The following is a 144,179-nucleotide window of genomic DNA, read 5'->3' on the forward strand; positions in this document are numbered from 1 at the left end:
TAAATGTTCATAATTCAATAAAATTATATTAAACAATATTATTTTTATCTAATATATTTATAATATCAAATCCTTAACAAAATTAGAAACAAATTGAACAAGACTACAAAAACAATTGATAATAGTAGTTATATAATATAATATGTATTGAGTTCTAAAAAGTGCGTCATATTACTAGTACACATATTTTTGGTACTATTAATTTTATTTTGATATTATTATTTCTTGAAGATATAATTCTATATAATAAATACACCGTGCAGTTCTAATAAATCTGTGAAATATTATACTTTTTTGAGTGAAGTATTGGGTCATGTTTGCGCGGTAAATGGCAAGTGCCGCATATGACATATTAAATTAAATTCAATAATAACTTTAATTTGGAAACACCTCGTATTTTATGAACCGTTATCGATTAATACATTTATTTATTTATTTTTTAGACGAATAAATTTAATTCACGAATCACCACGGAATAGCTATATATATATATTTTTTTTTTTTGTAAATTGTTTTGTTCGTCTAGTGAGCGTGTGCGAAGGGATGTGGGCGTCTTATATTACGACGCTTCAGTCCTGCGCGGTTGTGCGACACACCAATCACGTTGTCAGCACGTTGGCCAGTTGGCTTTAAACTCGCAGACCGGGACTGTATCGCGTTGCTTGTGCATTTTTCCAATTACGAAATATTTCGTCATAAAATAATAATTATAATAATTATAACCTGCATTGAAAATGTATAGTCCACAACATAATGTATCACCAATAAAATGATAAAGAACATCTGTAGGTAATCTATACTTACGAAACAGGTATGTTAAAGTATAAAGACGCAATAAGTGATAAGTACCTACAGTCTTGTATATAATCTCTGGGTATAAATAATATAATATACTCGTATTTTAAAATATTAAAATACATTATATAATATAATAAATATAAATATCAACAACTGCTTAGGTTTATTATTTTTCATGAAACAATTATCAAAATATGAACTTGAATTACTTCAACCTTTTTTTAAATTATAACAAATTCCAAGGTTTTAATTAAATCATTACCTAATTACATTTTACATCAATTTGTCTGTGTACATATTTTAACTTTATGATATATACCATAAATATATATCTAGTCATACATAATGTTACAAAGCTATTACATATTAAATATATTATATTAATTAATCACTAAATATTCATAAATATTTATTCAAATTGTATGTATATATTTTGATAAACATAAAAATCATTGTCATATTCAAACAAATTCGGCACGTAAAGCTTTAAAAAGTAATTTATACATTTATTTTTAGAATTGGACTATACGATTTCGTCATGATTTCAAATTCGATCAAATTACTAGTATTACATTTGAGTCTTATCCTGGCATTCGGAAATTGGGGTGAGTACAAATAAATTTTTTCGTATAATATAATATATTAATAGTTATAATTTGAATTAGTTATTTGTACTATGAATACGAGAAATATTGTTTTTATTGATTATTATAATCATTTTTTAAATTATTATGGAAATTAATTAGGTATATTATTATTGATTCTAAAGAAAAAATCTACTTATAGAAAAATGTATGAATTGATGGGCAATAGATATTAAAACGTCAATTATTATATTAATAAATAATAATATATATTGTCAGTAATCTTTGGTGAATATTATTATAGATCAGATAATTAGATATTTTGTGTTAAACAAAACTTTTACGAAGACAATGATTTTTTAAAATTAAGTTACATTTTTTTTAAACAATGTCTATTATAATAATATGATCTAAAAATAACTTAATAACCTAATATCTAATATCTATAAATAAATTACATTGATAATACATTAATTCTTGTAACAAAAAATCTTTTTTTTTGCCAATTTAAAATTTGTCGTGTAATGTTCTAAAAATACTTTTCTTTACTGTAAAGTTTAAACTGTAATTTGATAAGTTACCTCTTACCATTTTCGAATCCGGTCTATCAGGTTAGTGAGAAAAGATCCCTAAAGGATAGCAATACCTTAGCAACAACTTTATAGTGTCAGGAATTTCGATTTTAAACGTGATAGTGTTTCAACCCGTCACTCTTGGCAGTCGAACCCTTGAGATTTTGCTTAACCCTTTTAAACCCATTCTTGTAAATGATTATTTTTTTATTTAAAGTAAATTTTATTTTTGTTTATTAATTTCTAATCTCAACGAATGCAATTATTTAAAATTTGATTTTATTTGGAAATAGATAAATATCTAGGTACCTAATTATTTGTTATAAGTAATAAAATATACTATATAAAATATGTTTTTATATGCAGACAACGTGTATTTAAAAATAATAATATTATTATTTTTTTTTTTTTTTTGATGAAAGTATTGTAATTGGTAGCAGTGCTTCTATTAAAATAATATCATTATTTTCTTGGTTTACAATTATTCATCTATTGAAGTACTTAAAACAAAGAACAGACAACCATTGCGTAAAATGGTTAAATAAAAAAAAGTTCAATACATGTAAATATCATAATTTGATTCTTATAAATACTTTAGATTTTGGAAAATATCAAGTTATTTTATAAATAATTTATCTTATACATTTTATATTTTTAAATTGGTGAACTAATGTATGTATTTAATGCATTTAATGTATTATTATATTTTTATTATTCAATGTGAATATAATTTAAATTCTTGTGGTAGGAGGAATATAATATTATTGGTTTTATAATGATATTGATTTTATTATTTCGTATGTATATTTTGTGTCTCCTTGAAGTTTTCATACAGTCATCAATATTAAGGAAGGTTATTAATTTTGATAATAATTTGATTAAATTTGGTTGAATTATACGGTATTGGAAATCAAAAAAATGTCAGTACCTCTTAATCATTGAAAAAATTGAGAGTTAACGAGGATATTAGTTTAGGATAAATTAGATATCGGTTAAAAAGGAAAAATAATTGTGAAGTCTTGAAATATTCACAAAATATTTACATTAATATTTTTATTTTATGATAGAATTTTGGAATATTTTTCTTCTTTTAAAACGGTTTATATTTTAACATTTATCTTTAAAAATATTATGAAAAATATCGAAACTATTTTGAAGGTGGAAGAGGTGTGTTAATGGTTTTAAGGTGTTTGAAGTTGAAATTCGAACAAGCTTGGATACATAAACAAAAATTAACTAATTTTTCTTAATCACTTTAGTTATTTCGTTGTAATACAAAAAATAATAATCGTAAAGATTTAAAACTTCTCATAATTCAAGTATTATTATTTACCACAAAAAGTATTATATTTTTAAAATTATGTTTAGCCCGACTTTAAAGTTTACGCTATTCATATTATGAACCTAGTTACACTTTTCTACGATACATAACTTTATCAGTATTGACTTATTTATGCGAGTACTTCGGTAACAATTAGTTCAACCTACCAAATAAAGACAATTTAAATAATAATTATATATTATATAAAATAAAGTATCCTTCAAATAGATGTTGATCAACTTGTTTTCTTCATTCAGAATTTTTTTACAAAAATTTACTTTTAAACCTAACTTTAACACATCCTTTTTTATTAAACTGATTACTCAGATACGAATTAAATTAAATACACTTTAGACAGCAGAGCGAGTTTCTTTGTTTTAATTTTTAAAATTATATTTATTCATTGAATTGTGTATACTTAACAGTTATATTATGTACCATGATACCATGATTACTATTTATATATTTTATTCTATTTTATAAACGAAAATGCTTTTATTTTTTATCTTAATCATAACCTAATTTGATAAAGAACATGATAAATTATCGATATCATAATATAATTTTAACTATTACAATTTTTAATAAAACCATGTTATTTTAAATACCTAAACCAAATAATTTAGTATTAATTTATAAATTAAAAAAACCTTACAAAAGAACCTGATTATGAATATATTAATAATAATATGGTATAACGTATACATTCTTAATAAAAAAAATTACTTGGGAATATTGCAATATTAAAAAAAATACTTTAATTACTTTCCGTAACAACTAAGTAAGTTTAAAGTGCAAACGTGTCCATTTCTTGAATATTTTGGTGACTGTGCATGCTTTGGAAGTATGTAATATACAAGTGATGTATACAATGTGGATCATGTTGACATAGTTGAATAATTTATAATGGGTTATCAAATATCTTTAGTCAAGTGTTCTCGTTTGTTTTCCGGGGTAGAACTAAGGATGGTTTATTATTGTGAATTTTAAGCAAAGACAACCACGAAAGGAATTCTCATATGTGTGTTAGGCGAGAGGATAAAACAGTGTCATCACCGGCTCTATGTATGTTATTAGACAAAATTTGTCGTCTGGTAAAATATGTTTAGGTTTCCAAGTTCAAAGATAAACTATATTACAATACCTAGTTCTACCATGACCACACGGATTTTAGAGGTTAGAAGAACATGTAACTAAACATAATAATATTCATAAAAACATTTTAAAGATAATATTTTAATAGATGTGTCTTAGCAAATTGTTTTTTTTTTTTATTAAATTTAATAAAATGTTAATAAGTAATGAGACAAGAGTATTAGTAGTCGGATATTATGAAGATGACCTATAGGAGCCTAGGGTTTTATTTTATGGTTATGCACTAATTCAATCCAATGCTTATATTGAAAAATCTATAAAAATAACAATACTAAAAAAATAATAAAGTACTAATTTATATATTACAAATTCATAAAAAATAATTGTATTTAATAATGATTTAAAGATTTAATTATTTAATAATTCATAAATATTTAACAAACAATACCTGAATGACTCAATATTAAATTTTTTTTGAATACACTTCTCTAATGATTGTTTTATACATATAAATTATACGTATATATTTATTATATATGATTATACTATGACATTAAAAACTAAAATTTGAACAATTGTACTTATTTTCTTTAACAAGTATTACAATCATAATATTTAAAAATTATGTAAACAATTAGATTACACTTTATGTGAATCAAAAGCTTAAAAAATCTATTATTCTTGAACGGTTTTCATGAAATAACTATTTAAAGTTGTTTCATTGTAAACTTCTAACAGGATTTTCTCAGAACAAAGGCTTATTTTGGCTTTTACAAACTATCCAGAATAACCTTATACGATCACAAGAAAAGAGACGTAATATCTGAAATTGTTGAATAATACTGCCTAGAAACTTTAAGAAACATATATAATCCACTATTTAGTATTTAGTTAAGGTATAATTTATATATTGAACATATATAATATGTCATATTGTGTTTTAAAATAATTAGATTATTAAAAACATTGCAATATTAAGCAAAGTATATTCATAATTATTTTATAAATATTTAAAATGTAACTATGCTAGTAATAAGATTATAATATACCGTATTTACAGTTTATGTAATACAATATTATGTCTGAAAATTATTAGAATTTTTAATAAATTTTTTTTTCAAAATTAAAATTATCTTAAAACGATTTCAATTTAAGATTTTCACTTAGTTTTATTAATTTACTATATAAGGTTAAAAGTTTCTTTACGAAACAAAATAAAATAATTCATCTAAACAACCATGTGAATATTTATAATTGAAAATATTTTGAATTAAATTTGTTACATAACTAAACATTTAGGTCTATCATTCTGAAAAATGTTCTGAATTAGATTAATGTTGTTTACATAGTTTTGTCAGATACTTACAATTAGGCAAGTTTTAAGTTTATGAGCCAGTTAAGCATTTTTATTTTTTTCCACGTATCGAAGTTTTTCATTCTGGTTAACTGATCCGTAAAAGTTGAGAATCGAAAAACTTTTTCTGTGGCAGACATGGTAAAAGCCATCAGACAAGTTCGATGTCAGGAGTGTCGGTTTGATGGATGCTCTCTAATCACGGTAAACCACTTTTAACCGGCAATTTTCTTCTTCGCACTCACTTCATTTAACACATTAAGTACTCTATCTCTTTAAAACTCATTTTGAGGTCAAATAATAGTTAATTTTATAAGCACTTAAATAATACTAACCCTATCATAAATGTGAAATTAAATATTTAACTTTTCACATATTTAGGAAATTTTCAGATTTCAATAAGCTCTAGTATGTGCTACAATGTTTTTTTTAGTTATTTTCGATAGATTTTTATTGGGAGTACTTTAAGAGTTTCCTTCATATAGATTATAACCTCTTTATATAGATATTTTTCATATAATTTATACTACAATATATATATATATATATATATAATATGAAACTCCAGTGAACAATTTTTTATTTAATTTTTATCGTTGATTTTTATGAGCGCTTAAAATTAGAATAAAATTCTATAACCATTAATTAGTTTTATGGAAATCCATTCACTAACAAGTTATATGATTTTTAATCAATGCAAAAATTAAATTGGTATTAGTAATCCTAATATTATTGATAGGTAAATGGAAATATAATTATTTAATACCAATATCGATCAAACTAAATAGAAGTATAGATGAGAAATAAAATGCGTACAAATATAATAGTATGTGTTTACATAGTTCCTTTAATTTAATTTCATAGAATGGAATAATCAATAGCAATGAATCAAATATTCATTCGATTAATGGCTGTTGTTGTGGACTAGACTATATGATAATATGTATTTAACTTAATATGATATGTAAAATAAAGCAAATCTGGTTCTTCTAACATCATATTATTATTTTTTTATTGTGTTCCACTACCTATATTATTAATACGATTTTATATTTAAGAAGGTTTATAAGGAATATAAATTATACTGAACGCGAGCTACGAATTCATCGTTTTAATAATGTATGGCCATAATATGTAGAATGGGTCACTTATATTTTATAATAGTGACATTTCGACTGCCTTCCTGATGTTGCAATAAAATACATCTAAATTCGTTATCAATAATTTATCGTGATGTATTTTTATTTATTTTTTAAAATATTGGTGACACAATTGATTTTGTTGTTGAAAATATAACTCAGAGGATAGCGTTTTGTACGTTTGTTCCGGTCTTGGGCAATCATTATTCATTCCTGTTTTAGATAAGAAAACTAACCTCCTCCCACAGTTCCGGTTAAAATGCCAACCTTTTAAACAGTAATTCCCTCTCTCTATTTTTTTCGTTTCCACTTTACCCTTGAACAAACCGAAGCTTTATCTTCCCGGAAAAGCTTTTCCACGCAGACATGTTGTGAACATGCAGTTTTTGTCCCCCATGACTGCTTGTAGAAATTGAATACTATGTATGAGGCTGAAGTAAAAGTATGATATAAACTAAAAATGATGAATTTAATATAATTAAAAAATTCATTTGGATAAGCTACTATAACTATATATTAAATTATTGTTAAATTATAATTTGATGTTTTTAAAAGTAAATAATGATTTTTACGTATTATTTTTAATTGAAACTAATTTTTATTAAATCATTTTTTATTGAAATTACCTGACTAGTGACATTTAATATTACGTAACTTAGCATTTTTTAAATTTTCAAATTAATTCTATATAATATTGTTTTATAAGTTAAATAAGATACTATAATATAGTTTTATTATAAATAATTGTACTTAAACAAATACAATTATATAAGATAATAATAATTTATAATACGTGCACATCAATCAAAGTTTCAAAGCTTATTTTACAATGTAATAATTATTATGTTTTATATAACTAGTCAATTACATAGTACATATATGTATTGCAGGTTTGAAAATTGAACTAACATTAAATATACAATTATATTATATTCTAATAGATACGTTAAAATAAAAATAAAATTTGAATTAAAAAAAAGAAATTGTTTTTAGAAATCTTAACGTACAATGTCACAGGAGCAAAAAAAATAGGCTCTATAATATTAGAGGTGGTAAAAGTATTAAGAGCGAAGTGAATTAATCTGTTGTTTTTCCGGGGAAATGTGTTTATATTGTAGGAAGTTTTCAGTAAGTAGACTTTGATAGATTGTCTTGTCAGTCAGATTTAATAATACACCAGTGGTTGGTGAAAAACAGCGTTTTATGAATAGAAATTTTACCATAATTAACCGAGTCTATCAAAGTTTTTGAAGCAATAACGTTAAGACACTTGGATATTTTTATTTTAACATAAAAACACAAATGTGTGCTATATGTTTTTCACACGGTTTGTATTCTAATATTTACCTTTGAACATAATATATATTATAATATATTGCTATCTGTAATTAGTGGCAAAAACTGTTCGAGATTTTATGTGGTTACACCCACATTCGATCAATCAACTAGAGTTTTTTGTTTCAGTGTGAAATAAAAGGGGAAAATGTAAAAAAAAATACAGTAGACGGAGGTTTTCTCCATTTTTTACCTCTCTTTCACCCATCGTAGGTGAGTAAAATACTGTCAATCAACCTTATATCTTGATAGGAAAATAGCCTCATATCTTTTAAGCGGAACGCCCAAAGCTTATACTCTTCAATCAATTCGATGAAAGTATTTTACGCGATTTTTTTTTTTATCCTGTTCGTTTAAACGTCTCGCTGCTTTTTTAAACGTAACTTGAAGTAGAAATATTGTCTTCGGTTTGTATTGTGTATTATTATTGTGTATAAATTACGTAAGCTTGTTAGTTTATTAATACTATAAATATATTATACCCGAGTTGAATTAATAAATTTAAATAAATTTAATGAAATTATAGGATAATTATGTTCTTCCCTGACATTTAGTTATGATTATGATTCCATAAAGTATCAGAAACACTTTAAAAATGTTCCAAAAACTATAAATGATCATCAAAACACAATTATTATTGGTTTTTAAAATAAAAATGTATTATTTTAAGTATAAAAAAAATTTAATTATTACTTTATAAGGTTTGTTCTATATTAATTTTTATTTAATTTAAATAATATAAACTGGCATGAGTAAATAACTTTTTGAGAAATATTTAAATTAAAAAATTAATAAATTAAAATAATATAATATGTTTTAAAATATATTTATGTTCAATTTTAAAATACATATTATGCACTCTATAAAGCAGTGTTTCTCTAATTGGTAGCCGTGGCTATATGACCCGTGGGTGGTGAAATTGTAATTTTAATATATAATTAAAAAAAAAAATTAATTATTTAAAAAAATGTAAGGGGGGGCATGACAAAAAAGTTTGAGAAACATGGCCCTAAGTGTATGTTACCATAGCTAATACATATTACTTGCTTAAGATCATTAAAAACCAACTCCAATGTTATTTTATTATAATCATTATTATATCTTATTTAGATTTTTTTTGTTTGGAGTGATTATAATATATAATGATGTTAGTAAAAAAAATTCTTAAACTCTATTGTGATAATGTTATTACTTCTTGAATTAGTCATTATTAAGCGATTTATGTATAAGGTATAACTATGTTTGTGTGTTTTTAAAATGCATAGATTTTATAAAGAAGTTGTAACGTCTCAAGAAAAATCTGTATTCACATTTCTTAAGTAATATTTTTTTTTGTATTATATACTGCTATTTAAAATTGTTGTAGAATTTTTTTTTAGTAAAACCGTTTTTTTTTTATTAAATACAATAATATTTTGTTTTTTAAAATTAACTTCCATTTTCCACTACTTTTAAGTGTACAAAATTTGAAAAATAAAAAAATGAGAATGTTATTAACTGTTATAATAAATTCTAAACTAGCGGGTAGGTGTACTCGTAATAGTGATTTGCAAAAAGTTATTAACATCGAGGTTTCCCATCAGTTATATTACATACCGTAGAAGTATTTTGTAAACAAAAAAAGTTATCATAGAAATTGATCGAGTTTCTATAATATAACACATTATATTATCGTGTTATTACATTATAAAGTATACATTTTAAATGTTTCACTATTTTATTTTATAACTCATTTTTATGCATTCTATCATGGAAATTATTTTTATGGATAAACAATAAAAAGTTACAGAGATAGATTTTTATAATAATTTCTTATTATTTGTTTTCATAGCTTACAGCTTATTAAATTAAAAAAAAAATGTTATTTTTAAAACCTAATGATTTTAAAAATAAATTTTGACTTGGATAATAAAAATACCGAAAAATTAAAATATGGTTTATATTTTTTGTTAAGTATAATAATTAACAATTTTTATTTTATACAATTATTGTACATGTTTTATTTTTGGTATAGGTACCTTAGGATTCACCTATTTTGATATTTACATTTATTGATAAAATAATTATATTTTTACCTCATCGTGTAATCATAATTATTTTAAAACACTAATATTATATATTTATGTTATTAATATAAACTACCTAATATTAAATCATAATTTTTTGTGTGAAATAATTCAATAACTAACTAAAATAAAATATATCATATTGTCAGCAAACAGTAGATGCGAAATTGACTAAATGCAGAGATATATTGTTCTAAATTATTCAACGGTTAATTGCATTGTTTTTTTGAGGATAGTACGACTATTACACTATACACACACACACACATGTATATATAATTTATAACCTATAATGTTGTTTTTTAGTTTGAAAATACAGAGAAATGAAGACACTTATTGCATTCATGTGTCAACGCTTTCGCCGATAGTAGGTATAGTTCTATTTGCCTCATATACATGGAATATTTTTTTTGGTCTCGGGTCGCAAAAGTCAAACATAATATGTCACGATCAATTGTGTTGTCGAAGTTTTATTTTTAAAAAGCAAAAAAAGCCTTCGTGTAGTAATCTAATTTACATGTTATTTGAAGTAAAGACATTTACAGGCTTGCAGCATACGGCATGAAAGAACGGTAGGGCGAGACGTGACAGAGTTTAAAATACAATTTTAAGCTCCTCATTCCTAACCCAACAAATCCGTATATAAGTATATATATAAATATATATATTTATATTCAGACAAGTCTCAAACCATGGTGACCAAGTGTTTGATATTATTATTATTATTGTTAGAGTTTTAATCGGTTCTTTGATCAGATGTAAGAGACAATAAAAATACAATAGAAATGGTACTAAAAATCTTAATTAAAAAATTCGGAAGTATTGCCAATTACAATTGTCTGTTTTAGCTGGACGAACAAAGAATCTTTTTTTTTTGTGTGTATCTAGTGCTATCAAATTCGATGTGCATTCGTTTCGCTGCATATACTCAATTTGGTTTTCATTCTTTTAAACGAAAATCAGTATCTCAATGATTATATGAATGTATACAATTGCAAGGAAGCTAATGCGTATGAAATTTTACTCATATAACTTTTTTTAGAGTATTTTTATTAATTATCATCAATATATTGCATGCATGTTATATAATAAGAAAACAACTATTAAGACAAATTTTTATACATTTATTATCATATACAATTTTAGAATTTTTCCCGAGAATTTGTATGGTATTTTAATTTTCTACATTGAGTATACTATAACATATTTATACTATTATCATTAATGCTATTTTTTTATTTAAAATATATACATAATATATATATACTTTATTGTATATAGTACATTGTATCGTGTTAATTGTTTTCATAAGTACTATTAGCTTAATTTATGGTATTTAGTTATTTATCGTAATTCGTAATCTGTACTGAAGTAATATATTGACAACAAAAGACGAGTAAAGTGTAAAAATTTCATTTTATAAAAATATAATTAAATTTAGTAATAAGTTTGTTAACGTTTTTCCTACGGCAACCTAAAAATATCAAAAATGCACATGCACAATTATTTTTCTTAGGAATTAAAACTTTACTGTTAATTACTATTGTTTTCACACTCATATAATATAAATTTATTCCGTTATTTAAAATACAATTTCATTATTATTATTTTTTTTTTAATACTATTAAAAAATTAAAATAGGTATGGAATTTAAGTATTAAATATAAAATATGAAATTACAACTTATGATTATATTTATTTATATTTTTATACAATTGTTTATAGTGCTAGATTTAAGCATGAATGACTTTGCATTTACCATAATATTACATTATTTAATTTCCCATTAATATTAATAATCATAATAATAATTCTGAATTCAGATAGGTTAGATGTGATGATTTTAGAGAGTGTATAATTTCAGTCACACCACGTTTATTGAATATAATAAGGTGAATACCTACATTAAAGGTAGGTAAGATGAAACTTGTTTTATATTTATATGTGTATAAAATATAGAAATGTCGATAACATGTCCAGTTGCAGTTGTTCTTCTCGGCCCTTCTGATATAGGATATAGTATTTTTAGAAATAAAAATAATTCGACCTAACGCCGATACGCCCTCGAGGCAGCCGGTATTGTTTATTACACACAGACACATACATACCTATCACATAAGCACACATACACCGGCTATACGTATAAGGTATATAGGGATGTTTATTATATAGACTCCGCGATGCGGACGAAAGCTGTTGTTTTTCGTCTAAGGACCAAGTTGATTGCGAATCACTGAAGCAAAAGTCTCTTCCGTGTGCGTGTGCTGCGAACCAGTTATTATATTATTTCCTATATTTTTTCTGACGTAGAAACACCCCGGTGCACCGTACCGGAACGAGAGATTCATATAGTAAAAAAAAACACACACACACACACACACAAATATAAGAGCAATAATAGTCGTAGTAGTAGTTCTCACTTCTGAGATTCGGGGAACGATGCCAACCGTTAGTGTTTTTGAAAAGTATTTGTCGGTGCCATAAACTGTACATTCCTCACGCATTCTAATAAGCGACATCATGCTGACACTTGAGTCACCAGTGGTAATTGTTTAATTGGATGTAAATGATGTAAATGTGTGTATAAATAATCATTTCTGACTATATTATATGCACGAGGGTTTGCAGAAAAGTAAAATTATCGCCAATATCGCTCTTTTTAAAATTGCATATGCCGTTAAATCAAATTGAATGACCTTTTTCTCTCCAGTTTAATAAAAAGCGATTTACATACTTCGATAGTTTTATGTTGGCGTTATATCAAAATTATCGAAAAATAAAATTATAATAATAAGCTAAAGACTCGTTTATTATTATTTCGAGACAATATTATCATGTTTTGTTTATGGTTTTATAAAAACACTTCTATATAGGTATGGTATTCAGCGTATTCTACGCAAACATAATATTCTACATTCAAGTTGTAGTATTTTATGGTTTGCAAATGACGCACGTTAATTATTTTGTGAAGTTAGATAGTTTAAATTTGTTGTGCATATTTATTTTTTTTAAGTACACGTGAATGTCACTCAAAAGTCAATTCAACTTCCTTGGCATTATTTACTTTTGGTTTTGAAATATTAAAAAATGGAGTTTCAAACTACATAAAATAATACTTATAGATTTAACAACAATTCCCACAAGTACGCACATAATGATAATATAATATTTATATGGAATGGAATATGAGTGTATATTAAAAATATCAAATGTTTCATATATTTTTGAATTAAATAACTGTAGTTTTATTTATTATTCCAACAAATATTTGAATTTGACTATAGAGTATTTACTTACTTATATTTATGAATACAAAACGTCCATGTGCGTTATTTTATTGATGATCAGTTATTATGTTATACCTATGAATATACTTATGATTTAGAATGCGTTACTTTGCGTGAAATGGCGATAGTTCTTAAATTATTTTAGTTGGTTTCAGATATTATCATAATAATTCATACAAATATTCAGTTTATAATTTTATTTCGCATTGGTATGAATTCTCTACCTATGATCAAATCCAAATTATACCATAAACTTAGTTATGATATATACATATGTAAGTGATATAATACAGGGTAATTCTTTTATCATGAACCATTCATTATTTCAAAAAGTATTCATGTTTTGAAGATATTTTTTACATTGTTTCAAGTTGTTAAAAATTCAACGTTTTTTTTTAAAAAATATATATTTTTAAATATTTTTTTTAAGTTTTGTACTTTTTTGAATGACAACATAGTTTTAATTTCATATACCAAAGCAGAATAATTTTATGAGTATTTTGATACATAAAAATCGAATTTAGGGCGAGTAGTTTATGAGTTATAAGTATTTAAAGTTTTGATGTGCGGAGTGGAGTGGTATGGGGTTACCCCGCAAAATGTTTGTCTACTACTCCGCTTGACTAAACTTTAAATACGTATAACTCATAAACTACTCGCCCTAAATTCGATTTGTATGTATCAAAATACTTATAAAATTATTCTGCTTTGGTATATGAAATTAAAACTATGTTGTCATTCATAAAAGTACAAAACTTAAAAAAAAAATTTAAAAATATATATTTTTTAAAAAAAACGTTGATTTATTAACAACTTGAAACAATGTAAAAAAATATCTTCAAAACATGAATACTCTTTGAAATGATGAATGGTTCATGATAAAAGAATCATCCCGTATAGTAATTATAAAATCTTGTACACATTTATATTATTTACTTGTTCATTCTTAGTAATATTTTATACAATTTTTATCAGTAAGTATTACTCAATTGCTCCTTTATTAGAGTTGAGTATATCGGACATTTAATCAATATACACTTTATTTTAATAAGAAAATATATTACATACTAAAAACATAAGTTTAAGGAACTCTCATTATGGTATCAATTACTGTGGAACTAATTATAAATAACTTATTATTTCATAAAGCTCAAATTTCTCAGAAAAGGCAATTAACAAAAATGGTTTAAAATCATAGGTAATATAGTATATAAAATAAAATATGTAATGAAAATCAATAATGGTGTTTTTAAAATGTCTAAACCATCTGTATCTATTGATTAAAAATTTGAAATAATAAATTATAATATCATTGCATATTATCATATAATAATACTAATAGGCAATCACAACATTAATGTTGATAAACTGCCTATACATGACGCCGTTTTAAAAGAAAAAACATATTTTCATTTATTATTAATATCCAAAATAATTTATAATTACATATTTTATAAAATAAATTAAATTTTAGAAATAATTATAATAATATAATTTAGAATACTTATTTTTTTTTGTGAAAAGTTCTATTTTTAGCTTAACATATAAAACAAAGTTATATATTATGTATTAAAAATGAGCAAGAAACTTCTTAAAAAGTTTTGATCTCCGGATTAGAATAATTTATACGTATAGATATAAAAAAAAAAATAAAGCAATAGATTTTTTGTAAAATTCAGAAATCTTTTTATCACCTCTGTATTACTTTTATAAGCTTCCAAACTTTTGATGTTGAAAGTCAAAGTTTACGTTTATAGATTTGTGTTTATGAATTGAAATATTTTTCAACACACAAACGTTTGTATTTTTATCAACCAAAATAGTTATAAGATATGATAAAATGTGTTTTTATAGTTTGGAATTTTTCTACAATATGATTAAATAAACGGACTATTTGTTTTTAATGTACAAATTATAATTAAAGGAGAACGATAAATAAAATATAATCTACATTTATATTTTTAATGTAATAAGAAAAAAGTAAATTTGTTTTAACTATAACTATTTCAGTGTAGATACATATTTTTAGAGTATAAATTAGGTTAACATACTAATTTATTGTGTAATATTCTATTCGTTTTAAACTAACTCTAATCCATCAAAAAGTAATATTGGACAGGATAAAGCGTTTTAAATTATTTTGAATGTTATTTATAAATAATATCTATTTAGCTTAATAAAAAAACTGAGTATACACATAAAATCATGTCTGCCGTTTTAATTTATCAGCGAATGCGTAAAATAGCTGATATAGTTCGAAATGTGTAATATACATCATTTTTTTTTTATATATTTATTATATATAGTCCGCTCAATAGATTTTTCATAGCAACTGCAGTTTTAAACGGTTTGTATAACGCACGTGAGAAGTATGAGGGAAGTCATCTGATAACGGTCTCGATGAAAAGCTTTCGTCGTTTTCGCGGAAATCTCGTTTTTATCGGCGGTAACGGCGGGTAAGAGAACAGAAGGAGACCGTTTAAACTCCCCGTAATCGCGGTTCTAATAATTACCACCAAAGTGGTATACAGAGCGGTATGATTTTTTTCGTTCTCGTTCTTATCTGAGCACACTCTTTCACGGTTGCCTCGCTATTTTTTTCGTAGCTCCGAGATGAGATCATATAAAAGGGTTATTATTATTATTTATCTATGAACACCTATAATAGTAGACTTAACTGCGTGGCGCGTTTAGAGGGTCGGTATTTTTTTTTTATCTTTTTATATACAGCCGTCACAACCAAATGCGCGTTCTTTGAGTTTTTTCTTAGTTTTCCGTTTTATTAAAATCGTGTAAGGCATTCGTTGTACAGCTGACAACCGTCACCGCGCGTTTAACTTTTTGGTTTATTTTAATCAGACTACCGATATCGGGAAGTATGTACAATATAAACGACGGGTTCAACGAGCATTTAATATCATTATATTTAATACAACGTTAAAATATAGTATTTACATTAGTTGTGTATTTCAATAAATATTTTTTACTTTATAAAATATATGCTTGCCTTTTTTTGCTTTTTAAAAATGTGCATGTTTATTTGAAGGAAAACAGTAAATTACAATGTCCAGTATATGTACAACATTAAACTATAAAACTATAGGTACTTTAAATTGAAAACAATATTATTATTATTATTATAAAAAAGGGAATTCTTATCAGAAAGTGATAGTAAAAAGTTGATAGTAGACAGCAGTATACATTTATATAATAATATAATAATAATAATAATTATTTTTAGATATTGGAAAAAGTAAAAACTGTATTACAATAAAATACAACACGTCGGTCTCGCAAGTGTATACGAAATCCCGCATAGGAAACCCATCATCAATCGGAAACCGTATAATAATAATATAGTTTCGTATATTATATTGTTTATTATTCGCGGCCTGCTCGCATTCGCGGTTTATCGCCATCGTTACGATTGTAATAATAATAATAATGATAATGATAATGATAATTCAACGTCCGTCTATAGTGACTCTAGTGTATAATATCTTTGAAGGCACCGGCGGGTGCGACAACCACTTTTGACACGCGACAGATGGCGTTCGACACACTCGGCTCATTATATCATTATGCGTTATACAAACTCCGCTACGACCTTGCGGGATTGAAGTTTTCTACCCTCCGGACGGTGTGTGGCGCACCTCGGAGTGGCGGTGGTTTATCCACGTCTGTAGACCCACATCGGTTAATAACGACGGCAAACAGCGGGATTTCGTGGTAATCGTCTCCCGAAACGTTTCATCATCAATATGATAATATTGCAATGTACACAATATATTATAATACCTACACGAACATGGCACGACCACGTGTAAGTGGTATAATTCGAATTACCCAGTATTGTTAGCTCCTTACGGTTATTAGCAACTGAAATATTAAACGTGGAATGAATTCGTTTTTATTTAATTTTTACCAATACAGTCGATTGTATTTCAAATTATGTGAAGTTAAAACGATTAATTTGCAGTTACGATATTGTTGTCCTTATTTCTATACTATTTTGACCGTATTATGTAAACGTAAATATTTTTTTTAACTTAAATATCGTAATTTCATCAACTTATTTTACCAATTTTAATGTAAGAGAGAATCTTTGTATTCATTAGTATTTCTAATCTTACATTACGTAAATTGTATATTATATGCTGTTTTACCTTATGTTATTAATTTAATTTAATTCACATTTTTATTTTTTACCACCCATTGCCTTACAATTCAACACTCATTTCTCTATAAATTAAATGTTCAATAATTATATAGATATACAAAACATTTAATCCTTATTAATAAAGTATGATTTAGAATAAAAAAATATCATTATAAATGTATAATAGAAACATTTTTTATTTATTTTAGGACATACATGATACATTACTTGTATTAGTTTTCTAAATGTTTACACATATAATTTCTAAATAAAATATAATTAAAATTTATATATTTATATATATATATATATAATGATGATGATGATGATGAAAAACAGTTTACTAATAAAAAATATATTATTTAATCAAACATATAAAAGAGTGAAATGAGAAAATAAATTGTTTAACAAGTAGTTACTCAGCTATATAATACATTTTTATCAAATTAAATAATATTAAATAATTTAATAAGACATAATATTTCAAAATTAAATAATTAATTTTAACGGAGGAAATTATTTTGATTCAACATTAATATTTAAGCAGTTATGAGCGCGAAGGCAAATATTTTGGTGAAATTGTAAAAGAGGGCGTTCTTTTTAAACGTGGTTAGAAGTAAGAGAGTTGATTCATTTTGCGTATCTAACAGTTAAGCCCCTGTTGAAAACCTATCTAGCTTTAATCTAATCACAATTTTCGTAATTCTGCTCAGGAAGTACATTTTTTATATCAACGAGCTCATAAAACTAAAAAGCAGCAAATGTGCGTGTGCGTCCGTGGTAAAATATAATATAGAACAATACAATGTTTTCATGTTAAAGATCACAAAAAAAAACCGAAATATATTGAATATGCATTAAGGTAACAAAAATAATATGCTTTTAAAAAAAAATTGATGTTTATGCAAGTACCTATGTGTAATATTAAAATCAGTGTCTATAAAATAAATTTCTATCCTAATCTGTGGCTTTTTATCAGTTAAGAAAATAATATGCAAATGTATAAATAACCATCTTACTTAATATTAAATTGATTGATATTTTGTTTCAATTAATTAAAATAATAATAATAATAATTTTTTGTCATTAAAAGGTCAGATTGCTTTCAAACTACATTGTTTATTTGGTCTCATACAAACCACTACATTCATTTATTCGAAGTTGACTTATAATGTGGTCATTTTTGAATTTATGATGACTTATGTTATACATTTTTAACGATGTATAATGCTTAAATTAATCCGCGTTGAGTCTACACTAAAATAATTTATACGATTATCCTTGATATGTATTTCATTAGAGTTATTGTGTTATTATTAGGGTTTTAAAATTTCATGAAATTTATTTTCTTGAAGTATTTAATTTTAACGGAAAATAAAAAAAAAATATTATACCTTAAAGTTTATAACCATATAAACTTGCAAGTGAACATTTTTAAAAGTTGGTTTATTGTACGAAACAAAGAAAATATTATGTATTATAATAACAGTAATAACCAATAAGGATCCAATTAATAAGTGATACAGTCTAGGGCTCGAAAGTTGTTATATTTGCATGTTTTTTTGAACTATTAGATTTATTGCTTAGTGAACTAGAAATATTTTCCCATACACTACGAAAAAAAATATCAAAAATGTATAGTGCATATTTTTGCATAATTACTATCAATATTTTCTGTGTATAATCAATATATTATTTTTAATCATCTATAACCAAATACGTTTAAAAGAAAAAAAGAATATTTTGAAATATTATAAAAAGAGTGAAATATTTTAAATTTAGAACCATAGTAAGCTATTATTGTTAATAAATATGTGATATTTGTAGATTATACATAATTTATTATTGGTATATATTTGATATCTCCTAACTTATTATACAGAATGATTTAGCATATACTTGCAACCCGATTAATTACTCTGTATATTATAAACCATCAATCGGTGTTAAATAGTTATCCATATTATTACCTGAATAAAATAAGTCACGATTAAAGAACTTTGTTAATTTTTTAGAAATTATTTGAGATTGTTCATATTGTAAAATTGGTCGTTGAAAATTGTACACGTCTTATTTATTTTCAATCAAATTATGATAACGAACATTTTTTGTATTTTACTAAATTTTTCAATTTGATTGCGTTGAAAAATCGAGAACTTTCAAAATATCCGTCGTCATTTTTTAAGCCCAAAATATATTCGGGTGACACGTTCACGTATAATAATAATAATAATATTATTATTGTCATATCGTGACAAGAGACACACGTTCGTGGTTTGCGTATTAACGCGTACAAAAAAACGTACTAGGCAGTAGGTTTCCGTTCATCGTCGTTTCGTAATACTTTAATTCGAATCAAATATTTAATGATATGAATGATATGATGCCGCGAGTTTAGTTTTACTTGGAAAAATGTGCACACGATAATATCGTGTTATATAGACTGTGTGAACTTTTCCCGAATGCAATGAATAATACGTGTCTAAACCACAATTGCTGCACAGACGGGTCTTCGGGCATGATGTTTTTATACACGAGAAAAGATAACAGAGGAAGGCGTGTAACAGCTAAAGGTACTCGTATATTACATAAGTGTTAAAATTAAAGCACTAAATAGGTGTAAATGGGTGGGATTTTAAAATTTCTAGTAATTAAAAAAAAAATGTTTTGGAAATAAATAGAAAAATATATGCGAATGCGAGTTTAAGTAGGTACTTATACTTAATACCTATCTATAATTACTGCGGAACAGTAGTAACTTTCTCTAAGTATTTTTCAGTAATTTCTTTCATGTATTAAATTGTTACGTTTGGATGTATTATTAACACACGCGTCAATCAAGTGCGTCCGGGAAACATATACTATTTTAATAGGCAAGTGCGATCTGAAAAAACTGTTCACTCTATCTATTAGCAGAGTAATACGAATTTATTTAAAAAATATTATTCGCATACTTACGATTCAATCGGATTGACGTCGAGTGTACTCATTCGTTGGAAAGAATATCGCATTTAAGATAAATACGTATAACCATTGTAGTTGTAATAATAATTTATAATATTATTGTATTATGTTGCTTTTACGTTTTATCGCCATATATTACGTAATCAAACGTTAATTTATTAACGGTGAGTCACAAAAGCTCAGAGACTGGCACCGCAAAGTCGTCATAATAATTTCGTTTGAATTCAGTGTTTTCTGCGTGGGTTTCAGACAATGCAAATCGAGTATATATTAAATTGTACTTAAATACGTCGCGTACGATATGCGTGTAGTATTTAGATACCATTAGATTTTTCTATACAAGTGTTAGGTTTTGTTTCGGAATGTTTCTCACTTATTCAGTTTGATTATATTTCCATGTAAATGATTCCAGTCTTGCTCAATACCGTCTTAATGTATTTTTTTTTTACCAATTTTTTTCAACCACATCCTAGCGATTTCTAATGGATTACTTTTTCTATGTTATGCTTTATCTTTTTTAAACGATTCATGTATATTATGCTCGTATAATATATTGACGTACCTATGATGCATTTTATTTGTATAGCGAATAACAGTTTCTTGGAACTATTGAGAATCGTCGTGCTTTCAATATTATAATAGTATGCCGTTGTATTCAATATCACCAGAACATACAGAACACTATGAAATCAAATCCGATCGATTCCAATTCGTATAATATTAACATTGTAAATGCATGTGTATTTATAATTTATTTTTATAAAAACGTTGTTTCTTAATAACTTTAACCGTCTAAAAAATAATAATTTTAAAAACATAATAAATTCAGGATTAAATGCGCGTGAAAGAATCATGTGGATTTTCGTTGGGATATACGATAAACGCATAATGAAAAAACAATGTATTATACGACATGCAGATTACGTCACACGAAATGGCAATCGTTTACGAGTGTTTAGTATTTATAGGTACACGTTATTGTTTTACGCTTTTAAATGGGTGACTGATGAGTGCCGGCGGAGTTGCGTCCTCGACAGTTTGAAGGGTGATGGTTGGGTGGGCGAGGATGATGTGGTGGGGTTCGAGAGATGTTCGCGACTTTTGGTACGATGGATACCACACTAAGCAAATACAGCACGCGTACTCATGATAATATTATGGTTTGCGCATCGATTCGACCGAATGATAATAATAAATGTCGTCCGTTTGTCGGTTTGTCGGTGGATGGGCGGGATAAGGGTATAACGGTTGAACCGTAAAAATTTTCTTTTATAAAGATATACACTGTCGAAAAGACGACTCACTGCTGAGTCCGACAACGACGCCACTCGGCAAGACTTCGTCTAGTCTTTCGGGCGCCCGCGAGGGAAACGCTAACGGCAGCTCAGTTATGTAGCGTCTACACAAGGGTCGTTCGGAGGGCGGTGTGGATGCGAGAGAGAGTATAAATGGATAGAGACGAGCGAACGGCGGGCGAGTGGGAAAAAAATAAAAACTAAAATATATCTCTCGGTGAAAACTACGTATGTATCTATCTGTTTGTGTGTGTGTGTGTGTGTGTGTGTGTGTGTGTGTGTGTATGTGCAGAAAAGCGGCAACAATAATAAAACTGGGGACGATGTATAATATACGAAACGAGAGGGGTGGCCGCGCGGAGCAGATTAATCGGTGTTGGCAACACAAACCGACTCGATGGCGCCGCCGAACGAATATCATATCCGCTCGTCCTTTTGCCTGCCGCCGCGAACGTACATGATATAACGGTGGAAGTCAATCGGAGACGAGTGGCGTATTTTCTCATGCTGTACTTAAAAGGATTTTTTGGAGCGTAAGCGGAAATTATTGTCCCACCGCCGCAACCGACACTATTATAATACTATCGTCGAGAGAATGTCTGCATGGTAATATAATAGTATTATTATTATTATCTTCGCAAACGATTATTATCTGTCAAAATAGCGAAAATAACAGAAACCTATACAAGAGAAAGAAATAACATCATCGTCATCTGTAGGTAAACCTACTATCATAAATTGTTATTATTATTAGAAGGAAGCGTGTCGGGTTCGAGAAAGATAGTGAGAGAGAATGGACAGAGAAAAAACCACTACAGTCTGTATAAATAAGTATATTATCGTAATATTATAATTAAGGGCTGTGAATTTAGTGCATAAAAAAACTTTAAAATATGCACAATAAATCCCAAAAAATACATTAAAAACCTTATAAATGTATTCAAATCGAAAGAATTTAGTAAAAAAATACACTACAAGTAGATCGGTAAACTTAGGGACCATTATATAAAAATAAATTAAGCGTATAATATGTATTTTAAATTAAAGTTTATAGCTAATTAAGTACAATATGTGTACTGGGTAGAGAATATGTAAAATAAGACAAAAATTTAAAAAATATGTTAATTGATAAAAAAATAACCATTAAAAATATCAAAATAAACGACATAAAAATCAAGTGTTAAAAATATAAAATAAAAATTCTAAAATTTAATTCATTAGTATGTCTAATTCTGTACATTGTGTATTAAGGAAACTATATGCTTTGAGTATGCGGAAACTAATGCATTTTTAAACAAGCTCACAACTCTAATTATAATATTACATATTCTGTGAACATGACAACAAGAAAAGTTGATTGATCGGTCAGATATATATTTTATACGTCACGTGTATATACGTATGTATACTAACCGACGGGGACTAATACAACATACGATAATTAGGGGTTGACATCACGGGTGCCTCGCTGTGTATAATGTTATACACATTTAACCGTATATATACACATATTATTATTATATACATAAATTTACGAGTAAGGTATCCAATAATTATTGTTAAACCAATGTAAATATTGTACATATTATTATACATATCTTGCGTATAATATAACATTGTATAATATCGAGTAGGTAATTTATTGATTTCGTGTATTATTATGTTGTTACAGGCGTACAGGCCAGTTGGGACGAGTGGTGGACGTACGATGGAATATCAGGTATCGTTATTATATTGTTATTATTATTACTATAATTGTTATACTACGATAGCTGTTGACGAAATACGCTCGATCGATAAAATAATTTGCGTTGATGAAAACAAATTATATAAATACAATATTACATCGGGACGTTATTGTTATTGTCTTATTGATTTGATATTTTATAGTATATTAATGTGCGCCGTATAATGGCTCATAAAATTAGATTATGAATTTGGTATGCACAGAGATTTAATTAAGGTTTAACTGAATTCGACTACTATATACTTAATAATCGCGATTCAAACTTGAACAAATTATACGCGTGATCCGAAGACTTAAAGGCAACGTAATACTTTTTAAGTAGTTTTAATTTTAAAATATAGTTGTTTAAAAGTACACTCATTTTGTACAGTATTATGTGAAACAATGATCAAATTAAAGTATTGTTACTTGATATAACTTGAATAACTTAAATTAAGAAGCAAAAATGTCCATTTAAAATATTTTTAATTATTTATATATTTCATAGGTTTTTATTACTTGTATACTTAATTAAAAATAAATGTAATTAATTATTATTTAATATAGTATGAAATCACAAATTAGAATTTTAACAATGATTATTATAATATTATTAATTAGGCATTCAATTCAAATTCGTATTAGGACATTAAGTACATATTTTATTTTTAAATAATATATAGTTATAGAAATTTCATTGAGGATGTAAACAAAAATTTTCGCATACATTTACAAATCATAATTTATTGTTGTGTGTTTCTAACGAAATACAGTTATTTTTAAACATAGTAGACTAAATAAAATAATTTCTTATAGTACATTACTACACGTCAATACAACAAAATTAATTTATATTATATCAAATATTTTTACAAAAGATAATTTGCACGTTTACCGAGTTTACTTTTACTCATCACCTTAAATACGCTAATATAAGACAAAACAAATTAAATGTCAAAAATAGTTTTAAAGTGGCCAAACTAAAAATACTTACTATATAATATACAATAAATAGATTCAATAAATATAACATATAAAAATTAAATTATACCTACTATCTACTCAACGATACAATATAATATTATTAACCCATTTTATATAATATTATACTATTATAATAATATTCTATATTGTATTGTATGTTATTATAGGTATTTATGATTGAGTTTTATTATTTATTAGAAAAATATATATTTCTATGATAATTCAATTTCCATTGTGTATACATATTGTATTATTAATCATATACTATTTTTAAAGTAGAAGTATAGTATAAATTCATATGTTTATATATACATATATATTGGCTGAACGTACGATATTTGTAATTCTTTTATAACACTGAAACAGATATGTTTGGTACTATCAGTGTAAATTAGCTTTATTATTCTGGGGGTGTAAAAGTACTTCTATACAAGTGAAACACAACTTTTGTTATTGCATTCGATGTTTTAAATTTTAACCACAAGTCCAAAAAATATTTTGGTACCACCTTTCATCTTATCAAAACTTTGTTCAGTATTTTATGCTTGACAGTTATAGTTTGATCACATACATTATTTCCTGAAATCATATTCACAATATGATTTATTCAAAAAGGACCGTAAATTTTGTATACTGTGGTGAAGATAATGTGAACATACACGAATAGGTATAGTTTTTCATTGTTATACACAAAAAAAAAAAGAAAAAAAAAGGGAATGTTTGATACATAACAGTAATATTTTACTGTGATTTTTACTTTGATTTATAATATGTAAATTATCTCTATTTGAAATAATGTGATAATGTGGTGTCTAGCAGTAAAACTATTTTTAAAGTTATTAGTAAGCATTATAATTTGAAAATGAACTTTTATCGTAATATTCTGTTAAAAATACGTAAAATACGTAATAATATTACACAGCTATAATACATAATAATGTAGTAATTTACTTAATTGTCTAAAAATAAATATAGATTTAAAATATATTATAATATTTTATTTTTTTGTAAACTAATAATTATTTTCGTGGGGAAGAAAATAAATTAATAGATATTAAAATAGCTTATCATCTTATATTTTACAATATATTATAGTACTTACATTTTTATCTTTTTAATTTTATTACAAGTCAGTATACCCCAGACAAAAATAAAATAGCAACGGGAGATAGGAGAGATTTGACACAGATTTACCTATGATTATATCATTACAGGTGTAACTATTAATACGTGTAATTTATTTAGAAAAAAAAATATTTAGCATAAAATAATAAAAATTAAAGAAATCAAATTATTTATAGAACAAATTACTTACAATCTACTTATTTATGATACACATTTTATAAAAAAATTTAAAAAGAAACATAGGTAGGTAATGTCCAAAAGTATCTATGATTTAAAATAATGTACAAGTATAAAATATGAATTACAAAAATAAAAACACTTGCATATTCATGTCAAGATGAACGTTTATAAATATTTCGGAGTGTCATTAACAACTGTGCTATAAGTATTGGACTAGGGTTTGTGGATTTATTAAACGCATTTAAAGTTTTTAGTCTTAAATGACGTATCCAATTACGTTCTTGAATACTTCAAAGCAGTTTTCTTATACACTCTGTGAATTTCCATTATAAATAAACTTTGAAATTATAACGAAGGGTTATGATAAGATATAATTACTCAATAATTTAATAATGAGTTATTATTCAAAATACACATCAAATAGCAAATATTAATAAGAAAATGTAATATGGGATACAACAGTTATATTATCTAAAACTTTTTCTACCGCAATTAAATAACATTCCACACCGTTATTGTTACGACAAAACATGATATCATTGCAATCCTGCTGATACATGCTAATTTAATTTGACGTTTTAGTATTAATAAAATTATTAATTGTCAATAGTATAAACGTTATTTTTTCACTTTATTAACGAATGGTCATAAAAATACCGTAAAAGTATCAAAACCTTCTTGGTCATTTTAACGACGAAGTTTTGACTTTTCGTTTGTGTGCGAATAAATCTTAAATAATTTTCATTCGGGGGTCGGTGAAAACATTAAGAATTTATTACCTCGTTGACGATGGGATTGGTTTGCAATCAGATAATATCAAAAGGAATGTAGTTTTAGATTTTCCCCGCTTCTTCGAGTTATTAAGGTTTGGGGGAGGCGATTGTAGTTTTATGTCGAGCTTGTATATAGTGGAATTTATGCTTGAAGCATAAAACGACTACAATTTTATTATTTTATATGTTTGGCAAATTTACAGAGAGAACATAATTAGAAAAAAAATGCTACGTGACTTGAAGTTTCATTATTTTTATTCCCAGCAATAAAACTTTCCGTGGAATGAAAAAAAAAAATAAACAAACAAATAAATAAAATGCCGTACTCGTTTCACCACCCGACTGTGCTAGAACTGATTTACTAGAATCGGACTGTAAACTAAGTACTTTCAGTAAATTGCTTGACAATTGTGTACTTGTTACTTTTCAATCCTAAACATATCTTATGCTTGTCCGACGTGCCGTGTTTCGGGACTGTTAAGGTTTCTAATCACGGTCATGGCTTTTTGTACTCACTATTGAATACTTTAAGACGATAGTAGACTGCTATTGTTTCGTTTAAATTTACTGAATATACTTGTTTTCATTCATTTAGTTTTTCATTTCAGAATTCTGAGTAGGTCTCGGGTTAGTTATTTTATGAGAATTTATTATGACCTATTTTAGAGGTGAACCATTACATTACAAAGACAGTGCCTGCAGCAAGTTTGTCGGTATAAGATTGAACTACGATAGGATTGTTAATCTGTATTCCAAATAAAGTGTAATAGAATTTATATCTAATTTATAATTCAATAAAATCTTTGTATAGCTCGTAAGGAAGAATACCGCCGTTATTTAGCTTATTTACGTAAATTTCGGTGTTAAAAACATACATTCGAGTTTAAAGTAGTGAGTAGATAATTGTTACTAGGAAAACTTAGAATAAAAATAAAAAAATAGAAAATAATTTGTTGTGACTATGCGTTCATGAACGCACGTAATACTTTGATAAACTATAATGTGTTAACGTTAAGCAATAATTATTACAATTTTAATATATGTATATTGTATACATATGTAAAAATTATTAATTTCGGATGGAATAATTCGAAAACTTGGCAAATAATACATCTACATTTATACAATATAGAAAATTTATGAATAAAAAGTAACATATAATTTGTTCACGTTCAAGTACCATAGATTGATAATCCGCTTATACTTTCAATCACGACTGAGAAAAATATAATACAAGCCAAAGTCAACACACCAACTTATAGATCTGCAAATTATAAACAAACATCCAAGTTGTTATTGTATTTGTTTTTACAAAAAGGATCAGAACAGCAAATGTATTCCGGTCACACATCGCCGTTATGTTTACAATTGCGATTTTACTTTACGCTGGTGACGCTGTCCGGGATGCATAAAAATCATAAAAAAAAAAAAAAATGAAAAAAAATAAAAATTACCTTTTTATTATTGGCATGGTCGGAGTAATACAAGTTTAAATTGAAACTGTTTTAAATTAATGGCTGGGATCATCTTTGATATTAATAAAATCGGTTTTCTATTAAAGATTATTGAACTTATTATAGGATACTTTCTTATAGCTTCAAACTTTTTTTTTTTTATTATTGGAACAAATTAAGTACCTACATAATAACATTTTAATAACAATTTCAAATTAAGCTGTAATATATTTTATATCTAGCTATAAAATGTTTTCCAGATATGGGTTATTAAGTTTTGAATTCCTTTTATTTATGAAAATATATTTAAGATCGTTCGTACTTATAAATATAATTTTTTTGGTACCTATAGCAGTCCTATATTTAGAAATTATGTTTTTAATGGCATGTTATTCCTAAATAATAATAGTTAAAGTCTAAAGAGTAAAGTGTTTTTAAAACTAAATTTCAAATTAAACTACATAATGTAAAATATTAGAAGTATAAAAGATTACGTTGATTAATAATAACCCTCAGTTAAAGTTAAAATTAACATTTTTTTAATTTGATTCAATATTGAGACAAACGATTAAAAATAAAACAACTTTTCGACTGAAAACACATTTTATTTATATGTGATACGCGCAACTATCGATAATTTATCTAGGCGTCACCGAATAAATGTACGATTTTGGATTTGTCAATACAGCAAAAATCCACATATTTCTTACCCAGTTCTAAACATAGTCTAGTTAGTAACGGTTTTTATCGTTGGCTATAAACGTTTCCAATGCCCTGCCAAAAGTTATGACTTATATTTATTTTTTTTTGACGATAATAACAATGTATGAGTCATAAAAGTTCGATGAGACTACTAGGATATGTTTTTTCACCCATTCGTATATACGTGGATCCTTTAAATGGTTCTAAGATAACGGTCAATAAAATTCAGATTCTACCACCCGCAAAGCGCGACCGTCCATCTATACTCTGGGCATTGCCGTCGTTGGAACTGTTCGTGATATATACAATAGGATATTTTTCAAACTGGCGAAATTATATTATATTCAAAATCCTCGAATGACGAATGTTTCACATTGATTTGCGTTTGCATTAGTACAACATGAATGTTTAATGTGTTTCACTTTTCATTCTTTTAATGTCTACATTGTTATTTATTTAGTTAGTATTTTTTTCGACCTCCTGCCAGTCTCTGTCATAACTGTCGTATCGAAAAACCTTTTTAATAACGCCAGTTCGACGAGCTTTGGATTTAAAAATAATAAAATAATCAAAGGACTTTATTCAACTGAATGCAATTTTTATTCATATAAAATATTATCATTATTATAGTTTGTCAAAGAAAAATAGGTTTAAGTAATGACGGCATCAATTATTTTGTGATGATCATATTCGTTTTTGATAATATATATGTTAGTTAATAACTACTTAATAGTATAAATGTATAATATTATAAAAATTATAAATGATAACAAAATATCTTTACTAAATGTTTATAATTATGTATGAGATCTGGAGACGCAATAGATTGTGGCGTATTGTGTATACCTAATGACTTAAAACTATACATAAATAAATCTTTTAAAAAAAACAATGTAATGATAAAATAACTATTTAGTGAAAAAAAAATCACCATTTTTACTATAACTTTATTGTATCCTTTATTCTACTTCAATTATTTAACACAATATTATTTTATTTTATTGCAGTTATATTGTATTTATGAACAAATATGATCATATATCATATGTATTATCCTATATGTCTTCTAGTACGTCAGCATATATTATTCTCATTTGTTTAGTGTCATACATTATTGGTTTAAATTCATTACGATATTTGATACTTACTATATGTAATATGAATATTTTATAAATATCTACAATATATTTTGATACTAATACCTAATATTGATTTTACTATGGTGTTATTTTTTGTCAGTAAAACTATTTGTTAGATTCAATTCGTCCAGATTATAATTAATAATTATTTATACAACAATAAATTATCAACAATAAATAAATTAAATGAAAAACTTCAAATTTAATTTTGCTATGTATCAGTTTTAAGTGTTTTTTTTCAGAAACTCATTATCAAATACAACAATTAAATTATAATCCACGATTTTTGCATACATTTATTATTTTTAGTATCATAATATTATAATAGAGTTACAGGATGTTATACGTCTTTGGCTCTTTGCCTTATTAAGTTTGAATGACTGTATAAGATACACATAATAGTATTAATTAAATAATTGGGTCTGTATTACGTATTAATTAATTTTAAACGAATCAAGTCAAATCCAGGTATGATTTAAATTAACTGTCACGTGTGTCTGTAAATTTTTATAAATTTATCTTTTTCAGAACATATAAAAACAATTTTTAATATTACACTAAGTCTATATATATTAATTTATCAACATAAATTATGTAAAATGTATACATTTTATATTATCGTAAAACTAATTTTGGATGTTTATTTTGAATTCTCTATCTAAATATTATATAAAAGCTAACTTAATAAATAAATATGTAATAGTATGGTTATCTACCTACTATTTATTAGAAAATATGTAACATGAATTATGATATATTATGTAATTGTAGATACAAAATTAATATGATTGAAGGTTGTTTTAAAATTATCATAACCACATTAAATAAATATAATTGATTTAGTGTGTAGTTTCATCTAACTATAAATGTTGGTTTACAAATATTAATAAAATATATTTTAAGGTATATTAAATAATCAAAAATAATATAAAATTACATAATATAGAGAAAAACATTTTTTCAAATACTGATTGGTGAAATTTAATAACGACTATGTCATTCTATATAAAAAGTATTACCTAACTATTAATTTCTTAATACTAAGAATTATTTAAGGTAAAGCAAAATTCGTTCATCAGAAATTAATTAAAATATATAAGGAACTATAAAATTGTTAGTGTTAACAAAAAGTGAATGCTATAAAAATAATAAAACATCTATCAGCTATAATAACTTTATAACAGAGCAAAAAAATGAAAAAAATTATGAAATCCATTTGGCCAAATACGTTGAAACAATTGTAGTGTGAAATGACAATCCAAACGGTTATAAAAGACTAAAAATAATGACACAATAAAATAAGATGATTGGAAGTGTGGAGTTTACTGAAAAATATTACGGAATAAAAAAAAATCACTGATAGAATGATCTATTTTCTATTAAATAAGTATGCCCGTTGAAATTAAAAAATAATAAGTAAATAATGTATAAAACGAATTAAATTAATGAAAGTAAAATGCATGACACCAAATTAGGCAAACTATACATGTATTATGACTTATAATAATTATGAATTATAATATTATCAGTGACTTCATACGTAGCAGGCACGTCTTTAAGTTAGACATGCATGTCGAGTTTCAAAGTTTGAGACCCGAACTTCTACCGCAGATTTTGTTGAATTAAAACGATGTACAAATTGAACAACTCAAAAAGCCCACAAGCGATTTCCAGTCGAATAAAGTCTTAATTTTCGGCCTCTTCTTACTGTATTAAATGAAAGCAACTAATTTCTATCAGATGAAGCACAAAACGTCTTTGGGTGTACTTTTTAAACTTTCCATTACACCCCTATATCTCTAGGTTTTGACTTATAGATTAGTTAAAAATTAATCACTGATCGTGTGGTATTATATGTGTATAGGGTATAAGTATACATATATAATTAAACAAAAAAACCAACGAAAAGTAATTAAATGTGATAAAACTTATTTACTAAATACATACATAGTTTAAAGTGAACTAATTGGTTTTCTGAAAATAAAATTACTTTTTCAAAATCCAATTCATACGAAAGGTTTTTGTGTATAAGTTGTAAGTTATTATACATAGTTATACATTTTAAATGAATGACACATTAATTTATATTTATTCTTTTTAAATAAATATTGCATGATTACTCTGGTGTACTCGTATATTTAAAGATTAGTATATATAAGAAGGTATCTAAGTTTTAAACTATATTAAAATTGGTTGAAAATATATAAAATGTAACATTTACTGCAGTGGTGAAAAAATCCTGTTCAAATTCGTTTTTAAATACCAAATAGTTGAAAACTAATATTATATTCGTATTTCAATAGACGAATTCGCACAAATGCTTTTTAATAATTTATTCAAATATAAAATCGATAGATTTTATTAAACTTTTTCTTACTGCTGCCTATTTAAAAACCATCTCAATAACAATACAGTTCTCTTTACGGTTATAGTTTTGTTAATTTGGTCTTTAAAACCCATATAATATCATTTTCGGCATTGTAATATTGATTACATTTATATCCATACACGTATATAATGTATATTTATATACAAATCGTTTTTCAGTCCTTTGCGTTTCTCCCTATTTTTATTTCGACCAAAGGAATAAAGAAGGGATTCAATAACCTACGGAAATATTCATTGTTGCTGCGGTTAAAGTGAAAAAATTTATTATTCTCTTTTTACACGGGTCACCGTCGAAAGCAAACCGATGAATTATTATTGCATGTAACAACTATTATTATGTTTGAAAACGTTATTCACAGATCATTAACCACATAAATCCACGACCTCGTATTTCCTGATCAAACCGACAGGTGTTTATCGAAAATTCGATTTTCATTTGTAGGGTGAACAAAAATGCCACCAATCCGGCACTGAAACAATATCATTAGCATGCTAAAGTTCACCAACTATTAATCTTCAATCATTATTTAAAACATTCGTGACCCATATAATCTGTTCACTGATAAACAATTAAATGGTAGTTTTTATTATTATTTTTTTCGCTGAAATATTTTGTTGGTTTATTCGGTGAACAGTTACGTTGAAAAGTGTAATAAAAATGTAATTCAGATTATAGTTACACGTGTTTTACCATGTATTGAGGTTTTGTCTTAATCGAATCTTTACAATCGAATATAATATTATGTAAGTTTATAATTATACACTATTATTAATATATTATACTATTGTTATTATATTATACATGGTATGCTTTCGAAATAATTTTTGAACATTCTGTCAAACAACTTATGAACGACTTATGAAATCTTCCCAATCCTATTTACCCCCTAAAGTCGTGCTGTTGTTTGCTAAAACCATAAGTAGGTTATATTCTATGAGCACAAGAATGTTATTATGTTAATAAAAAGTATATGTGAGTTTTATTCAGATGCACCTGTTTAGGACTTAGGTCATATTATAATAATATGGTATTTATATCTATTAAAATCGTACTTTAACTCTATTGCTTTTTCAATTATATAAGCCTATGAATAAAAACAATTTGGTTAGTTCTTCGATGTTATAATATATGTTACAATATATACTATTATTTATTTGTTTGGTATTTATAATCAACGGTGCTATGTTATAATCGTATTATTATATTAACTTTAGAATTCTGAGAATTGAATGGTGATTCATTTCACGACTTCGCGTACATATTATGCATTTATAGTTTAAACACTAATTATTTTGATCTATTTTTGTATTTTTTCTTTTAAGTATTTAGTATACGTATACACCGGTTTTAAGTTCATAGTTTATTCATACTTTTTTTTAAGTACATACATTAGGTTATATTTAACTCACGCCTGTGTACAATGATTATGACTATTTTAAAGTTAATACTGAATAAAACGATGTTTTTATATTATCTAAAAAGGTTTCCGTTCAGCCGACAAAAGAAAATGTGGAAAACCGATGAATCGCCCTGCATAATTCTTTATATCCAGTGATGTTCCTATACTAACTATAACTGTTTTTGGATGTTTATTAAACCGTTGAATGTCTGACTAAGGATACTTTATTGTAGTTAACTGGAGAGGGAGAGATATCAATGATTACAAATATAATTTAACAATTTAAATAAATTAGGGTAAATCTTAAGAGTATAATATGAGCATAATATGAAATATTATTTTATGACGTAATAATATATCCAATGGAACATTACTGGCTATTATTGTTGTTATTGTTTCTATACAATTAAAGATAAAGACTTAAATCCCACGTGTTCAGACAAACTTTCGATAACGGGAATTTAGAGCTACTAGCACATTCATCAATGCCACATGTAACAATTGTTTTGGGTCTATATGTATATGTAATTATAGTATATTATTATAGCGCACGGTATATGTACCCATTGTACCCACGTAAATAATAATCACCTATCTATATAATATAAATAAATAATTATTATAATATATTATAATTATTATTATTCACGTATCGTGCGTTCCGTCGAGGTATATTCGTTCTAGGTAGTGGTAAGTTGTGCGATGTTATTATGTTGTTATCGTGCGTGCTCTATCACATTTGATAGTAATTTATTATATCAATATATTAATATATACATTGCATTATGATATGTAGTCGACTAATTGACTGAAATATGAACTATCGTTCGGATATCGGACGTAATAATTTTCGCGGCGATTCGGTCCCATTAGAGTAATTTTGGTTTTAAATTACAACTGTCCCCCGGTGCACGCTCATTTGCGCACGCCACTTAAACTGCCAGTCATAGTTATTGGTTTCGCGCAGTTATTGTTTGTTTTTTATTTTTTCATACCATTATATCTTTATTCTTGGTTGTATATTTATTGTATCATTGAAGCCATTTTGTTATGTAACTCAGTAATTTCTAGTAGTAACAACCTAATGTTTTTCTGGCTAAAATCAACCTTTCAAACCAAATAGCGGATAACATCTTATTACTTGATTATATTATACAGTATTATTCATCAAGTTTACTCATCAATTGTAATAATATCATTTAATAATGCATTTATTCAAAATCTGATTATTGTATTTTTAAAATACTCTTAAAAACTTATAAAATGTAGTTGTCTGCCTTTGTATTTCTGATACATTTTAAGGTACAACACGCTTCACCTTTATTGTTTTATGCCACTAGTTCTTTATATGTTTCACACACAAATACAAAATATATAGTTATCGAAATTCCGATCCTATCTTTAATGCTTAAATGTATTTTAATTAATTTAAATTTAGTCATTTAATATTTATAATGTAAACTTTGATTAATTTGTATGTGATTCATCAAGTATACTCATCCCTATTTTTTTTATTTAATCATGCAGCTAATCGGGAATTATTGATTTGATTTTTGAAAATTTTAAAGATACTTTTAAGAAAATATTTTTGAACTCTTGAGATTTTTTATACTAGTGTGTGGTACTCTGTTTTGTGGATATACAATTTTTTGTTTTTAAACGAAAACCCTCTTTCTAACTTATAATTATTTAATGCAATTTTTTTCTAAAAAGTTTGACATATCAAAATAATAATTTGAATTTGTAATTTTTAAATTGTATAATTTTTTATATAATAGCAAAATGCTACTTACATCTCTTTTCTACTGTAAATTATTTATTCGAAAATTTTTCTAAAAATATTAACGCACACAGATCACATTTTTAACTAGTAACTTTTAAGTTCAACTTTGTGTTTCTACTAAGAATAATAATATAATATATAACAATAACGTGTTTGAAAGATATGAGTGATAAAGTGATTTGTAAATGTTGATAATTAATATCAACATTTATAATTTGTAAAAATTGTCAAAACATAATAAATACTTGATTTGATATTGCGTATATTTTATATTTTTATAAAATAAATTAAAATACTATTATCCTTAGTATGTATACATTATATATAAACAACAGAAAAATTTATAATTATTATAATGTATAAGGTAATTTAAAAAAATAATAACCGCATTAAATAAATTAAAGTGAAAAATGGAGTTATCAAACAGAAGTTTGTATCACTACGAGACACTCCTCAAGTACGAGTAGTTCAAAAATCTCAAAAATTTGAAAATTTGATCTTTAATTCAAAATATCAGAATTTAAATAAATATATTATTGAAGGAATAAATCGGGGTAAACATGTTTGTCGAATCGCCCAATATATATTATATATTAATAAAATAAAACTGCATTTTCAAATCCTTAGATTTTAATTTAGTATAAAATTTAAAAAAAGTGTCAAAGTGAGAATTGTATTTTTTACTTTCAATTTAAGCAGATAATTTTATTAAAATCGTATAATAATTTAAAATTCTAAAGAGTTGTTTTTGAGTTATTAAATTGTATATTCTAATCATAATAGTCTTTAATAATCGTTTAACATAGAACATATTATAAAATATTTAACATTTAGTACTATCGAAATAATCATACCCAAACATTTTTTGATAAAATACTGTCAAATTTTGGATTGTTTGTGCAAAAAATCGAGTTAAACAGTAATATACTGAATATTTTATTAAAAGTTTTTATTGAATTTATTAAATCTACCTATTATTATATTATGATATATTGCAGATATGGAACTATATGAATTCTAATTTCTAAATAAATATCTCAAATATAAATTTTGTTACTTATTAGGCTAACAAACCTTAGTACAGTATAGTATGATATAGATTCTTAGTAATATTTATATTTTACAGAGTTATATTAAAATTGCCATATACGTCACCATTATTTATTAAAGCTTTTTCACATATTTTTCGAACTGTCCATACTTTAATACAGTGAGTCTCGCTTAATGTGATCACGGGTTTATAGAATCAACCGTTTATTGAAATAAAAATTGAAAATTCCAAACCAAATCTTATATTACTAATGTTAAATTGATCTTTTATTAGAATCACTAAGTACCGGATAATTGAATCATTTTTGTGAACATTTTTATCGTTTTTAATTTTTATAAATATTTCAAACATGACAGTTACGGATAAAAAAACGTCCTTTAACTATAGGTAAAAGTAAAATTCTACATTGTTTTCGAGGTGTAAAGATATTGTTCGTCGATTATTTTGCTAGTTCAAATTCTTGGATGACTAGTCTAATTTTTACGAAGTTTTGCAAAATTGGGATAAAGAAATAATAAAACAAAGACGTATTTTATTACTTAACTGTACGACACATCCAAAATTAAATTTACAAATTTGTCAAATTTGAAATTTTTACTGCCAAATAATATACGTCATTCATACAGCCTCTAGATCAGAGAATCATAAAAACAATGAAAACTGACTATCAAAAAGCAATGAGAAGTAAAATTAGTAGATTCTCAAATACAATAAAAAACAGATAGTTTCATAACTTTATTTTAAATGTTTTTACACGTATAAATATAAAATCATCAATAAAAAATAAAAAATATTTTATCTTTTCAACCGGTTAATAGAATCAAAATTATCTGAACCAATGTGATCATATTAAGCGGAATTCACTGATCAAATAAATTCAAAATAACAGTAGTAGAGGCGTATGCGACTATACAAGAAATCTGTGAATAAATGGGTATGAAAATAAAGTTTACTTTGTGCATCCTACTTTGACGTGCCACCCGGCACATAATCCACAGGAAATGACCGGAATGTCAGGCTGGAGAAGATAAAGACTTAGGTACTTTAACATTTTAATTTTCAGTACATTATAATAAAATACGAATTTAAAAAAAGAGCGATAAAAGTATTAAATAGGTAAAACTATATAATTGTTTTGAAAAAATGTTGTTTTATAACGAATCTTAGAAATACTTTTTGAAATAATGAGTGTTAACAATATTTATAATCATTCATTCAGTATACATAGACACTTACGAACGATAGTCAGAATTGAACGGTCGTGCGAGACCGAACGATGGCTTAAACAATTTGTTGATAAGATAAAGATATACGCGGGAAATATTACGGCCGCTAGCTTGCCATGAGTACCTATAACATGAACAATAACTTGGTAAGCGGTAGTATTGACTGTGCATACCGCGGTTGGAAAAAATGAGATATGACCTCATTGGATTTTACCAAATTTACTTTCTTTCCATGCGTTATTTTCATTTACTGGGTTTTATGAACTTAAAACTGCAGAAATTGGAAAGATGGCATAAGCGACAGGGAACCATCGTTTATATTATTGTTTACAGTATAAGTTCTCGTCGAAACCATAATTGTTTTCTGTTGGTCATCTTTTCATTCGTCGTTCGACAACGAACACCGCCGTTTATTTTTTCCTCGTCTCTGTCCTACTCACGAAGATCTTCTGAACTAAATAGATTTTCGCAAGTGTATAATAATATAGTGTTGTAAAGTGTGAAGACATTTCGGTGAAACGAGTCTTGAAGACCAGACGAATCGCACCGTACGTTTAACGAGAATTATGCGCCTAGTTATACGTAAAGGTACGATGTACACGAATTACCTATATTTATTATTTACAGGCGCTTTGTACGAATAGCGACAATTTCAGTATTTCACACGCCCCTACGACGCTTTTTTTTTAATTTACTGTGCATTCGTATAGGTATTATACAACATAATATATATATATATAATGTGCATTAATGTATAGTGTAATATGTTTGTGAAGACCAAGTTAAAATCTTGGTTAAATATTATGATATATAATAATTTATATTAAATATTTATTTATTTAATTTATTTATTAAAGAATAAAATAAAAAAATGTCTTATTCAAAATTGAAAATTGGTACTAATATTACTAAAATCTAGTAACTAGGCTATGTAAGTGACTAATGAGGCGAATACAAAAATTTACGAGTTACTTGACATTTCTTAAAAATAGTGATGGCTGTCATATGATTAATATAAATAACAGACAGGATAGGACATTTTTGTTATTTGTGATACAATTTACATGTTTTATTTTTAAGTTAACGTGAAATGATGATTTTTGATACGCTAATCGTAAATTACAGCAAACTATTTAGTATTTCACCACATTGTGTGTAGTTATTGTAATGATGTTATGATAATCGCTACAAATAAAGTGTATAGCGTGTTACAACTAAGTTTTTATCGCTTTAATAATTGTAGGTATACCAATACCACATACTATGGCTTCTTTTTTTGTAATAACTTTTCTAATAATTTATTGTAATAAAATAATTTTGAATTTGTGTTTAAATGCAATAATATGTTAGAGCAAAAAAGTAAAAAAAAAAGTTATAAATTGGCAATTTTATAATTTTGCCATATTATACATTAATGTAATTGGTGTGGTCTGGTCGAGATTTTTCAATATTTTTGTTCCCAACTGAACTAAACGTATTTTACTCGACTCACCGGAAGAATATAGAAAAAAGTATATTATAAACAAAATTATATTATTATTTTTCGAGCCATATAAGCTGAAACGCGTCGGGAGGTATATATCGTAAATACAAATATTTCCTGAGCAATATTCACTATACGAAATTACATGGTGGCAGTTTTTATAACGAGTTACGAGAGAACGGTCGTTATAATGTTTCTCCGGGTGGGTAATGTACAGAATAAAATAAAATAATAATAGTAAAAAAAACAAAACGAAACATTCCAACCGCATAAATGTTTTAGCTTGAAATTATTTGGTATTTGTATATTTTTAACGCACTTAGCGCAGTATTTATCACATCATATTATCGCGAATATTTTTTAGTTTTTATTATTTGAAACTTAAAAGTTAAAACAGTGTCGTCACTCTTTGAACCATTAAAATATTATTTACGCAACGCTAACGGTCAACGTGATAGTGATCTAGAGACCTTAATGTCAAGTTTAATAAGACGCGTATAACTATCACGTAGTAAAACTATGATACGTTTATATTATTCATTCTAGGATAATTGTACAGGTACGGTCTGACGGCTGATTCTGGGGGATTTTTGATCTTGACTCAATTTTGGGATATATGATGTGTAGTTTAAGTACCATCGTACCATTTCTAGGTTTTATAATATATTTTAAGTATCATTATTCATTATTCATTAAGCCATTGTAATTATTGTAAACGCGAAATATACACATTGTTATAGACTTATAGTAAATAATCATTAAAATATATTTCGTTACAATGACGTGACTTCATGCATGTCTGTTTTGGCTTTAGTGACTCAAAGTGTTGTTTTCAGAATATATTCTAATAATATAATTTTATTATAAAATGGTAAAATCGGTATATTATATGCTATAAATAATATGACAAACAAACAATAAATATTTTTTTTCCAACCACACTGTCGTAATATCTATTTATACATAATTTATATTAATTTAGTTATTTATAAAAGATCTTCATTCTTCGTAATTGTTTTCATTTGAAAAAAAGTGTCAGTACGAGTATTATTAACGACAATATATTCTTTTTATTATTACTTTGTATATAATATAATAACTATATCTTCTTATTTATGTTTAAATATAAATAATATTTTAATCAATAATAAATTTAACCAAGATTCCAACATCTCAGTGACGTGAAAGTTAAATATTTTTTTTTTTTTTTTTTTTTTTATTAAAAGAAACTTTGTAAACAATTAGCTTCGACAATTATGATTATAAATATTACATAGAAAACAATATTAACAACAAAAATAATATTACAAATAAATTAAATTTTTAAACCAGTCTGGTTGATGAAGGATATAAGTGAGGTAATAATTGGTACATTTGGTGAAGAGAGAATGGATTGAGTGTCGAGTTTGACATTAAAGGAGTGGATTAGGGTGAAGAGGGTATTGCGTTGGGGAACCAGAGAGGGACAGTGAAAAAGTATATGTGAGATATCGCAAATCATGGGATCGTGAACGTGGAACATACATAAAGGAGAGTCATTGAGAGAAAGTTTATAAGAGTGAGAAGGTAGTAAGGTGTGTCCAAATCTTAGACGTGAAAAAGAGGTAATTATTTTACGATTTAATTTGAGGTTGTGAAACCAAGGGTGAGAGGGGATAGATGGTGAGATATTTTTGTACCAAGAGGCATAATTGGGGGCTAGTCCGTTCCATTGGTTGCGCCATAAATTATAAATATGGTATTTTAATAAGGGACAAAAATCGGTCCAGGGAATTAGAGTAGGAGAAGGACAGCAGAACGAGGAGGTAGATTTTGCAATGGAGTCCGCTATTTCATTTCCTTTTATACCAGAATGGCCGGGCACCCAAAGGAATTCAACTATAAAATCTGAAAGGGTAAGTTCATATAGAAGTTGCCTGATCCTAATGGAAATAGGAGAAGGACGGGAATTGAAAAAATCGGAGGAGAGGCTAAGAAGACATGATAAGGAATCGGAGACGATGAGATAACTGCTGGGGGGGAGGGCAGAGATGGTCGAAAGGGCTTCTAATATTGCGAAGCATTCCGTAGTGAATGATGAGGCAGAAGAGGGTAGATTATTAGACATGGAGATGTGTAAGTCAGGAATGAAAAAAGCGTAACCAGCCGAAAGAGGGGAAACTGAACCATCTGTATAAATTAGGGTGGAATTTGGAAAATTATTTTGAATGTAGTCTAAGAAAAGATTGTTGACGATGATGGGTGATATAGATTTAAGTGCCTTGGAAGTAAAGTTCAGAAAATGTCTGTTGGTGTGAACTATAGGTGAGTAGGAGAGAGCCAAATAATTAATTTCATATAAGGGTAATATTTTAGAATTGGTAACAAAATTACGAATTGAAGATAAGGAGTATGCCGTGGAGGCAAGAATTGGGAGAGATTTTTTAACGTAACGCCAGGAGAAGTATATGTCAAGAAAGGAATTAAATATTGTGGAATGACGAAGGGAGAAGTTTTTTAGTAGAAATTTACCAGCCAACCATCTGTTTCTGATATTAAAGGGGGGGCATGCCGTCTCGATCTCAACGGCCGCATTAGGGGTAGATTTAAGGGCACCAATAATTGACTTAAGGCAGGAGTTTTGGAGATTATTAATTTTTTTCCAATGTGAATAGGATGCGGAGCCTGATAAAAAGCATCCATAGTCAAGTTTGGACCTTATAACAGCTTTGTAAATGATTAAAAGTGTGGAGGGATGTGATCCCCACCACGTATTGGAAATTGATCTAAGGAAATTGGCCCAAAGAGAGGTAAATTTAATGAGATGTTGAAGATGCGGAGCCCAGCGTAATTTGGAGTCTAGTGTTAGTCCTAAATACTTTATGTTCTGGACAATTGGAATTGGAAAATCGTTTATAGTGATATCTAAAGAGAGAAGGTAACGTCTTCTAGTGAAAATCATGGCCTTACATTTTTCGGGAGCTACAGAGAAAAAGGAAGAAGATAGAAGGTTTTGTAGGAGATTGAGCGAATTGTTTAAAGAGTCAATAGCGAGATCGATATTTGAATTGTAGGAGAATATGACAAGATCATCAGCATACACTAGGCACTCATGTCCAAGTGTATTTAGTTGTTTAATAATGAAATTCATATACAAATTAAAAAGAATGGGACTTAGGCAGCTACCTTGGGGTAGACCTGTGTAAGTGGAGCGTATGTTTGTAGAGCCGTATGGGGATGTGAATTTTAGAGTTCTATGTGAAAACAGGAGGGAGACAAGGTTAATGAATATAGGGGGTAGTTGGAGTGAATTAAGGTGAGATAGGAGAGTTGGTATATGGACAGAGTCAAAGGCACCACGAATGTCGATAAAGGCTGCAGGTAAAAAATGTTTGTTGTTAAAAGATTGGTATATTTTACTCGAAAAATTTGCGAGGCAATCAAGTGTACCTCTTCCTTTTCTGAAAGCATATAGGTTGTCAGAGAGAATAGAGTTATGTTCGAGCCACCAATCTAGGCGGTTTTTTAGAATAAATTCCATGGTTTTGCATAACGCTGAGGACAGGGCGATGGGCCTAAATGCAGTGGTAGAGTTGGCTTTGGGAATAGGTATGACTATAAACTCTTTCCAGGAGTCAGGAATTTTATTGAGGAGGAGAATTTTGTTGAGTATATTCAAGAGGTACTCGACGGCATTAGTAGGAAGGTGTTTGAGCATAACAGGGGAAATGTTGTCAGGGCCGGAGGCGATTGATTTACGTGAGGCGATGGCGGCGTTTAGCTCACTTAAGGTTATAGGCATGGAGATTATGTGATTAGTAAGTGTATTTGAGGCAGGCAAAATTGAATTATGTAAGGCTTCAGAAGATGAAGGGACATAACATGGTGCTACTTTACAACAGAAATCATTGAACCAACTGTCATTGTGAGGACGAGAGCGAGTAACAATACTATTGCGAAAGCGTTTAGCGGTGGTCCAGGTAGATTGAATGGATGAAGAAGGGTTGAGGTTCGTACAAAATTGTTTCCAAGCTAGTCTTTTAGATTCTTTTAAGAGACGTGTGGTTGCAGCGCTGGCATTGCGATAAGTAAGATAATCTTGAACGGAGCCTGAGCGAATGAAGGTTTTATATAAGGATTTGCGGTTGGAAACTGCTTTGGAACAGGAGGAGTTCCACCACGGGGGAGAGGGAGGGAAATTGTTAAGGTTATTACGTTTGATAGGAATTGTTTTCTTAGAAATATCTAAGATCATATGAGTGAACTGTTCATAATCTTTTAATGGACATGTGTAAGTGTTGAGAAGAGGGATAGAGGAATTGATGAGTTGAGAAAAAAGGGGCCAGTCAGCTTTATTGAGGTTAAATTTGAGATTGGGGGAGAGATAATTGGGTAAGGTAGATCTGTTATTTGGTAAGGAGTTAGGGTTTGTAACATTGACAGATATGATAATAGGTAAATGATCACTTCCATTAGGATCGTCTATAATGCGCCAGGTTGAAAGCCAGAATAAATTTGGAGTGGATAAGGATAAATCAATACACGAATTGGTTGAGTTGGGTCTGCCTACATGCGTAGGTGAGCCGTTATTAAGTATATTAAGATTAGAAGAGTTCAACGCATCGTAGATTAAGTTACCCCGTCTGGTGGACGTAGTGGAACCCCAGGCTGGGTGATGGGCATTAAAGTCACCTGTAAAGAAAGAGTTGTGATCTGTGAGTTGGAAGAGAGAGTACCATACTTCAAAGGGGATAGGTGAATCATTTGGACTGTAGCAGGACCAGAATGATGTATTAGGTAAACCGTCAATATTTGTTATTTTTAGACCAATTAAATCGATATTATTTTCCAAGAGAAGTTGTTTTAAGGGGGGTTTAATTTCTATTAAAGATACATTAAGTGAGGTATGGGCGGCAATTGCGACGCCCCCGTAGCCATCGACTCGATCTTGTCTGAATAAATTAAAATGAGGAATAAAGCAATTACGGGATGGAAGTAACCAAGTCTCAGAAATAAGTATTATGGAACAATTATAGGAAGATACGAGGTGTTGGATAGAAGGTAGTCTTGCAGGAAGACTACGAACATTCCATTGTAGAATATTGACCATTAGAAGAAATAACGGAGATTTTTGGAATTGAGAGACAAGACATAAGGGATGATTCAATTAAGTTTTGAAGGGAAGAGGGAGATAAGGGAGAGAGGCTAGGGGAGTTGGATAAGGATTCGGAGAGTTTGATGCAGAAGGCATTGACCCAGGTTAGATCAAATTGAGGAGGTTTGGGATCCTGGGACCGATTTTTACTAGCATAATCTATGAAGTGCCCATTTGGTAGGGAAAAATTAGATTGGTTGGGAACGTGAAATTGTTTTTGTTTAGAGTGAGAAGAATGATTGTTATACTTCCTATGAGGTGTATGGTGGTAATGTGATTGAGAGGTTAACGGGGGGAAAGAGTTAGTGGAGGTATCCGGAACTTGATGAGAAGGATTTAACACAGACTGTTTATTAACAATATTTGAATAGCTAAATGCACTTGAGGAGTAATTATTTTTCTTGAGAGAGACTGCTTCGCGGAAGGGTAAGTTTTCCGTAGCCATAATTTTCTTAACATCCCTTTGGAATGACCACTCTTGGCAATTCCGGTCAGTGGAGAGGTGGGGGAGTTTACAGAAGATGCAAACTGGATCTGTTGCGTTGATTGAAGGGCAAGTAGTTAATGAATGGTCATTTAAGCCACAGTGGCTGCATTTGGATTTACTGCGACAGAATTTAGCCGTGTGGCCAAATCGCAAACAGTTATTGCACTGTATGGGAGAACGGACGCTAGGAGAAATTTTGAAAATGACGTTGTAAATTGATACGGCATCTGGGATTTTGGGGGATAAAAATTTTATTTCCACGACACGAGTAGGCGTTAGGACATTATCCTTTTTGATTGAAATGCGTTTGAAGGCAATAGCGCGGACTGTGTTATCAAGTCCTTCCCAGAAATCTTCTTCGGTTAGGGAACTATCGACTCTGATAATTCCGAAAGAGTAGATAAGCGTAGATGGAATATATGCTGTAAATCCAATGTTTGCGAGTAGAGGGGAGGTGAGAAAGTTGTTGGCTGAAACTTTAGTATTGAAGGTGATTTTGATTTTTTTATGACCAATTGGTTTGATGTTGTTGATGCCAATGAAATTGGTGGAAAAAATTTTTGCATATTTTAACGGGTGCCAGTGATCAATTTTTAGGTTGATATCTGAATGTTCCGCAATGGTAGTGAACGGACCGTTATAATCCGCGGAGAAAAATTTATTAAGTTGTTCGGAATTACGTAAGGACTGTATATCGTTGGAATCGTAATTTATATTAGTGTTTGAAATATCAGCGGTGTATGTTGTATTTGCGGAAACGGGAACATTAGCGTGATCGGTTGTAGAATGCGATAAATCTATATCTATATTCATATTATTAGAGGCCGTGTCATTAGTAGAATGAGATAACGAAATGTCGTAATCGAATGTATTGTTGGGCATATTTAATACTGGTGGATTATTTTTAATCTGCTGTAGAGTGGGAGATATAGGGCTAGTTGGAGTTGATACCTTCTTAGATTGAGATGCTTTTTTACTTGTCTTGGTGGTCCATTCCTGATCCGTGTTGTGTGGTCTGGAAGCATTTGGTGCTTTTTTTATTTTACCGACTGAATTGTTAAGAGCGTGCGGACGATTGTCGTCGCCGCCCGAAGACGACGCCGGCATTATACAAAAGGCGATAGCAAAACGTAGATACGGAGCGACAATTAACGAACGACTTGCTTCGATGGTTGACTTATCGCGACTGAAAAAGTTAAATATATTAACTTATATTATATTTTCAAGAAGTTCCATCGCTGGATGGATTCTTCGCTCAAGTCATCAGTCCCTTTTATTTTATTTTATTTTATTTTATTTTTATTATATTCCTATCTTATCAACACTTATACTCATTGTAAAAAATAATATATTTACAGATTATTATAGTGAACTCGCTGCTTTATATTTGTTTGTCCTGAAATATGTGCATTCGACATTGGTAACAACATAATATATAAGGAATTGATGACATCTAAAAAAAAGTAAATAATATTTAAAAAGTATGCTATTTTGTATTAAGTATTATATGGGTTTTATTTTAAGTCGATTTAATAATTTGCTATTTATCAAACAACAAAACAGCTATAAAAGTGTATATTTAATTTTAAATTTTCCCTCTTAATTAATATATTTTTTTAATTAATGAACACTGTAAATTAGTGTTTATGCTGGTGGCAGCTGCTATAATATTGTCTTACACATAAGTTTATATTGTCGTTTATATACTTTTCTCGTCGGGAGTTTGGCGTAGGGTCACTCGACATTTTAACGTTCCGATATGGTTTTAAGCCAATACTATAATATTCGTTTTATTTTTGAATACGATTTGAACTGAAAAATAATATAACGCAATAATATAGACGGTCTGGTCGAATATCAAACAAATCTGCTGCATACCAACCACTACGATGGTAATATTTCTAAATGGTCAATTCGTATACATTTCGATATTCAGATATCATTTTGAATCATTCGTATGAGAACAATTCACGTCGCGTATCATGTGGTCATATCGTTATCCAATCCAACATTCTCTTTATAAACCCTTTATTATAATTTAGCGTATTATATCAGTCGGATATGAAGATATTTGAATCAGATACGTGCATGTCCAGTGATGTATATAGCATTTGGTTCAAGGATTGCAAAAATCATTTTCACACACTCATATGTGTAGGTATTCGCATGCCTTTCAAGTTTCAACAACTCTACCCACCATATGGTAGTGGTTTTAACAAAACTTCAAAGGGGAGTTAATACACTCATATATACATTTACGTTACGTTTTAATATATTTATGTATATATATACAATATATACAGGATAATTTACCAAGTTTAGGGTTAACCCTCTTTTTATCCTTTTAATGCATTTATGTTATATTATGGAATTTTTAAGTATGCTTAAGGACCATATTTTATTAAATATTTACAGACTTCGTATACCAGTTGGAAAGTATTCTGTGACGATACAATCTTTTTTTTCAAATACATTTTTTATTGTTAATAAATGATTAACATGTCGTATTATTCTTGTAATTGTTGATGTATATGAATCGAATCTCAACAAGTAGTTTCTGCGTTATTAAACAATAAACTGTATGTGAATAATTATAGTGATTAATAATGGTATAACATAAAACATAAATTACATTTAATATTTATAGTATAGTACTTGTTATATTCAGAGAATTTTTGAATATTATTATAATTTTAAAATTATCATAGCCTTTATATTTTATAAGTATATTATCTTGAACTATTATCCTTGGTTAGAAAGTTAATAACTCGAAAATTAATCGTATTTAATATGATTTATAAACACAAAATATATTCAAAAAAAAAATCATCTGTTTAATAAATTACAGTTAAAAAAAATAGTGTAGAGGGGAGTTGTTTGATAAAAAAAATCTAATGACATTCGTTAAATGGTTTAAAGAATCAGAGTATTTGAAAATAAAGTATTTAAGTTTATATACTAAACATTTCAAAAATCAGAATTTAAATTATTAAAAAAAAGTAATGACCATTGCTTGACATCGGTATTGGCTTGTGATCACAAAATAATTTTAACATATACATAAAGTCTTATTATCATCAGTAATCATTGTAAAAAAGGCGACATATTAACGTATACACTGCGGTAACCAAAGATGACGTTTACGCGTTACCGAAAGAAGTAGACGATGCCCCGCCACAAAAACGTCGAAGAATAAAATTTCCATAGAAAACAAAAATTAATACAGTTTCCTACCGATGGCAAACGCTGTTATATTATATTTTAAGTTGCAGGGGTGTGTTGGTGAGTGTGATTCAATCGTCCCGGTGGGCTTGGAAGTCGGTCGTCGGTGGCACGCTGCGAATCGGACGGCCGTCACGAGCCCACGTCCAGAACACGCACGCCGTATTATTATACGCGTTTTACCCTTCGAACGGTTGCTTTATTTGAACATAATATTATAATATATTTATGCATGTCGTGTGACATAGGGGGAGGGGTTCGAAATGTAAGGCGCAAGAGAGTACGACGAAACTGGTGTAGGAGAAACAGGTAGGTTATACGGATAGTCGCACCGCCGTTACCATTGCTGCAGGCTGACATAAGGTTTGACGTGACGAGTGTGTGTGTGTGTGTGTGTGTGTATTTGTGTGATATATTTAAGTATATGTATATGAATTATATGCAAACGGACCAATTCAATTTCACGGTGCCGAGAGCTCGTCGAACATCACGTCCACGACCGCACAGCGTTTTACTGCAGCACTGATAGATGTATTACCGGCGATCAGACTTGAGATTTTCCGAATCATCGATTACCTTCGTATTACGTTTTATTATTATTATTGTCGTCGTCGTCATGCAATAACATTTTTTTAACTCGATACATTGTCCTTTATCAGCAGGTTTTTGTGTCTGTTATTTTCTTAAATAATTTATAGCACTTTTAATAATTATTACCACTTTTAACAACATTACACGATATATGAATGTATGGTATCTATACAAGGTGATCTATTAAAGTGTCTACACTTAATATTTCAAATAACGTTTACACTTTTGTAACCACTTTTTTACGCAATTGTACGTTATTGCAAAATAATATTTTCATATTTTTTAGCATTATATATTATTTTTATGAATTATTTGATGAGCGGCGCAAGTGTCAGAAATACCCTAAAAAAATACTTGTTCACTAATCAAACTTATCTGAACATTAAGTACTTATAACTAATTTACTACTCGTTCGAAATTTGACTATTAAAATCACATTGAAAGACTTAGAAAAATATTCTGCTTCGGTATGCAAAACTGAAAATATATAAGTGATTGTGATTTAAAAAGAAAAAATCAAAAAATTGTAAAAAAAAGTATTAAGAAGTATATTTTTTTTTCTAAAATGTTGTTTTGTAATGACGTCAAATTATATTGAGTTAAGTTTTTATGCAATATTTGTTAACAGTGCATAACCGATGATCATTTATTATTTAAATTGTTACAGTTCAGCGCCAACTGTATTTAATGTATTTTGTGTATTACTCACAAATTTAATTTTATTCACGAAGTTGTTATAGCCATTTCTCTTTATATTAGCTATAAAACAATTTTCGTAAACACATTTGGTACTGAAAGCGTTTATTTTTCGAAGTGAAAACCATTGAAAAAAAAACATAATTGTACTTAAAACAAAACGACCTTAGTTTTGATCAGATATACAATTGCTTGTGGCACATTATTTATGATCAGTAAAATGGGTACACATAAGTCATAAACCCATCAAAATGTAATTATCAACTTGGAGATTTAAACAACAATTGCATTCAAATTGTATACTATTTTTAAAATAAAATATAATAGTAAGAACTCCAATACAAAATAAACAGTATTGCAGAATTGAGATGCACAACAAAGACATAGTTTATTATTATTATTAGTTTATACGATTGTATGACGTTTAATTCTGCAAGCGTGGTAACATATTAATATTCTAAACAGTCTATTAATAATAAGAATCTTATTCGTTTTTGAATTAAAACAACAATATAAAACTAATTTAATCAAAAATTGTTTTTCCGTGAAAATTCCCGTTTTTTGGTAATCTAGATTATTTTGAGAAGTACTTAAAATTAGTTACTTATTTTGACTATTTAAAGTACTAACTAGAGCCAATTAATAATGTTAAACCAATTTTTAAGTTGAAGACTTAATTAATTTTCTTTTCTAAAAAGTGTCTTCAAACACACATACAAAAAGACACATCATTATAAAACGTTTTTTAAAACATTAATTTTCATTATATCGTTGTGAATCTATAATATATATGTTATACGTAAAACGTGAAACTACGTTTAACTTCTAATAATTTTTTGATTGACCACATTCTAATGAATGATAGTCATTCTATTTATTAATCTACAACAATTGAATTTAATTTAAATTATGTAAAAATCTACATGATAATATTATAAATGGTAATTGAATAATAGATAAACGTAAAATAATTGTGACCTTGTCGATTATGCGTATGAACATATGTCTAAAAATAATGTATTTAGAGTCTTAATATAATTTCTATTTAATTTTCATTATTGAAGTTTTAAATTCAGCAGCATTGATACTGGGTGTTTATTCTACTCAAGTTTTAAGCTACAAAAAAACTTAACAATAATTTGTGCATATCGTTATAAATTTAAAAAAAATCAATTCATTATTCTATTATTCATTATAATATTAGCCATTAGGTATGTTGTACTAGTTTGTATCTATATTATTCCTATAATTATAGTACATAATAAACATTACACATAATATAATTATCATTACCAAATAATAATAAATAATAATATTACATCGTAGATGACAAATATTGATAGAATTTCAATTATTTATTCGTTTTTATTATTCTCATTTACAAACAAATTTGATCGGATTATTAGTAGAGAAAACTATTGTGGGAATACTGGTTGACATTTCTTTAAATAATATCGTATTGCTTATTTAATATTATATTGAGAGTATCACCAGTGTGTTTTAATGAGCAGTAGATCATATTTCGTCATATTAGACTTTACACAAAGGAGAACAATATAAATAAACGTGAATTAATGTTGACGTGTAATTTCAAAATAACTACGTTAAGCTTTTGTTTCACTATCACGGAAATGGGTTTTTTGGTGGAAGTTAAGAGACGCGTATAGCGGTTTTTTTATTTTACTTACCTATATAATATACAATATTCTAAGAGTATATATAAATTATTTTATGAAAATTAATGTGATTTTTTCGTAATAATTTTGAATAAAACAATCAGTCTTACTTTATTATATTTATTCATATTATTATTATTTTGATAAATTACCTGAAATATTAAAAGTAAATTCCATACTATACTAATATTTTGCTGAACAATATTATTTAAGTAAATGTTTATTGTGCTTGTAGGTTTTAGTTGTAAAAATATTGATGATCTTTAAGATACGAGTACATCGCAGTTATGAAACAACGTAATATAATAGTTTTTGGTTGTAATTGCATACGTAGAACTGAATTTAAATAGGTATAATATTTGTTTTTATAACAATTTGATTACATAAACATAATACAAAATATCTAAAACATGAAAGATTTAGTAAAATTAAAAAAATATATAATATACAGAAATATTTTTTAAATATTACCAAATAATTTTAAAAAATTAGTTATATTACTATACTAATGTGCAATTACAATTATGAAATAAGATAATAAATATTCCGCGAATTTATAAGTGGCGGTAAACCATAATCTGATATCCTATAGTTAAATAATTAATTTTGAGGTGGACTGTCCTAAGCTGTACAAGGTGTCACTATATATGTATAATACCACGTTTATATTGAACACAGACTGTGAATACTTATAAATAATGTATTATTTCAGGGCCAAAATATTGGGGCGTTTTAAACCCACTGTGGAAGTTATGCTCGATTGGCAAACGACAATCTCCGATCGACATTGATCCAGATAAACTACTCTTCGATCCATTTTTGAAAAACCTACACATCGATAAAGACAAAGTGAGAGTAAACGCATATATATAATATACCACTATCATGTTTTTGTAACTATCGTGCGCAATTTAACGGCAATATAGTATTCAGCTGACTTCTTTTTTAAATAAATATATATATATACTTGTATATTATGCAAGGATTGACGGAAAAATAATAAAATCTGTCTGGAATCAGGATTTTCAAGAAGTACACATTTCATATATATTATATATATTATATACATTTATTTATATTATAAACTATACAATCATATAGATATATGCTACATGATGTATACGATATATGAGTATTATTATTATTTTTTTTTTTATGAAAAATGGATTTTGAAACGGAAAGCAATATGTCAGCGTATATAACGTCTTGATAACTTGGCCGACTATATTAATTTTGTTCTCTTTGGCACTTTTTCCTATCCGTGTGACACACATACACACAGACATACGTTATAAACAAATAATATGACTACAAATAAGTACAAGAATTATATTTCGAAATTAAATACACAAAAATCATAATATATATAAGTATATACACTGTACAGTATACATTGCACTCTCTTGAAAGATAGATTTAGTCAAATAGTTGCTGTTAGATTTTATTTTATTTGAATAATTACATTCGTTATTCGCTCTATAATAAATTTGTTTTATATAAAAGGTTAGTGGAACAATCGAAAACACTGGACAGTCTTTGGTGTTCAGAGTGGATAAAGAGTCGAAATATGTTTTGAACATCACCGAAGGTCCTCTGACTTATCGCTATCAATTCCAAGAATTCTACATACATTTTGGCACTGATAACAATCTTGGGTCCGAACATAAAATCCAGGGTTACTCGTTTCCGGCTGAAGTAAGTATTTGTGTTACTTTATTTTATTCGAATAAACATTTGCATAAAAAACATAAACTAAGTTGTAACTATACATAACAAGCAAAATACAAAGTTGATTTAAGTTTTGCGTTGATATATGGAGGAAAATTATCTTTAGGTAAAATGTTATTAAATTAACAAAAATGTTACGTATAAATTGATCAATATTTTGCCAAATATCTATTATTTAAAAAAATATATACTGCTTAAAACAAATCTGTATCAAAACATAATATGCACATTAATATTTCCACTCATGAACATTTAAAATATGTAATTAATTTTAATTATATTTTTATATATTTTGTACTTAAACATGTTGTTAGTATATAGGTTTTGAAATGTGTTGATTTGATTGAAACTATTTTCATTGCAATATTTTAAGGGTCTGTTGTAAATATTTATATGATAAGGTGTAAACCATCACATTAGGTATACATTTTAGTTTTACATATTTTATCTTTTTCTATAATGTGAATATAATATAAAGGCTCTACAACAGCTATAATATTATAACGTAGGTACATATAATAATAATAATAAAATTACCATGTATCTAATATTATTATTTTCGATTGATTGGATAATATATTTTATGATCAGAATTAAATGAATGAAATAATTTGATTATACAAAAAAACAATATTTTTCACGTAGGTTTAATATATTTGAATTGACAATAAAAAGACAAAATATTATATAATACACGTGCTTAATGCAACTTATAGATTTTTCTATTTACTTTCACTACACGATTTAAACAATTTTTTTGATGTTTGGAGGATTTAAAAAAAAAAAATTATTACTCTAATTTTTTAAAATCGTTATTTAAAATTATTCTTTGCTTATAGTTATTATATTATTGAGTTATAGACATGATCTATAGCAATAGTGGCCAACCTATGGCTCGCGAGCCGCATTAAACTTTCGTCATTGTCAGATGTGGTTCACTTTTGATTTATAAAATCAAAATGTACTTATTATCATTATGAATTTAAATTTTTTTGGTAAAAATTTATAAAAAAATATTAAATTATATAAAATGTATCTATAAACGTTTTGGCTCTTGGTATCATTGTATTTATTCGTGAGACCCACAAAGATTTTATGTTAGCCACCACTGATATATAGGAATCGCTTTGTTTAGTCGACACTTCGACAGTAGGCAAGTTGTAAATGCAGGACCTAGTCCTTTAATATAATATTTTGAGAAACTGAATGTGCTATATATAAGTAGCCACCTTCCGAGTTTTGAGTACAGTTAATACATTTGTCACTAGTGTGTTTATTTATAATTATTATTATTATTATTATTATTGTATTTGTCTAAATAAATATCCAAGATAATTTGACTTGAGACAATTAGCAATATTGTGTTTTATTAATGTGAACTAGTCTGTATATCTATTTGATTTCTTACTACATAATAGTATGTACATTTTACGCTATTAACTTTTGAAAAGTTAATATTTATTTGTTTCATTATTTTAGAAATGTCTATTTTCGAATCACGACAATTTCAATTGGGTGAATCTAAGGAATTATATTAGGTTTATGTATACGATCTTCTACTGAATCAACTAATACATTAATTATTATTATTTGAACAAAATAGTTTAGTTTGTGTTGCTTCGATATAAAGTTAATCGGTTAAACGAAAAAAAAAAACAAAAAATTAAATGTTCTACCATTTTCTCTTTATATATTACTTCCAATGTTGAACACGATAATTTGTATCTTTCGATAAAAGTCTGTATAATTTCAAAAGTTCATGGAAGTTGTTCAGTGTGAAAAAGTTATTTTACTCGACAAAAAAAAGGGTAAAAGAAAATTCAAATAACGAACGTGCATATATATATATAATTAAAAAAGGACACCGTGTGTTGATAATTTATTAACTCTAGGTATAAAACTTGTCTAGATAAAAAAATATAGTGTAGTGTAAATAGGTTTCTACGATTTTCCGTTTAAATTGTATTACATCGGATGCTTATTAAAAGTTACACTTATAGACAAACTCATTACTACGCTTATTTGTAATATGTACCAAATCAAACAATAATATTTCATAATTTTTGATAAATTTAATGATTTAGAAGTCATACATAAAACGTATTCTATATTATACCAATTTATTGATCTGTGTCAGTTTGATAATAATTTCCCGAGACTCGATTTCCGTGGTATAAATAATTCATGTGGTGGTGATGTGTTAGAAGTTTTTAGTTTGTAATGTTTTAATATAAAAGTATTACAACGTATATTCTATCTCAAACACGCATATTATGTACATTTTACATTATAATTATTATAATTGCATTGTTTAATTTGTCCCGTTTACAAAAAATTACAATAATTTAGGTAGATCTGTTGTTTTCGAAACGGCTATTTCATCCTAACCAGGGAGTTATTGAGTTATAATTTTTAATATTTCAAAAGCACAAGTACCTGAATAATACGACTATGTATACAGAAATGGTGTAATGATAAATTGGCTATTGGATTTTAACTTCCTGAATGTAGTTTTGTACGGAAATTCGTCAAATGTACGTTTAGATATGTTTACGTACATAATCATTCAAACGCATTTCTCCCTTCGTCGAATATTCCCTTACATTTGAATAATTTTCCAATAGTCGTGCCGGAACTTGTATAAATTCGATTTCTATATGAACGCATTACCACCATGTAGAATGTTGCTTCCGTAAGCCGTAAAATCTGAACAATATAAAAGTTACTCGAGAAAACATATTGTGGAAACCAATTTTCAAAATAATGACGAGTTTGGGTAAAATAAACATAATATGCTATTTCACCCCATATATATGTATATAATAATATTAATAATATATTAATATATTATACATATTGTAAAAAAATTAATCGAATTTAATACAATTGTAAACATCATCAAATTGTTCGTTCTTAAATTATGACTAACTTCATTATTGGTAATAATACATTTTTACTATTGTTTATTCGATGACAATATTTTAAGTGTTGTAGTTATATTTTAATATATATATATATATTTAATAATTAGTTACTTTTTAATACAACCAACTCATAATTTTTTTATTCATTAAAATAAAATTATATTTGTTATATTTTTAACAATATTGTGAACATATTGATTAATATACCTACTTTTTACACATTACGTATTTTCATAATATCGTACCTTATTATATATATCGTATCATTAGTTTGTATTAATTTGTTGATAGTGATTTACATTAGAATGTCAAAATTAAAGTTTTTTTTAATATGTATTTTATAAAATAAATAATATTATGATATCTAGTCCATATAATAACATCACGTTTATTATGTAATTTTGCGCTACCTTCATGATTATTTTAAATGGATCACTGCTTAAAAATTGTATTAGTCCAAGCTGATGAACTGTTTTCATGATCCTTCTTCACATAATTATTTCTGTTAAATGTAAATTATATAATTACTTTATAATTTTAATATAAATAAACATAAATTCTTTAAAAAAAACGAAAAAATAATATTTTTTGAGAACTAAAATTAAGAGTTTATTTTAGCGATCCTATTGATATATTATTATGTGAATTTATTCGGAAGTTAAGTTTTATTAGGAATATCTTCATTAATATATCTAGTATACTTAATTCATATCCATATTTTAGTATAATGATGTCTATGTTTTATTGTGTATTTGCATTACTATTAAAAGAAAAAACACATCGATATTCGAAAATATTTTTTTTTTTCATAATTTATGACAAGATATATATGATAGATCATCATAATTTATTCAGACATTTTATTGGTAAAATATATGTTTAAATATATTTATCTGTATTTAGTATGACAATAATATTTAAAATAGTTATAATATATAGTCATTTCTGATGACTGCGTTCTTTATCATGATACGCTTATTTTAAAGTAATTGTTATTGTAAAATTTGATATAAAAACCCTATTTATTAATTTACTAAAGGGTGATTATTTTTTATTTTTTATTTATGAAATAAATGCATTTACAGAAGTTTTAAATTTATTCGTCTGTCTATCATTAATATCTTGTATATGTATAGACATTATGGTTATTGATTAAAAAGGTTTCATGACGTGTATTTTAATGAAGTCGTAATTATTTTAACGGTTGTCTTTCAATAATAAATCTTAAACAATATAGCTGCATAAATGTCAAAAACAGTAAAAAGGTAAATTTGTGTTGGATATAAACGGTAAGCTTCCCTTAGACGGCACCATAATTATATAATATAATCAATAAAGAAGAATATTTAAACATTAAAGATATAGGTAACAAAATCTGAAATTTTTTATATAATATATGATTGTTGTTGATAAACATAGTCACCACGATTGCTGTATGATAATTTTAAGAACTGAACTCAAAATTAAAGAAATATAAACTTAAATAAAAATTATGCCCAGTGAAACTAAATAAATCACTTGTTTTAAGCTGCAGGTAGGTTTAATCATACTATTTCAATTGCAACGTAAAAAAATATGTTTTAATAATCATTGTATAGCTTTATATAATTATGTGTTTCAGTACGTAAATACATACCACAATTATTTTTTTTTTGTTTCTTTAACAATATTATGTTAATAAATATTCAATAAATTATAACCCTGCCATTTTATTGTTGTATATAATTACTTTTTACTAAATATAAGTGAATAACTCTTACTTTTATAAACATTCAACTATGATATTAAAATGTAGAAAAGCATAGTACGAGGTATTTATAATAGTTAATAATTACAGGTATCTATTGCTAGTTTGTTTATAATGTACGATTTATGTTTAAATTGTATATCAATTATTATTTGAACGTATTGTTTGTATATATATATGCGTGTGTACTTATATAAATATTATGAAGATTATAAGATATTATTAAAGTTTATATTTTCTTAAAATATATCATAGTAAATATTTATATACGTATATATTATTGTAAGTACAGTTTAAACTCTTCGGGAAAAAATATGAAGTAGGGAAAAGTACCAATAAGCAATATGTAAGCAACGATATTGTTTTATTCTCTAGCTCCGAAATCAGCGTATTTCTAACTGATATTCTAAACTATTGTATAATGGAATTAAATGCAAAATATTATGAACACTTGGATACAACTTTAAAAGAATAGCCACAAGATTTTTTGACAATAGACCACATAAATACAGTGTAAGAATTATTTTTATGGTACAAAGAGTACGGCACAATTGCATATAAAATGACAAACAGACGTCTCATTATGCATAAAACCATCGTCACTATAATAATATATGTCTGTCCCATTGAATACGGCATTGTTAGTTATCATTATCACCAAGCAGACAACTACAGACAAAACGGAAAACAATTTTCTCATAACGATGGCAATTATTAATATCAAATACCTGTGTATATACGCATAATTTTCATTGTATCTGATTCAGCAAACAAATAACGATATTGCTTTCTTTTTTATAATACTACCATAAGCGTTTAAAAAATATAATATGTCAAGTTTTTCCTTTATGTTTTTTTTCTTTTACATAAATAAATGTAATTTTATTTGTACATAGTTGGCAAATGAATGTCGTTAGTCGTCTGTCCAAGTTATTTTGGGTTACACGCACAATAACGAAAGTTATTTATATGGGGTGGGTTTATAAAAGGTATATAACAGCCCAGTCTAGTTGTAACAAAGAAAATACAAAAATAAATATATTTTTATATCTGAACGACGAGACACAATGTATTATTATATGATGTCAATTTTCATTCAATGAGACGTCTATTTTGCAAGTAATATAATATGAAAAATAATATACTTAGTGTTATTTAAAAAAATAAATGTTGGACACTTAATATTATTGAATCTTTGACAATGTAAATTGGATCGTGTATAATTTTTTAAATACCAAACTTTTAATAAATATGGTTTGTGGTTTGCAATTCTATTTTTTTAAATTATATCAACCAACTTTTATCAATCTACTCATTAGAATAAAAAATTAAATTTATAAAAAAAATTATGGAAAATAAAATATGTTTATGTTTATATTACAAATATCTTTAAAAACAAAAAAAAAAACAGCAAAAAATTACAAAATATAGTCTATATATATATATATGGAGTTGAACTGTGATTTATATTCATATAGTTTCTTGATTGCAATGATATATCGAATATATGCGAAAATTATTCACTATTATATAATCAAAAATATTTAATCATTGGTTAATATATTTAGTAATTATAGGTATTATTAAAATTGAAACAAATATAAATATTAGGTATAATAAATCAAGTTCTACTCAGATTCGACCTTTTCAGTTACTTTAAAATTTAAAATAAACATAATACTTAAATCACTATCTCGTAGTAGATCGAAGCCCAATATGTATGTATAATATTGTTTGTTTAACAAATTTATATTATAATACATTTATATCTAATTTCTATTTAATTATAACTAAACCGATATTTTTTGTAATTCTAATTCTTTAATAAAACAATTTTTTCATCGAACTGCTATACTTGACGGCTTACCTAAACAAACATTAATTTATTTTAATTGTCTGGTCTGAAAAATATTATATCTAATATTCATCGAGTCTTCCTTAATTTTTATAGCATTACTAGTTCAAGATAGCATTGTCAATAAAAACGTCTAAAATAAATTTAAAATAATTTCCAGGTATATATAGATTATACAACCGTCTTGGGTCTTTTTGTCGTTGACGATGCTAATCGATAGGGCTTTATACGTTAATTAATTCGGATCCTTGATAAATCACTCGAAACCACTTTATCACTGTCAGCACTGGCTTATCAGCACTTCGTAAACTTCTAATCGGGTTACCCTTCGTTTCTCCTTCTTCTTATATATATATATTTTTATAGACCAGTTAAATTGACTTCTTCTATTACCATTAAAAATGGAGGCGATAAAGAATGACGATGGTGTGCATCCAAGAACCATTAAAGTAAACAGAATGCGTATAAAATAATAATAAGAAAAAAATGCCATTAGCAATAAATCAACTTCGGTGAAAACTCATTTTAATGCGATTTAAACACAAATATAAATTGAATGTAAAAATCACACCTTTTTGAGGGACTAAATGTTAACGATGCCCCAATGACAGATTTATCTTGACTGGTCGAAAATGTGTGATGTTATCAAAATAATTAAAATATTTTAAACGCCGTTAAGAATTGTATATTAATTTAAAAAATTACGCATTGGAAATTAGTGAGATAATATAAATTACATATTTTTGTAATACGTTTTTTTCTTAAGAAAATATCACTCATTAATTAGTGTATTATACTTTATGATATATTTTTATGTAATGAAAGGTAAAATTTAAATACACATAAAAATAAATTATAAATTCAATGTTAGATAATCAAAATCGGGTTCTAATTCTAAAATAAATGCTACTATAGTAGATATATTATTTTTTAATAGATACAAATACTTCCAATACAAAAAAAGTCAAAAATAGTTTTATTATAATTTTTAATTCTAAAATACTTAATTTAATGATAAATATTTTGACTCTTTTCTCAGTTAATCGGAAACTTTAAGAAAATACCAACGTGATATAACATACAATAACGTGACATTAATTTTATTTAGAATTTATTTATCAAAATTGAAATTTATTTCAGCAATCATGACTTACAACTTTACAAGTGTTTAGTAAGATAAATAATAATTGTTACTTAATAAACAGTTTATAGTTAAATGATTTGAAATTATTGTATTTATATCACAATTAACTTTACACCTTTATTTTATTTTATAGCGTTTCTAATAATATTATAAAAAAAGTTCCATAAATCTATAGGACCTATTATAGTTGCTCCACTTTTGAAATACGTTAATTTTTGTAATCATCGTTGTTGCTATTGAAAAATAGCTGCACACGTTATGTTGTAGAGAAAATAAGTTATTCTGTATTAAAATCGAAGACAACGTTTAATATTGTATAAATTTCACGTACACGCAGTTGTAACAACATTGCCTACACATTTCACCGGACAACGGATTAACGCAGTAACAAAAATAATATAAGTAATAATAATATTATGGTTATTAAAACTTAATTTGAACATGTTAAAATCACTGATAAATAATACCATAATATTGTTTAACCAAATATTATCGAATATTATAAGTATATAATTTGAGTGAGAAGATTATTAAGAAATTATATTATTATTATCTTATTATGAAAGCTTTGACAACGTTTAGGTAACTATTTAGTTTATATTTTTAATATGTTAACCTTACATTTATTTCTACATATCATACGTATTTCACATAAGTATAAAGCATTTAATTATTTTTAAAATGTTCTCTGTAATAATTTGTTATAGCTATCTTAGTAGTTAAGCGAGTTCTTGGTCTTTATAAATTAGCTAATGAATATTGTATCCTCTACTCGTCCAAAAGGTATATTTTATTACAGAAAAATTGTAAATATTATTATACAAAAATAATGACCTTCGATTTGTCTAACTGATATCATGGATTTTTTTTTTCAATTTGTTCGAATTCGAATGTAATAAAACGTAATAACCATGTGATATTGTCCGAAAAACGCCGACGAGGATCGTATAGCAGTGTTGATTGTTGATAATGTTTTTTCTTGGGAAACTTGCTATTTATAGGTTGGATTTCCTTATATTCGTTGATATTTTAGCCTGCATCTCGCACTTTTGTAAGTAATTATACTTCGTATAAATATGTGGGATTAGCCCATACTCGAGGTTCCACGAGTTGAGTTAGTATAGAATAACAACATCGGACCGGATCAGTTATCATTGATCCTTATCTATCATAAAATACTGGATCAGTTCATGACCAGTCATAAAATAGCATATGATATGTGATCTAGATTTTTGTCCCTCTGTAATAACCTTTGATCTAAATTAACTGGCTGCATCTGTAATTATAATATATTCATATAGGGATATAGGTATACACACACACACACACACACACATATATATATATATGTATTTGATGCACGTAAACAGGGAATACATAACAAATACCCGTTTACATTACAGTGGTATTTTTTTTTTAAATCTATATTATATATTATAATATATTTAAAATATAAAACACTCTGGTTGTTATCATTATTTAAGATAATAAGATATATAAGTTACCTATAGCCTCAAGATAAGGTTTACGGTTCGTTACGATATTAATGTTTGCAGCTTTACATATTATTTTTATTTTATTTTTTTAATGATACATTTAATACATTTTTTTAAATAAAATACCAAACCATATAAAATAATACATTTCAAGACGTTGAGCATATCCTATATATTAACACGTTATTATAATACCTACCTACTATATTTGCTACGTAATAAACTAAGGAAATCGTTCTTATACATAGTATTTACATTGAGTTTAAAGTACCCGTTAAGTTTATACCGGGATTATAGTGGTATTAGATAATGATTACAATTATAGGTCGATGTGCTGCAGTTTAGGGTACACTGAGAATACAGTGAAGATTGTTAGGATAATGGTTAGGGTCGTATACTTGATAATTTACCAGATAATTATATTTGCTTTTCTCCTCGACCGAGAAAGATATTTCGTTTTAATTAGCTAATACCCAGAATAGTTTATAATATAATATATACTATTATATTCATATAAATGTAATTGTAATATAACAGAATATACAAAATGTCGTTCTTAATCAAACGTTTTTCAGTAATTTTGATTTCTAGTCAAAAAATGTAGGTAGTGTTTTGAACATTTCACTATTCTCTTTGATTGTAAATGTTTTATATTTTGTTTGAAAATTTCTTTTTAATATTTTCGAAATTGTAGATTTTCATTATTATTATGGTTATTAACTTGGAATGTACAACTTAAAAATACAATTAATATAACATAAAGTGCAATAATATTAATTATTAAAATTAAATCATTTAAAAAGGCCAAAGATACTTAGGTTAAATCGACATCTTATTGAATAATATATTAGTGGTTCGATTAACAACAATTAAAATAACTGAACGGACAAAATTTTAAATAACAAATATAAACCACTAATAACCTTGTTTATAATAACATTTTAAAATTTCATTTTGGTATCTTAGGTCTTACGAATCACAATTTAACATTTTGAATTTACGTTTGATGAACTGAATTCCTTCAGTGGTTTTTTTATATTGTAGATTTTTTAAGGAGAATTATAATTCTATATTTTAGGATAGGTATTTATTAGATCTGCGTAAACTAAATATAATATAATATCATGTTAAATTATGTTATTTGTATTGAAATCACTAAAGTACGGCTAGTATATTTGTATAATTAATAATTTTTCATTTAAAAATTATTAAAATGTTAAATATTGTAATCCCACAGCTAGTTACATGTATTTTTTTTTGTAATGTACGTTTTTAAACATAATAAAAATATTGTACTACTCAACGGTATAACATTTTACCCCTACTGATGTGGTTTAAAGTATCTCTGTAAATAGTATTATAAATTATACATTATAAAAAAATATCCCTATTTTATTTTATAATTTTAATTTTTTTTTCTTATTTTTTTTTTTTCACAATTTTATTCTGGCATGTTAAAAAAAAAACTTAAAATTTTTTATCTGATACACATACAAATTACTAGTAATATTTTGCTTAATTATCTATACATATTTTGTATTATTATTGTTTTTGTTACTAGTTACATAATTTAAATTTATAAAAAATTATTTGGAAAAATAGTGGAATACAATAAATTATAATATTTTATATTAATGTCCTATATGTTATGGTAATATGCAAAAAAAGTAGATAAATAATAATGATTTATAACTAATCATTACGTTTTTCCTTTATAAATAACAATAATAATAATAGTAAAAAAAAAAAACAATAATACAACGTATTTATAAAATATATTTGTTTATTTTCGGTCTAAACTATACGAGTATAGTTAATTGCATGTTACACGATTAGGCACTTTAACCCGATACATAAAATAAAAAAAAAAAATCAATAATGCTCGTTGAAATAGTGTTAGGTTTACGACTAGACACTAATTACTAATACATATATATATAAATATAAATATTATAGGTATTCAACATTATTCTTTTTCTTTGTATTCTGTTATGATCTGATTATTTGGTATAGGTTTGAGTTTTTATGAGTCATACAATGCCTGTGCTTATATAAAAACGTTGTTCATTAGCTTATATAATATATTATTTATATTTTAGAAATAACTGTCACCGATACAATCAAACGTATTTCACCGCTTTAGTATATGTATATTAAAATAATAAATTATTACGAAGTTATAATAACGATAGTTTGTCCGTATCGAAATGTCGCATAATGGATTACGTTCGAAGCAGAATGATAATATATTATAAAAACAAAACATTGCGATCAATCAGGTAGGTATAAACTAAAAACATTATGATACGTAAAGTGTAGCAAGCTAACAAGTAAATGGTGTGCATTTTATAACACTAGTGTGTAATAATAATATGTTAATACTACATTCAGTGGCGTAGACAGGATTTTAAATGAGAGGCGCATAGTTTTATGTATAGATAGTTAAATTATAATAAATTAAAAATTATTACTTTATCTTGTAATATAAAATATTTTATATTATAATACAAACAATTAAATAAACATAATTAATTATGTTCGTATTTTAAAATATTAGTTGAAAGTGACTTAAAGTAAAGTACTTTGACAGATTTTTGAGTTAAATGCAGCTCAAATATTGCTTGTATAGAATATTTTAATAAAAAATAAATAATTCATTAAATAGTTCTTTTTTTAGTGATATTTGCTGTTGGTGAACTATTTATTTTTTCTTACATGGTAAAACTAAAAATTATTTCAAAAGTTTCGAAGCAGGAAATTTTCCCACAAAAGTAGATTATGTAACAGGAAACGTAGTGAGAACTATAACAGTATTTTATATTAGGCCGTGAACTTGGTCAATAAGTTAGTGATTATAGCTGATCAAGAATTTTAGAGAGTATTGATTTTCCATTGATATATTAGCTCAGTGTATGAATATAATATAATATTATTATCAGATCTTCGTTGTAATTAATTTTTGCAGCCTTTAAAATTGTTTTGTCATCATACAGAATTATATTTGGGGGAATAATTCTTTAAGTACTATAATATTTCAAAATGCTTTACTAAAACAAGTATCAATGATCCACCAGAGAAATAATAAAATCAAGAAAAAAAGAAATATCGAATTTTTATAATATAATATTTATTGAGTTTCAAATATTTTAATTTCTTTTTTACATAATCATAGTATTGCTATTTCAACATTGATTTGTTTTTCTTAATAATTTTTACTTAAAATTGTTTAATATTTATTGAAATTGATGACTTACATTTTTGCCTAAACTTTGTACTGCATCCTTAATTGCCACTATGTCATGTGTTACTTTTCAAATTAAAACAAACTACCAATACTGTTTAAAAGACCTTGGTTTTTATGGAGAGGGTGGCATTTTCAAATTAGCCATTTTAGTTACATCGTTGTAGAGTATATGTATATAATTTATAGAAATTCTAAATAAATATATATATTTGAGAAATCTGATGTAATTTATTGTTGTTTTATGAAAATATATTTCATGTGCTATACCTATTACCTATATTGTAGAGAGTTTTCATACAGTGGATATCTCTATATGTATAAAGATAATTATAGACTATTGATATTAGTAATACTCAAAATAAGGTATACTGTACTATTGTTCTATTATTCTGTGTTCATTCGTCGTTGCCATTTACGTATGTAAGTATGTTTCATGTATTTAATACTCAGTATATACCTGATAATATCTGCTACTGAGCGTCGATATATTAATAGACACATTATAACGACAATAATTAAATAATTATACATACATTAAAACCACATAATATGATATGTTGAGTTGGATATACTCAAATATTTTTTTTTACTGATTTTTAAAATGTAAGCATTATATGTTAACTGTATAATATAATGAGACACTACATAATTTTAATGAATGAAGTTACCTATATAATCCAAAATGGGTTAAAAATTGTATTAAGTATCATTTTGTACGAGAAAAGTGCAGAGAATACATACATTTTATTTTTTTAAATTAAAAAAAAATATTTTAAGAATATACATTTTAAAATATATGATTTGGAAAAAATTTTAATTTTGCGCCACTACCATATTATATGTTTATTTTTATGATGACATTTGTTGTAAGATCACCTGTATATACCTTATATAATATTATGATATGTTTATCACAGAAAACGTCTATTTAACTAGCACGATCGTTGTTGCTATTCATAATGTTATATACAGTGTAGTGTGTTTATCTTTTCGCTTTCGTACTCCACCACCCGCATCAAAACATTGCCATTCCAAAACGCGCTCATCTCTCCTCTCACGCAGGGGTGGTGGAGTATCGTCTCTCGAAAATTTTACCTAGAAAGAATCCCTATGCAAACGTTTACCATGCTGTCAAAAGGCCATAATCCGCTGGGTTTCGATTTCAATCTCGAAATGGAGATGAGCACCGTTGCCGCTGCTTGTCGTGTGTAAAACCCCCACAGAGGCGAATCGAATGCTTTTTAAGAAAATAATCCCCCCAAGGAATATACGCGCTGGCTTCTGTGTGTGTGTAAGTACGACTGAAATAGGCACTCGGGCGTTAGACGAATGGATTGTAGTGCGGCGTAGCAGAGATGAAAAAAGCCGCAAAAGGCCGACATAGTCGAGACACGAATGACAGACGGGTGGATGGCACAACCGATGATATAGGCTGAAGCAGAGAGTTGATTCTTTTCCTCTTCCGTTACCTTGAGAGTGTATGTGAGTGTGTGTTTCTGTGTCCACCAGCCGTATATAAATATATTATATTATAGTGATTGGATCGACGATAGCTGACGCGAATGGTTGCTGATAGCCGACTTCCGAGTAAAATTCCGGAAGAAAAACATATGATAGCTTATAAGATACCAGTACAACAGAGTTGGCTATTTCAGATGTATAAACAGCGAATAAAATATGTTATTAGATTTTGAGTTCAGTTATAGAACGACCATATGATTTATTTTTATTTTCCGTGCGTGGTATTTAATTTAGTCTTATTGTAGCCTTTTTACAGTATACTTATATAATATAAATATACATTATTATAATAAACATAGGTAGTAAGTGTAATAGTATGTACTAGGTATATTACGCATCTCGTATAGTTTTAGGAATGAATATATTTTGTTAACCACTTAGTATTGTTATAAGGTAGGTAATACTTTCGTGACTAGTGACATTATATTATTTTCAGCTAGACAATTTTAGAAAATTTCGTGTATAGTGGTATTTAAATTGTTAATTGCTTTTTGTGTCGATTACGTGTATGTGTCCACCGGTTGTAACACTTGTAACCAACAATAATATAGTTATATTGTATCGATGATGTAGATGCTACGTATGGGGTAGTTGACTTTCGGAAGAAATGTCCGAGACAACATTTCATATTATTTAATCACATATTTAGATGGATATTTGTTCTATGTGTTTTTTATGTTTAATTTATGGTCTATTCATTCATCTAGGATGTAAACAAAGTACTTCTTGCACAATTTTTGTTCGGTTTATGATGTTTAATGTTCTATATAAATGTAAGTATTTTGTTTACATTTTTTTTCTCCTGATAGATTAATAATTTATTTTGAGTCAACGAATGCTATTCATATATTAATCGTATTAATCGTGAACAATTAAAATTAATGTTTATAGTTTTTGTCGACTATCGTCTAAAGTGGTGTAGTTTTCGCAAGTATTTTAGTGTCTAGAAACGTTTTCGGAAGTAAGACTTTTAAAAATACGAATTTAATGGAAGCAATGAAAAAAGGTATCTAACCTTTTCCAGTCGGGTGGACATTTTCAGTTATTCTTTGACAGCCATTGAACCTAATGGTGCTATAATAGTGCCCTTTGAGTACATGTGTTCTCTCAGTCAACGTTAAACACAATTTCCGAAAAAAACCTTATACGACCATAAACTTAAAGCCAAGTGTATTCACATTTGTTCAGAGCATCCAAAAAAATCAGACATTGTGAAACATGATTTTTTAACTGTTACTCAATTGTTAACTTTAAAATTTAAAAGGATGAAATAATAATCTCTTTTTTAATTTGTTATTGATTTATTATCTATATACATTTTTATTTGCACGTTTAACTATCTATTTGGATTACATTTTTGAGAAGTACTTGTAATTGTGTGTGTTTTTGTATAAAAATATACAAATGGCCACAGAAATAGTTCAAGAATGGCATTAAATAATAAACAATTTAGTATTACAAAAAATACGTATTCACTAGATTTATATGACTATGCAAATTCCTCTGAATCATTGTTTAGTCCTCTTGAATTTAAAATAGATTCGAAATACAAACGACAGTTTAGTATCAAAAAAAAAAATAAATAAATACTATTTGAACATTGTGACATATAACAATATCGATTTACTCTGAGAAAATAATATGTACCCACAACTTTGTTTGCTGTCCTCATAAAATATTATAGTGATTATAATAAAATTTTAAACAAATTGCAACCAATAAAATGCAATTTAAAAAAATTAATTCTCTGAATCGTTATAATTTAAGAAACCATAACGGCATAACTAGTAAATCGTTTTTAAGAAACCGAACAATAATATAAAATGAATAATAAAAAATATGATAAATAATAAAATAACTATAACTTTTTAAAAATGCCTCTGGTAATCGAGTATAATTTATATGAACTCAATTATAATATAACCTATTAGCTATTCTAATGATATTTTTAATAATATTCGTATTATACTTAAAAGGATTTTAATAAATGGTTTAAATGCGTTATTATTATTATAACAATTACCTAATGCGTACAATACTGTTTACAGTTACTTCTTTTTTATTTTTTATTCTTTATAAATTTATAATTTAATAAAACATTAACTGTAAAAATTGTGTTATAAATAGTAACATTATATCATAATTAAATAGTAATTAATAATTACTAATTATTGGTATCACCTAAATAATACGAGTATATTATTAATTATATATTATAATATTTATTAAATACTGTTATATTGAAGTATTAAATTTCAATAATCCTTATTTAATTGTTTTCGTTTTCAATTATACTCAGGGTTATCCGTATGAAAGTAGACAAAATCATAAATTTCATTTAAAATACGGACGAGTGAGATTCTGAGATCACTATACGTGATCTACATATCGTAATATACATATATATTATATATACTTATAAATATGATAACTATATATTATATAATATATGTTAACTTAGTATTTGTCATTTTATACGGGGTATTAACGATAGCTTATATATTTTCCATATCGTTGCTCCCACTGAAAATATTATCCCTATTACCGTGAGTTTGGTGAAAATAATATTTTTATTTCACGAATAAAAAAAAAAAAAAAAAAAAAATGATAAGAATAAACGGAATTCGGTAGTATTTACTCGATACTTCTTTAGAGGACCATTAAAATATTTCTCGTGGGCATATTTTCTTTTATCTTTTTGATTTACTTTACATCTATTAAAAACAATTGAAGTTTTAAGAATATTTCAATGTATTTTATTACATTTTACTACATTTACACAATTATACTCTTGCGTTGAACCGTTTAGTTTCAAGTTTTATGTTCAATAGTTATAGCCGTTAACTATATGTTTAACTATATAATTGTTTTTATAACTAAGAAGTAATAATCGTTTTTATTTTTAGATTCAACTTTATGGTTACAATACTGATCTTTATTCAAATATGTCCGAAGCCCAAATGAAATCTCAAGGTATTGTGGGTGTATCACTTATGGTCCAAGTGAGTTATAAAATATGTCCTGTTACTTTATAAATGTACGTCTTCTTAATTATATTTTTAACCTTATAGATTGGACAAACAACGAATTCAGAATTTCAAATGGTCACCAATGAGTTCAGTAAACTGTTATACAAAGGTAAGTTAATATTAGCAAACAGCAAATTAATTATGTAACTGTCTTGAAAAACTAAAAAAAATTCGTTAAATATCGTTGAATCATATACCAATAATGAATTAAAAACAGAAGATGTTTAAACTATTTAAAAAAACATGGCGTCTTATTGTCATTTGATAATTTTGATTAATGTCTATATTAATAATATTTGTGACATTGCCGTACTTTTGTAGCACCGAAAATATGAGTTTGTTGAAGTCAATATTGTTGGTAAATACTACATAGTATATTATAACTATAGTATATTATGGGTGTTTTTAAATATAAACATTAATTTATAATTAAAACATCGGAGTTTTAGGCGCGTTTCGTTACTTTATTAATTTTTCTTATTCATAATTTTGGTAAAATCATTTGTACGAGTTGATTTTGTAGGAGTTAAGCAGAGAAATACTGCTTTATATCGTCCTTAATTTTAAGTACAGCTCTAAAATCACTTTACAGTCACTTAACGATTACAGCATTAATCCGAACGTGCTTTTGTCGTGTAACGTGTGTGAAAAACAATGAGAACAAACTGTGCGGTGCTAAGTCATTTAAAAACTTTGTTTTTGTCTTGAATACTACTATGAGCATACATATATACGTACATTTATTTGTCAAATTTACGTATACATAAACGTAGTATATATGTGTAAATTTCGTGATACATAACGCGTAAAAAATTATTTAATGTGATATTGTTAGACTACTAACATTATAATATAATAAAAAATATCTCAACAGAGAAGATAAAACAATCAATAAATAATATACTATAAATAGGCACTATATATAACTCAAATATATTTAATTTACATTGAGTTATAAGTTATGAGGGAAATATCATACAGTAGATGTGAAATCGCTATACAGTATCGTATTCAATTTTATGAATTTTCACCTAACAAATTAGTTTTTCCGAACATTACTATGTTTTTCTGCGTTGTCGTATAATTTTTACAGTTGTCTGGAAACATTATTATTTAGTGAAAGAATTATAATTTTATAGGATTATTGCAAAACACAAAACCTTTTTAAAACAGTGCAATTAAAATAAAGTTTTTTGTTATAAAATATTATGAATCAATATTTAAAACATTTCTCAGAAATATTAACAAAACAAATTTGTTTCTTTAAACTTGATTCATTCTACTTTAACTTCTTTTTTTTTTATGAAAATATATGAACGAATTCGTTTTAAATATTTATTTATTTCATGAATTCCAAACATTTTACAATACACAAGTTAAAATTCGTCGAGGTAGTCATATATATAAGAAATTCGTTTTGACTACAGTATGCCGTAATGAAATATTTGGCGTTTTAGACTTTCGACAACCTGGAACTTGTGTTTCACTATGAGAACTTTTATTTCCAATGATAATTAGGTATAAACTTACCTGTGTCAAAACTATAGTTGTTTTTAATATTTTGATTTGAATTTGTGTAACTGGTTGTATTGATTTTATCTATTTTTAAAGATAAGTAGAGATACTAAGTTTACAGGCATAATTTATATTGTATTTTGTTATTAGTCTTTTGTAAAAAAATTGATTTATAATTAATTGTTATGTTGAAAAAGCAAAATAAAATTAATTTAATGTCCAGAATAAACTGTAAACGATATAAATTGAATAATATGGTTTTGATTTCACTCTACAGTAGGTGGACATGAATTACGTTATTATTTGTTTAATTGTATCGTTTGAACAATACAGTTGTTACCTTATGATATTAAAATTATGTAGGGACTGTCCTGATATATTTAAAGTGATTCACTGAATTTTACAATCGATTTTTAATTTTTATTAAAGTAATTATTAGAATTTAAAATAAAAGCTACAAAAATATGATTAATTAAAATTTTTTGAGTAGTAAACATTAAAAAAAGTGATCCAACAAATATAAAAATTGTAGTGTTAGTTTATGTAAAGTACTAAATATCATATCATATAATATTATAATAAAATTACAAATTGAAAAATTATGTTCTAAGTACGTGGTGTTACAGTGGTGTGTATTATTTAAATCATATAACATACTGTTAACAGTGAGTACTTTTAATTGTTTCAATTTTAAGATAATAATTCATAAGCATTTTAGATCCAGGTATTCCAACGAAATTTAAATAAATAAATGTATAAATAAAATAATTATAAGAACCTTTATTACGATAAAATAAATTCTAATTTACACAATGAAATGAAACAAAATATAAATTACAGTACGTAATTTACTACAAAAAAATTACAGTTAATAATACATTTTTATTAACAATTGATATAAGAATACAATGAGACGAGAATATAGGCATATATATATATTTTTTTTTTTAAATATTAGGTAACAATTTATTTGTAACATTGAGTAAATTGATTTTAACCTTAAGAAGTTTAATTAATTTAAAATAATCTAAGACACTACCAAATAAATTATCTAACAACTTATATATTTTTTCCAAAATTATTTAAAGACATAATAGAAAAAAACATGAGCAATATTGACATCAGAACGAATTATTCTTTATACTCTATACATCATACTTGCATAATTGAACTTGGAACGTACTAGAGTAAAATATAATTAAAACTGAAAGATATCTTAGCTGGGTAGTGGGTACCATTGTATAAATACTGGTACGATAAAAGGTCACGTATAAAATATACATAACAACGATTACACCAATACATTAATCTATACGTATATATTATATATTTTTTCATAATTACAACTCGGTGTAGATTTACCTTGCTTTATTGGAAACAATTCTAGTTCTAAACTTAATTTTGTATATCTAGTTATTCAAGGTGCAACTTGTGTGAGTGTACAGTGTTTTTTGAGAAATTTTAACCTAGGCGCAGAAAATCTCTCTAAATCGTTAGTAGGATATGACGTTTGTGTGCATTTCTGTTTGTTTTTATGTGTGGGAAACCTTAAATAATCATTAATAAACAATCGAAACAGACGCTTACCTTTTAAAAAGATGTTATATTCCAAAATATTACTCTATGTAAAAAATACAATTTAGTTCAAGATCACGTTTTATTAAATAAAATAACATTAAAATGAATATGTGTACATGAAGTTATACGCATATTATAATATGTTTGTGTTCGGTTTTGATCTAATTTTGTGTAGTATTAACTCTATTAACTTTTATTCATATAATCAATATAATATAATCAATATTTGTTCTTTCGAATTGAAACTATTGCGGTATTCATTATCGTGAAATCTTGTTAAATAAAAATACAATATCACATAATATACTGTTTTTAGTTTTAGCCTCATTTAAATACAATATATTCATTGCGCGATGAAAACAACGCTCTCTTCCTCCGTTCGAAAATATAACGGATCAAAGGTCTGGAACAAATATATTATAACATTATATGCCTTATGAGCAAATGACAATTTATCGTTTACATTATAATAGTCAACATGACAGAACGCAATTTATTTCTATATTAATAATTGAATATGTCAACCTATACATAATACCGTGTATAATGTAATATACCGATATACCGATGTCCTCGATTAATGTAGTTTTAGATATTTATCCAAAGTTTAAATTTAAATAATATAGTGTATTCGTGAAATACCTAGAGAACCATTATTCAGGCGCGTAATAATATTATACGAACGTTTCAATAACTGACCACAAACTCACAAATATTAATAATAATATTGTACCGTATAAAAAAAATATAAACACTATTTATGTAACGCTATTGTTATTATTATTGTTTTATTTTCACCAAATATGTCCGAATTTGTAAAAATAAAGACATATTTATATTTCGAATGTGAAATGGTGGCTACAAATATAAGTGCGATGGCGTTTTAAAATGTCATAAGCCCTTATAAAATTAATGATGTTTAATTCTCTGTAATGAAATAGTAGACCCAAGTATAGTATTGTGTGAAGTGTGCTCCGCTCTGCACGATGACTCGTTTGAGTTGTTGATTCGAACTCGAAATTAACCAAATTTATTGAATTAGAATAATAATAATAATAACTGACCTGTTATAGCCTTATAGGTTTAAAAATATATATTATTCAATACTATGTTATGCCATTTATTTGTATAAAAAACATGGCCACGATATACATATAGAGTTATTTTCATACATTATCACCTCTATTTTTCCTTTAATAATGGATTTATTTAAATTCTGATTTTTTGTAATTTTTATTTTTAAGTATTCTTAAGAGTCAAGTATCATATTTTAAAATACTTAATTTGTTATGGCGTTGAAAGATTATTCTATTTCAATACAAACACTATTTTTTCTTCAAATAAATACCCTATAAGTTTTCCTTTAAATTGTAAAGCTGATATTTAAAAAAAATAGCTATGCATACAAATTGTAATTCAAACGAGTAATATTTTTGAATTATTGAACTTTATTTATTTATCAAAATATTCGATGATAATAGTATAATTATATTAATTAATTGTTTTGAAATCTTTAAAAAAAGGTTAAATATGATGCTTAACATGAATTAAAGAATTTAGAACTATTCATTCAAAATTTGTATGTATGCACATCAATATTTGCACAAATAATATTGTCTTATAATTTAACAATAAAATAGTTAGGTTAGCAAATTGAACAAATAAGTTTGCATTGCTGTAGAAAAATAATTAATAAAATCAACGCCTTTAATGTTTTAAAATATTATCTCTAACGGTATAATTAAAAATTCAAAAAATCAAATTTAGAATAAATGTATTATAATAGTATAATATAGAATAAAAAGGGTGGATGAGATTTCTTGGTCAATCACTCTGTAATAAATATAGATACGAGTATATACCAAATATATAATTGTATTATGCTAAAGTAAATAAACTGTACTTTTTAGTTTTTAGTACTAGGTAGTAGGTTTAATAAAAAATCAAATACTGTAGACATTAAACGAAGAATTATTTATAAACACATAATACATTATATTTAATGTATATATAAAAAAAAATGTGTTTGACAGTACGTGTGCGTATTACGTAATCACATATAAGTGTACACAATATTCATTTATACATGTCGTCTTTAAAGCGTATACAAGAAATTCTTGATTTAAAAAGAAAAATCTATATAAGGTACGTCTTTTAAGTTATTTGCATATATTTTCTGATATCTTATGTAGGTTGTTCGAATTGTATTATAATTGTTAATCGCCAAAATCGTTGATATAACATCTATATAATACATAGATAAATATCAAAATATTCAGTAGTTTTATTATATTTAAACTATTATTATATGAAAATACATAGTAAATAATATATTAAAATGTATAAATTAAACATTGATAAAAAATGAATTAAATGTCTATTTAAAATAAGTAAAATAATACAAGAATTCTTAGTAATCGAAATTATATTTTGCCATATTGATACGTTTAAGTTTATTATACGACATGTTTTGTAATACAATAATTTTAAAAAGCTATTTAATGTTATGTGGTTATAAATAAGCTGATCGGCTAATGAAAGTTGTACCTATGCGATGTGAACAATCAATATACGAGTACGTAATTACAATAATATTTTAGATGCTTACTTTTTCCTTAAATATGGTTATTTATTAATAAATAATAACATTTTATTTTAGTTATTTACGATATTAAATAAGAACGTTCTACAAACACTACAAACTTCAAACATAGAAATAATTGTTAATAATTTATATTTTCTTAAAACTTATGTTATATTAATTAAAATTACAATTAGCGTTTAACACTTACATATTTTATTCTTATAGTACCTATAATTTACTTTTATGTGGTGAAAATGGTTACTTTAAAATGCCGTGCTTATACAAGTACTAGAAAAAAATGTCAAAAGCCGTTAATTAAGGACAACGCGATAACGTGAAAATAAATTGAAGTGTGTTGTATGTGAAAGGTGGCGATAGTGCGTAGGTATTTTATACTTATTTTATACTGAAAAAGGTAATTTTGTCAAGTAAATTTTATTTTTTTTTAACTCAATGTTAAAAAATATTCGTATGTATAGGTATATAATATACAATATACCTACATGTAATTACTTCATTTTAGATAAATTTAATATTTATTTCACTGGAATATTAATTAAATTTTAATCAAATACTAAGGTAAAAAAGAATTAAATGTTTACTAAAAAATAATATTGGTGGTCACATTTCCGTTGTCCAAACTTTTCCACGTATAATACGTTGTTTTACGAACATTAAAATCATAAAAGTAGTAATATTATATAGATTTTAATGAGATTTAAGACCGCTTAAGTCAAAACTTGGTTGGATTGCTGTGATCTTGGGCGAAATGACTAGATCGCGTGAACGTTTGGCATTAATAATCATACCATGTAATTATCGTTCAAAAATCTAATCGCTCCGACAACTGCTTAGTGCTCGTCCTTAATGGTCATTAAACTCAACCATCGGCGTTGGTATATACAACAAAGCTTACAGGGTGTTTCACCAAGCATTTTAATTTCCATTTCTGACTTTAACTATAGATAATAGATATACATTAATAACAATTCTACTTTGTTTTTTTTTTAAATTTTCTAATAATACTAAAATTGTATATTTTTTTTTAATACTTCAATTTTTATTCCAGTGTTCTATGATAATAAAAATTTCATTTTTAAAATGAGAACTGTTGTTTTTTTTTAATTATGGGTGAATTAATGAATGTATTGATTTTACAATGATGTGATTTTTTTTTATTATCCATCATCATCTTTTGGGACAGTAAAAATACTTCAAATTTATCATTTAAAAGTGATTTTGAAAAAAACTGGATACAATTTGTACTTGGGAAGAGGGAAGATGAATAAAAACTTACGGTATTTATGTTTTAATATCATATTACTCAAAAAAAAAATAATTACTTATAGCAATTTAGATATTTATTAAAACAGCATTATAAATATAGGCTAACATTTAGATAATTTATCAATTAATTCTAATCCATTACAAGATCTACTAAATGTCGAGATACGCACAAAACCTAATATAGAATAGAAACATTTTTCCGATGTTTTAGTGTTATAATTGTTGAGCTTTTGAACACATATTTTTTTAGTAATTCTTGGAAACAATTTGTTGAAATTTTGTTTATAAATAAAAATACTGAAAATAAATTTCTACATACTAATTTACAGTAAAAAAGGGGGTAATTCATAAAAACATGTTTTTTTAAAAATATGGTATAAAATATACAAATTTAAATACCACAAAAAAAATTCAAATAAGCGAACTATTACATAAATAAAATAAATGTAAACATGATGATTAAATCACTCTGTATATACGCATCATAGTGCATAATGCAATATCATCATATTGTTTTGTGCGTGTGCAATATTATTACTATAATGCGCGTACTGGTAAATGTTTACGCGTGCGACTTCTTTGTGTACTGTTATTGTTGTGTAATTACCGTGTCGAAAACGTAAGCGTCCGTCAATTTATTCGCGTGCAATAGTAATCATTATCTTGGTGAGTACTACCACACCGTCACCGTAGTATATGTTGGACGGTTTAATAGTAATGATAATAATAATATCGCTATATGTAAAGTAAAATTATTGTTATATTATAATATATTTAAATTATGACTTATTTTATTTTCTAGGATAAAACAATCGCATATTTTATGCGAGACGACCATTCTGTTATTTTGTATGATATATTATTATAATGCTACACTCTATATGTTACAGTATGGCTACATATTCTTGATTAATTTTTAAGTAAAATTATATACCCGTTTTAATAGCCGTTTCGTTACAAATAAAATAATAATTCAATATTAGAGTGCGTACGATGATAATAATAATATACATACAAATATAATAATATTATATTATAATATAGTTATTACATTGTTGTAAACCCTTGAGCAAGTTTCGTCTATCGGTTTGCTCGTTTTATTACGCGTTCAAGTGGCTTTGTTGAAAAATGAATACATTTTTTTCTCTCGTATAATATTCCATACGGTTGGTCAGAAAGGTACCATAAAAAAGTATTTATTTTATGTTTATAATAATCATCATTCCGATTAAAACGTACTATGACTTATAATCAAGCTGTGTTTAAATAATATATTTAATACATCCAGGGTCCGTAATCTACTCATATGGGTACATACTACACAGGATATTCTCGGAATCAACAAAAAAAGCTTGGGCGATGGCATATAATGATAAATACTGTTTATAAAATTACTGGAATATACTATATAATTAAACATGTTACCAATATAATATGTTTATTATGCGTGTGTAATAGAATTTTGCATTTGAAATTGGGTTTGAAATAGTTGTTGTTTAATTTTTAACATTGTATGCCTTGATTTGGTTGTATGCGATTGTATTGTTATATACAATGAAGTAAATATGAATATAGGTTGCAAAATTATGAATTTTAATATTTGAATACACTATAACATTAAGATGTGTGTCAGAAAAATAAATACACGACAGTGTTGTAGCTAAAATGCCTATTCAGAACGCCGTCTATTATAAAAACAAATTGGATCATTAAAATGCAAAATATATTAATATTGATTATAGTTAAAATAAATAATGGATGGATTCTTCACGCAAGCATAAATAACTTCCTATTCAATATATAATTCTCACTTATTATAAAAAAGATAATTTATAGATTGTAAAACATATTTATAATAGACAACAAATATTAATAATGTTCAAATACGAGATGCCAAAAAAATGTGTCAATATTAGTATCGAACACAAATATGAAAAAATTGAAAAATTGAATTAAAATGCGTGCACTTAGTATACCCAAGTCGGTTTCCATTGGTATCTATACTTATTTTTTTATGATTTTAAACTGTAAAACATGAAAATTACCACATGAATACATTTTTGTCAGTTTAAAAGATGTTTTGTATAATGTGTAATTAATGTAAATGGTTTTTTTTACATCGTTTCGCGAGATGTTAATGGAAATTATTCATGGTATTAAAATAATTAATAAATTGTTTTTCTAATGTATTTTGTATTTAAAAAAAAGCTTTTCATTCATCTACAGTGATGAACACCACTGAATGATGTATACACATTTTTAAGATGTTTCAAACTATAGGATTTCAGTGTAATATAAAATATAAAATACATATTATGTTATTACATAAGGATAAAATGTGATTTAAAGCTTTATTTGGAACATATGATTATAGGTATATTAATATTTTATATATAGTACCCGTTTATTCTTAGATTCAAAACTTTATTTTTAAACTGTTGTCCAGTGGACTTTTATACGGTAGCAGCCAATACAAATGATATTAATTATTTTATGGTGGTATAAATGTGGTTTACTACGAGAGTAGTGTACGTGGGTATCTCGGTAGGATTCAAATAATGAACAACAATAATAGAGACTACGAGTATTCGATTAATGTCGAGAAAATTATAACGAAGGGGTGGACTATTAAGAAAATCTCTCTGGCGGCTATATGTATATTCAAGATCAGTGGTAGATTCCTGAGAGAGACGACTTTCACGTGTAACAGTGTAAGTAATGCAGTACGAACGTGTGATTATCGCACTACTATAAAATACGACAAACCATGTGTATGCTAATAATAATAATACGAAGAAGAACAATATAATAATAAATGCTCTGACCATTGTTCAATCAACCGAAAGACGTCACACTTATTTGCCTGCAGAGCACACTCGCTAGTATTTGCTTGCATTTTATTGTGTTATAGATATTTACTATATTATTGGCCGACCATGCGTGTACGGTTCCCATTGTGCGTGGAGCACTTATACAAAATGTCAAATTGGGAAACGAAAAGACAAATCCAAAAACATGACCTTACACACACGCGCACACATACAATCACATAATATAATATTATTATTTATATATATATACACTAAATAGTTAGGGGCAAGATTGTGCTGACATGGATGGGTGACAGGGTGAAGAGGTGTGTGTTGGGTAAAACATCTTTACGAACAACAGAAATTTATTTGATCAGATTTCCCCCGATGGCCACCCACCTGACCGTGACCGTGCCATTGTTTATGTCGACGCCACTACTACATTGTTATATAATAATATATTTGCTGAGTCTGTGCGTAAAGTGTATTTTAAAACACTATACCTATAGCATGCTGCTACTGGTGTTATAGTATAGCCACAATGTCTAAAACACGTTTTCCGATAGAGTGTTATTTAAAAACACACTCTATAAAGCACGTTTTAAAATCTTCAAGCACTTATCTAATACAATATATCAGTAAACAATAATCTTGATCAATTAAAAATGGCGTCTTTTGTTTTTTAAACATTTTTTTTTTATCCTAAACTGTTACCTACTCACTGTTGCTACGTGTAATATAATATATAAAAAAAATTAATCAAGATAGGAAATATTTGATTAGGGTTCTTGAACAACGATAATCAAAATAATCTCTTTTTAGTTTTTAACATGTTTGAAGCTTATATTTTTTTCTTTAGAAATAACTAGGTACCAAGCTAAATGCCACTAATATATGCTCCTTAATCTCGCAACCCCAATAATACTTTTATCCTCTACCTCACATATACTTATTGTGCTTAATTACATAGATTTTATATTTTACATAATAATAATAATAACAATAACGAAATAACTAATAGATACAAAGTTGCACTTTGATATAACAAATACAATAGAGCAGATAAATATATATTTATTTTGATAATTATGATGATGTACTTAATATTATTTAAAATATTTATAGGAATATGAATGGTGAAACTAAAAAGTATGTACGTAATGTATTAATTTAATATAAGAAATATTTCTCTTAAAAAATCATCGCTAGAGTTATTTATATTCACTGAATAGAGCTAGATTATAGTATATTATATTTTTTTTAAATTTAATATAATTTAGTATTGATATTTTAAATTGTTATTAATTGAATTTATTTATACCAAAAATATCGTAATAGAACATTTATTTTATTTAAAAAAAAAAAAAAAAAATAAGAAACAATTTGATTTTCCCAATGTTATTGTATAGTTATTTTCAAGAAAATTGTTGTGATATATTCCCGAAAAATCTGTCAAAAGTTTTAACATTATTATTGTAACGATCGCCATATTGTCGTGTCAAATTTTCACTTAACCACACGTTCCTTCCCGACAAAATAAGATATTGTTATTATTACGACTCGCTGTCACGAGGCTTTCCGTTAATATCGAACGTAATAAAAAAAATGAGGTTGGATTTTTTTATATTAATTTCAAAAACGACGGAGTATATTTTTATTTATTTTTTCCAGAGCTAGGGTTTGGATGTCTCGAAGAAGGGTTTAATTTTTTTTTAAATAATAACATTAATATATAAGGTACCTCGTAATAATAATACCAGTAATAAAATGTAATGATAATAACGTAAAAAAAATAAACTTTTGTAGACAAAACTCAACATTTGCGAACAATAACAATATTAGACAACAATACACAAGTCATTATTGTGGGTGCGAGGAATGCAAGGGGTTAATGACCGTGGAAAGAGCAGAAATAATTAAAATCCGAACCACCGACAAACCCTATATAGCCAACCGTTTTGTCCAAATTATGTATACCATGTTATTATTGTTATAACAAAGCCCTTCTAATGACACACGCGAATCAACAAGAATAAACAATACGATCGTTAATTTAAAAGCTATTATAGCGAAATTTAACGGTTTGTACATCAAGCCGAAATAGCGAGATTTCATTATATCGTTTTACTCATAATCGGCAATCGTATAAATAATGGCGTTTGAACTTTTCATTTTCGCTCGCCGACATTGTTGTTTTGTGATAGTATTATAATTATAAATATAATATTTAAACTATAGATACATATTGATACCACTGCTGTAAGTAAATTATTCTCAATTTGTTGAATCTTATAACAATCGCGGACTTTTTAAATAAATATTTTTACCTGTGGTGTACTCAATATTATAGTATATTAATACGATTTGCTAATAATGTTCTTTATCAGTAAGTTGACTTGACCACCACTAAAGCAATATTTTGCATATTATATTATATAGCCATATTATAAACAGAACTAGTAATATTTATTTTATGTACTGGTATCTCAATTTATTTTTCAAATAAACTTTAAAATGTAATAACATTTGCAATTGTTATACAATTATTTTTTAAATTATTAAAACTAATAATTGAATATATATTAAATATCTACAAACCACACTCAAAAGAAAAAAACAAAAAAAATAATAATAAACTTTTACCCAAGATTCATACATTATATTGAATATTATTCAAATATTATTTCTATAGATTTACAATGTTTGTTGTAAACTAGGGAATATACGTCGACTTGCAGTTTAATTAATATTGTTATCGTGGCAACAGAAAATTCGTTATTTTATATTATCTGCACTAGGATGTTGATCTCGTCATTCTTTCTCATTATTTTTTATGTCCGAATTATTAATTTCGACGTTATAGCACACTCAGTATAGTTTTGCAGAGTTAAACTTGTATTTGGTAAACTTAACCAACTTCCACACAGGGGTTTTCTTTTTCTTTTTTACTTTGGTTCAAAAAACACGAATAAATAAAAAATGTTTACTGTCATCCCCAAAAACAAGAAACGCGGGAAATACGAATGATTTTCCAATTTTCACATGGCACGCGACAGCGAGGGTTTTTGTGCAATGATTTAGCGACAGTTTGAAATCAAATATTCATAAACTCTAACTGCTGCACCACGTTAAACGCCCATTTATAATAATAATAATATAACATTGTATCTATCCTTTCGTTAACTGTGAATTTTTATGTTTATTAGACGAAGCGAAACATAAAACACATAAAATATAATATTATTTTGTTGATGATGCGACAGAACACGCCGCAGTGCAGTGTATGTAGCCCACCACTTAATGCGATGATGTATGAGGAGGGTGCAAGAGGAAGGGAGGAAAAGTATACAGCTATAACGAGCGATAACAATTATTATATTATTATATTATAGTATGATATAGTCACGATTGATTGACGGAAAACTATGTCGTTTGTAAATCGAGATCATCCGTGAAAGTTTTAAGTTATTATATACACTATAAAAGTATCTACTTACGCGTATTATGCATTATTGTATTTCACTTTACCTAATATTATTGCATAGTTATACAACTAAAGTGAGTGATAATTTCACTCAACGTAGTGTGTATTCATTTTACTAGTTGACTATTTATATATATATATATATATATATATATATATATATTAAAATTTGAAATATTTTTAAACTAAATGTTGAGTGACTGTTGTTATTTTTAATATTTATTTAATATTATGTTAGGTATAGGATTTCAATAGCAATAAAATTTTTTATTATAGAGTAGGTTTTTGAATTTGAAATAGTTTTGTTTACAAGTATTTATAGGGTAAATACAAGTAGGGAAATAATTCTGAATAAATAATCAAATTTAATTAAATATATTGCATAGTTATTAAAATAATTGTATAGAATTCAAATTTAGCGCAATAATAATAATAATAAAATAGGCATCACTCGACGATTTATATTTAGAGTATAAAGTATAGGTTAATTGAATAATTACGATAATTACAGTTTGAGGTAATAATTGATATTGTGTGTATATTATTGGAAATATATTAAATATTTATATAGACATATAATATGTAGCTATATGTACGTTTTAGTTGTATTTTACTCGAGTGTTAATATAATTATTGCCCACATTTTTAATGACCACGCAATATTACTGTTGTGTGCCTTTGTGTTATTGTACAGAATGATTTACTAAACACACTTCTGTTTTTTTCTTTTTGTAATTCATTTTTAAATTTAAATTTCTGATTTTTAAGTATACCCACATCATACCGATCATTTATTATTTTTTTAAATTGTTATATAATTTGAGAAATGTTCTCTATAGTGGTACTAACTTATTTTTTTCAAATAATGATAAATTGTTCCCCTATAAATTGTAAGTCGATGATTTTTTGGTTCTTATAAGTTATAATGTATCAAAATTTAAATAAAAACACTAAACGAGTAGTTTCTGAGTTATTAAAATATACGTAATTATCCTTAAAAATGGCAAACAAGATGTTTAAAAAATAATATATATAACTTACGTAGTATACTCGTACAATTTAAAAACGATTTCTATTAACATAAAAAAAAAATGTTACTATCACCATGGTGGCATAGTGCATTGTTTAATAGTATAAAATAATTTAAATATTTTAAAACATGGTCTTTAAGTATACTTAAATATTACAAAAATCTGAATTTAAATAAATTCATTATCGAAGGAAACAAATTGTGTTGAGCATGCTTGGTGAATTTTACTCTATATAGATCGGTAGAACAACGTTTATGCGGGTAATGTTGTACACTATCGTATGTTACGCACATTGCGAGTGAACGTCATTGCGTGTCGAAGTCTTGAAGGGGTAGGAGCGAACAGAGGTAATGTTATGTTACGAGACGATTTGTTTTGAGTGGTTTCTTTGACGTCTTTGATATGTATATATATATATATATGTTGTTGATCACACGCGGCGACCCTTCGGCGACCGCTTGTTTTACAGACAATTTTTACGACCCATGAGTCACTCCGCAAAATTACGTACTATATATATATATACAAAAAAACACAAGCAGACGATCAAAACACGAAAGCTAAACTATAGTCTGGTTTTATCGGAGTTTTCTATAGTATAGTACTTATTGTAAACGCACGACTGATTAAAACAGTTTTGGCGAGTATTCGACGACGAAGACACTAATACGACCGATAGAAAGAAGAATTAAAAGGAATTTATGTTAAAAGAACGACCAGTTGACGGCGTCTACAATTAACTAAAAAAAAAAAAGAGACGAAAACGAAGAATGAGAGAAAACGTTAATGCCGTAGACTTTAAAAGCTCTTTAAGATGCCATAACTCTACGTGGAGTCATAAAAATCGGATTCGCGCGTTCCGAGCCTCCACGAGGTGGAATTTATCGTTCAATCGGTTTAAAATCCTTGTAAAAAAAAGTAAAAAATAATAATAGTAATAATAATAAATAAGTCAGATAAATAACGGCTGGCGTAATATCGATTTTTAAACATTTCGTTTCGTGTATAGTGTATAATATATATACATAATAATATACAGCAAGTATCTTGTTCCTACTCAAAATAATAATTCTTCATTTACATCAGTGAATCGATCGATCGATAAATGTATGATATGCACACAAACGAATATAATAACATTATAGTATTATAATCGCGGTCGTATTTAGTACAAAATATAAGTAGCTTTCAAACGATTACACATACGTCATATCAAAGCTTTAAATTATAGTATATATTTAACATTCATATTATAGGTTTTTGTAAAACAGCGTTGGCTTTCACAAATTACAATGTTATTAAAAACAATATCAAACATAATAGTAATAACAAAATATATTTGAAACAAAACGCTTACGACGCGAAAAAAATCTTTCAATTTCTCTAAAATATTTCTCGAACACCTCTCATGTGTGTTATAATATATACTCTGTTTAGTGCTTACAGGACGATTGAAAAATAATACGTTATGTACCAAACGACGTTGACGCCACGCAGTCGAATACCATCACGTTTATAAATCGGGTTGAAATTCTAGTCCCACTATATATTGGCGAACGCCGGATCGTTTAAGATGATCGGTTGGGTATAAATGTAATTTCGCATAAAAATATTCTTCGTGTTATACCGTTAAAACCTAACCCACATGCACATATGTGTTATAATAATAATCTACACTCTATAAATACGACTTGCAGATCCTGCCGACCACTCTGTATTCACGTGTATAAAATGTGTTTAATTAAAACTTATGAAAATGTATTTATGTTAATAACAGCGCAAACGCCGGTCTAATGATTGAGGGTGAATTAAATAGAATTAATGTTTTATTCAAAGGCTTGTTAGAGCTTAGACTATTAAGTTGGTGCATCGTTTTTGTAGTGTACGGTACAGCATCATTAAAATTGAAAATTATAATATTTGTGGAATAAATAATAATGCGCGGTCAATAGGTGAGTTGGGGACTGGAAAAATTACTTCGTCAACGACCAACTTGTTTATATTTTATACACACAAAATTTGATTTTCCTTAGTTTTTTTTCTTTACATTTTATTATTATTATTTTTTTTAAAGAATAAAATAACTTCCCTGTCCTTTCATCCCTCCGTAGTGATCAAGGTGTACATAAACATTATGTATATATTATTATCATTCTAATAAAATCGTTGACCGAATCCTACTTCGTGGCCTTATACCATATTAATGTTTAATTTAAATTAACTTATAGACTTTTATCATCAAATATATTTTTAATATTTCTATTTGGATTTCAGTGAAACATTTTTTTCCACACAAAAAGAGTATTTAATCAACTATGTAGTAATGTTGAATGACGGTAAATTCATTTAACGTTTCAATCTATAGTTGAACTTGACGGAAACTTTGTACTAGTTGGGTCATATTCAGACTGGTACCTTTAATAGTATTACTATCAGAATTGAAAACTTTCTAACTAAATCAAAATGTAACGGTTCAACGATATTTAAACAGTATTTACACGTAAAATTACAGTGAATTATAATTTTAATACTTTGTATTTACATTATTTTACCCTTGTATTTAAGTTACCAGCTATGTTTATAAATATAATATGATATACTTAATCATGATAATATTATAATATAGTAGACAAATAACGAGTGCGGTACATTAAATCGTTATGTTTTAAACATATTTGTTAGTGGTTGAAACGAGGTTAAAGATTAAAATACTAAAGTTTTAATAAGAACATTATTCAGTAAAAGAGAAAATTTAAAAAAAATTAGAATAGAAATTTGACGTTTGCTCATTACAATTTACGAGCCGTGTAATTTAAATTAAGTAAAAATAAATACAAGTAGGAAGATAAATATATAATATATATATTATATATAAAATAACGTTAAAAAACTACCAAATGGAACTAGTATTTAATATCAGTATTTTAAAGAGAAAAATAACTGATGATGAACAAAAATTATATCATCTATATCGATTGGTTCTGTGTTGTGTACAGACTACAAAGTGTACCTGCAACTGCCACCTAAATGGAAAACATAAAAAGTAAAGACAGTTATTACTAATAATATTTATTAATATAATTAATATTATATTTCGTTGCATCTTAATTAGTTTTTTTTGTCTACACGTAAGTATTGTCTATAATAATATTTAGAACACATGTAGGTAATAACTATGTATTAATTACGTTTAAATTAGTTCTAATTATTGTAAAATATCAGCTTTCATTTGAATTAAAATTTTACAAATTTGAATTCATTATATTCTTTTGCCTCACTCAATACTTCTCAATACTTACACAACTCATTATTTTTGAACATTTATTTCCAATAAAATTCTTTGTTATTGCTTTAAATTCCAGGAATTTTTGGCCGGCATTATCTTCTATATAAGTATACATTTAGAATATGCTTATTTGGTTTTTATACGCCTAACCACAGATAAAATAAATAACGGTAACATAATTGTTATTCAGCTATATTTTTGGAAGACTGATCATTTATTCATTTGTATACATTATAAGACATAAATCGGTACAGAGGTTATTATTTTTTGATTACTTAATTGAAAAGGTAAGGTCGAATAATATGAACATTACGAGCAATTTGAAAAAAAAAAAATAAGTAAAATAAAATATTTATTTACTTGTAGAGTATTTAATATATTATAATAGTATTAAATCACAATATCAATTAAAACAATCGAATAAAAACATCACTTTTGTTCGTGTTTTAATAAAAGATGGGGAAAAGTCATTTTTATAGTGTCGAACATAAACCGAGCGGAAATTATGTGTCATGAATCGCATTAACAATTATTATTATTGCCATTATAATATTATCGCCCATCGGTAGATTATATATGTATAGTCCATTAAAAGTTCGGTTTGCAGTATATAATTGCTGACCGATACCGTTGTCCACAATGGTCGTAACATTGTTATTATTATCTCTATACAAATCAATTTAAATATTTTTGCGGAATTGGACGTTTTACTTTAAATATTTTTAATTTAACAAATTATAATTAAAAACAAAACCATAAAATGTATAAAACAATATAGTGACTAACTTTACTATATAATAGAATAAAATTAATTTGATATTTTAAAATCGATAAGTAGTTGCGATAACATATCTACAGAATAGATGGTTTAATTTTGGATAAATTGTCGATTATCCACTTGGTATACCATTCAAAATATATAGGTGTCTGTGAGGCGTGCTTTTATTAGTTATCACTCGAAGTATATCACATCACTTCAACTAAATACTAACAATATTTCAATAAATCGTAAAAACTGAAAGCTATTGGTGACTGAAGCATTTCATTTCACTGGTTATCGATTAAAGCCAAAAGGTATTAATCATTATTTTATATTTGTGCTGTAATGAAAAATAAACAAAACAACGAATATAAAGCTCGAAAAGTTTGAATGACACTTATTTATTTGTTATTTTGAAAAAATCGATTACAATATTTGAGATTTAGTAAGGAGAAATATTTATCGTGGGTCTTATGTGCGTATCAAGATCGTGAGTAGTCTCGGTAAACAATATTTTTCGAGAGCTTAATCATGTTGTAAAAGTTAAAAGCTTTCCGAGAAAATTTGAGTGATACGGGGATTTTACTATAAAAAGAATCTTCTCTTCCTGTCAGTGTAATGTTTCAGTCCCGTGACGTTTTAAAAATACTTCTATAACCATATAATATTATATTGCGCATGAGCGTAATTTTAGTCAAATAGGTATTAAAATATGATAATATATCAATATTCAATATAGATTATAGAATAAAGATATTGTATATTGTGTTTAAGCGGAACGACCATGCGTCGCAGAATATCGATCTTATGACAAATAATCGTTAATATGTACGACGAAGGAACTTCACGTTCAAACGAAAATTAAATCCAATTAGCTGTCTTTGAATATAATATTATATTATATCTGCAATATAACCACCCATATATATATATATATATAAATGGGTATAGGCACAACTTGCATAACTATCAACTTTTGTATACCTAAATAATATACAATATCGATCTCCATATATATATATAAATATAATATGTCACACGAGTCCTCTCAGTGAACCCAGTGCTTATACGTATATATATATATATGTGGAATTAAATAAATAAATAATAATGTGTCTTATATACTGAAAAAAAAACCCGTAGACACAGAATAAATATTATGTAATATATACCTACAATTATAGTGACTCACTCTTGTTGTCGGTGCAACAAAATATACATCAACAGTTACATTAATAATTTAAAACGATGTGCAATAAATTCATGAAGATGATATGACAGTTATTATACATTGAAATTGCATTTGAATGTGTTATGTTTATATATTTATACTACATACACGTTGAAATTGCGTGTTAAATTTAACTGAACCAAAGGAATGGTCAATATTATTTTTTCTTTTACTCTGTCGGCTAATCGAAATTTTTGTTCCAATAAAATGTAGGAGCAAAATAAGATACTAACTTACTGTCTTACTGCCTATACAAGGCGATATTAGTGTAGTTTATTTAAGGTATACATTTTTCCAGCCAATTGTTTTATCATTTAGATTTATTGGTTTAACCGAGTAGAATGAATAAGTACTAGGTACATTTATCGGTAACACGTCAAAGTATCCCAAAAACAAAATATTCCGTGTAAATATTAATTCAAAATGTAAACCTTTTTATAAAAGTTACATAGATATTAATACAATACAATATATTTATTAAATATAAAAAAAAAAAAATTAAAAAAGTGTTTAAAAAATATTATATTATATATATATAAAATTATTATAAAAAGTGTTAATTAAATAATTTAATTTAAGACTATTGGCTCACGGCACGCGTTGTAGGCAATGATATAAAATTACACACTATACCATTATCAAAATAACGAATAACATACATTCACTTTAGATAAAGTTTGATTATTACTTCTAATCGTAACTTTTATAATAAAGGTTAACATTTTAAGAAATTATTTACGCGGGGTATTTTGTCGAGGATATTTTGACCGGAATATTTTGTCGTAGAATCCATTTATCAAATATAATATCGTAACGATTTGTCTTGGGTCAAAACACACTTCACTGTTAAACTAATACATTCATCACTCTGGTTAGAATCTAATAAAAATTAACGCATCTTATAATATAAAAAATAAATATGACGTACTAACAAATCATGATAAAAAAAAAACTATTGTGGAAAAGTGTAGGTGATAAAAAAAAAAAACTGCTGTTATTCACATCTAAAATTGAACGGTAAAATATGTCTCTTAAAAGTATAGTGGTGTATAATGTTAAATATTGTCTAGTATTGTTTTCCTGCGATCTGGTTATGAACGGATATTCATATTTTCACTGGGTTTCTATACGAAAGTTTGTAGTAAATATAATACAACAATTTTATTTTTAATTAAGTTTCCCAGGTTGTTTATATAGAATACCAATAATTGCTAACTACGTTATCACAGTGTTGAAGGTGTCTGATACAGAAACAAGATACCTAACGATAACTACTAAGGCAGTATACTGTCAAAACTATTTTTTTAAACACCATATTTCCACTAATATCATATGTGCTTAATTGTTGTAGGGGTGAGTAAAACCTTTACATAATAGATCAGTTATTTATCCTAGAAGCATTTAATATGTTAAAAAAATGTTTTAAATTGCTTTTCCTCCACCCATGCCATAAAAAATGAACCCTGATTTGTCATATTTATAATATATATATATATATATCATTTACACATTTCGCGTGTAGCATAATATTATGCTTCCTATGTAATGATACATAAATAATATTATTATACGTGTTGATGGTTGTCTCAAGTTTCCTCTCGTGTCAGATGCTGTCCGTTGACCAGTGCTATTTTCCACCCTCATAAAAGGTACTTACCTTCGACAATGGACATAATGCAGATGACAAACGTTGATGTACATAATAAACATGCTAAAAAATGACGGCTTATATATTGATAAGGTTTTGGAGCAAAGGGCACAGTATCGTCGTTGTTGTATTCGTCGTAACAGGATTAATGACAATGGTCCTAGCATTTATACTCGCGCACCCAAGTTCAGTGTTTGTAACATATGAGTAAAAATAGTAAATAAATACGTGACACGAATTTTTTTTCTCCGACAAATTGTTCTATAACGCGCTCAGTGCAGCAGCAGTGTAGTGAACGCAGTGTGCACGCCGATGGTTGTACGGCACGACAACATAATGCATATGTATATATATTAAATATACAAGTATACGCGTAATATACATCGCTCCACATGTCCGACGGGATAAGTCTGATGCATATCTCCGTGACAAGCAGAAAATTGGAGAGATGTCGCGGGCGATTTATGTCTTTTAATAAACGATTTGTTCTCCGCGCAGTGCATTATCATAATAATAACTCGCCGCAGTCGGACGATAGCGCAGTATAAACCGAACTACGTGCGCATTGCATACAATAATTTTATTACAACCGTATAACCTGATAGTATATGCACGCCAAAATAATAGTAATATATAATATTATGGCGGAGAAGTTGTTATTTTATCATAACAAAATGCTTCCAAGAAATATGTAATCATTTATAGAAGTCTCATCTAACATTTGGATAATCATATCATATAATATACTTAATTGTAATTCTTTTACCGCGCGATATTTAAAAAAAATAATAAACATGAATAATTAATGGGGAAAGATATTGAATTAATATATATATTTATTGTTTAATTATCGCGCGTAATGTTTGTTAGATAAAGAAAAAAAACAAGAGAAATAAAAAAACAGGCAAGTAAATATAGAGATTGTCAATAGTTTATTGTTACATATTTCAAAAAATAGTTACAAATTAAATGTAATACACAAATACTAGTATACGAAAAAAATGTGTCTGAGCTTGTGGGGAGACAAGAGTTCAACATGTTCCTTACTTTTATATTTTATATTTAACAACACTGTTTATAAATTTAAATACAAATAAAAAATAAAAATAAAAAATAACATTAAAACATTAAATTATGTCTTCTATATCATATTACATGTTGACTATATTAATCTATACCCTAATATAATGTGTATAATAATATACGTGGGGCGGTTTAGCGGTTACAAATCGAATTTAGTTTTTTGCTTGTCTCGTCGTTGCTGTCGGACGATTACACTTACCTTGGCATTTTGCGCTTTATAATTTCCGTAAATTAACTGTTAGAATTTAAAATAATAACAACCCCTATGATATTAACGATGATATTTTGTGACTTCACAGCGTGATATTTTACTTTTAATTTTTAACATTTTTTTTTCTTTTTCCCTGTCGACAGGTTCTCTCCGTACAATAAAGGACATATCCATCAGAGAGATGCTTCCAGACATCAAATACTACATGACGTACGAAGGATCGACCACTCATCCTGGCTGCTGGGAGACTACTGTGTGGATAGTGCTGAACAAACCCATTTACATAACCAGACGCGAGGTGAATGTATATTCCCGCTATATATGTATATTTTATAATGTGCATACGTGGTAATGGAAACACGACAGCAACAGTGGCGGTGGAAGACGATTAATTGCGGTGGTGATGCAAAAACAAGCAAACGTTCATATTTGGTTTTCTATCCTTTTTTTATTAAATTTATTTTACCCTTTTTGTCTTTCTCTTACTCTTGCTAACACTGTAACTCTGACTCTATCTTCCTCTCACACCCATTGCTCTTTGGAACGACGTGTTCTGTTAAAACTGTCACTTTTAAATTAATGAAAAGGACCTTCTCTTACAGTATACGTGTGACTTAACTCGTAGGTTTTTTATTCGTTTGTTTGCCATTCGAGTAGGCACGTCACTTGGTGTATTACCAACTGCTGTACCACAATTGCCTGTATAATATACTCGCATGCACGAAACATAACCTAACCCTACCGTCGTTTCACCGTTGTTTCAGATGTACCACTTAAGGAAATTATCCCAAGGTTCAGTGGAACACCCAAAAGCTCCACTGGGAAACAACTCAAGGCCGACGCAGGATTTACGTGAGCGAACTGTTAGGACGAATATTAATTTCGCACAGAGAACCGAAGCCGATCCACAGGTAAGAATGAACATTACGAGTTTTTGAACAAATTTACATATTCACACTCCTATTATAATATAATATAATATAATATACATACATTTACATTGTATATACTCATACGAAAGTGAATCTGCAGCGTGTTTTATGGTTATGAAACGTAATCTGTCGGTCACAAAGCCGATTGAAAATTTGTACGTTAGGTTAAGTAACCGCATTCCTAAATAATTTAAAATAAATAAAATATATTGAATATATATACATGTATATTTAATAAAGTAGTTGTTATTGACCAGTTACAAGTTATTCATCAATTTATTTATTTGATAAATAAATATAATTTTATAATTATTCAAAAAAAAAGTCATATATTTTTGAATTTGGTAACCCACTGAAAAAATAAGATAATACATATAATTTCTGATGCGTAAAATGTTACAATTTAAAATATTATTTTTAAAAATAAAAAAAATATATTTATGATAGATCCCACAAATAAACAGAGATCTCATAAGCATTCCACGTAAAGTATCTACTTACGCGGTATTTACAAATCACACCGTCGTCGTTTAATAGATATTATAATAATATTCATCAAAATACATACATGATTCGAAATTTCATATTTCGACATATATTTTGTCAATGTAACATAATATTCAATAAACGGTGTTTTTTGAAAAAACAAAAAAATTATGTTTGAAAATAATTAATTGTTACGCGTGCGATACTTGGCGGCGCAGCACATGCACTTTAGTAGTGCATTATTATTACAGTCGTTATATTATTGTGAGACGTAAGCGCGTAACTCGAACACTTAACTTCGGATCATCGGTGCCGCATAATAATTTTCATAAGGTTGACATCGGCAAACGACCGGTCTCGGGTTCTCGAGTCGCTCAGCCGAACAAAGACCGCGCAGATAACAATAACGATTCGTCTCGCGTTTAGTAATAACAATGATAATGATGACAATTGCCGTCGGTGAGTACACGCACTCACCCACCCGCTCAAGCACAAACACATACTCACAATTTATATTACATAAATAATACACTTGCCTGCGCACATACGAGTGTGCGACAACGACGTCGAGATTTTGAGCGATAGAACGGGCGCATATTATAATATTATTATAATATATCATGTGATACGATATCGTGTATACGACCGAATGCCATTAGCGAAGGGGCTTGTACGAAATCCGCGTACACACAATATAATACCGTGTTCGCGCACATAGTGTTATTGTGATCGGATGTCTAAAAGCTTCGGCGGCGCGCGTGTTGCTGGCGCGCGTCGCCGCGTCACCAGTTATCGTTCCATTGAAATGCGCCCGCCGGTCTGAAATAATATTTATTTTCGTGCCACTACGTTATATTAATACCGCATACATATTATAGTATATGACGTGCGATGTGCGAACCGCGTATCGGCTGGTAATTCAAAAGCCATTTTCCACGCGTGCGATGATGATGCGTGCAATAGACACTCGCTAATATTCGCTATACGCGTCGCCAGTTTTCGTCGGTCAATTATTTTCGGCGAGCTATTCACGATTTGTAGCAAAGTGCGGAGCGGAGAGTATTGTATGATATATTATGATAACACCCATTCACCATTTCACGGACGGTAAAAATATCGGATTAAAATGAAGTTTTTAGTTTCAATTTTTTTTTCGCGAGTACAATGTGCCATGATGTGTTTTAATGTAATAATAGACATTTAGTACCTATTAAATACAAAGAGAAAAAACCCATTAATGTTAATTTTAAATTGTATGCACTTGAAATCACACATGAGATATAACGATAAGCTGGCAGCAATAATTACTTAGATTATTATAATATAATTTAATGTTTTAAGAAGTATTTACCATTTTTTCATAAATGGGATCACATACTAAACTAACCTACATATAATAGATACTGAAATGTCGAGAAATATCGATTGAAAATGTCCAAACTTTTAGATTAAAGATTGCTGACGTAAGGTCGTCGGGCGGCGGGGTGATAAATGTTATACGGTTCAGTGGTAGAGCGATAACAAACAAGTACCGTAATAGGTACGAGTATGTTGAGAAAAATCACCGTGAAAACGCCCGTCATTTTCGTTAGAATAAGCCCTCATAACAATGTTAGCATAAACCAGCAAACATTTTATAATATTATATTATTCAAAATAGTACATTTCTTAAACAATATTATATCTAACCAGACACATACGTACTTTAAATGTTGTAAACAAACTTTTTCTGATTTTAAAAATTTTAGAAATTTCATTACAAATTCTATTTTAAATTTCAAGGGATATAAATCAAGGATTAGCAACTGGAAAACCCCAGTTTCGGAACTAGACATCTTTAGAAATATCAGAATTTATTTGTATAACACCCATATTTAATTTTTAATTTTTATTTGGACCGATATTTATAGGTTAAAGTTAATATTATTAAAAGTTAACTTATGTACCTTACCTATTGATATTTATAAGAATATAATAAACTATACTATAGTTAATATACAAATATAAAATACGATAAATTAGAACTAAACCGAAACCGAATAATTTATACAACGGGGATTGCAGTCCCTGAATCAAAATGTCGTTTCTTTGAAAACTACTGGTCGCGTATAAAACAATACAAAAATAGTAATAGTAATACAATATTCAACTTTTACAATCCTGCGGGGCTGCGTATATGATAATTAATACTTTATTAGTTTATTCTTAAAATCCTCTTTATAAAAAATTCAAAATCAGTAACAAACTAAACTTAAAACGTTAACGAGCGTAGAAGACTATAACTTTATGAGTGTATCGATAGTTGGCTGCTGTAAATAAATTATTATTTATAAATATTTTCGAAACGAAACTAATTACATATTATGTCTGTTCTTGCTGCCGTTATAATTTTATTGTCCGATTGTTTCCGAAAAAAAAAACAATCCCTTTTATATTATTGCCACCATTGGATAAAGAAGGGGGAAGGTACAGACTTCGATGACATAGATCATTAACATATACCTATCATTAAATACTATTAACACACTGTTATTGGTTTTCATAACAATTTTTTCTTTTTTTTTTATCAAAGCCCATATGTTTAAAACATATAAATATATTACCAGTTTTTTGTTGGCTGAGAGCTTTTTCTAATGTTGTTGGATTATCGAAGAGATAGCGTGGTATTAAGTATTTTGGGCAGTGCACAATAAATAATGTGTACAATTTGAATTTTTAAGAGATGTCTTGCACGTGATACATAATTGTTCTAGGCTCCTTTCTAATCAAGTATTAGTGTGTAAAATATGAGTCCCATTCTGAATATATTTGTTCTCTTCTAGTCGAGCGGTACAGATAAGTCTAGTTAATAATAATAATAAAAAAAAAAATCACGTCACAATAATCGTTTCGGTTTGTATCTAAGTTTCACCCCTCTAGGTTTTTTATTTATTAAAATTCGTGACATTTGATAAGAATAAACATAAATCGTGTACCGACATGATGTCGACTGTTTGGCGGCTTATTGCTGCTTGCGCGTAAACATTAAAATACAATATAATAATATGTGAATAATGTAGAACACACCCTATTTATATTATATAACCGTTGTAAAAAGAACCGCAAAAGTTGTTACGATATTTGATTTTCGCATATTTTTCATTATGTTATTGTGGTGCCTGAAGTTTAAATTTAATCACGTAGAATAATATTGTTATATCGCATTACACGAACAAATACTTTCTTCTCTATAAAGTTAATTTAAACGTCGCGTATTTTTAGAATGAATTTATATTTTATGCAGATAAATTAATTTTGGTACTATACATAATATTATATGATATTATATACTGTACAGTTATTACACTCGGAAGCAAATTTAATATGCACCTATTATAATATAGGTGCCTACATAGCATAATATTATTATTATATACCGAGTAAAAATCAAAACTTGATATACTCTTTGATACTACTACTCTTTCCTCTAGAACAAACTTTAATATAAAGTTTCTCTCTTCAACACATAATCAAATTAACGTTCTGCAAACAATATGGTATATTATTTATTATTTATCTCCGGGGTTGGAAACTTTGAATTTTTTTTTTAAACGTCTAGTCTCGACGGTTATGCAAATCAGTACCGATCGAACACCGCGTTCGAACCCTTCGTGATTTATTCGTCTTGCGTTCTTTTCACTTTTTCGATAATAGTTCACCAATAAATAATGTGTTTTGTTTTCACATTCAAAAGTATATTGATATTATTACGACTATTGAAAATATCTCTAACGGATAAAATTCGTTTTGACGACAGATGAGCTTAAAACCATTTCTAGTCATGTTGAAAATGGCATGTTTAAATTGCTTGAGTAGGTTATATAGGTAAGCCATATACAGCCGGGTGACGAGTGCCACTACGCTATGACGTGTACTGACTTTCTGTTTGAAGTAGTTTTACAAGATATGGATTTCTCATAATATTATTATATCTACATTATATGTATGTATAATTATAAAATATGAAGTCTTACTACTCAAAAACATAGAAACATAGCTCTTGAATATTATTATTTATTACCATTTATCAATAAATGATATTATATTATATAAAACCTTTGTATCAATGTTAATATAAATTTACTGAAATTATATGTTTATGTACCAGTCACACCATAATAATATTGTAAATAGTCTTAAAAATAGAGGGCAATGAACATTATTTCTTTTATAGTTCTATAAAACCGTCTCTGTCTCTCAGTTTCGGTATATATTTTCGTTAACGTTTCGTGTTGTCTGGTAGCCCGCAATATACGTATGTAACTAGGTAGGTAGGTACTTTTAAAGTCAAAACTTTATTAGACGTAAACATTACTTTTCAAAACGTGGTGTATTATAATATAATTCGTGTTCCTCGACTCGCACTTTAATATCTCGTTTTTTAATCTTAACTCCTCGTTTTCACTTAATGTTTCATTAAATTCGTACTTCGGTTACCTACCTGGAAAACAAATTATTTTAATCGCGTGTTTTTAATTAAATGCGTTCTATACAAATAAACGTATTTACTTTTTAAAACTTTGAATTGAATCTTTAGCTCATTAAATGTTACCGACGTACCCGCAAAGATAATTATCATTTATTGGGCGAGTTAAATTAGTCCGCACATAAATTATTTCTAATTGTACCTATAATATTAAAAATGTAGTACTATAATATTATAAGTATTATTATACAACGTGCTTATTAACGTGTCAGTATCTGTTGTCTTATCGTTTCATCGTTTCCTCTATTATTTTAATTTAACTTGTACTCGTATAATATTTGAAAGATGACCAAACCAATTTTCTTGAATGAAATTTAATATAAAATAAAAAGTTTTTTATTTGTATTATTACTTTATTTTGATTATAAAATAATTAAAGTTCAACAATCATTAGAACCTTTATAATATAAACATATTATAATAACTTATATTAGTCATAGGATACGTTTTACATTTATATAATAAAAACTCAATCTATTAGTATGAAAGCGAATATCTGTGAATGTGAATTTCTTTAACGGTATCGTATTATAAATTTCTAAAAAAAAAATATCTACCGTAAGAGTTAATAAAATAAAAATAAACGTTGGTATAGTAATACAAATTGTATGTAATTTAAAATTTAAATTATCACCAATAATGTTGGATATTAAGACAAAATTGTCATAATTTCAGATTTATTTAGTACTAGAACATATTATAATTATTAATAATTATAACAAACAAAAAAAGCTTATAACATTATTATGATTGAGTGTACATTTTCAATCAGCAGCTTGTGAAATATTTTATAAACACGACAGATTTAAAAAGTATTGTTATTGTTTCCTTATTAACTAGATACAGTAATATGTTTTCGTTGCAGGTATATTTTGAAATTTCCTGAAGTAACACTGCCCATTAATATTATAAAACTGCAACCTTTTTTGCGCATAAGAAGTGCATCAATAAAAATGAAAAAAGTTCATCGACCAAATTTTAAGGAATTTCGACATTTTATTAAGTGTAACTCTCCACATTTTTGTAAAAATAGGCACGTCCATAACGGTATTTATTTAAAAAAAAATGTTTGGGATATATATTCGTTAACTAGTTCAAATTTTAAATACTATTGTAATATTAATTTTACGGTTAATACTTACCGTAACGTTTTAAATAAGCTGTATTTGTGTTATTTTAAAATCTTCGTCGATTTTGTCCAACTTTCAAATTCAAACAAAACAACTTTATGGTATTTTTAGAACGTAAAAACAATGAACCGTTACTATTTTTTCAGAAACCTTTAAAAATATTTCACCGATAAAATATGTAGCTCCCTACTGGTTTAGTATGCGTTACATAATCTCGCTGTTGTTTTAACTTTTAACTGCCAAAAACAGATCGATTGTAAAACAATAGAATGCGTGCGTTAAACGCTTCAATGATTAAACACGACCGTAAAGTTAATCGACCACGATAATAAATAATCAAAGAGTCAACAGGTGAGAATTGAGATGATATAATAGTGTTTGAACAGTGATGGGTTCTACGGTCGAATTTGTTTACCAAGTTATTCACTGTAAACTCCCTATTTCAGTGTCACAATTATCAGAATTTAATCCAATGATGTGTCGAATGGTAGTTAAATGGTGAGCTTTGGGGTGAGGTAGATTTAAAATTTTAAAATAATTTTTATGTCACATTTACATCAGTTCTTTACTATAATAGTTTTTTTTTAGTAATATTCATCAAAAACAATAACACAGGTACTAAATGCATATAAAAGTAACAAATGGTTTAAATATGAATTCAATAATCGATATTATATATTATAAGGTTTTTTGTGTATTTATTTCTTACGGTCCTTACACACAATATTTATCGGATAAATGTATATGGACTATTGGGCTACTGTTTTGATTGAAGAAACTATTACCTAATCAAATTATAATTTATAAATATAGACAATGTATTGGTAATTGTAACAATAAAATTTTGGTTATGAAAGTTTTATTAAAGAACCAAATATATATAATTGCACATAGATCCTCATAGAAATACTTCATGGATATTTTTTAATAGGTGCTAATAATTTTAAATATTGTTATTATTTAATTATTTCAGCAGGTCGGCTTGTTGCATGGGTAATTTTGTTTTGATGTTTATAAGACTACTCTTTATTATACAAATATAACTGCTAATTTTTAAAGTTACAATTTAACAATATCAGAGTAACTATTTTAGATATTTTATATAACTTTAAGTTATATCAATGATTCTATCATTTGGCCATGGATCCGATTTTCTTTTTACAAAGCTATATAACGTCTGACAGGAAATAATATTTGCAATGGCAGCGACGTTTATATGAAAACTAGAATAATTAAAAAGTTATTCAAATAATTATAACATCATATTTAAAAAAAGAAATATGTTGGAAAAAATCGAACAATTACTATATTTTTACAATACTAGCTAAATTTGCACGGTGTTGCCAGTGGCAAATTAAATAATGGCAGTAAAATCCACTGCAATCCTGTCTTAAACTACGCTAAATGTAAGCTACACCTATTTTATGTTGTAACTCATTTGAAAATTATCTGAAAATTAATAAAACATTATTAGTAGTTATATTAATTACAACAACTTTATTTTATTTGCTGTATAGAAATCCCGCAATACTAACAAAAAAAAATAAAATATTTATTTTTTGTAAGTCCACAAATACCTATATAATTTTTTTTTTTACTCACGCCAATATTACTTATTTATACTATTAACGAATAAGTAAAATAACTAATTATTTGAATTGATTAATCAGAAGATAGCGATACCAGTAGTATACATTCCATCAGAAAACAATTCACGAACGATGTACAGGAAAAAAGTGTTAATTTGGAAGTTCATGTGGTTGCATCTAGAATAAATTAAAAATCATTATTTATTTTTTATTTTTTTAGTTTTCTAGTCACGAATGCACTCACAACCCACTTATTGGTACCAAACAGAACGAAAAACATGATATCTAAAATTAAGGACAGCCTGTGACTAGTTTTTCTATGGCGCATATTCCACACATGCATAATAATAGTCGACCACGTCTATGCTGATTTCACAGTGATTCTTTAAACAATAAATATTCTTTAACCCAAAGATATTTTTGGCGTCTTACATTATCTAAAAATTTTTATAATACAAAAATATTGAATATAAAAATATGTGCTGTTATTCGAAATTTAAAATAACTTAAAATTTATCAAGATAAATAATAATATAACTTTTTTTCAAAAAATGTTTTTTTATAATCACTTAAAATAATGTTACAGTATAATATTTTCAAAAACGTTCATACTTTTTTGAGATGATTATAGCGATTGTCACTTACTGTGAAATAAATCATCCGGTATATTGTTAATTATTATCCGATAACCACAAGTTTTGGATTGATATTTATTGCAGATATATAATAATATATCCAACCAAATCTATTTGTGGTTATTACACGCTTCCGTATTTACCCTCATTCATACATTTATATACATATGTATATTATATATATATATATTGTAAGCGCATATGAAATAACAACTTTACTTATAAATCTCATGTTGAGAGCGGCCACTTTCTATTAGTTTATAAACAACGTGAAATCTTAAAGCACAACAAAAGTTTTCACCGAGTAATATTCGAAAATTATATAGTCGAAAACAAAAGTTTTCGTGTACAGTTTTTTTCTCATATACTTCTTACCTATATACGCCATAGACGTATTATAATATAAATGTGTAACGCTCGCGTCATAATAATATACTATTTGCTCCATAAAAACTCTTACGCAAGCGAAAAAAAATCTGAATTCTGCGCGAGTCACTAATATACAATATAGCGCTGTTGATATATTATAATTAAAAGTTAGCTACTACATTTTCCTTTGAACTAGATGTGTAGTATAAACGTTTTTTTTTTTTTTTTTACTTACTTTCAATCCTCGCGTTTTTTTTTTCTTTAGCCAACTGTATTACGCAATGGAATTTGATGAGATCAAGTTTCTTTCAATAGCGAATCTGATTAATCGCTGATGTGTACATCTTTATATATTTATATTTTTAAATATTAATTTAAGATAATGGATATCACCTAAGGAAAATTGGAAAAAAAATTAAAATATTTTCAAATTTATTAACAATTAAAAATTTGACCGGCAAGCATTACATATACATGATTTCGATCGGTTGAGTTTAGAAGTAGGTTATCATTGGAAATCTAGCCAATACTGACATACTCTGGTCATGTTTTATAAATATTTCAGTCAAAAATGCACATCTAAACACATTTTTAAAATAAAAAATTACGCTATGTTATAATAGATTAAACAGACCGAACACTGCACAATTGTGTAGACACAATGTCTCAACTAAAGTTTTTTGCTCTAAGACAAAGGGCAATTTAGTGAACCATCCACTATCATTATCTTATATTGCTAAAATTCTACTAATATAAAATATATTATTAACCATTTAAATATTCGATTCAATTAACTTATAACAAAAATATTTTGTCAACAGTTATATTTAATAGTTATATTTATTTTATTACGTAATTTAATAATATTATCTAATACATTTCAATAAGTAATAACTAATAACTGTAATACGTAATAATAAGTATTAATCATTATAATATTACTATTTTTATAAATAGAAAATGTTTTAATCACCAATAAAAAAAGTTTGAATTTGAAAATTAATAAACAAATTTAATTTAATAAAATATATAGTATAGATTAAAAATCTATTTTTTTTTAAATTGTATATGAGAAAATCTTGAGTAATATTTTCTATTTATTCTTGAAGTTCATCTATGTGTATAGTAAGTTTACCAAGTAAAATAGTATTTGAAAGTCGATATTTGCCTCAAAAATTTTAACATGCCACTACTCCGCTATAACTACAATAACGAAAGAATGTTAAAAATTTAATACGATAGCTGCTAACATTTTTAAGTGGTTTGATGCAATATCGTTATTCAATATAGAAGAAGGTATATTTATATGCATACTTTTAAATTTTTTTTTTTTAAATTATTTATTGTTGTGAAACATTATGAAAACCAAATTCATACTAATATCTTCTTTATAAAATCATGCGATTCTTTAATTTAATTTAATTTAATTTTAACGAATTGTATGTATCGAGAAAATAAAACGCTGTACAATCAATGTTTGTAGATTTAAGTTGTATTAAAATAATACTGACGAAAAAAAATATTTAATTCTATCGCTACCCATCACATCATAACTTTTATTAGAACTCGTTGGTAGAAACAAATATACAATAATATATTATTTCTATTTTCCAAACTTGTCAGTTATACACTTTTTACATTGTAAATCATAAATTAGCACATTTTTCAATATAAAATAATATGAAGCTACACATTTTTTGGGGGAAAGGGGGATACCCTGTATTGTTGCTCCGGCTGTTCGGGTGGAGATTGTGGCCTTGCATGTAGAGAATATCGACAGCCATGTAAAAATTTACGATTCGACCATAGATTCGGTATTGGTAGGTTCATTGCGCGTGCGTAAATAAGCGTACGCGTCAATTTAAATAATAATAAAAAAAAAATCCCACACGCACTCACTCGTTAAGTCATAAAGGCATGTATAATATTATATCGAACGTTTTTAAATGTATAAATTGCCCTGCGTTTTCCTTTTCACATGTCTCTTATGTTCGGAGGGTAAAATATACGTCGGATAAAAAAGAATTCGCGTACTCGAACTCACACTCACGTAAATGTGTATATGTTTTTTGAGTTCGTGTACAAATGTGTATTGTATACTGGCGTATGATTTCGGGCATACACACTAGTGCAGCTGGCATACGTCGACCGTACAAAAACCGTTAAAAGCTTAAACCATCGAAGCAATAATAGGTACTGTGCATTTCGTGCCATACAGCATGACCCAAACTTCTAAAAGTATCACGTATCAATAATATCTGTTTGGGATAATGTATTTTAATACGATTTTTAAACAGAGTAATTTCCAAGAAAAATACAAATAATTAATATAATATTTCGTGAAAATAAAATATTTGCGTTATTTATTAGTAATTGAATCAAAGTTTTTATGACAATCCATAGAAATAACTATTAAGTAGATATGATTCCATTGAAGCTTTTTTGAGATGATTCAAAATAAGTATTTTATGATTCTACGAATAGTACAAACTGACGATTAATAGTTTCTAATTTTGGAAATTAAAACTCTACTTGTATTTAACGGTGCATGTGGGTTGTGTTATCACTTATCATATTTTTCATTCCAAAAAAACATTTAAAAGTACTTACTTACACGTGTTTTTTGAACAAAATAGTCATGCCTCCACAAAAAAAAAATATAGCATTATATTCTTATATATGGTAAGAGTACAATTCAAATGCTTTAACTATTAACTATGTACGTCATATTATACATAAACCATTATAATATATTATATAAGTGTATCACTAAGATATGACTATGAATTCAAATGTTATTTTAATGTAAAGTTATTGTCAGCACTTTTCCTGGTATACTTCTACAAACGTGCCGAAGCCGTTGCGATATTAGTATAATAATGCTACCGACAACCTATCGTAATACGAGTATAAATGTATTTAATGTAATTGTTGGTCTTTACCGTCTGTGTTTTTCTAACAGTCTTGTATATTGTTTCAGGGTAAGACTTGCAAGCTGAACATGCACAAAAACATGTACTACAAAGGTGAGTGGACATAAATTCGTTTTGAACATATAATATACAATGGTGATATCATTTATTTTGTACAGCGACGTCATATTATATTATAATATTGTTTTAATAAGGAACGTATACGTATTGTGTATTATTATTATAATAATCTATTAGTATGTGTTTGAGTCACAAACGTGGCTTTTTATTTAAAATTTATAATTATTTTACGTCATCTCTCGAGTGTCACTCATCATAAAGCGACGGTAAAATATAATATTATTACTGTTAGCTTCATACAATATATACAAAAATAATACTTATTTCATATTTGAATATTTAATTTCTTCTCCGCGAGCTTATTTCTTTTGTACGATATTTTCCATCCGTCGGTCTGCTACGGTAGGTTGCAGGTAGATGTATTGCTACAATATGACATTGCACTGCAAACGAAACGACGAAACGTGATTTCCATCCAACTTTTATTCCACCTCACGTAACGATTTATACGATATTATCGCGTTTGTTCACGTACTACACAAACATCGATCTTGCTGCGTTTCTGGGATTAAAACTAATACAATCACTGACTATAATCTGCATTGTAATCGCCTTGTCCGCTATATTATATTGTATAATAAACGTGTATGACATAGTGTCTGCGATTTATCGAGGCGTAATTATTTACGTAAAATATTTCACTATCACAGAGTTGTTTTCCCTGTTTCCCTAACGAAAACCTCAGAAAACTTTTACCGCAATACGTTATTATCGTTATTAACATAATTTCGCGACGACTGCAACTATTAATATATAAGTGCCCAAAGTTACGCGTGGGTACGTATCGTTTTCGAACGTCTTTAGTAAAAATGTATTCGTGTGGGTCACGAGATCCTACCGAGTTAAGTACGTCGCGGTTTTGTTCAATTATTTCGCCGGAATTAGACCTTTTATAAGCAAAATTTACGGTTGCAACACCGCTGGCGACCGCGGTATAATATCGTTATCTATATAATAGGCTATAATGTATAATAATAAAATGTATGCTGTGATATATAATATGCATAAATATATATGTGGGCAATATAGAAAGGTATCCTCTTTTAACCGATGTCCGGCGGGCTCTCGTAGTGGTACACCACAACACAAACACCACCGATATTTCGATACGCACGAGCATATAAATTATTATCAAACTAAACTTGACCCGAGTAAGCCGGACTTAGCGAAACACGGTCGAGCACGCTCCGTCACCCCGTCTGTCACAAAGTGATATTCGAGAGTAAATTGTATCAATTCAATTTTCCCGCCCGTTCATCGGTATCAGCCACCGCCACCGTTCTGCGCGAGTGGTATATTATGTGTTATAGGTACCTGGAATTACTTTTTAGACGACGTATATGTTATAATATTATAATATATAAGTGCATACACCGTTCAATATTATTATTATTGTTGTACGATGCCGTGTTGGCGAAACCAAAGTTTTGACTTAAGCCGCACCGGCGAGATTTATTATACGTTTAGGCTTAGAATCGCGAATCTCCTCCTGCACCAGAGATGAGAGGTATTAACTATCGCATATAAGAGCACCTCTCGACCCCATTTGCATCAGACAGCGCCTTTTTCGTGTAGTTTTGCTTAACGGACGGCTTCCATGGTTTTTAAACCCTTTAACATTCCAGTTAGGTTTTCAACTTTCGACACATAAGCGATCGCGTGTGGGCGTGTAAATCAACGTCGTCTAACTATACATTCGAGTTCTCTTCTCTGAGGTTTGGCATATCTACGTGATGGACGATGCCCGAAACAACTAAAAGTAAATAAATCATTGAGTCGATTACGTCACGACGATATTTTTATTCGAATTTCAAAACAACTACCATATTACAGTATTATCTTTGAAATAAAAACGTCTTATCTGTGCAACCGACACCACGTGCGTGCACCGATACTTTCAATGATATTATATACAAATGTATAGATACGTTTCCAAGTTTCTCTATCCCGTTAAATTTACATTTCCAAATTTTTTTAGCATGTATTGGTCCCGAAGAACTATTGACTTCTGTTCAACTACAAAAACTATTTTTATAATTTGCATATGTCCCCAGCCTCTCCATCTACTATTCAACATTATATATTATAAATCCAAATTTTTATAATTGTAATTCAAATTATAATTTGAAACAGAAAAAAATAGTTGTATCAAATAAACGTGGATAATGATAATTTTGGAACCGATACGTGTTAATCAAGTAATAAATGTTAACGCGGTAAAAATTTAAAAATATTACTTTTCAATGTACGAGGATTGGAGATTCGTATTTATAGTATTCTTACTTATTATTTTTATTTTATGTTTGAAACCTGAGCATTTATCTAATAACGTCATACTAGTTGCAATATAATATGAAAAAACAAATGTTGACAATGTTCACTCATGGAGAAATGTTTGTTTAAGTTCGGGTGATTTCCTATATTATTATGCCACATCTTTCGACCGTTTTTTATTTTCTAATGAATAATAATTTTTATTTTCATAATGTAATAAAGTGCATGCATTCGATCCCGTTAATAAGACGACCATTGCAATATTGTAATAATTGCGTAATGCGGTTTGCTGTCGAACGTTAAAAATTAGAGAACTTAGATGCATTTTATATTTTTTATCCTCCGGCGCGCGTGTTGTACAAACTTTTTTTTTACCGCTTGCTCATAAAAAATTCAAAGGTTGAAAAATTCTTTGAATACAAATATTGCCCAGCAGAACTTTGTCCCATCGCGGTCGTTAACTTTTCTTTTTTCTCGTTTTTTTCTATTTTATTTAGTCTTCTCCGTCTTCCGTATAGTTGCTCTCCAACCTTTCCAACGGCCGTACATTTGCAGTTGTTTAATCTACTTGGTGTTGTCAACGCTTCTCACGTCCTGGAATAATAATAATAATAATAATAATACAAAAAAAAAACAAATACATAAAAAATAAAAGTAAATAAAATTGACTCTATTCAATTTATTCGGTGCCCATATACACTTCTAGTGTGTGTAGTCACAGCAAATTTCTTGAAGCCTCGAGAAATATTATTATTGGCATTTTTTCCTCACGTTCTGAAAAAAAGATAATGTAGACATGTATAGATGCTCAGCAGAAATTATGCACCACTCGAATACTATTTTCAGCCGTTTCTGTCTTTTCCTTCTTTGTATCCTATTATTTCTCTCTACCATTGTTATTATATTATTATTAAATCATTATCGGCATTGTTTTTTTGTTTTTTTTTTTTTGTTTCAGCCAACGATTGGACATCGGATTCGTTGTACCAGATATAACTACGGTAAATTATATTCTATACATCAGCCAATTTTCCACAATGACAGCGATAGGTTTATTGGTTACGTAGCGATCTTGAAATACTACCAAAAATAAATCCGTGGTGTTGCGTGCTTTTTAGGGTTTTCAATTGTATAGTAGTAAAATAAATTTGATCTTAAAAATTCCAAAAATAATATTCAAATTCAATAATGTCTTGTACTTGTATATTATTAATTACCTATGCGCATTGAAAATATCACATGATATACCTAGTATATGGATCGGACACACCTCAAACGTGAATGGTCGTGATCGTATAAATCGTTGTTGGGGGAGGGGCAAGTTGACTGACGGTAAATACAAGATATAGAACTGATCAAGCATTGTTATATATTATTATTATTATTATTATTTTTATTATTTGTTATTTATTTTAATAGGTATAGCGAATCTTTAAGATAATAATAATAATATTAATAATATGTACCTAATATCAATTAATTCCTATATTGGTATCAGTAGGAGATGGAAATCACTTATTTCGTTCCATGTAATTTACATTATTCTGCACGCAAGAAAACCATTTAGATATTTGACTTTGTGTATAGCTAATATTCTAGTGATAAATTAGGAAATTTTTTAGAAAACTAGAAGAGTTGTATCCACCCCAACCTGTATTCAGTAATGCTGTGACTGTTTTCAGGGAGGTTTAAGAGTTTAAATGTCTGACCCCAAAACTAAGATAATTAGTTTTATTTATTTTCATTATCAAATATAATTTTTGTTATTGATTTAACCCCATTCTTCCTAAAAAAAATATGCTATAACGGCAAAAAGTCTTAATCGATGATCATATAAGTATTATTTATGTTATTGTGTCACGGGTTACAACTAGTACCATTTTGATTTGTGAATTTGTGATTAATTTTCCAGAGCAAAAGATTAACTAATATATTATTATAAGTATTATAATATTATATTGGTAGACTACAAAAACCCTGAGCAATCAATGAATACTAATATTATTTTATGTTAGTTAGTCCGCGCGATAATTTATTAATTTATTAATAATTCCGTCCGTTCGTTTAACTGTAGCTGAATTTGATGATGTACAGTAATAGCAATGATAATAATGATTTAGCTGCAACTTGCGACGATAGTAATAATAGCCAATAGTATACTGTTCTACTGTTCTAACAAGGATGTATTATCAATTATAATACACGCATATGTATGATATACATATGGTTAATTATATCATCTAAGTCATATACATTACGGTTTATTTGTTACTATTTGTTAAGAACGTGTACCACCATTTTCTTATCGTTTGCGTAATTGCGTGCCTATAAAAAAAAAATGTTGGTTTTTTAAGACCATTATTAAATTGAAAAGGCATTATTATAGTAATTTTGGGTAATTTTAGAGCATTATTTGACAGTTTTATGGTATTTAAATTTGGGCCCTACTTATTGGTAACAAGTATTATAATTTAAGTATCATAAAACAAGGTTACTGCCATAGATTTAACTTATTTTAATTAGTAATCTAAAAAAATTTATATATTTATTGCTGTAAAAACTCTAAAATTGAGTTTAATTATCTCAAATTATATCCTCACGATAAAAATCGTCAATATTCGATATGGCGTTATTTCATAACTTTGAGTAGTAATAATAATAAATTATAGTTTGTTTAAATTTTTTTTTAATATTTTAGTTTTTACCGGTGGTTTTTGATATAATATGGCTTTCGGCACCGGCATTGCCGCCGTCTTGCGTACCGTTTCGTCCGGCTTCCGACAGTTCGACCGGAACAATTCATTGTCAGCGACTGTTTCCTCAACACCAAACAACGACGATACCGGTCCAGGAACAAAAAAAAAAAACATACAGCAAATTAGAACAATAATATATTATCATTCCTTCATAATATTTAGTAAAACTTATCGTTAGTTACCTTTTTAGTCGCCTCTATATTATAATATCAAATACTATTATCGTAAATGTCGACTCATCTGGTGTTGACGTCGGTGATGGGGCTGATGTGGGGGGGGGGTATCAACTTGTGTTTGTTAAATATATTATTATTATTATTATTATTATTATATTATCGTCATCGTCATTTAAATGCCATACAATTTATATTTTGTATTGTTGTTTTATCACCGTTCGTAAATATTAATGTATATATTATTATTATTATTATACAAACGTATAACAATTATTATTATTATGCTACGATATTATATTATTATGTAAATTGATTACTATTTACGATTTATGTTGTACGATATACATATACATATATATATATATAGAATAGTTTGTAATAATATTGTACCATCGTAATAATATATTAAATTATTATTATTATTATTATTAATATTAACCTGTGCGAAACGTTACGGTGAATACTGTGAAAACTATCGTATTGGCGGAAACTAAACTGAATACATTAAAACACGATATTATAATATTATTATGTAAAACATTACATAGCTGGCGTAAACGCCAGTTCAACCAAAATATTATATTATGTTAAAAAGTGTGTACAGTTGTTATCTGCCTTCCCTTCTCATCAACAATTGTTTTATACAGGTGGTTATTGTAAAATATCTATCGTAGAATTTACTCGAAGAAAATAATTGGAATTATATTCGCCGACCACGTTATAACGATGTGCACAATAATATTATTATACTATTTCACTCGATGATAAGCATTGTTTCGTGTGCTATGTACTTACCTATATTATATTTGTATAACACGATAATGGTAATGATTGTGTTGCTTCGACGCAAAAACTAATAAACTGTAAATTGTAATTCAAAAAATACGAACGTTTTCAGTAGTATTGTTATATGTATTATAGGTGCCTAAACCAACAACAATAATTCCCGTTAATACTTACGTATCATGTAACATTTCAAGCTATTATTATTACAATTATTATAATATGCCGTCCCAGAAACTGAGTATTTCATCGATTAGATATTTTATCAGTCATTTTTGATCGACTGTGTCGCGTCCGCGAAACGCAGAAAACCAATAATCGGAAAACGACTACCTAACTGCGAGCTCAACGTAATATTATACAGTGTTGTGTAAATACGATACACTATAATAATAATAATATAATAATTATTATGTTTCACGATAATGACGTGACCTTTAGGTATCCATCCCAAATCATGTCATATCACTGAACATGAAACGTGAAATAAAATATTATGACGACCAACGATACCGTGCAATATAGCAATGAAGTAAGTACTTACATGCATAAAATAATTATGTTTTTCAGTAACCATTTTTTGTTTTACCGACAAAATTATATTTTATTTATTTTAGTCGTTATAAACGTACATTATTTTTTTTTAGCCAAACATAAAATCGTATAACGATATCTACTCGACGATACTTTCACAAAGTCACAAAGTACATCCTGCATACCCATCACCCGTATAGAATATATTACAAGTTCTAAGCAATTCTGGGTGAAAAATCACTAAATTATTATATTTATGAATTTAAATTGATTAATTTCAATAAACCTCCATTATTATCATTTCATTCGAAAAATATTTAAATGTATTTATTTAATTTTAATTTTCTACTAAAAAATGACTAATGTTTGCTGAAAATAACTATTAGTCTGGTGTCTGAAGACCCCCATTAAGGCGATATATTATTATAATTGCTTCAAATATCAAGACAATTTGATTAGCAAGTGAATTTAATACAATCATGCTGCACAATTAAAAATGCAATTTCATTGTTCGATTATATTAAATTTGTGAAGTAACATTGTTTTTTGAATAATTAATAATATATTATTAATTATTATTATATTTAATTGACCGGTAATATAAAGGTATTTATAAATTCAGTAACTGTGCTCTAACTGTATTCAATTAAATTTATGAATTTAAAAAAAAAATATTTACATCATATAATATATATTATTAAATAAACATAATTTATTCATACAAACGTGCTATATATACATTTTGTCAATGCCGATATTTCATTGTTGGTGTTATAAATTCCTATTTCGTAATTTTAAAAAGCTATACATACAATGCTAAATACTAATATTAAATGTTTAAAAAAATAATTTTTCTAGTTAATTTTTTTTTTCTTATTATTTTATTTTCTTATATTTGAACATTATTTAGTTAATATTTGTATAAATAAAGAGACATTTATTATGAACAAAGTGTACCATATCAGATCTGGTATTTATTTTCATCGCGTCTATAAATTCTGGAAGACGTACGTTTAGTTTTAAATGATGATTCAGTATTTATTTTATTTAAAAATGATTTAATTAAGTCAATATAAATGTTGTATGATCCCGTATTAAATAAAAAATCCTACAAAATGTTTGAGTTATATTCATATAAAGTCGGTCTACTCAGTCTTTCGCCTGTCTGTCTGTATCAAGTATTCAGACTCGAGCAACTGAGTACGCTCACCCCCCTTTATCCTTCAGTTATTCAAATTCCGATTTGATTGGAATTTTTAAGTACCTATACTTAAGGCCATATTTTCAAATACTTCATTACTTTTTTTTTCATGCCATTATTAAAGTATTGTTCTGGTAGAATAAAAACTTTTTTTTAACGAGAACTGCCGTTTATTTTTGCAAGTTATTTTTTTTTTAAATTTTTGATATATCTAAATAAAAATACTAACAAGTAATTTCCGAATTAGGTATGAATTTAGTATTGTATGGCTGGTTTGTTGGATTTATGGATTTATAATTGATTTTATTTGTATATAAGTATTAAGCGTTCTATATATCGCAATAGATTGCATACATAGAGTCGGGTCCATAATGTACACGATCGATTATGATAAAAATTGAGACAAACAAAATGTTTGAATGTTATTTTCAGAAGCTTAGTAATTTACAAACTAAAAAACTAGACTTATCACCTGTATATAATTGTTGAGTGATCTGAATTCTATATTTTTTATATTATACGTATACCTATAGATTTTTGCGACGTTTTCGTTTTATTTCTACTACGTAAATACATTGTAATATTATAATAAATTGTTGTCATATTTTAAATTTATCAGAATAAAATAAAATGAAAATCTCATGAAGAATGTTATAGTTGAAAAGCTATATTTTCAATATAATATACATTTTTAATATAATTAATATAATTGGATTAGTTATTGAAGTAGGTAATAACTTTTCTTATAACTATATAGGTAAATGTATTTTACCTGTTCTGGTTAATATTATTACCCTATGCTAGTATTTTTTTTTATACGTTATATTAAATTATATTACCAGTCTGATTGCTTATACCTAAGTTCTGAGTATACATGGTTCTCGTGTACTTTCAACAACTATTTACTTTTATTAGTATAAAAAGTATGAAAGTATGCTTGTCGATAGAAGCTGAATGTGAATATATTTTAGACCCGTAGTAAACCTATTCATCCATAGTTATGTTGTATATATCAATCGTTATTGTAATAAATTTGTAAATCTATCATGTATTTAAACTATTATTACTATTATTTTTTTTTCTTTTGAACGAAACATATAAATTAGCTAAATTAGAATAATCAATATTTAGACTTTGATCGACTTACATACAAAACCAGTCCCAGATTATCGCAAGTTTAAATGGTTCACGTGCACTATTTCAACTATTGAATTGCAACATAAAGCTCAATTTTTTGTATTATTATTTGATGTCTACAAATATTATTATTTAAAAAAAAATAATACATAGAAGTAAGTTAAATTATGATACCATTGATAGTTCAGATGATAATAATCAATAAACTTAAAATTATTTGTTTATGTGTAACATTTAAAAAATATATATATATGCCACAGAACGCTTTATACTTTATACATTTACTATTTTATATTATAAAGCAAATTATTTTACTGTGTATGGAATATTGGAATGATGTGTATTATAGTAATGTAAAATATAATAATATTGCAATATAGCAACAAAATTTGAACAGAGTTACGAAAAAAAAAGCCAGGTCATTGAATAAAAAATTAGGTAAATAACAATTCATTCAAGTTACAACTGCTATATAATATAATTTTATAACATTCTAGAAATAATAATAAACATATTGATATTATACTTTTGAACTCTTGAGTTATGCACGTATCTTAGTAATATAATGAGTGAAGTGTGATAATATGTACCTATAGTATATTTGAACTATACCATTTGCCAGTTTCCAGTATTATTTGTATTTTTATGTTTAATAAAAATTAATTATTTCATTATCGTTGTTATTATTGTTAACATTTTGATAATTGTATTCTTTATTAGAATACAATAGTAGTAAATACTTTACATGTCTTTTTACAAGTGCGAACCAATCATTATAAAATAGTAATCATGAAATCAGTTGAAAATTATACTTTATTGTTAAATAATATTTAATGCATTATTAATTCTTTCCACTGTGTTTTAGGTGCCTAATTGTTAAATCATTAAAAAAAAAATATTTGTATGTACTATTGACTATTACTATTCAATCGACTATGTTGAGGGATATTTTAAAAGAAGAAGAATAGTTTTTTAGAGTATACTCTCAAATTAAATAGGTTTATGGTCATATGAACAAGGTCCTCGAATAGGATTGTGCACTTGTCCCTAATTTTAATTAATCACGTCCTTTATATAATCTTGTAAACCCTAAATATATAACTACGCGAGCCGTCTGCATATAAATACAAGTAAGCAAGCCCGTAGAATCGAATCGAGTCCAAATACAATTATTGTAGATCTTATTATATTGTAACTTGTAAGTCGCTATGTAGTCACAACATTATCGATTACTTCTGGATAATCCCAAGTTACAAGGATAGTTAATATTTTAGGGTAGAATATTACCTATTATTAACGCTATTATCATTCCATCTTCAAATGTATTTTATTATAAAGTTCAACTGCAATAAATCATTATACCTTATATTATATCAGTGGTTTTCAAACTGGGTGCCGCGGCACACCAGTGTGCCGCGAGTATCCACTAAGTGTGCCGCGGTTTTTCCATAAATTATCGATTGCACTGAATTATGATATAAGAAAATGCGGGTATGTGTCAACTATTCGTCCAAGAATTAAAAATATTTGTTAGCCCATCAATCACATATTTCTTATTAAATGTATATATAATTATAAACAATTTTGTTCATCTAAAAAAAAGGTCAGTGTGCCGTGAAAATTTTTTGAAGTTTACGGTGTGCCGTGTATAAAAAAAGTTTGAAAACTACTGTATTATATGGTTAACTATAACAAATTGCATTGATTTTATTTGACGTTATAAATTATACGTCCAACCATGTCAATACGTGATATAATAGCTGGGTATATTATACAGACCATTGAAGTAATATTTGTTCTGAGTAAAAAAATGTTTGCCTATAAACAGAATTTGCCGATTTAAATCTCGATTTGTCATTGCATATTAGTATCTCGACATTTCAGAAACACATAATGTAGGTACGTTGAAACTTAATTTGACCTTAAATAAATCTCGCTATAGAAAGACTCAAGAATATATAGAAAATTGCGTTGAATCTAGTTGTTGAAATCATCGTGGTGGATCGATTACCCTAAACAAGGACACTTAATCGTTTAGTAATTTATTTTTCTTGAATATTGTTTTATTCTGTGCACGCGACAGTTTGAAAGCCAATAAAAACTTTGAAGGCAATCCATCTTAAATAATCACGTCTTTGAATAAACTTTTTGGTTAAAAGATTTCAAGTTTTTTTTTTTGTTTACTTACTATGTATTTTGAATCCAAGCAATGATTGGAATATTTTAATAACAAAACTCAGTAAATAAAAAATATCTTCTAATTAAATTTATTCGCGTTTTACGTGTTATTTTCGTACCTTTTTCTTTAACAGTTTTCATATTTATTTCTGTCATCATCAAAATTTATATCTTTAACATTAAGGTAGTTTCTGGTAGCAGATATAAAAATCACAATAGTTTATTTTGACCAATCATATTTATTCGATAATACCGATACTGAATAAATAATATACGTGTATATATAATAATTATTCCGTCCCGAGCTCGGTATTTAGACATACCACAAACTTTCCGTGTTAATCATAATATTTACCATGAAGGTAAATGTTTCCTTCAATAACTTTAACAAGTCCGTGATAATAATGTATTACGTATTTACGTGGTATAAAAAGTAAGTACAGAGTGATCCCATTATCTATGAACGCATTGAATCATTTTTCAAAGAAAAAAATTAAATACTCTTTAAAATAACCATTGTTCATTACCTACTAAATTAATCACGCATAATAATTAAAGAAATGTATGACTATCTATAAGTAAAATAATACTGATAAAATCTATCTAATTCGAATCTCAAGTATTTATTATATGATATAATTTATATCTAAAACCACAAATGTTATTAAAATAATTGTATGTATAGTGTTCAAAATTGTAATGGTCTATGGTGATTATTTTAATTAATAATAATAAAAAGGCTAATTTTGGAGTTATTTTAATACATTTAATAATATAATTTTAGCATCTACGGCAATTTTGTGAGCTTAACAAACTTTTAGTATTAAAATAAAACTTTAAACCACAGGTGGTAACAAAATAAATATTAAACAATTTAGTAATACTGTTATAACAGTTTTCGTGAACAAAATGCTTTATATCGTAATATACAATTACAAACGGTTTGATTTTAATTAGATACACTAATAATTCATACCATTTCTTTAGAGAATAATATTATTTTGAACTCTGGTATTTATTATTTTTTATTAAATTTAACTTATTCTCATATTTAAAAAAAATAAAATTATATATTATAACATGTTTTATTCTAACAATAATTTTAGTAGCGTTTTAAACATGTTTTGATCACCATACAGTTACTTGTTCTAAATCACTATTCACTTATAATTCTATAGAAACAATCAAAACCGTTAAAAATAATTGATATATATTGAACTTGTGTGTAAATTGACAAAGTTATAGCATGTTAATTTTTCGATGTTTGTTAGAATAAAACTTATATTTGCAATAATAATATTTTGTTTGCTTAACTTGTCAAGTAGCACCGCTGGGAGCTTATCTATTCTAACTCTAAATGTCATTATCATATTGTTATCACACTTACTTATTATATCATGTTTATTGTATGTATAAATTGTAAATATATTAATTTAAAATTAAAAAATAAATAAAAATAATTTTGTTACTCAAATAAACTAAAATAAGATAATAAAGATTGGCTATTTTAAAAAAATCAATAAAAAAATGTTCTCAATGGTTTATTTTTACATGACATTGTATGATAAATTTTAAAATAATAGCAATAATAATAATAAAAAAAACACACACATTTAAGTATTGCCGTGTAATATTAATTGTTCAAGTTTATCGTTTGGATGATTTGATACTTTTGTTATCTCTGTTAAACATACACAACATGATTGATAAATCTAAAATAATTTGGTGCATAACAGCTACAAACCTACAAAGAGAAAATTTTGTTTGTAAGTAAATAAAAACTTTGATATCGGTTTTCATTTTACATTTTCTGACTGAAAACTTAAACGACGTTCAATGCAATATACTTTTAATTTTTAATCAACGTTGAATTGATTAATGGTGTATTGATGTGACTGTTAATAATTTATCGTATGATAATAGTATCGAAAAACGTATCAAACTCGATCGCTGCTCGCGCTGCATGCTTTTTACTGATAATTGTTTTCCGATTGCTTGAGTTTTTGAAAGTTGAACAAGTTACATTTTAAATTATTTTTATTACGTTTTCTTAGTGCGATTAAGAAGTTTGAACTCAATTAAAATAATTCAATAAAAAAAAGTGGAGATTATATTATAAATATAATATATACAATATACATACATAGTTATTTACCATTCAGACAAAGTTACCTTGATTACTTGCTTTATTTAATTAAAAATCATCGGACACTGATATTAAAGTAAATGGATTACAATAACGTCTTCGCGAAATTAAGCCGAATTGTTAAAGTTTGACAATTAAAACGATTCCCGAGTACATGGTACTAAGCCATACAGTGTACAACAGTAATAATTATTAGTACTAAACACAATTTGTAAAAGGCTGTTGTTGTTAAATATCCAAATAGACAATGCAGTACGTATTCTGGTGCTTACGTGGATAAAATTACGAAAACTGATGGAACAATCTTTTTTAGATATTCAATAAATATTGTGCTCAATTTTTGTTAGTATCAATCTAAAAATGTTATTAATTAGTTTTTGAACTATCAAAAAATAAAAATAAATGTTATTCATTGGTGAAAAATTAAACAATGAATAAATATAGTTCTATGTAAATTCAATTGGATGCAAATAACCAAACACAAAAGTAAAACTATTTGTTTGAATTATGAGAGTAAGTGATATTGTTTTTTTCGGAAAGGTTTACAGTTTACGTATAAATTGGACTTCCACTTAATGATAATTAAACCATAAATACGTACAATAATATTTTTTCAATCTCATGTGATATGTAATAATTATTGTACTAACTAAACCTGTTATAACTTATAATATGGTGCTGATAAACTTGTTGCGGTTTGTTTTTCTGAAAACGAAAACTTAATAATATTATATTATAAAAGCATAATGTTGTATTCGCCATAGTTTAAGTACGTGCGCGCATAGTTATAAATACGTATGTGTTACTTATTAATCAGACAAAAAAAGACATTGCTATATATTTTATCGTAATGATATGTTCACATAACGTTATAAAATTGTTTAAAAATAATAAATAAATAACAGTCAGGTTGTCGAGCTCAGATAAAGGTGACTCCCGATATAAATCTTTATGGCTGATGAAATCCCCAATGAAGACGTGTGACTTTCTTAAATTCCGCTAGATACAAGGGACCGGCCGAAATAAGGGTCTCCGACGCTAAGGAGAAAGTAAGTTTCTTGGAAACCTAAAAACCTTTGATATAGCCACAAATGACTCTCGGGTCGACCGCGTTGTCTTTTAACCAGTGCATGCGCATTAACCACTCCAGTAACACCTTTCGATACCAAATCATGCGATGAATTTATTTTGATTCACGTGTTTAGAGTTCTTAATTTGTGTGACTTTACTATAAATATATTATATTCTATATTCATTTGCTAAATAGATATATTCTCCAGCACTTATAAGTGTAGGGATGAATCTCCCAGACCTTTAATCTTTATTCAGATTTTTAACTTTATTTTTTTCTTTTCTCTTTTTATTACGTTATTAAAATACAGATATACACAATGTGATGTATCAAGAAAGCTCAACCCTTTTTTTATTCTTTAAAAATGTAGTTATAAACTTACTTTTTCCTTTAAATTATTACTCTAAGTTTTTAAATCACCGGGCGCCGAATTTCCTATTTAATCTATTTCGTAAATATAAGTAATGTACCGATTGCTAGCGCTCGGGCTATAGACATACCTATAGTATTAACTATTAAACTTTATATTTAAAGTTTTATAATTTTAAAACCATTCGTTGGAATTTGATTTAGATACGTACATTACAATTAAACAAAAAACACCTGCCCAACAATTTAGAGAAAAAAGTGGGCTTCTCATTTAAAAATCAGACGATTATATCGCCACATGATCATCATTTAGTGGTAGAAAAAATGTAAAGTATTTAAAAATATAGTCTTCAGTGTATTTAAATATTCCAAAAATTAGATTTCGAAGAATTCTATTATTAAAAAAAAAGGCGGTGGACGTCCTTGTTGAATTACTCTGTATATTATAAATATATTATCATCTTTAAGACTTCGGTAATTATTATGAGTTTGTTTTTAATCAACCGAAAAATAAAAACGAAACGAATTCAAAGAAAACTCATTATATATAAATTTAGGTTAAGTTCGGCGACGAAATAATTATCATCGTTACTGCAGTACAAAACACCTCTGAAATTGGAAATCTGCCATGGACAACGTAGGTGTATTAATATAATATATAAACATGCTATTTTTTTTTAAGATAAATTATTATTTACTTAAAATATATTAACATTTTAAGAAATAATTTTATTTTTACTATATTTTGTTATTATTAATTTTAAATTTATGCTTAATAAAATAACAAACATTTTAAATCCGTGATCTTCATTTTTTTTTTAGAATTTTTAAACAAATATTGTTGGTTCGCTACTTCACTGATATACTTATCACAGATATAACTTTAAGTATTTAATATCTATGCGTGATCTGGAAAATTTGCTGGAAATTATAAAATCTAAAGGAGGACAATAATATTTTAATTCGTAACGAAACCAATAACATTAGTTTAACACTAATAGTAATAAATGTGTTATTTAAGAGTTTAGACGTAATCATGGCAGTATACTACACTATAAATAGTACTATAAAACTAATAATACTATATATAGTTTGAATTATTATTGTGTTTCTATTGCGAAAAATCGAATTCCACGATAGGACGTCAAAACATTTTTAGAAATTCTCAAACTGAAAGCTATTTTACCGAGGCGTTTGAACTTTGTATATAATTTGAGATAAGTAAGACAATCGAAATGTAAAATGCCGTTGTGTCCTGTATTGAACCGTTGTCTTCAAAATTAAAAATCCAATCTCAAATCATTCAAAATGCGAATTTTCTAATGGTTTTTAATAGATGGCTATAAGGGAACAACACTTCGACGATCATGGTATTATTATTCGGAGATAAGATAACAATAATAAAAACGTTAAAATACGCGTTACTTCACTGTAGAAGAGTGTTTATCTTGATGGACATTTATAGTACTTACCTTTTACATTTTTTTTCATTTTTCAGAAAGCCGGTTGAGTTTTCGGAAAATGAACACAAGTTTTAAGGATGAAAATTAAAATCCAAAAAAATTATAAGGTGCTGGTGGAAATTTGCATTATTTACTGTTTATGTATATCTGTCCAGAGACGAACTAGTATATTTTAAGAAAGTACTCAATAATGACTTATTTTAAAAATTTTCTTTTTTGAAAATTGAACGTACACATCGTGTGTTTTTAATATATTATAAAAATAGATTTTGATTTCAAAACGATGTCCTATATAAAAATATGTTCTTATATAATAGTTTTATGATCTAAGCAAGATTATTTTTTTGGAACATTTCGACATATGGATATCAAAAATACTAATTGTAAACTCAGACAGCGATCAATTCTGCACGGAAAAAGGTAATAAAACCGTCATCTATTATTAGCTCATCCCAAATGATTTTCTTGGGATTTTTCTGTATACAGCTCAACTCATCTGAATATAGAATACTTTTTCAATAATAAATAACAAGAAATAAAAACAGAAACTTATTTATTAAAATATATTATGCTAATTAGTCGTCACAATATCAAAAATCAAAATTTAAGGAAAAATATAAATATAAATCACGATTTAAAAAAAAAATTAAATAACATAATATAATATTAAATATACACACACACACACACACACACACACACACACACACACACACACACACACACACACACACATATATATATATATATATATTGATAGACGGTTAGAATATATCACAACGTATTATTTAAAATTTTAATTATTATTGAAATACATAATATGTATAAAAATATATAAAAATAAGCAAGTTCGGTGCTCGGTAAGTCTGTATCACAACTACATACAGATACAACAACATTGCGATTCAGCCTGTTAAAAGTTTAGTAGTCTTGAGCGGTTTTCCGTTCCTCTGACAGAAATGTAAATCATACTGCCTCCCACACATACAGACACACACACCTTGTATTCTTGTCTTTGGACGATCGTCTTTTCAAGTTTCGGTTCAAGTGCGTATCGCATCAAAATAATTAACATGATATAAATAACGGCCGAGAGCTATAGTGAGAAAGATAGGGATAGACTGAATGAATGAATGAATGAATGCAGAGCGCGGTAACTCTTTGTTTACAACAAAACGGCGAGTAAACGGAGTCCTTAAACCGACGTGCTTAATGTAATATTATAGGTTATAATATAACACGACTGAAGTGTCAGCGGACACTCGTGCGCGCATATTTTTCAACGCGAACAAAACAGACGGTATATGCTAAGTAAAGTAGTCACATACGGCAGTGCCTTGTGTGTATAATAGATACAACGGAGTCTGGTGGGAGTAGATTTGGCGCACGTGTGTGTATGTATGTAGTAGGGGAGGGTGAAGGGCGGACTGTCATGTGTCTGGTTCAAGTGCGGGTTTAGCTGATGATTCATTAACGGGGTTGAGGAGGACCGTTCATTAAACCGCGTTGTCAACGTTTCGCGGCGATGCTCCGTTTAACTTTCGCGCTTAATTAATTCTCGGGGGCGGTCGTCGTCGGAGTGCGGTACCGCCACCGGAACCGCTCAAAGAGAATTAGAAAAAAAAAACCAAGAGGGTTAGATAGAGATAAAGCGAGCGAGCGATAGGATGCGAGGAGAAAGGTAGAGACATCGAGTGAGAGAGAGTGAACCGACGACGTTGATGGTAACTGGAGGGGATGGGGGAGAATGTGCGCGTAAAAAAAATGATTTCGCATAATGTAAAACCGTTTAAAAATATGTAAAAAATAAAGTAAAAACACTTGTCAGCAGATTATCGGATGAAAACTCGAGTAATGTTCGAGGGAGTGCGTAATACATTTACACGCGTATACATATTTTATATTAGGTATGTATATAGAAAATATACATAATATAATATATATACTCCGTATATATGTATATATGGAATCCGTTAATTTTTTTTTCCGTTTGCCCTTCTGCCAAAAACCATAAACACCGTTTCGTGCCAAACCCGAAACGGAAACATTTGTCCCAAAATTTAACAACTCCGTTGCAGTGTATAATAATAATATGATACAATAATATATATGTGTGTATAGAGCAGTAGTTGTATATTATATTTTACTACGCGTGGTTACACTTAATTACTATCGTTGTCGTCGTTTTCGTTGTTGTTATCGTGCGCTTGAAACTCGAAAATCGAAAATCTCACAAAAGTCACACTCCGACCTGAATGTAAATTGATATTACGTATGCATTGTGCATACGAATCCCGCCATACGATGTAGAGCTCAACCTGACGGAAGTCGGTGTTAGTACCTAGTCCATTGATTGGAATATTTAGGATTTTCTCGATTTTAGTTCGGCTCCTAGAAGTCGAAAGTTTCCCGGTTTTGGTACAGCAATTATAAAAATAAAATTTTAGTTCCAATGCTTCACATTAAAAAGATCTATTTCTATTAATAATTATTAACAATTTAAACTAGTAGTTTAGAGTACAATAGCAATTTATCCGTTTTAAAATTAAATCGGCAGCTGAATATACCTATAGTATGTTAAAATGAAAATGACCTGCACAAAATATGTCATCAGATATTAATCGGAACTCGTTATTGTATCTGATTTGTTTATAAATCGAATTTTAGGATTTAAATTCGTTTTCCATCGAAAAGCAGCCGACGTAACATTGTTCACTTCACACTATGTACGACACTAAAAGATCTTTTTTTAATTTAAAATATGAGAATTTTTAATCTGTATGAAATAATATATAATGCGTAAAATAGACAGTAAGTAAATTTGATGTGATGGGAATTGGATGGCGCTAGTGGCACCATAGAAGATAGAACACTAAGGATTACGACCATATCGATATCGTAAACTTCTAATATAAAATAACTATATTATTACGATATTTTGGAACTGCACGTAGTGTCAAATAATTTTAAGTGGTCTTATTTAAATTAATTTGTTTATCATACACCGCATGAATATGCGTAGTTCGCTGTAATCTGTAATAACCGTTGCATTATTAAAACTCAATCATTTTCTCAACCAGAAATTTATCGCAATTTAAATATTAATATTTTTTTATTATTACTTTTAGAGAAAAAAAAATACGAATAAACAATTTAATGAAAACGCAAACTTTTTCAACCCAAGATTACTGATTATTATCGTTAATATTTATTGCATAAAACATAAAAGGTAATGTACGTTCGAGGCGAGCATCGATATAACTAAAGCGTCTCGGTCATTTAAAATGTAAGCGAAACCGATGACAAAAGTATATAAATTACATTATAATATTATTGTAATTTATGTACACAGGTACATATACTTAAATATATATATATATATACATTTTTTTTTATCAAAAGTTGATTAATTTTTCCTTATACAGCAGTTTCACTCGGAGTATTCAGGTTCTGAGTCAAACGTCATTAATAATACATTTTTATTACTACATACTATTGTATATTTAACTGGGAACTTTTTGGGATATAATAATAACAATATCGTGACCGCGTGTTGCGCCATTCAAATAGTTTATACAATTTTGCACGCATCCTGTAGAATTCGAACGACGTAATTTAAATATCTGTATAATTTATTTAATAATTGATCTGAAACGATAGAGACTGAGACTGAGCGAAAGAAAGAGAACGAAACGCGATAACTACCTTTTTTCTCTATTCGAGTTTTTTTGCTCCAATTTCTTTACAAGATTAATAGAATTATCAGACATCCGCGCGAGACGTGTTCAGTGTTTTAAGATGGTTGACATTTTGCTATGCAAATACAAGTTAAGATTCAATGGTCGCGGTAGAGTTGACTTTTGTTTGGGCGCGAAAGGTGGTGAGTTCGTGCCGTAAATTTGAAAATCATTCTTTCGCACGCGGACATGGAAATCGTGGTTTTTCACCGCAGATCTGTACGAGTCATCATTGTCGCGACTTGCAGTCGTAACGATCGTCATCAAAAGGGTTTAGGCACGGCACATAGATGATGACTGTTGTTAAAATGTACAACCGTTGTGTAATTTTAACGGATATTGTAATTATGCGATACAAATTTTATCAAATAATAGTATCAACACTTTTGGAAATAATTTTTTGAACTTTAGACGAATAAAGTGAGTGTGACACTTTACATCTCAACGCTGCCCTTCTGTCCTTCTTACTATATTATACTCTTTAAAAATAAGATTTTTGTTTGTTAAAGATTTCAGAAAAATATTCCACATAGAAATATTCAACTAAACGTATATGCAACCATTGCAACCGTTCAAAGAATTATAAAACCTAAAATAATATTAATAAAACATATCATTTTAAAAAATGATGTTTTATAATAACTTTAATTTTTCTAAAAAAATGTTTTCATACTTATTGTAAACGATTATTCTTGTTTATGATATGTTTTTGTACATAGTTCGTTTGCCACATTATGCTATTAAAAATTATATTATACTTTATTAATTTGTTTTTTTTTTTTTTTACATAATATTATAGCCAGAGCCGGGGCGTTACTTTATGTGAAGGTAGACTAGAACAAAATGCTACATCCTAAGGAATTGAATTGAATTAAGCTCCTCGAGCAATTTTTTAAATATCGTTATGAAACAATATTATATTTAAAATTAATGCAGATTTCTTTTAAAACTTGTTGTACGAGTTTTCATCGATAATTTAAGATGAAAAAAAAATTAACATTTACAAGAAAAACCAATCTTCACCTAAATATTATATTAATATTTTATTATCTATTTATTTTATTGCGTATAATCACATAATATATGTTAAATTATACATACCATATTATTAGTTTAAGAGAAAATTATATTTTTTCCTAACCTAACATTCTGATTAACTAATCAGGTATCACAAGTAAGATGTCAAAATCAGTAGTGAAAAGTGTCAATATTATTATCTATAATTTAAAATAAGTCAACACATTTTTTAATACTGCCTTGGCCGAAATAGGTAAGTTATTATTATTCATAACTGAATAATATTGTAAATTAGTTTAATTAAAACACATATATAATTATTACATATGCACAAATTAAATTGAAATTTATATCCGTTAATTAAATTTATTGTTATTATTTTTATCATATTAGATATTGATTGTCTGCATTTCCTTATTAAATATAATCGATATAGGTAATAGCAAAACTAATAAATACATGTTTATTGTTTACATTATTATCTCCTCACTCGTATGTAAATATAAATTGTTTCAAATTAATTTATCAAGTATCATCAGTATACGTTAATTACGGATACGAAAACTATTTTTGAAGAAAACAAAATTTAGACGAATATGATATTTATAGTATTTTTTAACTATTATAGATCATCAAAAATACCTGAAATCGTGTGACGGTTTTTGATTAATGGACCGTAAATGCTAATCAATTAATGGTTCTTATCCGTTTTGTATCACAGACAATTATTTTCCTATAGCTATTAATACATAAGACAAGTGGTTTATTTCAAGTCAGCAAATTTTATCTCCTAACCAAAAGCTAAAATAATGCCCCCGAGGCAGCGTTCGCAAATTTCATAACCATTGCGTAACGTCGTTCCGCAGTTCACGAGCACTGCCGCGAAATCGCGTAATCCTCTTTTCTGAGTTTTTTTTTTTTTTACTGCGGTGAAAGAGTTCTCGAAAGGTTGGGAACACACAAGTAGCGTTTGCTGGTATAATAATATATAGATAGGTACTTATTGTGATGTCATATAATAGTTAATGCTACTCCGTCCGAGGTGGGCTGGATAACGTTATCGTCGGCTGCCAGGGATTTCGAGATTTACCGCTGCTCGAAGTCTTCTACTACGGTCGTCTTTTTTTCTTCCGATTTTTCTTTTCACCCGATAAATCATTTTATATCGAAACACGAGCCTAGGTCTGCTCGTGGGGTAGACGAGGTAACACAAATTGTTCGGCTTAAACCGGATTAACAGTTGAATTATTATTACGTTTATCGGTTTTTAAATAAATTAAACGGCTCGTATTTAATATGAGTACTTACATGTGTATACAAAATATTATAAATTAAATTGTATCTAATGGTATGTAACTTCACTAATCCCACTTAAATATATCCACCACCGTAAATTCCGATTACTAGTCTACATCATACACCATCTGAACGATGATAGTACAATATGTTTTTATATTCATTGGAAAAAATACTTATTATCTATCTGGTCATTAAAAACTTTAAGCATTTTGCGTTTGTCCCTTTATTAGTCAGTATTTCATATGTATTAATAATTCAAAAAACTGATTTTTTTATAATAGGAATAAAACTAAACAAAATTAATCATCACAGACAATCATTACATTTTTATTATCTATGCAGTATAATTAATAATTTTAACTAACAAGCTTTTTGTAGTCATCTTATATTTATTTTAACGATCGGTAATTTCCTATTAGTATGTATTGCAAATTTAATTAATGCATATTTATTGAAATTTATCAATTTTAAAATATTGTATACGTATCCTGTATACACTTTAATTATTTATTAATAATATAATTGTTAAGTAAAATGTATATAATTATACATTCGTCGATTTCTATCATACAATATGTATCACTGTATGCTGTGACTTTGATGTTTAATAAGAAACAATTCAGACACAAATTCACGCTATATCCTATATAAGTTTTTATAACTGATACGGATATATGTTTTTTATTAAAACTATCCAGCTTATACTTTGGAATAAAATAAATAACAGGGGTTGTGGTATTAAGTGTTCAATTAAATTAAATAATTTTTTTTCGAAACCATTTCCGCTTGAGAATTGTAGGAAAATTACTGAGGATAGGTATAGATAGTATAGGATTTTAATGTATGATTTAATATGCATCTAATAAATTTTAGAAAAATATATTTATGCTATTTCAGTGATTGTAGAAACACAAAAATCAGATATGTGGGTTGTTAAAAAAAGAAAGTTTTAAAAGGTAAATTTCAGTTCTCTAAAATATAGTATTTTTATATAGGTACATACTCCAAATATTTTGTTCCATTCCCGAAATTTTTTAAATACACTAAAATTAGTGTCGTAGAAAATTACGATGTGGCCGCGTATAGGTTAGATAAACGACCTGTAGAGATTTGTTTTGGAAAATATTAGTCGTGGACAAGGCAACTGCAAGTAGACAAAAAACACCCGGGAAAACGAAAATATACATTCATACTTATATATTCGCTCACTTACAATTTTCAAATATGACGTTAGTTTATGCGATAACAATAACTGAAAGCACTTCGACACGCACTACCTGTTATTGCGTTTATTATACAAGTTACAACAAGTAGCCAAATACCTCCGTCGTATATATATGTATACACCTGCAGCCGACGTGAAAATAGTTTTCTCAATTCGTCGGATGGTGTATTAGAACACACACAGTGAATAGCGAAAATTCTTCGACAAAGTTTTTCTCGCATTTTTCAGACGCCTCTCATCGCTCTCTACACGCTCCCCGATCAAGGTATATATAACAATATCGTGTACGCGGACGATGTTTGCAATTTATTGTTTATTATGAACTCCGTACGCGCGCGTACACTCGAAATACTTTGGTGCGAGTAAACTGACGATCGTATACTATGTTTTGGCACGAGACAAAATATAACAATAAAAATACAACGATGATGATGATGATGATGATAATAATAATAATAATATGAGAGCAACGATTATTATTATACGTACCGATCATGCCGTCTTGTCCTCCAAAACGCATACCGTTCGAAAATGATAAATAACGACGTCGACAATGACTGCGATGATAATAATAAAATTAAAATAATAATAACGGTAGGTAACGACTACCTAAATAATATTATTTTTAGCATTTCTCGTGCGACGATCATAATATACCGACAGCGTGTATTCGATGTAGCTGGATTTCAGCGCTTCGGGGCAGCAGATGTTTTTATCCAACACTTCGTTCACGAAAATAATATAATATAATCCTCTTCGATACTGAAAGGCAAAAATATGCATCGTATCATAGCCCGCGGCCGTCATGCAAAATTCTCAAAACATCGTTTTCGTTTTTTTGTCTTTTCTTGTTTTCGTCTCGTACGTCTTACGTCTTATACCTCCGTTGTTTAGTCAATCGCACCGGTTTTCACACTAAAACGATCTTTGATATCTATAACTATAATTACCTCAAACGAATTACTATTAATTATTTTCTCTGTCTGCGCGATACTAGATAACTATATACAGCGTTACGTTGAGATGAAATTGTGCAACGTCGCTGTTCGAGATGTATCGCTAACGTTTGTAAAAAAATAAAGTAAATATTATAGAATTTATCTGTTTTTTTTTTTTTTTTATTGATCTAAAATACCAACTACAGCAGCACAAGCCATTAGTTACATTATGATATATATATATTTCTTAAATGTACATGTTAATTTGAATTTGTGTGTATATTTTACAAGTATTATTTTTAGGATAGATTTTTTTTTTTAATAGGGTTCTATAAATTAGTTTTTTTGAGGAAATTAATTAAATCTTTTTTTTTTTTTTTTTTTTTTAGTAATTAAATCCAAGTATTACATGAAAATTGTTGAATATTCTTTTTCGATCCGATCGATCTTGAATAGGTATATTTAAAGTACATAGTTTGCTATGATGCACTTAATGGAGAGATCAATTTCAAGGGTTAGGCGGAGTCTTCGCTAGCCATCAGGAATCCATAAGTGTTTCTAGTGTGCATGGCTGTGCTTAAATCGATTTTATTGGGTTGTTTTTCTGTGGTTAGCTTAGAGCTTACAAAAAATAAAAACTTTAAATCCTAATGAGCTTTGGTAAAAAACTTGATCAACGTAAATCGAAAATAAATCTAATATTTTAATGGGTAAAAAATTTTTTAAATGTTTTACTTAGTTAATATTATTTTGGTATATTACATGCATTATAAAGCTTAAATAAAAGAAATATCATAATAAACTTGTAAATAATAATAATAATAATATACGTCTTTTATTTGAAAAATTAAAAAATGTACAACCAGTAATTATAATATGACATATTAATATGAAATATGGTAGTTTGCACATTTGTATTTACTGCTTAAATAAGTTACACTCAAGTACAACATTATGTAATCTTCAATAACAAGTTCTTTTTGGTACTGATAAAAACAAACCAACCGTCATTAAAATATTGAAATACGTATATAATACTTTTTTTATTTTTTTTTAAATTATTTTTTATTTTTTAAATAATTTAAATATCAAATAATTGTTATACTCAAAAATTTTTTTAATAATTTTTAATAATGCTTTATTCTATTTTTATAGGCCTATATAAAAAAAGTTGTCAATTTCATGACACACTCATTGAGAAACACTAGGATAAAGCTATAAGCCCCATAATCCGTCGCTTATCGGTAAAACTTTTAATCCATTTTGTTTAGAAATAAAAAATTTTAACAGCTAATAATAATATTAATAATGAGGTGAAACACTTTGTAATATAAACACATAAAATACATTTCATTTTTAAAAATTTCCTAAATATTCGAGCAGTCACAGGCCTTTCAGCCTGCCATCATGTGTTTTTCCAGTTCACTTATACAATTAAATCGTCAAACGCATTCATAAGACACATAATGTGAACTTTTTTAAATTGAGATATTTCACTTATTCACTCATTGATGTTAAAAAAAAATATCGATTAATAAAAAAAATATAATCTTCTTACCTTTGAGTTAGATAATTGATAAATTATTCATTATAATATGATGACTACGAGCCTAACTAAATTCATAAATTCATAAATAACACAAAATTGAAACTGCTGAACGTGAATTTATAATAAGTGTTGTATACATTTATTGAACGTTTCGAATCTTGTTAATTTACTTTTTAATTTCATGTGAAGTGAACCTCTATTTGAGGATACTCATTGTCACCTAACCAATGGGAATCCTAGTCCTTTTTTTGTTTTTCGTAAAAACCATTATTATAATTGCGGGCACGCGGCCTGCACTTCGAGGGTCCACTGTCGTCGGATTATGTGCGCAGTGTAATTTGTTGAGTAAATTTCCGTTTGTATTTTTTTTCGTTTGCTCCGAGAAACTTTATTTCTATTGTTATACATATATTTTTATTCCCACGAACCCGTTAGTGAGCCAGTCGGAGCCGGCAACAGCGACGGGTGCGCAATAGAAATTTCAATATATGCGACTGTTGTAGTAATAATTATTATTATTATATGTGTTGCAGACGGACACCGATGCTCTTAATTTCTTCTGCTTTTTTCTCTCCCCACCAGCCCCTTGACTCTTAAAAGCCCTCGGCATGTTTTGGACACGGCGACGACGTATAAATATTAAATAATATATATAATTACGCGCGAGGCTCATTTTAATTCGGACCGCGTTTACGAGGTGAAAAGTTTTTTCTCGCTCTCTCACACTGCAGTCGCTCGCCCAGTGCGCGCGTTCCTGTTGAAAACGGTCAAATAAAATATAAAGTTTTAAAAGTTTTCCGACGGTTTCCCACCGCTCAGACGGGGAAGAGACGCACCGGGTGTGTGTGTATTATATAATAATATTATAAGTACCGTATCGTCAGTAAATATATTATATTGTTGTGCGTATCCACCGAAATCAAAGAGATTCCTATGTCAACGATGTTATGTAAACTATATCATAATTTTAAAGTGTTATAATAGTGGGTTGTGTATAAATTCCGCCGTTTTGGACCGTTTCAAATGCCGAAAACCGTTACGTGTGACGCGACAAGCGCAAGCTAATCATCATAATATAGTATGCGTAATGTTTGAGCGCACTGTCGTCGTTTAAGTAACCGCCATTCAACATATAATTTAGGATGATATAGCACACTTTATTTTTAGATTTAGAACGGGAATTTCGTTGAACCCGATATTCATAAATTTTTAAGTTTAGTTTCACGATTAGTATAATCGCACTTATTATTTGCGTGCATTTCTCCACCAGCAGACATGGTGGACATCAAGTTTCCTCGAAACGCGAAATATATGTTTTTTCGATAGTAACATACAATTAGTGTGAATTTTTGCGATCATTTTCAGAACTTATACGCAAATTTGAAAAAAAAAATTAAGGGGCTGGGAAAAATATGTTTACTGACATCCATTAATAGATAAAAATGTTTTTGTCTCAACTTTAAAATGTGGCATTATTATATGAATTTTCAAGGCTTACAAATTTAAAACACTCGTTCCACAAGCAATAATCTTTCTTATTTTATTTTATACATTTTTACAGTCTGAGACAGTCTTCAGAAGGACTAAATTTAATTCAAAATTAATTTTTGTTAATATACCTACACTAATTAGGAAAAATAAATCAAAATTTTCGTTTTTGAGGGTAATGAGGGTTTAAAATACACATTTATAAGTATTATTTATAGTATACACAACTTTTATAAAATAAGTTTTTTGATAGAGCTGTTCTAAGTTTTTTGGAGTTTGGTGTAAATTAACCCGGATATCACTCAATCAACAAATTATGACAAAAGTAACACTAAGATAATAAAAAAGAGTTAGAACATTTTGGTTTGCATACCTTAAATACTAAAAAAATTAATAAATTACTTAGTTACTTCATCATATTAATTATCAGCTATTTCTAATACACCTATAGGTATATAAATATTATATACACACTCACATATATTTTACACTGTCATGTCTATCGTATCCCATCGAATACAAAAACATGATTTATAGGTCTTTGATTAAAATTACTTGTTAGTCGGGGGACGTATTATATTATTATAACATAAACGTTGGTTTGGATAAAAATGTGACCTTCGAATAATTCAAAACAAAAATTCATTTTACTTAGATTTCGTGTTTGAAAGCAAAATACATTTTTTTTCGAGATGTTGATGTAAAAGTAAGTATCGTAAGTTGAACAAATATCTCTTTCATTTCGATAAACATCTAGAATTAGTTTTAACAAATTGAGCTGTGTGAACCTATATACATTAAGTAAAACTAACTATTAAAAAAAAAAAAACAATTGTTGTACGTTTATGAAACTTTGTAGAAACGAGAAATATAAAAATCACAAATCTAGACTTAATGAGTATCTAATTAGCTAAATAGTTTGGTGAATGATCAAACACTTTGTATACAAACAGAATCTAAAAGTTTCGATAGTAATATTAATATTTATTAGAGGGTGATTTTTTTAACACAGTAAACACTCATTAACTTGAAAAATATAAATATTTCGAAAATATTTTTTTGGATAATTTGTTCATTATAAAACACTAATGCTAACTTTGTGCACGTAAACAGTAATGGTATTATTTGTTGTTTTCGAAAAGCCTATATCTTGTGTTTAGTGGTGTACCAGACTTTTATAGTATTTTTTTATCACGGAATATTTAAATTTCATGAAAATAATAATAATAAATCGAAATGAATATTATAATCGATTTTGGAACAAAAAATATTTCCTAGACTTATATACCGTGATATGAATAACAAATTAAAAAAATAGACGTTGTATTATATATTTTATTATGTATGTATCGCTACGACATTATTTATTACTTTTCAAATTGATTATTATAAAAAATTACATTGAAAATATCACTATTTTCTTACAAGTTGTATGATTATTTATGTACGATACGAAAATTGTATAGGTAAATATAATTACAAAAGTAATTTTGAAACTCAATCCATAATAATATTAGAATAATGATATTACATACATCAATAGAAAGTCAAATTCGTGTTTTGACAAATATATCATATCGAAACAGCATACAAGAACAAGATAAAAACATACTACATACTACATTTATACTAAAATTATATAACATCGCGTATATTTAATATGCTTATAATAGTGTGATATAATTGCTACATCAAAAATTATTACGAACATGTTTTGCGAAAAACAAGCGTTTCTAAAGCTCAAAGACCCCGGACTGGACAAAATACTTTAATACAAGGGTTTACTGGACTATTGAATCTCTTGTATGATCTCAAGAAATTTTCCAGAAAGCCTTTAAAATCAGACAACCCATAGAAAATATTCCTATACAATATCAGATGGATTCAAGGTTTTTAAAACAATTATCAATATTAGTTTGATGATTACCGGTAACTGCGCATGCATTGTGGACATTTTATAATATATATAACACCTTAACCCCGCATACAAGGTTTATTTTTAACAACACCCTAATTCCGCACATAAGTTTTTTAATTTTATTTAAATAAATGATATGTTATTAAAATTAAATAAAAATAATATTAGATAAGTAATACCGGAAATAACATCATAATCTAAACGATGTATCACTAAGATTTATATCAATTATTTTAAAACTAATCATCTAATAAAATTAATAATAACATACAATAAACATCGTCGTTCTTGGTATAAAATTAAATGTACTTAATGCAATTAAAATTAAATATTATTAAATGAAGTTAAATTTTATTTATAAATTGCATATTAGTTTTTTTGTCGAGTTCTACTTTTAATTATATTACTTTCATTATTATTGCCAGAATTCATTCGTGTGTAAGAATCCGTTTGCGTAGCCAATTACATATTTAATAAAAACTGCAGTATTTCAGTTTATAAAAATATTTATGAATAAATATATTTTGTGAATCTCATAGCTTAGCATGTACCGTATTTCCGCACAGTCAAAAAAATGAACGCGCCGTGTTTCTGCATTATAAAAATACCACCTATAAGAATAAGTGTTATTGACATTGTTCACCATAACTAAAATGATTTTATTTGTGAATTATAAAAATAACCAAAAATAATAATAAATATAATTTAAGTGTTTAGTGTTGACAGCCGTAACAGTTGACAGGACGTTATTTTTTAAAATGCTGAATACTTCGAAGGTTATACTAATACCAAGAGCCGCCTGTGAGTTTTTAATAATTGATGGAAATATGTATGACATGTTCTTGTCTTTAATATTATGCATAATAATCTTCAAGTTTCTATTAGCTTTTAATGAAGTAGTAAACCATATCAATAAAAAATAAAATAAATATATCCAATGCTTATTGGCAATAAATAAATGTAGATCATTTACGATTGTGTGAATTTTATTAAGTTATTATTTTTTTTAATATTAAAATGGACGATAACTTTTAAAAATCTTTATATAAAATTATTTCTATGGAGATTTTTAGGTCCTAACCTACAAAATTCAAACAAATATCGAACGCCGAGAGTTTGAAAATTGGTAGGTATATCTACTTGATATATTATATACATTTCTTACAATATATTAAAATATATTCAATAATGTAAGTGAATTCCAATGGTTATGGTTATTGGTCGATTAATTTTAACTAATTATCATGTAATATCTAAACTTATTAATTATAACCTATGTGTATGATTTATACACGTTTAACAGTTAATTATCTCCATATCTACTACCTATTTATAAATGAGATTTTGTTTTTGCATAGATACTATACTATTATATTCCGTTAAGACTATTGAATATATTCGAATGGGGTTTTCACTGTTAGCTTGTAGCTTATTGGCTGTCTGGCATAGTTTTATTTATAGTTAGGCGCGAACGCAGTTGGTTGGAGGGCCGGGGTGTTTAGGTGTTTAAATACAAATTAATAGTATGATATTTATGTACATTTTTTCAAAACACAAACTCCGAAATTTTTTCCTGCATTCGCACCTGTTTATAGTTTATAGTTTGTACTTTATACCGAACTTCTATCATCGGAAAGTTGAGCAAAGCAATAGAATTACACCTGTTGCGCCATCTGTCTAGTGTTAAGATCGAAAAAAAATTTACGAAAATTGATATCTGGGAGGCTGGGGAAACGTACGTCTTTTTAAATTTCATTTTCAATAAAACCCACTCACTTGACTGTGTAAAAACTCTGTGCTGTATACACCATGCTGAAATACATCATGGCCAGAAATTAAGGTACACTTATTTGATTGTGAATCAAGCCACACTAAGATACACTCAGACCGAATACACTAAGTGCCATATTATATTTGTTGTTAATTTTTTTTCTGGCATCAAAGTCGGGCACATATAGCTAGTTATTTATAAGTGAGAGTAGACGTATTGCATGTTTTTGTACAGGTTTCGTACAGTTATACAATGTCGTCAACCCAACCTGCCTGAGGTTTTATAATTGCAGATCGTCGTGTGTATTATTACGATTATGAATTCAAATTGAAAACTGAAAAACGCGTAGATATAATATTTTAATATAATAATTTAGCGCATTGTCCGGCGAGCGACAGAAATGTGCTGATTTTCCCAGGATTATGCAAAACGTATAATGGTAATTTAATCCATGTCGTCTGCAAATGATGACTTATTAAAATTCGACTTGTTACGAGTATTCTATGCGTATAATACATTTATATATATATTATATATTTGACGACCGTACTGTCGTGTGTACATAATTATCGTGACATGGCACCAAGTTGACTTTTGATTATGTACATATATTATATTGAAGTTATTGCTTATCATATTACATAATATATTGTGATGGCAGGTGGGTCAAGACGAATATTTCGAAAACCGTCCGGCCATTTCAGGCGTAAGATCAATGTTGATATTTTAACAACAACTAGAAATGGAAATATAAAATTAATAAATATCAATCAAATATAATAATATTATTCAATAATATTCATTGAATTTGTCCCAAACTATATTTATTAAATAATACGGGTGAATATAATAAAATCATTGATGGTTAAACAAAATTACGGAGTATGATTTGATTTGCTGATGTTGGAAAAAGGGAATGGCCAAAATACCTATTTTTTAGAAAAACGAAAAAAAAAATTTCATTTTGTTATTGTGTATAATGGTTTTTGTCTTTTTGATTACAGAAAAAAAAAAAAAAATAATGAAAATTTAATACAATTTGTTTTAACATAAATTAATAAAAAAATAAAAATGATATAGTTTATACAATTATCATAATGATTTATCATTATTTAATTTTTAACGCATAACCATTTATGAATTTTAAAACATATTCATTTTTAGTTAATATTATTTTTATAAATTAGTACTAGCATTTTTTACGTATATTTATCTATTTTCATTAATCGTATCACTTTCTAATACATGTATATTTTACTTAACGCTATTTAATTTTTAGTGTACCTATATTATGATATTTTATTATATATTTTAACGTATGATATTTTATAGAACATAATATTATTATTATTAAGCAAATTGTTTAATATAGAATATAGTATATACCATATTATGGTATTCTATAGATGGTACTATGAATTAATTAAGGATTTTTAATGCATTAAATTTTAATTTCTAGGTACTTATAACTTTTCGTTTGAAATTTGATTTTTAAACATGAAAATTCACGAAACACTATTTTGAATCCTTAAAACTAAAAATAAATATTTTCATTCAATAAGGAAAAATACTTACAAAAAAAAAACACTGTAATACCAAAAACATTTAAAAATATATATATATAATTTGTTATGAATTAAAATAATTTAAAATATAATATTGTATATATATATATAATTTCCGAAATCGTTAATAATTTTTAAGACAATGATAGTATATTGTTAAAATAATTATTTTTATATTATAACGATTATTAATTGCAATTATATTTATTATCGTTATTATAATTTATATAGTATGGTCGCGGATTTCAGTCGAAACCAATTTCAAGGGTGTTAAGGTGTATTGCGCCGTTCGTCATTACTGCGTTGTTATATAATGATAATAATATATTTTTGCCATAATAAAAAATAATTTATATTATGCGAAAAACTTCAGTTTGATATTTTTACGCTTTTAATTGAACGCTTTGCGTCATCGTCATTTATTTTTTTTTTTCAGAAATCACGCAATCCACGTTTCGACGTACAATGTTCGTTACAATTTCCTACATCAAATAGTTTTAGTTTTGTCAAGCGCGCGTTCTCCTATTTTTTTTTCTTATTCTTACCGTGTTACCGTTTCCAGTGACCGAACTAAACGTGTCTTTTTATACGATTTAAAATTGCGTCCGCGTTGCCGGATTCTTTTGATATAATATTTTTGCGTTAGACAAAAAATACGGAGTATTAATATAATAGTGTACGCGAGTATATACGTTTTTCAAAAGTTCATTCGCACAAAACTCTGGTGTGTGTGTTCTCCTAACCATTAAAAAGAACCAGGTTTGTGTGTGTATGTGCGTCATACGGGGGGGGGGAGTATACAGAGTCGAAATACGCTCTAGAAAACACGTATAAAGTGTAAATGTGATAGCATTTTTACAAACATTAAATCTCGCGTGTGTCTCTTCGAAATCGTTTGAAAATATATTTTATACTAACTATTAAAATAGTATTCTGGAAAAATATAAAATTCAGTCGTTTTATTTAGTGCGGTCGCGCGATGGAGGATCGTGTTAAATGCGGTTGATGAGATACAGATAGAAAAGAGGCTGATAAGTTATAGTAGTGGCTGGCTTTGTAGATACACTTATAACATCGTAAAAATCCCTGCCGTTTTACGATTTCCATTCTAATTGGTTTTTCTGCGCAGTGTCGTATACATATATTAAGCGCGTTACCGGAATTAAATAGAATAACCGAATAGCTCCAATCATAAACGATACGCCGGCTGCTATATCAATTATGTTCTGTGTTTTTATTTAATATTATGTATATCAATGTGCGTTCATATCTTTATATCATGTCAACTATTCAATTATTCAACCATGTAAACTATTAGTCGAGTCGAGATATGTATTTTTTTGAGATATTTAACTCGAATTTATATTAATTTATATTTCTAGAGGAATAAAAAAAATTCGAGTTGTCAAGTTTTTCGAGTTATCGCGACTCGATTGTAATTCAATTTAAATATCCGTGACGTAAATATACGAGTACGTTGCATATATTAGATACCTACGTTACAAAATGTACCTATTTCAAATTATTTGGTTTTTATTTAGTTCATAATGTACGAAAAATACATGTACTATACCAACACATACACATACCATGAACGGCATGAACTCTCTCTCCGAACCTGGGCAGAACCAGTAATTTACTGACTCGGAGGGTCAGACCATATTTTGATAATACATTATATTTGTTCTAAAACATTTTAATGGGTTTTGGGCTAAAAAAATTCTAAGACTTGTTGGACTTTTCTACCCGGCACTGATCCACCATTTGATAGTTATATCGTTTGAATATTATTTTCACGTCAAATTATTTCAGATGATTTAATAGTGGTACATTTAAGGAGTTAGATTCAGTTCACTAACCCTCCCCACACCCTCATAGGCATCATAGTTTTTTTTTTTTTTTTACTGACCTTAGTAAAAATTGATAAGTATTTATTATTATTGCTAATTTAATTGCTTCAACATATATTTATGATCTCACAATGACACTTAAATTAATTAATTAATTCAAAATGAAAATAATATTCATTTTAAACTACAAAAAATATTATGAATATAAATGCAAACGTAAACAATTAATTAGATGACGATGAAGATGAAAGCAGAACATTTTCAGGGAACCATGGTTTCCATCTGCTGATTTTCGTTTTTTTTCCCTAAAAAATAATTATCAATGTATAGTGTTATAATTTATTTTAGAATATTTAAATACATGTTAAAATACAATTTATTTATTTATTGGAAATATGTTTCTTGATAGGAATAGTATAGGATCAACCCGATTTCCGCATAAAAAATATATACTAATTACGCCTCTAGTAGTCAATTCGTTACCCTTGTTTCGAAGTTCAAAATATTTCTGTGGTTCACAACGATTTTAATAGAAGTAGTGTTTAGGCATAACATTTTATACAGCGGACTTTGATCAAGTGTGGATTAGGTTCTTCAGGTCCCACCAATCACCATACAGATACGCAAATCGCGGCATCCGAAAAAGTTCGGTTTAGGCGTGTTTCAAAACAGTCAAGATTTGTTTTCGAAATCTGGTACCCGTTTTTCAATACAATTGGGAAATCTAAAACGAGTAACCTTTATCAACCCTTAAAAGCTGGAATTATTATTATTATGATTTTTTTTTCAAATCATGCATTTGAGCTGGGTTTTATTTTATCATCCTTCGATCACATCCCGCGCACAGTGTTTGTTTTCTACCTATGGGAGCGGAAACTCTGTTCGACCACCTGTCAGAATACGAACGAGAAAAACGATCAGCACCCACGTAATCTTGCGTAACAATACATGGACATAATATCATAATAATAAAGATTACAAGCTATTATATTTACCATACGGTTGACGTGCACGTGTATCGGTGAAACCACTGCCAACGCCGTACGCTGTAAGCTAGTGGATCGATCCGGTCAAACAAAACGTCAAACTCAAAGGCACATCGCCGTCGTCGTGTGTTACGTCAGGTTACCATTAAAATCTTTGAATCCAGTTGAATTTAATTACGAGCAATACCCCCTCCACCGCGGAGTTTGAAATGATTACAAATTAACCGGTGCTCCGAGGGTTTAGAGCAAACGTTTGACGTGCGCCTTACAACTAAAACACAATAACAACAACAACAATAATAATAATAATAATAATAATAATAATAATTCCATTTATAATATTAGATTCCCCATTACGTGTATACTACACACACTAAACCCGAGTTATGATATTGTATTTTACATCTTACACATAATAATATTATATACGTTATAAACCCTCCTTGCTCACGTGTGTGGAACCGCCGAGCCAACAGCACCGACTTTGACGTACATGTTATATAATAAATTGTCGCGTAACCTGAAGTGGAGTATTTACAACTTTTTTTTTCGGTGGTGGGGGAGGGGGGTGAAAAGTTTATTATATTACATATTAATATGCATAAATATAGTCAAATTATAAAATAAAATCAAACTTTCGGTTCTTATTTTGCTAAATCATCTGCAATCACTGGAGGGCAACCCTCCCCCGGCTCCCCCACCAAAAAAAAAATACGCCACTGCACGTATCGAGTGTAGTAGCGTTACGATTTCTATAAAGTATTCTATCGCGGCAGCCGTATATCAGCGATTTACCGTCAAAAGCAATCGTCACAATGTGACCGTAGACAGCGTACTACAAGATACGCGACGACTCTTCCGCGTTGTCTTTATTATAATATATATGTATATTAATTCAATTAATTAAAATTTCAGCAAACAGTTGACACAATAAATAAAACGTATTCGTTACTATTATTATTTACTAACAATGTTAAACCTTACCGCGTTCAAACATTAATGTTATTAAATTGATGTCGTCGTCTAGTCTTATTCCACGAATGGATATCAGCGGCGTTTGAACAACAAAACGTCTTATATGCGTAGTTATAATTATGTGTAATATAATAGTATGACTCTCTGTGACTCGTGACGTTACGATATATTAAACCATCGCTTCGCCGACAATCGTGACAACATCAAAGTATAACTTTTCCGGCGTAATATCATATCGTATTATATAAGATGAGTAAGTATAATATACAAAATGAGTTATGTTATTTTATTAATAAAATTTTTTTAAAAATATAGCAAATACACAAAGATTTTTTCAGAACGATGTTTACTATTTTTAGATGTAATATATTCAAGATTTCAAGCAGTTGACTATCTCAATACGTCGTGACTAGGAAAATGAGCTTTGAAATTATTCTCCCTCATAGAAATTGTTCGCCACCTTCTTCGACCATATCCTTACATTAATTATGTGCAAGCTACATACCACCGGAACAACTCGTTCTCTTCGGGGAAATTGTCTTATTTCACGAAATACTTATTGCCATCTTTACAAACAACTTATTCCATACAACCTACAACAGCGAAACTGAACTTATTTTGTGAACCTCTCTGTATAAAACACAACAGTCATCGTGGGTATCATATAATATTTAAATGGTGCTGTTCGTAAGGTGAACTGCTTTTTTTATATTTTGTTTTGTTTTTTTAAAACTGATTAAATGATTATCACCGCTTCCGTAGTTCAATACATTGTAATTAAACCAATGAAAACATATTTTGAGAGTTTTAACCCTCGACTCACGCCGTCGCGACTACAAGACGGGGAATTTATATTTTCCGGAAATTAATTCAATTAATCAATTAATTAAATTTAAAATATAATGTGCATTTTTTGAATCAAAGATAAAAATTGAAGTACTGCTGGTCTTATAGTTTTAACAAATACTATTTTAGTTTTCAACGGTATAGACACCAATTACCTACCACTAACAATAATTCGTTATTATCATAAACATATATATATATAATATAGATGATTAAATGAGTAAGGTTAAATTGTATTTATTTTTGTCAAATTTTGCACTTTATGCAGAAAAATATAATCGTCAAACAATAATTGTACGTGGTCTTAAAATAGAGGTAATGATCGAATTGCATTGAAGTTTTAAAAAAGGTAATGTTCAAATTTCACTCCCAAACATAATCAATGTTATATACAACACCACTTAACTTTTAATTTAAATATTTTTCTTTATAAAATATATAATTTTCATACACTATTAAATCATGGTCACTTTCACTCTATTTATAACCATTAGTGAATTACTTAACGGTCATAGTGATCATACAGACGGCAGAAATATTGTACTAATATTTGATATACTTTTAAATCTAAACAATATTTACGTATTTTTATTTTGTATTACTCACACATCAAAAAATTATCGACAACATTTTGTTTACGTTTATTTTTAAATATTGTTGTGTTGAGTAATACTGAATCGATTGATACCGAACACATATGTAATTTTTAAATGAAATATTTATATTTATAGCTTCAATACAATTATTGAATCAAATGCAATTTAAAAATTATCTTTTTTTTTAATACCCCCTTGCAGGTATTACTAAAACGACCATGTCATTTTGAAAACCACGAATTACTTGCCGTCGTTTGTTATTACAAACAGTAATCAGGTGTGTTCACTCGATTAGTTAACATAACAGGGTAACAAAAATAATATAATATTTTAGTTTTGTATTTAATTCGCTGGTGAATAACAGCTTAGGTTAATATTATCGTCCTAATCACCTAATGTACATACAGAGCTGATGTACAGAAATTGCCTACACAACGCGCCGGGCAATGGACATGATATCATTATACTACATTATGCTCTATGATTATTATGCTAAACTATATTATTATAGAATATAAATATAGTATACTCATACTATATTATATTTTGAATTATTATTATTTATTAATAAAATCGCTCCGTTCGGAATCTAAATATATCGATATTAAGTATTAAATATTAATAACAAATATATATTATAATAATTTAATACAAACAAAAATCTACACAACATCTACACTATGGTTTCTTTAGAACATCGTAATTTATTATATTTGAGATGAGGAGATTATCGATAACATTTTTGTAAAGTTGTACTTAAATAAGCAGATTTTCATTTATATTACTGATTAATATTCCATTGTTTTATTAAATATTTAATTTAAAACTATAAAGTCATATAATAATTAATAATTATACAATTTTAAATCAGAAAATGATAAGCTAGTATGATCCAATTGATCCACATAATTAAAAATCTATTAATCACACAAAATCGAAATAAAGATTTTTAAATTTAATTAAATTTATATATATAATCATTTTTAGTTTCATATACTTATTAACGAGTTGTTTATGTTCCGTTTAATTTAATGTTGTTTTTTTTATGAAACTTATTAAATGTATTTATAAGTGCATTCATTGAGGTATTTAATTAAAATTAAATTTTTTTGGTAAAAAATAAACGGTTAAATGTACTTAAATATAGCAAGCCCGTGAGTAGTATAATATATTGTCTTACTTATAAATACGAAAAACATTAACTGACCTCGGTAGCATATTATCTC

General features: G+C 27.3%; 2 protein-coding genes across 3 annotated transcripts; one reads left to right on the forward strand and one right to left on the reverse strand.

Moving 5' to 3' along the window:
* Positions 1-600: 600 nt before the first annotated feature.
* On the forward strand, positions 601-111,193 carry LOC132932455 (carbonic anhydrase-related protein 10). 2 transcript variants are annotated; one of them, XM_060998837.1, is made up of 12 exons: positions 602-811; positions 1,315-1,403; positions 23,642-23,689; positions 51,902-52,038; positions 52,693-52,884; positions 69,755-69,850; positions 69,920-69,986; positions 92,529-92,683; positions 93,150-93,296; positions 105,032-105,077; positions 108,337-108,379; positions 110,077-111,193. In XM_060998837.1, the coding sequence occupies exons 2-11, from the start codon at positions 1,337-1,339 to the stop codon at positions 108,372-108,374; spliced, it is 993 nt and encodes a 330-aa protein (XP_060854820.1). In that variant the 5' UTR covers positions 602-811; positions 1,315-1,336; the 3' UTR covers positions 108,375-108,379; positions 110,077-111,193. The 2 variants fall into 2 exon arrangements, with proteins under 2 accessions (XP_060854821.1, XP_060854820.1); XM_060998838.1 differs by lacking the exon at positions 108,337-108,379 and having other exon boundaries at positions 601-811.
* On the reverse strand, positions 43,842-46,185 carry LOC132917347 (uncharacterized). The gene has a single exon (XM_060978051.1). It carries the CDS (start codon positions 46,109-46,111, stop codon positions 44,441-44,443), a length of 1,671 nt encoding a protein of 556 aa, XP_060834034.1. The 5' UTR covers positions 46,112-46,185; the 3' UTR covers positions 43,842-44,440.
* Positions 111,194-144,179: the final 32,986 nt, after the last annotated feature.

Source organism: Rhopalosiphum padi, chromosome 1 (assembly GCF_020882245.1).
Source record: "Rhopalosiphum padi isolate XX-2018 chromosome 1, ASM2088224v1, whole genome shotgun sequence".
Lineage (NCBI taxonomy): Eukaryota > Metazoa > Arthropoda > Insecta > Hemiptera > Aphididae > Rhopalosiphum > Rhopalosiphum padi.

Bases quoted from the DNA above. Each gene is read 5' to 3' on its own strand.
- LOC132932455 (XM_060998837.1), top strand. From the start codon at position 1,337: ATGATTTCAAATTCGATCAAATTACTAGTATTACATTTGAGTCTTATC. The intron at 93,297-105,031 runs GTAAGAATGAAC...ATATTGTTTCAG, and splicing joins GAACCGAAGCCGATCCACAG to GGTAAGACTTGCAAGCTGAA. The intron at 105,078-108,336 runs GTGAGTGGACAT...TTTTTGTTTCAG, and splicing joins CAAAAACATGTACTACAAAG to CCAACGATTGGACATCGGAT.
- LOC132917347 (XM_060978051.1), bottom strand. From the start codon at position 46,111: ATGCCGGCGTCGTCTTCGGGCGGCGACGACAATCGTCCGCACGCTCTT.